The sequence below is a fragment of the Ciconia boyciana genome, chromosome 3 (genome assembly GCF_034638445.1).
Source record: "Ciconia boyciana chromosome 3, ASM3463844v1, whole genome shotgun sequence".
In the NCBI taxonomy this organism is placed as follows: Eukaryota; Metazoa; Chordata; class Aves; order Ciconiiformes; family Ciconiidae; genus Ciconia; species Ciconia boyciana.
Genome location: NC_132936.1, coordinates 49,758,459 through 49,862,488, shown reverse-complemented (window position 1 = coordinate 49,862,488; position 104,030 = coordinate 49,758,459). Strand labels below are relative to the sequence as shown.

Genomic DNA, 104,030 nt, shown 5'->3' with positions numbered 1-104,030 from the left:
TTTTTTCTCTGGAAAATTTCACCAGTCCTAATCCCTGCTTTGTGGAAAGCACTGTCAATGCTGCTGATTTGAGGAACTTATTGTGCTTGTAGAGAAAAATACTTGTTTAGGCCTCAGAGATAGATCAGCCTATTGTCATTCCCAGCCCCAAGAACTTACCAGTTGCCAGAGTGCTCAGAAAATATTTATCTTACAGCCTTGTTGGGAAAAACCCTAGGCCCAGCTTTGCCACCTTGTCAAGCTGAACAGCAGGAAATTGTGAGTAGACAAAATACGGGAGGTTTTATGTCATTACCTGTAGAGACGCTGCTGTCTGGTCTAACAGCTGGAGGTGGGAACTGGAATTTCAACCCCTCCCTTGCTGCTTTCTAGGATCTGTGGATCAGCAGAGGTTTCTAGGAACAGGTTTTTACCTTCCTCTTTGCAATGCATGGCCTTTATCCAGCTGGGATAGTGGTCAGCTCTGATGCAGGGCACAGCACCCAGAGGAAGGATATTCTGCAGAGGTGGCTGTCGCTCAGTGGTACTGGTAAGGGCCCAAGGTGAAATATTCTTAGCCCCTCTTGATTTTGGGCAGGGATCAGTTATTGGTGCTAAAGCACGTGGTACCAGCCAGCATGTGATGCTGTGCTCGCCCATTTGGAAGCTGCACACACTGGGGAAACTTTTGAAACAAAACCAGATGGTGCACAGAACCCACCTGCTGCTTTAGTGCTAAAAGCTCTTAGGTTTTAAGCTGCCCTTCAGCTACCCCATAGCCCAAACCAGGAATCTGACATAGCTGCTCTTACCAAAGATGCATCTTACCGACGCTCTTGTCTTAGATGTTCTCACCAAAGCCTGAAGTCAGGAACAGATGCTGGTGGCACCACTGGGAAGAGAGGGACACTTTAAGGGTTTGATGCTCTCATGACCACAGTAGAGCTTCACAGAGGAGATGGTGGGGTCTGTTCTTTGTGCCAAGGTGGGTTAGCCTGGTCTGAGTTCAGCTATAGGCACCCTCCTGTCCTTGTCGGTAGTAATTGTGCAGCACTGCAGGAGGAAGTCTGGGCAATGATGTTGCCTGGGTTGGGAGCCACTCTAGTTAATGGTCTGCAAATACAGTACAGAGGGGACACGTGCCCTTCACTGCGGCAGTGCATGTACTTGTGGTACGGGTCCAACAGATACATGGACGTCAAAGGTGCAAAATAAAACCTAGCCACGTGAAGTGCTCTAGGGAACAGCTACAGCGCATGCTCCAGGGCAGGCATGATGTGAAAAGCATTCAAGCACCCAAGGAAACAGTTAAACAGAATACAGGGAAGTGGGGAAGGAAATTGCACGTGGGGGAATGCGTGGTACTTAAATGCCCACTGAAGGGAGTGGTATTCCTGGAGCTGAGCTGTTGAGAGAAACAGCAGGATGTGTTCTGCTTCGTATATACCGCTACCTGGCATGGGGTTGGCCTGAATCCATAGGGCTGGCCCCAGCCAGGAAAAACATTTTCAGTCCTAAGTGCCTATGTCTTGTCAGCACTCAGAACAGTGAGGTGACTTGTCTGATAATAACAGTGAGATTTGCCTGGTAATGATGTACCTGATGCTTCTAATGTAGTTTGTAGCTTGCTTTAACATCTGTATGCAATTTTCTTAATTGTGTGACAAATTCTTCTTCAAATTTGTCACTTATTTCAGGGGGTTTTTTTGCTGTTTCATCCAACAGTGCAATGCTGAGAAATGCTAGCAAAAAAAACCCCAAACCAACAACCAAAGAAAACCAAGGGAGTGCACAGCCAAGCTGGTAGAAAGGAGAATCTCAGCCTTCCCCTTCCCAAATGCATTAGCCAAAACATTTGTGTTGCTCGGGAAGCTGTACCTGCCCACAGCAAGGTTCCCGCAGTCCAACTGTCCTGTCCAGGGGGTTCAGGAGACCAGGGTGAAATGCTCAGGGAGATGGTCTAAACACTCCTCCTGACATATGTGCTCTCTTTAGCATGTGAGTGTGTATGTTAAATCACCTCCAAATATGCTAATATGGCTAACGGCACTCTCTGGTGTTGGCTGAGAATGACGAAGAGTTCGACTAAAATTATTTCAGGGGAACAAGGCTGTAGCTTTTAGTAGAGGGGCCAATTCAGGGCCTTCGCTTCTTCATGAGTTATGGGGAAGAGCAACCCCAAGCCTTGGTCTGGAAATGGAGCTTTACCACAGCAGGTGGAAGGGGAGCTGAGCCTATTGCTGCTCCTTAAAACCCCCTCATCGGCTGTCCCTAAACTCCAGGAGCTGCCAGTAATCCCATTTTCCAGATTCTTTGGTCTGAAGGGCTAGAAAACCTTTCTCTCTTTTTTCTTAAATCACCTGATGCTGGACCCATATGCCTGTTCCTGCAGTTCTTTTGCTTTAATTCCCCTTGGCTTTTGCTAACGCAGAAACAGATCCTAGGGCTCGGGGAACGCTGGGGTGGTGTTTGCGCCTGCCCCCTTCACCCTCCCGTGCTGTGGCTGCCAAGCAGAGGGTCTCTGTGAGGGGAGCCTTCGCTCCTGTCTGCGCAGCTTTGTGCGAGACAACTGCTTTTCAGAAACTCTCAGCCTTGAAACTCCACAGAAGTTACGGTTCAGCAGGCTTGACTGTGACTTTTTGTCACAGCTGTCAGCGTAGGTCACGGAGAGATGAAAGAAACCGGGGCTGGATGGAAAGGAACTTGCTGCGCTTCGAGCCCCTGCCCTTGCTGGGCTGCCTTGGGGGAGAAGGAGCATTTCTGCTTTCTTTCATAGGCGGCTTCCAAAATACTTCCAAGTTTAATTTATTTTAAGTTACTCCACTAACTTTCAGCCAGTATTTCCCAAAGCGCCTAGTTAGTCTGATTGCCTCAAATATTTTGGATACTCCAACTAAAAGGTTTTTTAATTTTGATTCTTTGCTTTTGATTTTTTTTCAGTTAGTTGCTTTAAAAACCTAGGGCATGATAATTCAGCACATTTCTAAAAGGGGAAAAAAGACAAAAAAGCTAGTTTTCTAGCATATTGAAGACTAAGAGTGTGGCAGTGCAACTGCCTGCCATCTAAATCTGTGCAGTAAGCCAGAATGACTGAAAAAACTGACTTTTGTGTAGTACTGCCAGTAACAGATTTACTCGGCAACAGCCAAGATGAGTCTAGACATTTAGTCTTGAAGATGTCAGAGGAAAGAAATCACAGTTCAACTCTGTGCCTTGGTTGGGGGATTGTTCTGCTGGTTGATTATCTTCACTAATGGAAATGTCCACGTACTTCTGGCCCAGGCTTTTTGCCTTTTCTCCTGCGGGGAGAAAGGCAGTGTTCAACTTCCAGCAGTGGCCCAGTAAATGCTGTCTCGCCATGGCTAGTAGGAGTATGTTGTTTGACTAGTGTCTGGTTTTGGGTAACGCAGCCTTTGAACCATAGTATGCCTGCCTGAAGACAGGAGGCTGGTTTTAAAGCCAGAGCTGGATACACTATTCCAGCATCAAAGTTGAAGGACTCTGAAGGAGGACAGTAGCAAGTTTCTGAAAATGACGATAAAGGAGGAGGCAACTCCTCATGAAAAATAAGATACTGGGTCTTGCCTATCATTTTTAAAAAGGGAAAAAAAATGGGGGGGGTTGCATTTTTACTGGTACACAAAGGGACTTTTTACTCTAGTGGAAAAAGCTGGAAGCTGAGGCCAGAGGAACTGGAAATGAGGCACTACTTGTTAGCAGTGGGTGATTAAAACAAGCTGTCATGGAGCGGAGCATCTCTTTTTTTCTCAAGAGCATTCAGGCCTGATCTGAAGCTCAACTGGAAAATATGCTTAAAGCAGCCAAGCAAACAAGGCTCCAGTTAAAGCTGAGTGCTAAAATTCAATACAACAGCAACTGCCCTGAATTTAATAGCCTGTGTCATGCAGCAGGTCAAACTAGATAAACTACTGATACTTTCTGCCCTTGAATTTTGGGTTATTTGGAAAAAAAATGGGTTGTAAGCATCTAAAGCTGGATGGATACTCTCAGCTCAGTCCTTGTTACTCTTTCTGCCTAGTCCACCTTCTCCTGGCTGGTAAAATGGGAGCAACAACACCAGTTCATCTGCGTTGGTTTATGAACTGTTCAGCTGCTCCAGCCCTGAATATCTAGGCTAAGTGCTGCGTAGCAAGTAATGCCCAGGGCCAGGAAACAAAAATTGACCAGCTGCATGTTAACTGAGCATCAACAGCCTGAAAATGTGCCTGGGGCTTGATGGCGACTACTCTGCAATCGTGCAGTGGGCAACGCTTGCAAAAAAGTACCCAGTAACCTGCTCTCGAGGGGCCTGGTCATCCTGGAGGTCAACAACACTGCAGGCAGCAGATGCCCCTGGGCACAGCAGAGCGCTTTGCTGAAAAGGTCTTTAAATTAATTAATCAGGCCATCACCTAAATGATACTAATAAACAGGAGCAGGACGGCCACAGAATTAACTCCCTCCTCTCTGCCACAGAGTTTCTTCCTGTGCAAATATACAAGAGAGTTTTAAATATGTAAGCAACTTGAAAGTACATGAAACTGTTTGCATCTGGGATATTTTTATTATCAGGGAAAAGATGACTGGTCAGGAGGAAAGGAGACGGGTATGGAGCCTTTCATTAATTAAGAGGAATTTTGAAATGACTGGCTTGTGTAAACAGCTTTTGGTCCCAACAGATTGCAGGAAAAACACAGTTCTCTCAAAAAAGGCTAAATTTGTTTTGGCACCTAGGGTTACAGAAAGGCTGGAAATAGCTTGGGAGCGTGCATCCTAAGACCTACAGAACAGGGAAGCAAATGAACATGCTGCTTTTATAATTATTTCAAAGGGCTGCTGTGATTTTGATGTTACTCTGTTGACAATTTGGAAGCTTCAACCCAAGAATTTCTTCTCGTTGGCATGCACCAATGCTGTTGTTAATGTCATGTGGCAGCTACCTCTTCTCTGCCAGGTTAGGAAGGAGGGGCTTGGTTTGCAGCAGTGGATTTAGGTACTCCTGATGATCCGTCTGCCTAGTGCACAAGACATGACTTCCTACCTTTAACGTGAACATAATAGTTCTTAACTGTCTGGGGGAGCTGCTGAAAGGGTAAAGACCACTGACTTCTAGATGCTCTGGGAGGGAGGCATGCACGTATCGGATGGGATAGATGGGAAGAATTTGATGGGAAGAATTTGGTGTTGCTGCTCTTCCAGGCACTTTGGTTTCAGCCACTATTAGGTGCTGCTGGAGGGAGGTTTCTCCATTTTACGTGTTCCAAGGGCTTCTTACATCTGTGCACATCCAGAGCTGCTCAGAGTTCCCTGAGGTGTCATGCTCCTGCCTGTGTCATCTTGCAGGGTGGTGCAGAAGCTAGGTGGTGGCATGCCCAAGGTGCCCGCTCCCATTCCTCAAAACAGTGGGGTCTGGCAGGCCAGGAGCATGCGTAATAACTCAGTGTGAACTGTGTTCTTTAAAGAACACTCATAAGACACTTTAAAGAAAGCCTTGCTCCTCATGACTGACCCAAGAAGTGGGACATGTGGGAGATCTTAGCCAAGGGGATTCAGAGTTGCCTCTTCCCCTTTCCAGGAAAGTGACGAAACCATTTGGCTACAGGCTGGGAGTGGGGTGGGGACAGGACTGGATGTGACGGGGCACATGTTCATAGCTCACTCTTTTGATGCCATGACTTAGAAGTGGGGGAGTAAATGAAGTTTTATGTGACTAGAAGAGTAGATGATAGAGTAGATGGTTACCCTTTTATGCAGATGTTTGTACAAATAGGAAAAAACTTCTCTGCCTTGTATTTAGTAGAGATCGTTAGATTTTGCTATTAATCACCTATATGTAGAGCCCTGTATTGAAACACAGAGGCACTGGAGCTAGCACATACAAGCCCTCAAATATTTTAATACAGAATGATGAGCTAATGCTAATTCACTAATACATGTTATGTAGTTTAGAGATGGAATTTCCATGTAATGGTAGATGACAGCACTTTCATTTCTAAAAAAAGAAACAACTCTTCAAATAATTTTAAATTAGCATGTAATAGATATGTACAAGCTTACAGATTATGGAAGAAGTAATAAAGATGGGATGAGATTTAAATACCAAAAGCTTTTCATCCCAGAGAATAACCCAAATGTCTGGCAACTTTTATGACCAGTTTATTCTCACAGAGAGTATGTACCAAAAGCTATAATCTTGCAGTTTAATTTCAACAGCTGAATAGGGTTTGGGGTGCAATTTCTGCAGCATTGCTAGTATGATCCAGTATGCATTAATCATTTATTTCTCCCTCCCCCCAGTAACAGCTTATATAACTAAAATTATATTTTCTGAAGATAATATCCTAAAACTAAGTGAACATAGGTGCATATGAAAAGTCTGCCTGGTGACTGTACGGTGCTTTTTTATCATGCAAATAAAGAAAATCTCAAAGGCTCACTGTAAATGCCAACGTTATATGTTTTATTTTTAATCAAGTAATTCTTTTAAACCTCACAATATCCATGACTGACAGGAAAAAAAGACATTAGGCATGAAATGAGAATATAAAATACATAATATGTAGAAAGGCAATCAGTGCTTTAGTCCCTCAAGACAGTAAGCAGGTGAAATGACCTTCAAAACTTCAACTCACTGTCTTTTTCTTAAAACATAAAATTCAAGTGATTTTTCTTTTATTTCACCTTGTAAACAACATACAAGTCAAAATGGACAATGAGGTAATCTATACTACAGAAGATAATTTAAAAACACTAGATAAGACACAGTATTAAAGACATATAGAAATCAGTGTTCACTTTGGTCTCTAGTATGGTTATTGTTATTATTACCACAAGCAACACATACTAGTTTAAGCCAGTCTGGTGATGTTTGTCAGCCAGTTGTTGCTTAACTTAGTAATCCAAGAGGTAGTCAAAACCATTATCCTTTGTAAAGATGGTTGCTCTTACATTTGGTTCCATGACAATGGTAGCAAATACCTTGGTACTTTTCAACATTCTCATAAAAACACTGCTGAAGCTGCTAATATACAGCTCCGGTTTAGTATCAAAAAAGAAGCATGTGTTCATAGATCAACCTCTTGTTATCAGTCAACAGTTGTAACAGAGGTAACACAACCAACGGATCTTAAAGAAGAGGCTGTTGATATACTAAGCAAAATAAGATCGATGCATTTAACAAGGCTCTGCTTGTTTCTAAAACAATACTCAAATCTCATTAAGACTTCTAGAAAATTAAAATCAGTGCATCTGCACATGTACATATCTTCCCAATTACTTTTATATCTAGTACAGGGGAATACATATATATTTTTATGATAAACATTTCTTACAGATAAATTAATTAAATTAAATTTAAGACTCGATGAGATTTCCCATGTTCTTTTATAATTCTTCTTACAAAGAATGTTACAAGATCTATAAACATTTTTTTATGGGGCTCTATTCACAAAACTAAGTATGACTAAGCAGGAACTCCAGGATAACACTGGTGCAGAGTAAAACTGGGCTGAAAAAGGTGGCCTGCAAAGGGAAGAGGTAGGATCCAAATGTGGTGTTTGGCACTCCCTGAAAGATGGCTAAAAGCAAAATATTGCAAATGGTATTACAATGCCAGATTTACCATCAACTGCAGCAAAAAGTTATTTGGCTCTTCCTCCAAATACAAGTTTTCCTCATGGCCTAACTTTTGTAGCGTGTAAGTAAGTACCATGACCTCTCCTTGGGGGAGAGTAAAAAAAACCTCACAATGTCTCATGATTAAATCAAATTGAGTATTTTGGGATGGGGGAATGGGAGGGAGAGATACTCTTATTCCAGGTTTAACCTTATCTCCACTACTGTTAGGAGAGAAATACATCTCCCTGAGCAGATATTTGAACTATTTCTACTCAAACGAGTTTTATTGTGAAGTATTCTGGCAAGGACAGGCTGGTGAATAGGGGAAATCTAGGCTGAGCCAATGCTGCAGAATATTAATTTTGTCCTTAGACATGAAGGAAGAATCCCAAACTCGGTCTGTGCCTCCTCCTTTAAAGGGTTATTTGCTTATTTGGAGCAGCCTATTGAAGGAGTATAACTAGATTTTTTTCCTGCTGCAGCCCAGTGCTAAGTAGTTACCTGCCGCAGCTTGCGCTGCTATATGTTTAACTTAGGCATGTACATTTTTGTCTGTTCTGGAGATGTATTTATTTTCGTGAACAGTGCCCATAATCCGTTAGACAGAAAAATAAAAACTTTCAAAGAAATGTTTGGAAACGTCTCATAATTTCAAATGGATGCTTCATCTTAAACAAGTATTTGCCATAATGTATGCAGTGGTGAAATATCAGTTACATATTTAGTACAGATAAAAAGTATGTACCATAGATCAACAGCCACCTTTAAGGCTAGAGCAGCACAAAGGTGTGTTTATGCAGTAAATATGAGGTAGCCTTTTGCTGTAAACAGAATAATTTTATTGTCACTTATGTAAACAAAGTGGGCTTGATGCTTTTGTGTTTTTATTCTTCCCTCTCCACCCCCCCATCCCTCCCCTCCCAGAAAAGCTAAGCACCAGTAACTCCGACTGGAAGTCAGTGGGAGCTGTGGTTGCCCAGCATCTCTGAAAACTCAGACCCTGTGAATGTAAAGACACAAATGCTCACATAAGCAACCAGTACAGAATACCACTTTATCATTTCACAGGAACTTATAATACAAAATGCTGAGATCTGATTATCAGAAGTGTAGGTCTATGTCAACTCAGAGGTAGTTACTAGTATCAGTACATAATACTTATATAGAGATAAAAAGGTCTAAGACTATTTGGTTTGTTCTGAGTAAGCAGGTCTGCAGACTATTCTGTAAAGAAAAAACATTACATGGTATATTCCCTGAGCAAAGTTCTTTGTCCTGAGTATGTTATGTAATAGTGATAACATTCTAATATATAAAAATAAAACCTTAAGCTTTCAACAATAAGATAGGGTTTGGTATGTGCTCTTAAGCAGTTCAGTCTGACTTTGGTGCACACAGTGATTTCAAACAGCACCAATAAAAATCTGCATGTTGAAAATATTTCCTTATCTCAGCTCTGAACTTCTTACATATAAACAGGGAATGACCAGCTTTCAAATCCACAATTGCCTATTTCTATAAGGAACTTTGGTTTAAATTTTCAAAGTGACCTAAGTTTTGCATCTTTGCTGTTTAACCTGGTTTTTACACCGACTAGAAGGTTAAGCAATGCCACTTTGATTTGTCTACATAATTTAAATAAGTTTACTATCCTTACATAAGGCAAGGAAGTTCTTCTCTATAGATATATCACATTCAATATCGTCAAAGGTAAGTTTTGCATTAGCATACTGAAAACTTCAGTATAAACCATTGAGATTCTCACAAACACTGGCAAGGAATTCACACAAAATAGTTTTCTTGAAATGGTGCCCTTCACTGATGTGTTGGATTACTACCTGTTTACTGAAGCAGCAGCAGCAGCAACAGTAAAAGTCTCATCTGGCAGGACGAGTGGGAAGGGGAAGGCCATGTAATGAGCCAGCTGCATACCTGTTGTAACCATCGTCCGCAAAAGAGTTACCATGGGTAGGACTTTGGCTCATTGTAGCCTTTCACGAAGGCTGTTTCTTTAGTTTGATTATCCGAGCTTAAACCTACCTTACTCTTTCAAGCTTTAACAGCCTGTGTTTATTGCCAATGTTAAGGATTATACAGGTTTCTCTAATTAACTTACATCCGCAATGGGATTTGTCAAAGTACGTTATCTTACGTATGACTTGGTAATTCAGAAGTTACAAATGGAAAGCGACTTCAAGTTTTGATAGGCTCCAACTCTATTAACCCCGAGCAAGGGCTGCAGCCCAGGGAGTCTCACTCTGAGGCCACCAATTTTTCGCCTCTTTAATGCAGAAGTGTGTGGTCCCAGCGTGCTCTGGACCAAGGCTGGTCAGCAACAGTCTCCAGTTCACAAGAAGCACATCATGCCCGGGGCTTCTGGCAAATTTGCAGGTCCCTTCACTCAAGCTTGTCTGGAGGAGGTACCTGTCCTTGACTATAAGCATGCTGTATCATCAGCAAGGGAGGCTGGCTGAGCGACCGCAAGTACCCATCTACCTTTATTCTTAAGAAAGTATTTATCCCAGGATCTCATTAGCTTTGCATTTCGTCATCTTTAAAACCGAAACAGACAACAACAACAAAATCCCTAGGGGGTTCTCTCCATGGTGTTTCAACAGAAAACAAGGGGGAAGTCCCTTCAAATTGAGGGGCATTACTCGGGACCAAGAGAAGTTGCTGCTGCTGCTGCTGCCACCAAGGTCCCCTAAATTTTTACAGAATACAAAGGGTTAAACAGGATGGTATCCTGATATCACTCAAAAGGGTCTGTTCAGTAACAACTTATACATTCTCCCCTACACAACAGTCATCTAAATTACAATTACAACCATATTAATTTAACAAAACATTTTGAGAAACCAGCACAGAAACTACACATTCATTGTCTTTTCTGGAGCTTTAAACTCCACACCAACAAAGGATGGTGGCAATGAGAGCCGTCTTGAGTCATGACACTGCCCTGCATGGGCACAGGGAGGGGAGGGGTTTTGATACTTTGTGGAGATGAGAAAGAAAATAAGTCAAATTGATGGCATGGGGGATGTCTTAGTATCTTTAGTACCATGTGGCGGCTTTAAAATATGAAAGTATCCTTTGGTTCACAAGAGAAGTAACAGTCTTGATCTCAGTTCTGTGTGTGGTTTTTCAGGTTTGGTTTGGTTTTGAGTAAGATTTCTTGGGTTTTCTTGTTTGTTTTTTTTTTAACACATTTGGAAATAGGTTGGAATGCGTTCAGGAACATTTGTGGATACTGTGCCTATTGCTTCACAGTAATGTCTTGTGGGAGCTAGAGAGTGGTCTGATGGAAAAAATACATACTTATAGATATGTACACATACACACACGCGCGTGCACACTCATACACACACATACAGAAGGTAAAACGTAATGCACCCTGCTCAAATGTATTTTGCTTGGAGTGATTTGTCTATTAAAGAAAAAAAATTCACAGTTCCTCAACAGTAGTTAAAATTCCAGGTCAGCTACTGATAATGAAATTATTTCCCCTGTACTTGCATGAGGTAGACATCCCAAGAGGATAAAGAAAATGGAAAGTTATGACAAATGCTTTAAGTTTTTTTCCTTTTCTGAACAGAAGGCCCCTTTCTGCTCGGTTCTTCGGGCGACGCAGACAACTTACTCGACGAAGCCTCCTGTGGTGACCTGCCTGAGCGCTCCAAGATCTCCAACCTGCCCTCCTGAGAGTACGATGGAGACGAGTAGCCATGTGTTCCTCCCCCTTCTCTCGGGAAAGCAGAAGTGGAAGGCTGCGGTTCAGCTTCGTGTCTTCCCTGAGAACTAGTGGGCTGCTGCGAGACAGTTTTATGGGGGCAGTTAGCCACCATGTGCATGATGCTCTGACAGTAATGGCACTTCTTTGGCTGCGGAGGTAGACTACATTCTTTAGCGTGGTGGTCGAGGCCACCACAGTTGTAGCATCTAAAAGCAAAGAGAGACAGCTAATTATAAAATGCAGTGTCAAACGATAAGATTTTCTATGTCAGGTAAGCTCAGTGTGAGTGTGCACAAGGTCTGCTGGTGAAACAGCAGAGACTTCTGCACCGATATCCCGCTGCCACAGGCTAAGGTACGTTTGACTTTTGCTTTTTAAGTCGCTTGGAAGGTGCCCCTTGGTCATACCGGTGCCAAAAAACACCTTGTGTGCTTAGGACCGGGAACCTTTTACCGGGGATCCCTGCCTGCCGGCTCAGCTCTCCCCGCGCGGCTGCCGCCGCCGCCGCCGCCGCCGCCGCCCCCGGGCAGGGCCCCGGCACCCGGCCCCACTAGAGGGCACCAGATATTCAAGCATCCCGCCGCCGCCGCCAACACCTCTGTTTACCCAGGTATTTATAGCATTAAACGCCTGCGAGTACTCGTGTTTCAACGCCTGACCGGGCGAACATCGCCAAGCGGGCGAGGAGAGGAGGCGAGGCAGTCACCAGCACCGGCCTCCTCACCCTGAGGCAGCTTCACTCTGCGTGCACCCGTCGCCGGGTCGGGGCCAAAAAGAAACGTGCAGAGAGGAGATCTCAGCCTCAGACATAACCGTGTCCTAATGGACATGCTGCTTTCAGCCAGGGAAACCCAAACGTCGAGGAGGGACACGGTGCCCTGCCACAAGCCAGGCTCTGGCCTGGCACCTTGCCTCCTCCAGCTCAGCCAAGGCACGGCGAGCAGGGGTGCGGGCCACACTTTGACAATGCTTATGTTGCAGAGGGTTTGTAATGGCATTTACGGTTTCAATTCAAAAGCAAATAAATAAAGACCTGGCAAGAGTCATAAAACAGGGTTTGTTTGTTCTCTCTCGAAATTCCCAAGCCGCATGCAAGTGGTGGTGACCCGGCGTGCCATCTTCAACAAGACACGGCTGCCCAGGAGCCGATGGGCGCAGAGTGCCTGCTCCACACCACACAGGCAAGGCTTCCTCCCCAGTTCTCAAAAATGGCTAAAATCCACTAAATACTCTTCTATTGACCTTGTTAGGCAGGGGAGTCCTGAAGAAATCTCCAGCAACTCCTTACTGAATCCTCTCGCTTTGTAACGCACACCAGGAACACCAGTCCTTGGATTACGTTATTCTAACACATGATATGAAGAAATAATTCTAAGCCTTTGGCATGGTGACCCTATGCCGGTCATGTTCACCACTGAGGTTTCTATTTTGGCTATTTTTCTATGGTTTCTGTTTCTTTGTTTTATAAAACTTGCACTGAATGCATAGACATTTAATTTATTATAATCTAACACATTACTGGAGAGAACTAAACCAATAATGACCATTTTTTTTTTGCTTAACCATCAACTAGTTTAAAAAACAATTGCACAAATACTTAGGCCTGGTGGAGTCAACTGAAGGACTAAAAAAGACTGTAACTATAACTAACTATATGTACAAAATAGTTCAACATGGTCTGGCTCAAGCCCACATAAAAATATTTTAAATTTTCAGATTCCTGGAAAGTAACAATGTACTGTTTCAGCCAGCATTTAGCGGTCACTCCTAGTCTATACAAAACCCAGAAGTTTAGTCCATGCAAAGCTGTATGTACAGCTGGAGTCTCACCTACAGAATATACTTTACCTTCCAAAGAAATGCTATTGTTGAAACCTGCGTAATTTTTAAAAAGATTGCAAAATGGCTGTTAACATTTGCAAATCCATTCCAAGAAACAATCCCTCAGCACCTCCCTCTTCATCTCTCTTCTTCACTATTAGCAAGATACTAACTATATCTTTATTTTAACAGAAAAATGAAAAAACAGCTTGTTGCCCATGGCATGGCTGTCATGTCCTACGAGAGTGACCTATAATTTAGAGAAGTTAAATGATGAACAGAACTTAATTATCCTTTCAAAAAACGTTGTAATTAAATTGTCGTATCTTGCCTAAAAATTAATAAGAAACAAGAAACCAAACCCATTATACTGAACTCTGCACTTCTATGACAACTGCAATAACATATTTTAGGTGAACTGGTTCCATTTTTGTCACCACTGCACAGGAGTTTTATGTGATTTTTTCAGTGGAATTTGAAGACTATGCTTACACTAGTCTGTCTGCATATACTACAAAATAACCCATAAGGAGACACAGAATATAAAGCTTCCCTTGAATCAAGCAGAAAATAACATGTACAAGCCTCATTGTCATTTAGTATTGATTTCCCTAACAAGGACATACTAAATATGTTGTAAAATACAAACATCCTGATCTATGACCAAAACATCAAGCTTTTTTCCCCTATAATTTAAAAAAAAAAAAAGTTTTAAGTTATTAAACAATATCCATCTGACGACTTTTTCCCAAATCATTGCAGATATTTTCAAATTAGTGAACCCCACTTAACAGTAGCATTCAGTCTTCTTAGCTGGCATTCAGCTATGTTTCCCTGACAAGCTTTCTAAACACCTTCTGGATAAAATAATACGGAAGTAAAACTTGCAATTAGAAAAACAAAAGAACAGCAACAACAAAAACCCTTAAGTGTTTTACTTTCTCCCTCTCCAATAAATACATCTAAGGATTCAGAAATGTGGTATTTATTATAATTTAGGTTATATTAAAGAATGATGTTCATTATTGTCTCCTTCATCGGTTTCTAGCAGTGTACTTGTTCCTGGGCTAAGTATAGTATAATACAGTATAACATGGGAGTGTGCAGACATTCTGGAAATGGTGCATTTTATCTTAATTCAGAAAACAGAATTTTGTAGCTGTGAATGCATTTGCACTTGCTTCCTTCCCTTAATATCACATGCATTTAGAGTGGTTTAAAAAAGACAAAAGTTTGAAAATAGGTTAAAGGGCCTCAGTAGCAGGGTAGGCGGTAGCCATGGACAAATCAATTTAATCAGTCACTATGGTATGCACTGTGTTATCCAATTCAGTGAACCATTTCACCTCACCAATTGACCAAGAACCTGCTGTCAGGGCCCCTGCTTCCACTCAAGAGGCCTCCGTCACCTTTTGCATATATATTTATCAATACATCCTACTTGCAAAATATCATAATTCCCTGCATTTATTCAGATTGCTGCTAAAATGTCACCATAAAAGAAAACTCTATCAGAAGCAGTTGTGATTAAACTATGATTTGGCTTTTCCAGAATGTTTTTGTTACCAACCAACTCAAGCATCTGGCTAAAGTGTCGCATTAGAATATATATGTGCCAGCCGGGGTGTGCCTGGACTTAAACAGGAGGGTGGTATTTATTCAGTTCTTTTAACTATTTATTCATTCCTTGTCAATCACTCTTACCAGGAGAACAGATCACACCCCTCTCTGAAATGCCTTCCTTCTCAAGGGATTTACACCAAAATGGAAATGGTCAGCCACCTCAGAGCTCACAAATGATCCACGCGCATTAAGGTATGGTATTAACCCTTTTGTCAAAAATGCTTCAACTCTTTGCTCCTCTCTGCTGTGTATACTTACGTTACAACATAACGAAACCTGATAGCATATGAGATGCGCACACAAGCTTATACATCCACATCTCCATATAGATAAATATATAGAACAATATGCAAGCTGGCTCCTGCTAAGAAAATTAGCAAATTCTCATTTGAGTATGTTCTCAGAAACTCTACATTAGTACAACCTTAGCAAATATTTCTTCAGTTCAGAAGCACCATGGAAATAATGTATGTTAGCTTAAACACAACATAAAAGTTTATATGTAAATTACATCATGCAATGAATAAACCACAAAAAGCCCTTACAAGTGCAATTATAGTAGAAGTAACCCTTACAAAAAAGCAACAGCAAGAAGGATTTGTTAAAATAGGACTGTCTTTCTCACAGTAGATTCCCAAGATTTACTAGGTAGCTTCAGGCTCAAAAAATAATGCAACAGAGTGAATAAAGAGATGGCAATTATCCTAACAGGGAATCCTTTCTTCACTACAGCACTGACAGGAAGGTGAATCAGGGTGATTTTTTTATATTAAAAAGATGAACATTTTAATAAAGGAATACCTTGAGGAACTTGTCTAGCATTGTATTTCGATATTCTCAAGAAAACAGTAACATTAATACCTACTAACGAAGAAAGAAGAGAGCATATAGCAAGGTTAAAAAACACTTCTAAATTCTTCACTATGGATTTGTGATTGCACAGAACTATGCATATTAAAGGAAACACGAACAAGCAAAAAGCGTACAGGTTCCAACATAAGCTATGTTGTATTAATTGCAATAAGCTGATGACTGAAATTCATTAGAAGTACTCAATTTCACAACCAAATGCAAATGCAAAATAAAATACTCCCTAGTCTTCAGCTTTTTTCCTTGTCCCAGCAGTGAGCTTCTACTTAGGAAGCACACCCTAGCCCTATCTTTTTCAAAATGACAATACCCCTGCCGTTCAAGTAAGTTCGCCACAATAACATCTCAGCTGAGCTAAGCAGTAAGGAGAGTAAGCACAACTGCCTGCTTCTTCATGCTGCTGTATAATATGATTTAGATGATAATCCAATATATATGACAAGTAGAGAATCATTTGTGTGGCTCCACACTATTATCTGTCGAGAGAAAAAGCTTTAAAATTACCCTGATGACTGACTTTTTCTTGGGGGGGGAAGGGGAGAGGTTAACATCTAACAGGGATAGCAAAGGGAAGAAAGGGGGTATAGTCAGAGGAAGACTAAAATAATTCACCAGGATATTCCCTACACCAACTCCTCTTTTGTTTTTCCTTTTTAAATGCTATCAGACAACAAACAACTGCATCTTGGCTAACAATGCTCCATCTAGCAATGTTAATGCTTTGAAAAATGATATAGTATTCCAACAGCATATGCAAGCGAGATGTTTTTACAATACACTGAATGCCACCTAAGCAGGTAAAGCATAAAGGAAATGTTCAAAATTGTACCTAAATGTGCTGTCTTTTTTAGTAATTACTTTCACAGCATACCTAAAGAAAGGCCAGTTCTTGCAGACAGAACATGCAGCAGATCGCTTGAATTACCCTATTTTGCTTGTAAAGGGAGGTTAAACTATCCATAATCTAACAGAAATATGGATCTTAGACAAAACTAAGATTTTTACTCTTCAAGGGCTTCAGTGACTTGTCTTGAAAATCAGGCCATGGGGCAGCGCAAGGGGACACTTCTTGCTGGTGGATGTGAACACTTAGAAAAGTTCGGGGAGGCGTGTGCTTGCTCAGGCACTACCTGGGACGAGTGAGAAACTTCCAACACCTCTGCAGGACGGGAACAGTCTTCTGGATTGTTGAGGATCTGCTAATTTCAAATTGTCTTTGAGATAAATACAAGCTTATTTTAATGGATTACTTAAATATTCCAGTAACCAAATCCTGGATATCAAATCAGTCACAGCAGCACTCCAAAGACTGACAGGATCACAGGTGATTGCTGCTAAATGGGCACCTCTCATATGTTACTGTATTATAAAAGGACTAATCACTTTTACTTATGAAAGTATGAAAGTATAATACGAAAATCCTTCTTGCTGAGAAGCCTACACTCGAAAGTGAAAAAACAGTTTGAGTATTTTTTGAAACAGGGCATTACCATTATGCCTTAAAACAGATAGCATGTGCAGACCTCAGCCTTTTACAGGAAGAAATGCTGAAACTGAATATGAGGCTGCAGTCGCTGCAACTTAAAAACACGCGGCAACTGTCCCTGGAAAATAAAAAAGTTTGGTCAGCTGCCAAGGCAACAAGCAGCAGGAGCAGCAGCAGCATGTGGCAGGGGAGAAGCGGGAGGTGGTGGGGACCTCCACGCGCCCCAAGCAGCAGCCAGCGCCTGCCAGCAGCCCCGCGCTGGGCACCAGCTCCTCTAGCATTTCATTCCTTCCTCTACCGCTTTTACCGGGGGATTCCCTTGCAAGCATTGTTTTGGGAGGTTTCTCCCCCCCCCCACCTCTTCCCCAAACCTTTTAAGCAGCATTAAATCCCAGGGGAAATAAAGCCGGCCTGTGTTTTTTAAAAAATCATGGGGCACAGGAGGGAGCCTCGCCGCGGTGCATGGCTGCACTCCCTTGCTTGCCGACTGTGCCCCGCAGCTGCCCTGCTCCCTGCACCCAGCGGGGAATTAACCTGCAGAAACGTGGCCCAGCTTTTTGTATTTAAAGGATGAAAACTCACTGGTGAGTCAACGAGACATACACAAGATGCACTGAACGTACACGCTCTGCCCGCGCCTTCCGAGAGGGAAATTGCTGGAATGTTTCTGCTCACATGGACATTGCTGGGTTTTATGCCATTTTGTTTATCAACCTTTAATTCTAAAGCTGTAGCTGAATGCAACAGAGAATACAGGTAACTTTGAAAACACTCTAATAAGGTAATAGTATTCAAAATATTGAATACTGAAATAATACTGAAAAAAATAATTTAAGGTCAAGTGAAAAGATCTTGTTAAATAAACTAGAGAATGGAGCATTTAGCATCATCAGAGCATTTATGGTGTGTCCAGCAAGCACGGTCACACTAAGGCAGAAAACTTCACTAGCACCCTCATTTATCAATCCATGGAAAAAAAAAAAATCAGTTTAATTTTAAACCTGTAATTATTTTTAGCCAAGTATGTTGGAAAATGGTGTATTATCAATGCAGAAAATGGCACATCAGGGCCACATTTAGATTTGTGCTGATCCTGTGAGTATTTGCTACCCTGAACCCCTCGGTTCACGCAAAACACTGTGCAGAGGCGACATGCTGGGAAAGTTAATTGCAGGCTGTTGTTCTTCAATAAAATTCAGCTTGAAAATTTCCTGTGCTTTACTAGCTTTTTGATATTAACAGGAATATCGTTTTCTAAAAAAAAGATAACCTCAAGAAATAAAAATGCAATAAAATAAAAATGCTCATTTATCTATTTCTCCTCCAAATCCTACAACACATGATAACGTATCGGAGATTGGAGACTTTCAATTTCATGAGAAAAACAAGGTCCCTCCATTTTTTTAAGCTTGCCTTCTTTCATCTTATAGATAGCCCCAGCATGCTGACACAAACCCACGGTCTGCAAGGCTTCCAATAACACAGGGCCGAATATTGATGATGTTTACTCTTGTGACAAATAAATAAATAAAAATGCTCTGTTGTAAACTCATCAGATCAACTAGTTTTCTGTGGTTAGTTCTAAATCAATCCATTTCCCCCGGTGTATCACAGAAGTAGTATCAATAGGTTACGGTCTTTTGTTGCTTGGGTTTCCCCTCCCCCTCCCCCCCCAACAAAGAAGCTGACAAACAACATGGGGCATTTGCCTGATAAGTCAGCCCTGTCGGGATACAATTTAGCTTAAGTTCGTGAGGAAACGAATTTGTTTAAAATCTGCTAATAAGATTTTACTGGAAGGTGGATTTTTTTATTTTTTTTTTGAGAACCAAGAACAACAATGAAACAGAAAGGTGGTTCAAAATGCACAAAATGCCGTCTTTTTCTCTACAAAAATGGAAAGGACTACATGGACAGCAGCTCTTAAAAAATAACCTCAATAATGTTGTTTCCATTCTTTCTTCCTTTCCATGAAACGTTATCTCTGCTATCCACTCAGCCCTCTTTACAGGCATGGAGGAAAATTATTTTTCACATAATCACATAAAAATCCTTATGAAATGCATCTGCACAGAAGAATGCTTTGAATGTACTTTAATTTGTTACAACAAAAGTGTTTTCTTTATATTGTGAGTTAAGAACTCCTGAAATAACAATTTACAAAGTGAGGTATTTTTTCTAAATAACATGGAAGATGGTTTTGCTCCAATAGTATCAATATAGCATGGAAAGAATGTGTAGATTTTAATGACTTTAACCCATCCAGATAAAGCAGATACAAGATCAGCGATGGCTTAAGTAAGTTATGATTTAAACAGTCGTATATCATGCATATCAAACATGAAACGTTATACCGTGATTTCAAGTAAGTCTACTACTGTTAATCTTTTTGCATTATGAAACCACACACACAAGTATTCTCAACCACAAATTTCCCTTGTAAGCCTTAATTTCTGTGGGAATAATAAAGAAAAAAGGGATTTTAAATTAAAACAGTTCTGTATGCAGTACTTTTAAAAACAGTAAGTATTTTCCATAGTTCATATTGGTGGAAAGGCTGCCATACAGGTTTGCCCTGGGTATCGCAGCATGTACCCACATTTGCAGCCTATTGCCAAAGTTAGCTGGGGTGCAGCGCTGGGCAGGCATGGGGGTGGCCAGAACTATGTAGACCTTGGCTAGCTGTGTTTGAAACCACTGCCACCACAGCGTGCACCTGTTTACAGAAGCATAGTCCAGTAACACCAGAAGTCTTTACAGAGGTGGCTTGAGCCTCCTGGCCATGTGGATAAGGATGCACGCTGCATAAAACCGGCTCAACTCTTTCTGGGTCAGTGAGGTGCTGTTCATGAGCTAAGAGGCATGCCTGACCTTATCTGCCTCTCAGCAGAGCCGTTCCAGGGTTTCTATATCCACTGATCAGCTAATCCACAGATGAGATAAAAGGGTAGTAGGTAACTGGGAATTAGTTTTTAAAAACTGCCATTTCCCTTTTGTTCCTTATTTTATCACTAACATTAGCAGCAAATACAAGTAACACCAACTCCTCACAACAGCAGGACACAGCAAATAGCATCCTGGCAGTAGGTTGGAGCACTGAAGCAAGTAGTGGTAGAGGAAGAGGAGGAGGAGGAGGAGGAAGGCTGCTCTGGAAGTTCATAACCTACTCTTCTTCCCCAAATACCAGTTCAGAGTTGTACGACTTTAGGTATCCCTTATAAATTGGTATCATGCACAAAGTTTCAGAAATATCTGAAACACACAAGTGTTAAGGATTGCAGGATTTGACCAGCAACTCACATCTTCATTTCATGCTTCAGAAATAAAGGGATGGTTACTATCTTGACATGCTCACTATGAGGAGGCCATGCCAGCTATCTCTATAGGGGTTCCTTCCAGAGCTCATGGAATTGACAGTGTAAGTTGTGTCACATGAAATACATGCAGGGCTTCCTTTCCCAACTATGTAACAAAAGGACATCAAACATGGTGGCTGGTTTTCCTTGAAATAGCACCTATAAGTTCACGTGTTCAATACCTGCAAGAAGAACTAAGCCGTGCAGCTGCTCTGTAGCCACATTTCACTGGTAAGGGAAATCTGTATCACTCTGAAGCACAGACTGAGAAAGAAAGCAGTCAGTTCCTAATTCACTTTTCCAAACTTGCATCTTAAGATGGCTAAAATGGTCTAGCTCCATATATTGATATTATTACTAAATGGTTGTGTTCAGCATTTTCTGTAACACATTTTTGAGAGGCTTTCAACATCTTAAAGAAAAAAATTAGTTTTGAAGCTTTTCACTTTGAAATGCAGAAGCAACAGTAAAGCATGAGAAGAGGATTTCAGCTGCAACAGGATTAAGCTTCATATGTTGAAACTTTTAATTCCCACCTGAGGCAGGTATTTCTGTTGTCCCACACTGCCTGATCCCGGGGAATTAAAAGTGAAATAATGCCCTTTTCTACTATTCCACCCTATCTCACCACCAGATTTATCTTCGTTGTTAATTCTCTCTATAATTGTGTACATAAAAATAAAACACACTTGTGCATATAAAAACAACACTGTTAATTCAAAATTTGGTGTTTCCTTTTTCTTAGTTTGGCATCAGGATGGCAAATCTCATGCACAGGTTTGAGTTTAATACTTCTGTCTCTGAATTCCGTTAATTCTGTGTACAGTTAAAAATAATGAAACATAACTGAAAGCATTTCACTGTATGTGGTAAACGAGATCACTTTATCCCTCTTGGTTGTGGTTACGTAGATTAAGTGATATCAGTCCAGTAAAATGGTAACAATGAGGTTAATAAAACTTTTTTAAAAGACTGCATCTTCCCAGAAACAGAGCAACTTAATGGTCTTAATTCTGCTCTCACTCACATGGGTGTAAATCCAAACCAATTGTGATGACTTCACTGAGCTTATTCTCCGTTAGCTTTAATAGTGTAACTGAGAAAAGAATTTCCCACTGTGTATGAATACTGAAAAGTCACACTGCAGTAGCCAAGGCTGGTTGCAGAGGTCAGGCTGATACAAGCTGTGATGCAATGCAGCAATGCAGGCTGAAGCCCCTCAGTTCCACCTGTAAATCTGTGTTTGCTGGTTGATGTAACACTTGAAAGCATAATGCAGTATAAATCACAAAGTTTAAAAAAGAAAACCAAAGGATTATAGCCAAGGCAGAGGAGCAATGTGTTTGATTCTTCTGCCAATTTATGCTCAGCCTTTCAGGTTAAGAAAGAAAGAATGAATGAACGATTTCAAGAGTAAGGATGTTTATAGGGCAAGGATCAATTTTTCTGGCATGACTGATGAACTCTGCATCAGGAGATTTAGATAAAATGGGAACCCTAGACTTAAATAAAATGTTTGAAAGCAAAGAACAATTCAGATGAGGGCACCCCAGTCGTGATCAATGCAAGGGGACAGCAGATTACAAGTCGGACACCGAGTGCACTGGCCCAACAAAAACGTAATGGATATGCTGACCGAGCACAGCACAACCAGCTATCTGTAGTTTTGATCAGAAATTCATACCCAAGCTCCAACTTCAATTATGGAAGTCCTGAATTTACAATTTTGAAAGCAGTCACAAACCAGAAGAGTGATTAATGCCAGCATCATGTCTGTGCCTTAACAATTCATCTATACTCTAAACTAAACAACCTTCCAGTTATCCAGTAGCACTCACTCTGCAAGGCAAGAAAACTGTACGTTAAGACTGGAAGCGTATGGAGGCAGAAAGGGCAACACATTTTTAATGCAAGCCCTGAAGCTTCTAGTGATGAATCAGACCTCTGGTTGGGGTGGAAGAAGGCATGTATGTCTCTGCAGCCACTTACGCAAAGTGTGCACAGGCCAGCAAGGCACTGAATTTCTGTAGGGGGAATGGTTACAAGTTCTTCCGTTTTAGAGGGCAAATCCTGACTTCTGGCAAAATAAAGGATTATTCAGTTATGCTGGTAGCCTGTCTGCTCTCCTCCAATCACAGGCTCTGGGGGCACATTAGAAGACATGGAAAGGTGACTGGGACATACTGCAGTGGCTAGGAATGGAACATATAACATGTCGAATCCACAGGATTTCGTTAGCCCTGACTGAAACCCAGTTTCTTCCTGTTTTAGTGATTATTGGCCATACTGCTATGAGGTTATGGAATAGTAAGACAACTCTTACTATTCATTGAGCAGTTACACTATTCCAGTGATAGATCTTCCGCAGGAAAAATTGAGAGTATCCTTCTCCCACAAGACCTTAAAATACTACAGCTGAACCAGCTGGGGCAGTGGATTTGAACTCATAGCTAGACAGAGAACTGGATCTATATTTTTTCCACTCTGGATAAATGCCCATTGCTTGATAGAGGGAGCAGGGAGTTTGCTGGCAGGCAGAGCAAGGGAGCCCAGCTGCTCAGCACCAGGCTGGAGCAGGACCCCTACCCCCCAGTCAGCATCCTCCATTTGCATGAACTCTTCCTCCTCACAGCTGCTTCTGAGGGGTGGCATACGGGCACCACAACTCTCAATCTGTGCAATAACAAATTGTATTTGGTGTCAGTGTTAGGTATCTGTATTACTGCACCATTGTGAAAACCAAAACAACAGTCTTAGGAGCTGCCGTAGGCTTGGTAGCCAAACTCTTCACCCGTAGTACCCAGAGCCTCCATCGCTGCCTGCCCCCTTCAGGCACAGCCTCCTCCCACACCCTGTGGTGCTGCTTCCACCACTGGGTGTAGTCCTCCTGGAAATGGTCAGTGACCCCTGTTCCCCAGAGAGTGAAGATGAGAAACCCCTGCCTCTTACCCACAATCTACTAATCCTTCTTCAAAAGGCTGAACAACGACCATCTGGAGATCACAGCAACCTGCTGACGGAGGGAAGACTTGCATCCAAACATGTCTTTCACAGCGAGTGCGGTATGTGGTGAACCCTGGGGACCTTTTGTGTAAGGTTAAAGTGTGCTCACTGGCTTGGGCCACACAGGTGAAGGGGAGGGCTCAGGAGCCAACTTGATAATTTTGAGGAGCTCAGCTGTAAGCTAGAGCACTGAGTTGCTGGCTGTCCAGTAGAAACCCCAACTGATAACAAGACACAGACAGCAAGTAAATTTGGGTTTTGAGGCTCTTGGCAGCACCCAAACATTAAATCTAGGAACCCAACACCTTCTGTGTGTTTGAAAATAGTAATAACTGAACAGTTTTAGCCATAGAAGACAAGGGACCAGACCTTTAAAAGTCTGACACTTCCTACAATATTCCTGGATACTTCTGGGAAGAAACCAGTTGTTTATTAAACCAGCCTCACTCTTGAAAACCTGGAAGGCCAGAAAGCCTTGCTCCTAAATCAAGATCCCTTTGGCCCTCCTCCTTACAAACCTTCTAATTCTAAATATCCAAAATACCTGGAAATACCCAATGCCAAATAACCAGAGTAGAGGGAGAATGTGTCCCCCACTCAGGACTCTGGACCTCAAGCACAGCCCACAAATTTCCCTCATGAAAAGTTTCATCCTTCCCAGGTTCAGAAGCTGGTGAAGGAGAGTGTGGCACCACCTTCTTTCTCTGTCACAGGCAGCCATGTGACCCTGTCATGTATAATCAAACGTTTACAGGTATTTAAATGCCTAAGTCCCACTGACTTCAGAGGCAAGCAAGATCCTCATAGCTTTGAGAATCTGAGTCTGTGGTCCTGGGGATTATATCTGGTAAAGCAAGGAGAAAAAAAAAGTTCCGGACAACAGAGTACAACCATACAGTGATCAGGGCACAAATTAATTGGCATTCACTGAACTAGAGCAGGAATCAAGCACATCCTGGACAATGGATATAATAACTGATTTTGAAATTATTGTCTTTGTTATGGCTATTTCACTACTGTCCAACTATTGGGATGAAAAGTCATAGACAAGTTGTGAAAAGTCATTTCAGTTAAGTCTACAACCCAAACATTACATGGAAAACGAGAGCTATCAAGAGCTTAACTGGACTTCACGCAAATGCAGAAAAACCCTCCACATGTCTTTTTCATACCCTGTTGACAGGAAGCACAAAAATGAGTATCAGATGCAGAAAAGACATACTTTCTACACAGTGCAAAAGTCTGATCCAGAATGTCTTCAACAAACTACTGTGCTTAGCTTTCATCCCAGTTTCCGCAAAGCTTTGCACAGCAAATGCCACCGCTGCTTGCTGTCTTGGCAGCATCAGCAACAGCTCCTGGGGTGCCTTCTGTTTTCACACTCTGTACTATGAAACAAGCCAGCAACAGTGTGCTGTACCAGGCAGGACGCAGCGAACTGCCAGGGAACCTGCTCGAGTGCTGCAACCCATCCAGAACTGTAAGCAGTGACCAGGACTCAAGCTGAAGTACTCTGCATTTCATTCATAGCTTTTCTTCGGTAATGTGAAAGTAAATGGAAGATAATCATCCAGTAAACAGCCCCCTTTTCAAGAACACTTCCAAAGACATATGATCTGCTTTCAGAAACTCCTGAGGATGATCCATACAGTAACTAAAACTGCTAGCCGATTCTCAACAGCAAAACTTTTCAGTTAATTCATCTACTTTTTTCAGTTTGTAGTATTTGTTTAGCTTGGTTCACATCACACCTCCAGTTTCGAGGCAAAATCATACACCATTGCATTGGCACAACTGTGGGTGTGATAAACACTGGCAGGAGGTGGGAGGGTGTAGATTAAGCAGTGAGATTCCCATCATTCTCAAACACTCTTGCCAGAGGAACTGCAATGTGGAAGCGCACCTTGCATCTGGGACTTACCCCTGGTCACAGCACATGCACAGCCTTTACACAAATCTGTATTGGATTTCTACATGAATATGTCAATCATAATATTTAATTTATCTGATCTGCACCAGTAGGACTGTGTATGTGAAAGATGGATGAAAGAATCATGCATTGGAAGTCCAGGCACAAGATGCAGATGTTGAACTTAGTTTTGTAATCAGGGTGGCTGTGGCTGAATTCCCTTTCAGTTAGAGACCATAAAGCTGGAAAAGAACTTAACTGACAAAAAAGTAGCCAAGTTGGCTGCAAAGCGTGCTTTGAGTTAAATACAAACTAAATACAGCACAGAGAGATGCATATTTTCCCTCCTCTAAGTAAATATGGTTTTACACCATTCTTTTACATATTCCCCATAATATCAACCATCCGTGTTTCAGGTTTACTAATCCTTTTTTTTGTGAACTCTCCCTCTACTCACACCTAGCATAGCTGGGGCATTTCCCACCTTATGCACATGCAAGTGCTATTTGCAGCTGGACAACTTCCCTTCTACCTCCTTCACGGGTTCTGGCTTGCTGCATTATTCTTTCTTCATTTCCCTTCCATTGCAATGCTTGGTGTGGAAGCATTGCACCTGGCAGGACTCAGCAAGAATAGCTCTCTAACTATTTTCTTTCTGGTGCTATTGTGAAGATACGGCTTGAGGCAAAAGCTGCTGCTCATGGACACAGAGCAGTCTGGTAGCTAAAAAGGGAGAAGAGAAGGGATTGTCAATAGTTTGTGACCAATTAGTCATAAAATGAGTTCTCAGCTCCACTTACTTTGCCTGTGGTTACCTCAAATGCAGCAGGCAGGAAGCCTTTGAGAGAAGCGTGCCAACTTTGACATGCCTGTCAAATGGCATCTTACAATAATCACGGCTATGATTACAGGACTGCTGCATACAGTCAGAAAGTAAAGTGTAATGTTTAAGGATATTCCTGTCTGTGTAAGAGATACGAAAGGGCAGCACAGAGGGGCCATGAGAGTGGGTCAGAGAGTTGGACAACAGAGGAAGGAGAGAGATGAACAAGCACAGGGCCATCCACACCAACCCCTCTATTAACGACATGTAACAGAGGCCATCATCAGTGACACTGGCTCACCTGCTGGCAAAGCCTAGAAGGCGCAAAGCAACTGCAGGGCTCAACACTGGCAAGACCGAAGCCAACCTTTTGGCAGTGCGCTCAAGAGGAAGCGTGCCCTGTCACAGCAGTACTGCACAGCTCACCAAGGAGGAAGCACAGTGTGGCGGGCTGCTTGCTCAGGGCCTTCCTACGCGAGACTACTGACGTCACTAGGATAACTGTTAGTCAACGATGTCTGCTGGTTTTATGGTACACAAGTTTAATTGTTTAACTTCAGGAAGATTATGAAGTTCTGCTCTGTTACTGAACTCATGATTTCGGATCGAAGGCAGACGAGATGGCTAGGTTTCTTCTATTTGTTGTTCAGTGCAACACTCGCCCCACTCTATGGATTGATTACCTTGAGTACCTCTGCAGCAACAACAGATGTATTCTCTCTCTGGAAATTACCTTAGATCTTTACCACAGAGTTAACTGCTCAAATGCTTGTCTTACAGGTCATAAAACAGCTTCACAATTGAATTATCAACTTTGATATTCATTCAGTAACAACTGAATTTTTATTCAAGAATGGGACAGCCTATAGGACAGTCAGGTTCCCTTGAAGCATCTCAAAGCTGAGACAAAGAGCATGATTTCTGCAAAATGCTGTGATACTTCCAATGCTTTATTACACTCAATGGCATAGAAATTAACAGGCCAACATACCTGTTGATGTACCACTGTCTTGCCACAACTAAAATTTTTTAAAGGTCATTATTTGCCATGGTTAACTGTGCCATTAGCTAAGTATTTTGGTGGCTCTGACAGCAGAATGCTCTACAACAGAATACATTTCCGTGTATCAATATCCCTTTTAGCTTGAAAGTGGATTGGAGTTTTCAGGTTACCATACTAGAAATGCTGGTGGTAACATTTCTCAGGCCTCCAATAATTTCTGCTGGTAGCTGAATTCAGCCACTTTAATGTCCTTAAAATACTGAGTAAACAATATTTGACTATAATTCTAATTTGACAGGATTTTTTTTTTGTAAATGATTTAGCAAAAAAAAAATCTGCACTTTCCAAATAGTACTTACAAATTATCTAAATGCTACTACTCTGTATCTTTCAAAGAGCATCAATACCAAATGTGTTTACCACACGTTAGGAGACCCTTGCCACGTGCGTTTAGAGCGGTGCTCCCTCCGGTCCAACTCCAAAGTTACAGCATCTGAAGTGTAAATTGTGTGTGACACAGCCAAGGAAACCCACTTTACTTTAACCTTGTTAATGGCGAGCCAGATGGAACCGCTGAGGCCACCCATTGTTCGGGTTTGCATTTTTGTATAATACCATGGTGTAGGTCCATAGGGCCTCATGAATTCCCCTCCTCTGAATATATACTGTGCTGTTAAAGGCACTGAAAGGATCAAGCTCTGCTCTGAGAGCAGCTGGCTTTGTATTTTTTTAATGGTTGTTAGCAGCAGCAGCAGGTCCATTCTGCTCCCCCATTCTTCCCCTGCCCTTCTTAAAATCCTGATCTGTTGGTTCTTCAGTGAAACCAAACCCTAACTCCGTCCTATGCAGCACATCATACATTACCTCAGTGTCATTCACTCGAATATTCATCAGAAAGTCTCAGATTCTCCCTCCCTTGCAGCCTCAGACCCTGCCCCAGTGGTTCTTAATCACACGAATAATCATCACCGACTTCATCAACAGTCAGGTCATAATTTCTTTCCTACCAAACCCAGGTAACCTCTGCCTGCATAATTTTTGTTACTGATCATCGCCTTCTGAAAATTTGGTCAAATTTCCCTGTCTTGATCTCTTTTGTGCCTTTAAGATGAAAATGGAAGCAAGAGGAGTTTTGAGTAAAGACCGCCCACAGCAGACTCCTCAGGCTGAGAAGTAAGGGGAAGCCTGCGAATTGTTACATGCCAAGACCCATCTGTACAGTGCTCGTGATGTAGAAGATAACATCTCACAATGCCTGCGCCATGATGCAGCAACGTCAGACATTTGCTGATGAAAAGCTGCAATACACGATGTAACAGAGATAGTGAAAAACCCACAAGACTACGGCTGGCTGCCTAGCAGGTTTCCAGCTGTGGTGCGAGATATCGTAACGTTGGGAGAGGGGAGTATGGTTCTCCCTGTTTACTCCAGCTGTGGCACGTGCTGTTCTGAACGGGATGAGAAAAGTGCAAAGCCACCCCTCCAGCCCTTCCTCCCCAATGGGCCTGCCATCAGAAAAGCAAACTGCACCTCACAAAAAGGAGTCTGCAGCCAGAAATGACTGAATTGTGCCACCAAGCACCAAATAATGTCTGCCTCTTTGCGAGGACTTTGACATACTAGCTCCTGAAGACGATGCAGTCAGCATAACCTGTGAATTATATTAGAGGGATGCTGCAAACAATTGTCTGTTGCTACACAAACTACACAGAGGCTTTTGCAACACTGGGGCTGATCAGGTTATTAAGAGGGCTGAGAAACCATAATCAATACTTTAGAGCAAATTCCCTGACCTGTTCAAAGTGACTTGCTTTTGCACTACACTGGCAGAGTAAGGAAGGAAATCCCCCTAACCAGATCCTCAGGTCAGTGCCTCATCTGGTGTTGGAGACACACTACTAATTGAAATACATTCCTGCCGTTCCCAGCTGGCCTGCGTGCCTTTGGGAAGAGGAGCCAGGAGGCACCTGAAGCTCAGCAGCGCTGAGCCTGCTGTAGCATGAACCGGAGTAGGGAATCAAGGACCTGATCATTTCTCTTCTTTTCTTTCCCCAAGCTGCTCTAGACACCGTCAGGAAGAGCAGCTTCCCCTTTCCTACATGCTCCCCAAAAGCAGAAAAATGGCAGCCAAACTCCTTCCTGGGGTTCCTATAACCTGCCATAAAAGCTTTGGGGCAACCATGGCTGGCTGCCAAAGGGGAAGACCGATGAACTGGGGAAATCACAGGAAAGACACACTGGCAGGAAAGGCAGGACATGGTAACCTCTACTTTCTCCCCACAGGCCAGTTTAAATCCTGTCCTAATCCCTTTATCTTTTACATAAATACCAGGGTGCAACTTAGGAAAGTTATTTTTAACTTGCATATTTCTTTAATATGGTTGTCCTTAAAGGCTGCCTAGATGCTACAACATGGCTCAGCGGGATACACTGCACAAGGCACAGCAGTTTTATACTCACTATGTTGTTGAAAACATTTCTAATTCCAAATCATAAAACACAGGAGGTTCAAAAACAAGTGAAGCTCTTGGGCTCAGTAAACTATTTTTTACCCGTTTCAGAGTTCATGTGGTAAACCTTATTTTAACTGATAATTTTCCCTTGCACACTGGAACGGATCCTTTTTGAAGGCCAGATTACCTTTAGTACATTTCCATTGTCTAAGAAAATAATCTAGCTAAAAAAATACAAATGCTAGGTAAGGTATGATAATAAAGGTAAGGCACGATTTGCAACTGATAAACATTGCACTTCACCCACTTTTTCTAATTTTTTCCAGGTCTTCGCTATTAGTAGGATGCAAGGCTGTCATACATATTTTGAGATTGGACTGGCTTGATTGCCTGCAGTTTTTATGTCTTTCTTGCACGAGCATGCTTTAGACCCAAGTCCATATCCCAAAGCAAAAGCTGTTAATAACCCCAGACTGATGTGACGCTTGGCACTTTAGCACCCTAGGATGGAGATTATATGCCCCCCTTGATTTCAGCATGCTAAGCTTCCTTGAAGCTTTGTTTCTTTCAGAGGCAGCTGCCTGCATTTCCATACCTTACGCTGCCCCTCGCCACCAGAGTTAAAATCACATGTGTATCGGTTAGAAAAAACAGCTGCAAAATTATTTCTCCTATGAAGTCTTGTAGAATGAATTAGTTCAGCTGGTAACTTTCCTCTGATGATGATAACAAGAAAACCTTAAGCTGTCTTATAGAAAGGGGAGTCATCAATAAATCAGGACTTTAGTTGCCAATATCTCACTCTTTGTACAAAAGGAACTGAATAACATTAATATCATTGTAGAGCTTTATGATAAAGTATTTTTTTAAAATGAACTTTTTTTTTTTAATGTACTTGTTTCATTTTCTTGGTAACGGAGGGTAATTGAAAGATTTGTAATAAAACTAGTTTGCTATCTCAACATAGCAAATTAGCATTTTATAACATACTTTTATACTTGATCAGTATTTATGAATGCTTTGAAAACTCACTGATTCCTAGCAAAGACTAGGAAAATATACATGTCTGGAAATATCAGGGAATATACGCTTTCCTTTTTTGGAAGCCTGGAAAACACAACATTGAATGGACTATATACTGAATTTCAAAAGGTTACTGACACTTATGTGAACTTTTCAGCATTACAGTACTACTAGCTTTAAGTGCTGATTTTACATAATCCTTTCCATTGTGAGAAAATTTCCTTTGAAGTACTGTCATTAAGAAACCTGAAACATTAACTTCTTGTGTATTACACACAAACACTCTATAATTGATGCATGTAGTAAAATTAGATGGAAAGAATATGGCCCCTGCTACTGTGTGTGAAATTTATGTTATTTTTTTCCTTGTCACAAAGACGGTAAGTTATCATTTCAGTACCAAAGTAAAACTCTGAAACTGTAACACACTTAATATAATCGATGTGAAATAGCAGAACACTACAATGGGAAATGCTAGTTTTCTCCAATTGTCTCCACATCATTCACAGTACTTCAAACTAATGCAACAGAAACAAAAAAAAAATTAAACAGATTGCTTAGAGGAAGCTTGCAGGGAAGGAAGAGCTGTGATTACACCACACGCTACAGTCCTCCAAGCCCACTGCTCGCATTTTGCACGTTTTGAGGAGCAGCTGCTGAAAGGCAGGAAGGGAAATGAGAAACGACCACTGCATATGTGCTGCTCTGCCATACTAAAACGTCAGACTAGAAGTTAACAGTGAATTAAGCCTGATCACTGCAGCTTTTAAAGGTTGCTCTTCAGCCCCACAGGGATGTCAGGCACAGAGCTGAGGAATGCTGCTCACCTTCCCAGTCAGTCACTGACTTCCTGGTACAGTACAGTTTAATAGGAAAGTTAATGGTGTCGTGGCACCAAAGCATCTAAAATAGGTAGGATTTGCTTTTCTCATCCTGTTTTCTTTCCCTAGCCAGGAAAACCACAAGCTGGAGCCCTGCTAAAAGCACAGACCATCGTTCTTGTGGGGAACTGGTGTGCAGTGGGATCTGGTACTTCAGATCTGCGTGGCAGTCCAACAGGGGAAGCTTCAATAGAAAAGGCCTTGCCTGGGATGCTCCCCAAACAGTCTGCAAGGTCTTGCCGATGCCTGTTTACACCTCTGGCCATTTGGAGGCCAAACCCAACTCCCTGCTGGGTTTTGTGCTCCTGACGCTTTCTTCCAGTGAACCCCGCCAGCTCTTAAATCACCACCTGCCACCAGTGAGGGCAGACCTTGCATCGCTTCTACTACAGGGACCACAAAGCCACCACCACTTTGCGGGGAACGCTTCTGCCACGCCGATCAGAGAGCACAACATGTTTCATGCCGAGCTGCCTGTAGAGTTTCATACCCCAGATAAACGTACCAAAAAGCGGAGCTGTTACCAAGAGGCATCCCCTGCTCTGCCACCACCCTATCCGTTTGATCTTTGGTACCTTTTTTTTTTCCCCCAGGATTAGTTTCTCTCAGTTACGCTCCCTGAACTGGCTCTCTGTGGGATTAGATCAGCACCAGCAACCCCGTGGGGAGAGGACCACAACGCTGGCTGGAGGTGCAGGGGGGCCACAGCAGCCGGATGGCCCCTGGTAATGTGAAACTGCACCCTGGCAGAGACCTAGCTTACAAAGCAAGGGGCAGCATCCATTTCTTCTAAAGTCACAGTTCCCCTACAGAAAAAAGCAACAAATGGGGATTCAATCTGTTAATGCTGTCCAGTACCTGTGAGATTCCCGTTTCTTCAGCTTGTACAGCACAGTGCAGAAAAATCAACAACTAAAAAACCTCGTATGCTTTATACATACTTAAAACTGGTGCAGTATGACTTGCTGAAATTTACAGTATTTTCAACTTGATAGTGCCTCTCTAACAAGGAAAAACACCCTGAAAGGCACCATTTGTCAGTCACAAAAAACATCAGTTGGATTGTGAAGCACAGCTGTCTGAGTGTTTGGCTAAAGAGTTTTGGGGTGATAGTTGGGGAGAATTTTGGCAAGCCTGGACCAGACGTACTTGAACACTAGCTATGTGTCCCCAGGAGATGTCAATGTGTGATGAGGAAGACCTGGCTATGTATTAATGGACACAGGCATGAGATACAGAACCAGCCGCTGGAAGTTTATGCTCTTGATACTCAGCATATATGATTTACAAGCACGTACAAAGGGAAAAAAAAAATCTCAGGATGTTCAATGCCTATACTGACAGAAACCTAAATGTACACATTTACTGCATGCTTAAGAACACCATTATTGATGCAAGACATTTTAAGTTAACCCCCAAATCTGAAGGAATCTGTCTTGAATCCCCCCTGAGAAAGGGTATGGCCTGGGGTTGGGCCAAGGCCATCTCTGTACCATCCCCATCTTCATCTTTCTTCCAGAGAGGCTCTTTTCCTCTGTAGAAAGAGACTGCAGCATATGCAGAATTAAGTTATTGGCACGCTCTGCCAAACGGGTCTCTAGGGCTGCATCTATTACAGCATCCTCAGGAGAACTCTCCTGGCCACGCTGCTTGACTGTTTCAGCAGTCTCAGCCCGTGGGTGCGTTTGGCAGTGTCATGAGTGCTGCCTGTCTGAAATACCAAGAGGGGAATTTTACAAGCGCCTGTCTTTTTACAGCGAGCGCCGTGCAGCCCATCCTCTCTCAGGAGGGGCCACCCTGGGACACCCGAGCCTGGCTCATCCACATCCCACACGGCAGCAGCAGAACCCCTACCTTCAGGCCACATACTTGGCCTCGTTCCTCAAATAGCCCACGCACAGCCAGGAAAACCAGCCCTCCCGCTCCCCAGGGCTACAGACCAGCCACAGCACACCTACAGGGAGCCTGGGACTTGGCGCCAAGCCATTCTGCCACCAGACTTCAGTGCAACCACAGCTGCGGCACACATCTTCATTTGTGCTTCATTTGTTCACAGATAATGCACACCCCACGCACACACACACAGAGTGCCTGGGGCCCCTGGGTGGCTACAACAGGGTGAGCACCCAGCCTGCCCTGGCAGAGAGCTGTATCCCAGCCAGGCAGAGCCCTGGCCAGCCATGCACCCTGGACCATGAGCGCAAAGCACGTAGCTACAACCTGTGCTGTTCTGTCTCTTGGTCAGCTCACGGCTGACCCATGTTTGGCACTCCGCTTCCTCTGAATCATGTGAAATATGCACATTAAAGAAGCTTCTCTTTATTCCTCACCTTTACTGGGGGAAAATAGGGGCAAAAGGAAGGTGAGCACTACAGCTTGCCTGATTCAGGGCAGAAATATGCTGAAGACCTGTCTACAGGCACTGGAAGTCATCAGTCCACAGAAAGCATCAGGTCGGAAGCAGCCCTGCCTCCGTCTGCCATGGAGAGGCGAGCACTGTCCACCCACCACTTCTCTTTAATCCAGTCAGCCGCAGTCCCACAAACTACCTAGTTCATATTCAGTGATCCCTTTTACCACATTTCCTCCCCATCTCCGGTTCTTCACCTCCCCACCTTCACTTCCATCCCGATTCTGCTCCTAATTGTCACATTTAGCTTTTACATACTGATATGCATGAACCATTTCAGAGGTCACAGCTGGCTACTTCAAGGAAATGAGGATTTTTAAACTGACAAACTTGAACTATCGTTTAATAAAGCAGTGCCTTTTTTTTTTTTTAAACAGATTTGTTTCAAGTCTTTACATATAAACTTGTCCCTGCAGAATCGTTTATTTTTTCTTTAACTGAATGAGAATCTGCTTTAAGAAAACAGTTCTAAGTCAAATGAAAATGGATTTATATGCCACACACAAACTGTAGTCCTCTACAGTGTAACAAAATATGCAAGCTTAAGCAAATTTACCACCTGCTACCATAGAAAGGGAACATGGTGGTATCCTGTTCCCAACACAGCATCTCATTATAGCAGCCGGATGTTTCCACTACAGTGATTAGTGTGCATACAGTGTCACGATTAACTTCCAGTACTAATACCACCTTACAATTCATATACTTTTTCACTTACAGTCTCAACCATAATCTGTAATTCAAGAATTTTTTCCAGGTTTGTGAAAACTCTCAACCGACCTTCTTATGTGGGCAAGACCATAGATGCAAAAAGCACATGTCGTGACATTGTTACTTCTGTTGTTACTTGGTCTAATGACAGCAAGCTAAGACAGCTATATTGGTATAGCTTAATTTTGTCGAATACCTCATACTGCAAAAGGGGAACAATGTAAAGCAGCACACTCTAGGATACACGAGCAGAGAGAACCGGGAGAAAGGAGCACATGCTGCGGCCACGCTGACTACACAGACGTAGACTGGGGACTGTTGGCTGGTTCGAGGAAGATGTCCGACTAATGCAACACATGCAGCATCTTTTAGAAGAAGCCAGCCACAGAGAGTCTTATCTACCAGTGGCTGCAATAAACTAAACTGGGTTACAAAGCCAGGATATGCCACGTTCCACACACAGCATCACTTTATTACATGACTACCTGTACCAAGCTTACCTGCTGAAAGTTTAGAATACAAAGGCAGCACCACTGTCAGCATAAGAAAGAAGCACTAATCAGTTCCTGTCAGCTTTACCTTGCAACTATAAAAATGACTTTTTTTTCTTTTTAATCGATGAGGTCATTAGCATGTACATCTCATTCTGAACTCATCTTTTATTAAGTCACCTTCCTTTTGATACCCACTTTCTTCAATGCAGCTGAGCCAACCTTTCATAAATCTATTGTGTATACATTTAGGTGTATACTATATATGTGTATACAACACGTATACAACAGATTTAATTAATTTTTGGGCTCTTCACAATTAAAGTCAATCTTCTATAAAATGCATCTTAACATTACACTAGTGTAAAGACTATTATTATTCTGCCAAATTCAAAAGCTTTCAAATTTGACTCATTCATATTTTATGCAAGAATTAAGCAAGAAATGTGGGTCATTAAGAAAAATGAGATATAACAGCTTAGATATATTACAATATACTTCTAAATATTTTATGGATAGCTATCACCTCAAATGTTCACCTGGCCATTGGGAACTATAACCACTCCTTACAAAGAAAACCAACATGCTGCTTCACTGGCTTCTCATTCAAATTAGCAGCTAGAAACAGATGAGGAACACAAATACCAATAGTCCCTTTGACAAAAAAGGCCATCAATAATCCATGTTTCTGAAACCCTCTGAACTCAACTGCATTACTTGAAAAGGTATTTTCTGATGAGTTCTTATTTTGAAAAGGAGGGGGGCAGTACAGGCTAAACCCTAGAAAGCAAAGCAGAAGAAATCATCTCTTTATGGCAGTTCGTGGTAAGGAAGTGACTCAGCTGAGGCAAATTACAAAGCCTGTTTGGAGACACTGATTCCAAGAGCACTGGGGGCTGCAGTCAGAAATCTGGCACAGCTGCACTGCCAGAATTTTCAACCTTCACAAGCACATAAGCCTGAAAATACTATTTGCAGTAATTCTGATCAGTTTTGTCTAGCTCTGCCGCAATTTTTTTGTTGTGAAAAAGAACATGCGAGGGAACTGAGGATATATTCTTTACCTATTTCTCACACAGATCAAACAAAAACAAATCAGGGTTTCATCATAAAAAGTCAAATATAGTTTCTAAGTCATTCAAAAATTGTATTATAACTTCTCTGAGTTTTGAATTTCCCCTTCCTCAAACTCAGCAAGCAGTCTACTCTGCAAGCTACTGCACACAAAACTTGGAGGCAGTTCTTAGTACATTTAGAACTAATGCAACAATAGTTAAGGGATGAAAAACCTCCAGCACCCTAGAGCAGTTTGTGACCTGTAGATCTCAGGTATCTATAGACCACTTCTAAAGGGTGGGCAAAAGATAGTTAAAAAAGACAGGCTTGTTTAACAGGACAGGATGTTTGAATCATCAAACATCATGAAACAAGAGGATACAAACATCCAACAAAAATCCTGGGGAGCAGGTCTTCCAGATTAAAAAAATGTGTGCATGTATCATTGCTCTCTAATAATTCAAATAGCCAAGAATCACAATTACTATTGTAATTAAAAACAGTGGTGATTTTAAGTATTATATGGACTAAGAAGGAAACCAATTCTGCTTTGAAGAGTTTACTATCTAAACACACAGAACAGAGCGAAGGTATAGAAAGGGCGTAGGCAGCAAGAAAGTCATCTTAAGTCATGTCAGGCACACTAACTTTGTAGTTGCTTAACTTTTTTCCTTTACTAATTAAGAAGTCCTCTGTTCCTTCACAATGATTCAAGTGTTCTCACAAGTGGGTAAGCAAAGCCATTCTGTAAAACAGAATTAGCTCTCCATCATCGATCCTACCAATTTATTCAACCACAGAGAGGGCTGACAAGCAAGAATCACGAAATGGCTGATCAGAAGCTACCCCATTTTATCCCAAGAATCCAAATGGGGAACAGATCTCCAAGATAAAACAGCCTTCAGGGTTGGTCCTCCCCCTTCAAACGCTCCCTGTTTCCCCTACACCTGTGGTACTCCTGGGGACATGGGGCACAGCTGGTTGTGGCAGTACCACCAGGGATGCAGGGCACACTCGGTCAATGGTGGCACCGCTGGGGCTGCGGGGCACACCTGGCCACGGCAGCTCTTGCAGCTGGGTAGAGCTTCTCCAGCCACCCCAGTGAAATGGCAGGAAGGAAACAAAGAGGTGGCTGCGTCTGTGGGAACGGTCCATGGGCTGCTGCAGTCCACAACAGCTCCTCCTGCTTTCCCTTCTTTTCCATGAAGGCGGAAGAAATGATGGTGACCATTTTGCTCGATTTCCCCTCAGGTGCAAGTCAGGGCTACAACCTGCAAAAGGACGGGTTTAGCCTTTAGAGGAAGAGTTTGGAAAGTTATAAGCTTGCAAAGAGGTTGAAATCATATCCTTCACTATCAAAGGAACAATAATAATGTGTGGAGGTTAGACTCAGGCTTACAGATGGCTGTCCACTTGAGTTTAGCTGTATTTTATAGTACTTTAATTTAGTTAGTAGTCATACCTATAGGAGAAGTACCATAATCCATACACTGTTAGTCAGAGCCTGAGCTGTGAGATTTTGTTTTCCTTCCTGATAGGTGGGTTTACGTGCTGAAACACTGGTCTGGCTTTTGCATGTGATACTGAAACCACTTTTATTTGCACTTTAAACAAGCAAGACAAAAATGTGATTGCTTACACAAATCCTTGAACTCGCATAATTTTCAGATGTGGAAAGGTGTCTTTTTCTAGATAAGAACATCTTTGAAATCGATTGTACAGATGAAAGATGAAGTCCTCATTCTTCTAAAAACACATACTAATGAATTTCAAACTATGACAGACAAGAACAAACAGACAGTGCTGTTTTCTTTTAAATCAATTCATAATCTATGAAAGAACATTCCTGGGTGACAAGTTTGCATTGGAAAGGAATTCACATTTGAAAAGCTGTAACAAAAAGAGATGCTTACAAATGTTTTTAAGCATCACAGTCACGATTTTAATATGGGAATAATTTTTCCCATGTAACGAGAGCACTCGTATTCTCCAGTGAAAGCAAGGGGTCTTCAGCAGACCACAAGCAAGATTCAGGTTTCACAACACTTACTGTTGCTGTTTGTAAGAAATAGAGCTAGTTAAGTGCATACAGACTGTACGATCAGATCCTGAATTATTATCCTAAAAAATGTTGCACAAAACCATTTAGTATACAAAATACATAGTGTGTTTATACTGAACAGGCATTATGTTTCTCCAATAAAAAAAAAAAATTCCCGTGTTAATATCCTTGAATAATATAAATTGCTTGCGTCAACAAACACAGTACAATTAGCTTGTTACCCTTAAACTGAGTTTAAAATAAGCAAATTGTTTGATGACTTTGATGTTTTCCACCCAAAATGTGCTGGCTAATTTTTCCATTCCAGTTCCCATTCCAATCTTTTAACTGCCTTAATCTCCTGCCCTCAGATGTTGACCTCCTAAGAACAGAGGTCATAGGTTAGCACAGACAGACCTCAAAAGATCTGGACTATCAATTCATGCCTGAAAGATTTCTCTTACACAAAAGAACCACTAAAAAAGCAAATTCCAAAATCCGCTCCACAGGCTGCATAAAATATAAACTTGTTGATATGTTGCATTCATAAATATTCTAAAAAGACTGGATCTAAACAGTATTAATTAATTTCTGTAGGATATAAAAATAAATAAAACCAATGGCATCGACATGGAATAATGACTGAACTTAAAAGATAAGAAAGGAAAGCTCTAGACAGGAGAGAATTAAAAGTCAGCATCTTTAACCACAAAGACTTATGTTTTAAATGTTTCTAATCCCTACATTTGAAAGTAGCATTTTTCCACACCAGGCATTTTTAAACATGATTTGTTTTCTTGTAAGGGTGAGAGTATGAGATTAGCTAACTCAGAAAATGAGACAGCACCAGTTTATACAAATTTTACTGACTATTAGTGAGACTATTACCTCATTTTCTTGCCATAATCAGCCATACAACAGATTCCTTGCTGCTTGTTTGGTCAATGAGTGTACAGCTCTCATTAAAAAAATGCCAGATGTTTCTTTTCTATGCATAAATGAAATGTATAGATTGTAAAGGAGAATGATAACTTCATGAGGCTCCAGTGAGTTAGAAATACAGGGATAACAAGAACAAACCATTTGATAAAATTATTTCTGAGCTCCAAGTAAAATTTGTACATTACACAATGTACATAACAACAACAATTCTAAAAGTGAAGTCATTAATGATACTCCCACATTTAATAACATAAAATCCCACTGAACTATTTAACAAAAAGTAAATTAAAACGCTCTGTGGATTCTTTTTTGACGTAGAAAACTAAAGTGCTTAGCACATTTTAAGTAATTATTAAAAGGAGACGTAGGCACATATTCCTAGCAATTATTATGTGTGCAGCTAACCATGATTCTCCAAAAATATATCAAAGCACAAAAACATGGAAAATGAGCCTGATCCACAGGAAATTACAGATTTTTTAATATACTTACTAGAAAGAAGTGATTTACAACAACTAAGGAAAAAGAATGTAAATAAAATTAAACCTTTAAAAAGGTAAATAAATAGACTTGCATCTAAGCTATATAAAATTTGTAATCCTATTGCCAACTACTGATGATTCCCTCCCATTGACAGAAGAAGTAACACTGCATAATTTTATAGCAACTCATCTCATTATGCACAGACTGGCACATACACACTCTATTGTTTTGTTTTACATTATTAGTTTAGCACAATGAAAAGGCAGAGGTACCAATTTTAAACACTAGCAAATCTAAAGCTGAATTTGAAACATTGAACTATTTCAGCTTTTTATATTGGTCAAAAGATATCCATTTATCATTGAGGAAATCAAAGCATTCTGGTTAAACTTTGATGCAAAGGCTGTTGCAACATTAATTGCAGACAATGAAATAAGAGCAGTCTGTGGTTTGCTATTGTTTTCAGAGCTGTCTGAAGTAAATTAAATGCATAGCATTTAAACTGTCCAACAGCTAAAAGAGTAAAACTCCAACTTACTTCTAGGCTAAAGAAAGCCATTCAGCATAAGACCAGCACAATTTAAATCAATTTTTGTACTTTCAACTATTCATTGTAAAAGCTCTAGTGCCAGGAGACTCAACACCAATAAGATTATAAATGAATGGGAGATCAAAGAAAAGAAATTGTTTAGCTCACTCCCATATTTCATAGTGACCCTTCACAACTCTTTCCTCTTTAACCATTCCACAGGTCTGTTACTGAGCAAACCCAGCTCCCTCTACTCCATCAATAATGCCAGCCTTGGCTCGCTATTCCTCCAGCTTGGCCACGGCCACCTTTGTTCTCTCTTGCACACGTATATGCAATTTCTTCTGCGAAACCAGTCCCTTCATCCTCATCCTACAGTGTCACAGTTCGGTTTCAAAGACAAACCAGTCCAAACCCCTAAGCCTAGCTGCTAGTCAGAGGAGCGTTCAGGCTAATTTCTACCCATTACCTACAAATTTGGCATTTAAAAAAGAAGGAAACACTTTACACTGTAGTAACAGCCTGTGAACCATATGATGACATACATGTGAGCTCTCCTACATCACCTTTTCTCATTTGCTGCACGAAATATAGGATAGTTGTTGTATACTTCTTTAGCCTATTCAGTTCAATGCCTAGACTCACCACTAAATCCAGCTAAATCTTGAACACAATACAAAAGTACTGACTTTGGGGCTTTCACTAAGATATTTTCATGCATTACAAATATTAATTACTTTGCAATGGCTAAAGGAAATTGTGTGGTTTAATTGGTCTCAAGGAAATGCACAGGATTCTGGAGCACAAGAAAAAAGCCAAAGTTGTTTTCCAGAGGAGCCTTATTCTAGGTGCCCAATTTGAAATATTAGAGCCCACAGAGCACTTACTATTTTATAGCACCCAATACATTTAGGACAAAGCTCAAACTGAGCAACTGTTACAGCTAGGAGCATTTGGTGGTTCCGCAAAACAAACTCCAGATGTGTCACATTTGTCACCCGGTAAACGAGGAACACACAATAAGCAGACTACGGCAAAAAGTCCCATTTCAGATCAACCCTCCCAGATCCACTGGAATCACCTCAGCCTTTGCAGGGCTGCAAAGCAGGAGCTTAGCTCCCACTTACACTTCAGCTCCTTGTCCATTAGCTCTTGACTTGCAGCAATCTTTCAAAATGGAGGTAATTTTGATTCAATCCCTGTTTGTGCCTGAGGGGATTCAGGATTCTCTGGACTCTCTGAAGAGTGCCCAAACTACCAGCTTTGAGGTGGTCATTTGGAGACTGGGAAAACTCTGTGCTTCTCATATTGACACAATTTTCAATGGTCTGTCCTCCCCTTCCCAAGCCCTTCTCTCCCCTTCTCCTTCCTGATCTCCCCCATGTCTGTGTTTTCATATTCCTGCTCCTTCCTAATCTTCTCCCTATCCGTTGCCCTTGCAATATCTTCCTGTCACCCTGCCTGAGGGAATCACGGACATCACAGGAGCCTTTCTATTTGAGCTCCACTGTCTCGTCTCTGAAGAGCTTCCCATAACCAGAAGAGGCAACTACCAAGTCCCACTCAGTCCTGCTACTTCTGGATGGAGGATGCCACATTGCTGTGCAGGGGTGGCTTAAACCGGTACTTTTTTTCCCAAATAAACCTACCTTTTCTGGTGTAAATATGCCCTTAAACCCATGATTTCTTTCAATACATAGCCTATGTCTTATTACCTGCTTGAGAAGTGCTCTAGCACGCTGTAGGTGCACTTGGGGGTGTGTGCACAGTGGGAATAGCAGTAGCGTGCCTGCACTGCCACTACAGAGATGACTACCTCTGTGACACATTCCTCTTATATAATGAGCTGCTGAGCTTCTTGACAAAATAAGATATTGAAGTAAATTCACATTTTAAAATGATTCATATTTAAGTAGGTTTGATCTTTAAGTGTCAAGGACAGAAACATGAAGCCACAGCTAATAAAAGAAACAGCTGTAGCGATTTGGAATTATATTACTGCACAGACTTTATTAATTTGAAGTTAAAGGGCTCCAGAACTTTTATTCCTTCTGAAGAGCTTCAGATTCATCAACAGCAGTAAATCAAAGGCAACGTTTTGGGAATATCTGATTTAGCAGCTATGCTATAACTCAGTTTTCTCCAGCTTTCAAGTTCTTGCTATGTTTTTCAACAGGCCAAGATATATGGCCGATTTTTCCATCATCTGGAATCACCATTATAATCTTTCCTTACTGTTATATATTTATTACATACTTTGGGTACATTTGCTAGGTGATGCTGGAGTGCAACACATCAAGAAAAGCAAGGAAATGCAACTGTTTTCCTAAAATAAAAGGAATTTGGGATTTAAGTATTTACACTGAACATTTCTGTAGTAAAATATAGCACAGATTGTGTGCATCTTTTTAAAAGACAACTCGTCCTGCGAGCAGTTCTGTTCCCAGTTCATTGATAGCTATATCATGTCACATGAGCAAAAAATCAGCACAGTCTGTAGTCACGGTCAACATCAGCTTAAAAAGAAATTTCCATGATCAGGGAAATCTTTTCAAGTAATGCCCTCTTCCCTACTACTTTCAAAGCACAGGCTTAAGTATTTACTGAGTTGGGCCCTGAAAATGTATGCACTTTTTTCTTTGTTCTTGTCTACTTGAAAGTAGTATATTCATATAGTAGTAAGAAATTAAACAGCGAGGGAGAAATTTGAATTAAGGAAGATGCCACTTATATCAGGAAGATTTTTAGAAACAGAAAACATGTTTCGTAAATTATTTACTGAAATACTTTTAACTTACACTGTACTGAAGTTATGCATACTCTCTGTTAAATTGTGCAAAGTTCTCAATTCTTTCTTGCTTCTAAATTCCTTCAGGTATGAGGAATCATTACTACCGGTAAGACTGCAGTGTGATCATTAGGCATATCCGTATGCTATAGCAAAGGCCTGAATATATGTTGGTACTTTACTGCAAATGAGAGCGAGCTCATCCCTTGATGAACGGGGGTAAAATACTCAGAAAACAAGGCCTGAGAAGACATCCAAATTCAGAAAACTATTCTGCATTCCAAAAACAGTGTATGTACTTAAGAAACCCATCTGCTGTGCAGGGACAGCTTTACTCTACATGAGGCTGCATAAAAACGACACCTTCCTACTCACTTCATCTGTTCCTTGTACATTTTCAGAATTGTATCTACTTACTTTAGCACAAAATTTAGATTTCTTATTATAAACACTGTGAAAAATTTGGGGCCTATCCCTTCTTACCTGTGTACTCATACAAACAGATACCAAAGACAACTTTATTCAGACTTTACTCTGTTCTTAATATAAGCTTGCAAAGAAGAAAATTAGGCTTAGATATCACTGCCACCAGGTTCCCAGCTCCTGCTTCAACGCAGAAATTTGCATTCACTTGAAGTATGTGAATAGCCCTATCGGAAGGCACATCTGATGGGAAGGAAGCATGTATTTTCATGTGTTTTATTGATTTCTGCACCTAACTGCAAAGCTCAATTCCCACCTGCACCCGAGCAAGAAAGCTGAAACACTACATGGTCATGCAGGTTCACCAGCATGTGGTATCTGAAATGAGCCCTTACTTTCAAGTTGCCTCGTGGTGAATTTGGTAGTTAAAAGCATGTGAAACAGGTGAACAGCCCTTCAAATGAACGAGGAAATGCCTGTATCACCACCCAGCATACTACAGTGTGCCCGGGTACCCCAAAAGAACTGTAACTGATCTTGGTCTCAGAAGCAGTGCAGCTGGTAAGGGACCAAATTAAGCTTTGTAACCTGCATCTAACTATGGGCACTTGGCTTTGCAAATTAAACAATGGGTTCCCTACATTTGAAATTTGGAATGGGATTTCCTACGTGTCTTCTGAAAGACAAAACCTTTTATTCTAATATTACACATATTGTTATGCACAACTGTAACCATTCCTACACCTGGCTCCAACATCTGTGTACTGATCTTTCGGCTCTGCATCCTGGCTCCTGACTGTTTGAGCTATGGAAGTAGGCAGGAAGGGAAAGCTATTATCTTTTGAGGAAGGCAACTCCCAATGCTGTGTGCTGGATCTGGGGGTCGAAGCTAGGCTAGCCATAGCTTGCTGTCTTCTGAGAGGCAAGGCTTTCCTGCTTGTGCCCTTGCTCTGGGGCATTTATTCTACCATAGCTCTACACTTGGCAATTCCAGAAGACTGACTGAAGTTTAGCTACACTCTAGGCTAGAGATGAAATCATGCCAAATAGTGTATGGTCTATAGATATTGGGCGCTATACACAACAGTCAGTGGCAGTTGTTTTGTCTTTCCTCCCTTAAGCCACCTTCCTTTCATCTTTTGGTGAAGAAAATACCCAGTCTTGGAGATCTGATTCTGTTCTCATCAGGCTGGACGGACCAAGTCCTGGAAGCATGCTGTGTGTTTGGTATGCAGGAAGGCTGTGGCTGCTGAGCTCCCTTAAACACAGATGGATGATGTAGAGATTTTAACTAGGGCTGTCTAATGAATATATGTAGTAACACTTTTCAGAGGCTTCTAACTTAGACTTGGATGGGTCTGCACAAAGACAAGGAAAGATTAACCCCCTGCCCTAGAGATCCATCTCCAAGCCAGCTTTCAAGCCTCCGATCCACAGCACCAAGTGGCAGCTATTTTTAAAATTTACCTCTTTTTTAACCCTATTAATAAAGCCCTCTGGTTTTATCCCACTCTTGGAAAAACCTGTACTGTTGCTAAACCTTCCAAAAAGTTGTCAGCCTGAAAAAAAGAGCAAGAACAGAAAACTTTGTCTCTAATGATTGCGGTCCAGCAAAGATATAACCTTCTTAAAGTACTGGAGTAGTGCAAAGCTCTCAGGCTTTTTGGTTTTTTGCCTTTTTTTTTTTTTTTAAATCTAGCAGTGTTCTGCTACTCCTGTTACGAGCAGTTCACACTAGTTTAGTGGCTTATCATGGCACAGTCAGCAAATAATAAGATCATGTAAGAAAGCACATCTCAGACTGGTGTTTATCTCCTTTTCTATATAACTCCACACAAATAATCTCAAATTTTGCTTGAGGATCCAAGAGGAAGTTGCATCCAGCAACTCAGGTACTTAACACATCATCTAATTGTCTTTTGCAGATTAGGTGTTGATACTGAAGAAATGCCTAAACTACTAATTGCCAGAGATGGAAAAGTGGGAAGAAAGAAATTCTTACCATCTAAAACCAGGTGAAAGAGTTGGGGGGGAGGAGGAGGTGTTCATGTTTTAATTTCTGAAACACCCCCCTCAAGTAAGGTCCTTTTGCAAGGCTGTATTTTTAAGAAATCTGTGTAAAAGCCATGCAACTTCTGCATTACTTCTTCGCCAGCTTCCTCTTTAGAAAATGGCAGAACTGTGAACACGATCTACCTTGGAGAGGAGCAGGAAAATTCAACCCTTTGACAGCGACATGCTGAAACCATTTTGTGCCAAAGGCTACAACTCCCTTAAGTTTTCATCCGTTTCTCTGGATGGCTGGGCGCTCTCACTTCGCCTGCCCCCCATTTCGCACCAGTGCTGTTCAAGACCTGCCCAAAGTGGGTCCCTGGGGCTGGCTGAGGGCAGAAGCAGACATGCCCCCAGCGTCGCAGCTGTGTGCGGTGACCACCAGCCTGGCCTTGCCTCCCAGCTCTCAGGTGAGGGGACTCTGACAGGCTTTCCCCATCTGCCTCGGCCCCATCTATCTGTTAAGCACAGTTTTTATGAGCTTCTCCCATTTCGGTACTACTTCAGGGCTCTCCTTCCCAGCCCATACCACTCCCATTATTCAGGTCTCCTTCACAAAAATCTGCTCGGCTCGAGCCATAGGAGACTTTTCTATGAAAATTAAATTATACACTTCAGTGTGATTCAGTCAGTAGAGATGGAAATGATATAATCTCAAGTTTGAAGTGACTTTGTATCATGTAACTTTGCTGTCCTAAACTAGCTCTCCTAGTCCTGTTAACTTCACTCCAAATGTCCTCCACAGCACTCCACCATGACGTAATCTCTGCCTGCACCACACTGTTTTAGCGGCTGTTTGTGCAGATCACGAGCTTTCAAAGAAGACTTTTAAGATTTTCTTAGTATAGTCTGACTTCAGATCATCTACAGAATGTCTTCAGATATCAAATGCGTTTTCTGCCTGACTCAGACACAAACTAATTTTAAGTGACAGTTCATCAGGGAAGTATTATATTATTTAATTACAGCCCCCCTTCCCTAAGTGGCTGTATTTCCACCTAATCGGTGGTTTACAAATATGTTTTTCTTCATTTGAAAATTATGCTTTTGGTCATATCCAAGAGTTACTGGCAAACACCATTTATTACACCTTAACACAAAACTATTTCTTTTCTAGCTGTCTCTCCTTCATAGATGCCTATGTTGGAAAAAGGTTTTTGAAGTGCTACAGTGATGCTGCAGTGCTCATTACTATTTAGCCAACTGAGCTAGAAATACAAAGCTGTTTCACTAGCCATATTCCCAGAACGTAATCCAGCATCACTGTTTATCCAGTGGCAATGCTTCGTTAAGCTCATTTCCAGCAGTTCCCAACTCCCTCCCTCCCAGCTTACTTGCAGGGCTGCGATATAAACCTAGTCAGTGATACGTTTCATGTCAAACCCAAAATCTCACAACATACTGCTTACTTATTACATGTTTAAATCCAAACCACTTACTGATACAGGTCACCTGTGCTAGAAAGCTTCCCTGCCACAAGTGTGATGTTAGCAGAGGGTAGCATAGGACTGAAATGTAATAAATAAGAGAACTGGGAGATGGAGCTATACCCTTATTTCTTCCTTGTCCCTTCCTTCTCGCTTTATTTTATTGCTTCCATTTTGGTGTAAATACTTCAAAACCAAAAAAGAAAAAAAAAGTTGTCATCCTCGCCATCTCCCCGAAATGTTCCACTTGAAGCAAGTGCCAAGCCGAGCAGATACAGCACTACAGATGCTCTGCTGAAAAAGTATCCAACTTTGAGCTCCTACTAGGAATATTTACAGATACTGGATAATACCTCTAGGTCCCAAAGACAACTCCAGCTTCTAGTCCTGTGAGCTTCATGCATCTTCTTCGTTAATATGGTCTGTGGCCAAAGGTCTGTGGGTCAAATTTATTTAAAAATACACTGCACTAAAGAATATTTTCCCAGCTATTTAAATTTATAAAAATAATCTTGAATAAAAAAATTACAGCTCATAAAATGGTCCTTTACACGGTTTCATTTTAGGTCACATACAAACACTGGGAGTGTTTATTTAACAACAACAAAAAAAGCATATTTTTTTTCCCCTTCCTCCCTTTTCCCTCCTCGAAACCTTATTCTGAGATAGTGGGCTAGGTTCTGATTTCATTTATTCTACTCTAAATCAAGATTTCACAGACTTGTCTACAAGTTCCTGAGCAGGTGATTAAGGTGTGAATTCAGAGTACTTTATCTTTTCTGCATCAGCTCCCCATGGTCATTCCTAGAGAGCAGCGCAGCATGCTTTTGTGTCAGCTCACTGTCAAAGTTGAGCAAAACACACTGTGTTCAGCACGTGTTAAGAGCTCCTGCGAAGGGAGCCGCAACCTGCCGCAGTGTAACGTGTTGCAAATTCACCCCCTGGCTTACTTAGGTAGACACCAGCCCCAAGAGCTGCCACTGTGCATCTCTGCCATAATACACCACTTCTGAACCCAGCACTTGTCAGATGCAAATTTAGGTCTCGTTTAGAAACCTCCCCTCTAGCCCAGATCACTCTAGACACTGTGAAAAAATATATACGTAAGACACATGGATATTAGAATAGCTTAAAGTTAAGGTCTGGGAACTTAAAGCCTGCAGGTTGCTTATAGCCGCAGCTTCATTTCACATGGAACACAAAAGACTTTCCCTTCCTCGTACTGGCATGTGCTAGCATGCTGGCTGCGAAAGATGCCGAAGTGGCCAATATCACCGACAGCAATTACAAAGCCTTCCCACCCATGTTACAAAATTAATGCAGCCCACAGTAATGCTGAAGGGGAAATATTATCACAGCAAGGTCCCCACAGCAACAACACTCTGCAAATTAGAGACTCCGAGTCTACTGTGGAAGCACCACAAAATCTAGCAAAAGCACCAATATTTGGTAACCTCAGTGTCATGACCTTCCCCCCCGCACATGTTGCTGCTTTTCCCTTCCTTTCTCCCACCTTTGCTATCTCTAACTCTTTCTGTCAGTCTTCTCTTCTGCCTTAAATCCTGCCTACACCATTAATAGAGTCATGGGATCCATTCAAATAGCATTCATTTAAAAAGATGGAGTGAGGCTCGGCCCTCACACTGTTACACTGATAATGTAGAAAAGAGATAAACACAAGAACGTGGAACTAGCTTTCATAAATGGAGGCAGTTCTCACAGTACAACAGCAATCTTCAAGAAATTTTCCACTACACATGCTGGAAATGCACTTTTTTAATTGGCTAGGCATTCAATCAAAACTAATTTTCCTTCAAGCAAAGACACTGCGCCTCACTGAGTGATAATGTCAATGCTACTTCAGACACTTCCAAGTTTCAGGCTTTTTTGGTGTCTTATGACTTAAAGCATAAGAATTTTGAGACAGAAGTAGGTAGATGTTTCTTCCCCACATTTTCAGATTCAAATTAATTGAATTTAATTCTGAGTTTTTCCTTCTTTAAAGGCAAGTGAACATGAAAGAGTACGTTGTCTCATGGATCACTCCTCTGCACTGTTTTTTAGGGTGTATCTCTTCAATTTTTTCTATGCTTTAGCTATGAAAAAACATTACTGAAAGTAGGATTCAGCTTACTTAACTTTAGAGACTTGTAAGGGAAGTACCTACAACATTGGAGCTAAGCTGCCTTTGTAGTCCCTGAAGAGAAACAGCCACAGGGCAAGATTCATCCCCAATATTTTAGATGTTTCCCTAGGATGAGATGAATTGCACCCTGAAAGCACTGCTTCCTCTGCATTGACTATACTGTGCACTATAGATATCTGCATTTGTTCAAACCCCTCTCTCCTTCAATATGTAGTTTTTCCTGGTCTACTTACAACCTGTCCATTTAAATTTCAAGGTTTTTGAAGCAAGGACTGTCTTCCTTCATACACATGTGCAACAAACAGGACAACAGTATCATGACTGCATGACTGTGCCTTTATTTGCTGCCATAGTATGAAACATCAGTAACAATGGTAATGCTAATACCCTAAATAGATTAGTAATTACAGTCCACAGAAAACCAATGGTTTAAATAAGAACTATACTGGAAGCCCAGCTCAAAAAAAAAAAAGAAGATTTTTTACAGCCATTGCATGCAACACAACTCTGAAAGGCCAGATATGGTGAGCAATCAAAAAGAAAGCTTTGTCCGCCTTACAAAGTCTCTCCTTGTTGTGGTTATGGACTCTGATCTGTTACAGCAGCAATAAATTTTGTTCATGGCCTTTAGCTTTTACAAAGAAGGTGAAAGAGGGACAACTATCATGTTGTCTCCAGTTTTTAATTTAAAAAAAAGAAAAGGGGCGGGGGGGGGGAGAGAAGCCTTTTAACAGAGGTGGGGACAAGTGGAGTTCATCTGTAGCCAGCAAAGGCTTCTGATCCCCCGTTTCTTGAGGCTGGGCTACACTGCCTTTCCAGGTGATCCCCTCTTTCCCAAGCTACTCTTTGCTTCACAATTTGCAATGGAAGAGAGCCACCTCTTAGTTATGCCATACATCAAATACTGCAGCCAAAACTTGGCTGTTTGGATGTTCTTACGAGGATCCTTCACAAACTATATATTGTCCTTGATCTCAGTTATTACAGCTACTGGGCTGGGCAATAACATGAGGAAAAAAGGAAAATTCACGTAAATACTAGAGCCTTTGGGCAGGAAGGCCGTCCTTGGGGAACCAGGTACAGGTGGCTTTGTAGTAAAGAGGATTACAGAACTTACTCAAGCCATCAGAGGCAGAAAGTAAAGTAAAACAGTGCAAGTCAGACTGCTGCACTTGTGTATAAAGAAGTGCAGCTCTCGAGACTAACCTGGAATTTGTAAAATATTATTACAACAGTTCTTCAGACCACCAGACATTAAAACTTTTGGAAACACCTGATACTCTGTTCTCCAAGTAAAAACATAATTAATCAAATTATGTACATCTCAACCCCGACTGCACCACGTACACTTTCTTCTGTATAAAACTACTGATGCACAGTTTAAAACCCCACAGCACACAATAGCCTCTTTAGCATGCACAGTTCTCACCTAAACATGGCGGTATTTCACCTGTATTCAGACTAACCTCTCTTCTCAGTCTAATAGCAGTATTTTCAAAATAATATTACATTCCTTTTGCAGGCTCCCTCTAATTCAATAAAACCTTCTCAAGTAAAACCAATCAAGTGGGTAATTTATGTAGTTGTATAGATACAGCTTAATCAGTTTAATGAAACTACTAGGCTACATGTAAAAGCCAAATTTACATAGAAGGGTTTCCTTTCACAAATGAATAAATGCTGAAAACATAACTTCAAGAAACACTTGCAAAGAAAAAAAAGGGGGGAAAATAGCAAAGTAAGGTAATTACCTATCTCCCTTTGGTTTTCTTTTTTGTACTGTCTTCCCTTTGGGTCGTCTTTCACTTCCTAAACAGGGGCTCCCACCAGGGCCTGTTACCCGTATTGATTCAAGGCCTTTGGAAGATTTCTTAAAAGTAAATTCCACTGGTTCTCCTTCTTTTAGGCTTCTAAATCCTTCCATGTAAAGCTTGCTCTGTAAATAGGAAAAATACTCTTGGTTACCATTGCCTTAAAAACAGTATTTACATTCATAATCAACAGGACAGATTATTCTATCTACTATCCTAGAATACATACAGGTTGAGCAACAGTTTCCTCTGTGTGAGCTATAGCAGACAATACTACAAATTATAGTTCTGGATACACTGAAAACACTATTCAACACTAAATAAGTGACAAGAACCTATTTTCAGGATCAACAAAACTGAAATAACATTTTCCTTTTCTGTGATGAATGCCATAGACGTAAGAAGCAGAGAAAATGCTGTATTCTTAAAACCCCTGTCTAACAGGCATCGGGAACTGAAAAGGCTTTTTTAAGAAAACGGAAAGAGAGCAAATGTTCACTTCAGAGCTAATTAGTTTATGATCAAAATTATCATAATTCTTATTTCTTGTATCTGGGACATGGCTCTGCTGCTCTGAAAATGAAACAAAGATACCATGAGCACTAGAGGCAGGAGGAAGGCAGTCTGGACAAAGTCCACAGAAATGGGCAATTCAAATATCCCTAGTAAGCTGCTAAATTTCTGTTCACTACCCCAAAAATCTTATCTAGTTAGCATGATTTAGGTATGGATTTGTATTTTTCATTCACAGAAAAGGAAATTAGTATCATCCGGGCAAGTGAAATAAATCCTGATAAATCTTTTGATATTGTACTGTAGCAGCAAAATCTTGGACAAGCTGAAGTCTGTCCAAGGAGACTCTCACCATTGATTTTGATGCAATGACAATTTTCATCTCAATTCCTAATAAATTATGTACAATAGTAAGTCTACATCCCAGGACAAATCTGATGAATCAAACTCTTAAATAAAATTATCATCAAGTTACGTGAGACTTTTTTTTTTTTTTTTTGGGGGGGGGGAGATACAATGATAGACACTGGTTGCACTTAACATTTATTTTAGAAGTTACACATTACATGAATGAGATCAGTTGGAATCACAAAGAATATTACAAAATCCGTCAATTTCCAAACACTTGTAGTTTTTGCAGGAGAGTTACGAAACACGTTTTCTTCCTTTGCTCATGAACTCTTCACAGCAAAGAGAAAAATGTATCCTGACTGATTCTTACTCTGTTCTCCAGCATTCACTTGGCCGAACCATGGAGTCAAGAAGGGAATCTTCACTGCAGGTGCCCTCCCACTCAGTCACATGTCAAAAAGAGCCGAGCGACACTTGACTCTGTAAGTCATACCTACTACCCCACAAATGCAACTAGGGAACGTGTTCAAATCAGATGGAAATCCCTGACACAGGCTCCCTGTATTCGTGTTATGGGTATGGGAAGTCTGCTGCACCAAGACACTATTTTAGCAGAGCACAAGAACTGACACCTACAGAGTACGTAGTTCATACACAAAGAGGAAGCTGGTCTCTTCACAAGGATGTATGGAGAACAGCACAGGAAGCAACAGGCCCGAGCTGCTTCAGGGGAAACTCCATCCAGACACGAGAAGTTGCTCACTATAAGAATTAAACAGAGAGGCCCAGAGAAGTAGCATAGTTCCCTTTGCTAGAAATAGCTAAGAGTCAGCTTAACAGGGCACTGAATAACCTAATCCAAGGCCCTGCTTTCAGCAAAAGGTTAGACCACATGATCTCAAGAGGTCCGTTCCAACCTAGACTTTTCTGTGATTCAGGTATGTTAATGTGGAGCTGAATCACACCCAGTGAGACTGGAAAACAGGATTGCAGTGCCTGGTTCTGCAGCAGAGTTACCTAGGGCAACCTGTGTCACTTAACTTCTCCCTGTCTTTCTAAAGAGGGACACCACTGCAAAGTCCATTTCCCACAGCACTTATAGACTAAGTTTGACATTATAAAATAATTGGGAATATTTATTTTAATGAAACCATGTGAAAGCACATGCACCTTTGCTTCCAAAAACCCCAAGTACCTGACCAGCTGAGTTCTCAGAGTCCACTCAGCAGCAACCATTCATAACACAACACGACACTACCAATGCCAGTCTGACAGAGGAACTCAAGTTGCTTAGAATTTTTCCAGCAGCCAAAAGTAAGCAAGAATACAGCTCCACTGGGTAGGATGAAGGCTGTTTTTGCTTATGCAGTTGTGCACCTCTAGTACACGTGGCTCTTCCACCAAATGTTGTAACAGTGTGAAGCATGAGACAAACAGCTGACTTTGTATGTGAGAGGTTGAGCACTACTTAAAAAGGAGGGGACACACATGAAAGAAGAAATATATAATATCTGTTCCCTGAATCATAAGCTTGGCTGTTTTCTGAAATGAAAATATAAGGTATGAAAAAGGAAATATGCAAATTTTCTCACTAATACAACTGGAAGACAGTAATTCTACATAAACCAATGAAACAAAGCACCCAGGAAGGCAATATTGTCAAGCAAGTCCTCCACTTTGAAATGTCTGTATAGCAGTAAGGGGATCTTTGTCACAATGAAGAAACATCCAAGTTCAGAATACGCCCAAATAAGATGCCACCACTCATCAACTGAAACAACAGATTCTGCCTGTGGCGTGAATCCATCCCCAGGTCCACCCACACCTCTTCAGTCTTCAGCAGCCACCAGGGAAAATCTGGTTAAAACGAAAGAACTGAACAACATATATTTTGTCCCAAACTAAAACATACAGTTAAATGTTCCAAATCTAGACAATCATGACAACACAGATGGGTGCTAATCACAAGGGGAACCTCAAGCTGACAAGCATAAGTCCTTATTTCTCAGTAATACTGAACATGGCATGGATGCTTTTGTCTTTTTGCTTAATTACAACTTCATGAAGATACAGTTAAGGCTCAGCAAGACTTACGTGTTTTTCCTTTCTGAGTTTCACTGTTACAAAACAAATACCAAAAGGTTGACATTGAATATGCACATAACATTTAGGTCTTCTACTTTACTTCAAAAGAAAGAAGTACTTATTTAAAATGTAACCTAAAACAGGACATTATTAGTACTCTAAAATGTTTTTATTTTCTCGTTTGACTTTTAGCAACAGAACTTTTATTTCCAAACAAAGCACTATATTTATAAGAGGGATTTTTAAATATATTTAAAAGTCAAACTAATGGAACAATTATGCTTTCATAAATCACATATTATGCGAGTGTACTTTTTTGCATGTTTGTTTTTTCAAGCACTTTTAACAACAGAAAATGTTGAAAAAAAGACTCCAAATGACTTGCACAGTACTCTTCTTGAACACACCTCAACAGCTTTTCAATGTTATAGATGGATTTGGTGCCATCTAACTTACTGTGTAAATGTATACTACCATGCTGTCAGCCAGCTCATGGTGAGATTCTCTGAGGGTGCAATAACAATTCAAAGCCATAGTGAAAAAAATGGCATTTGGAAATCAGCAAAACAAATCTAAAACCTGAATCCCTCTTAACTTGTCTGAAGAGTTGAACAAAAAATGTCTGTCAAGTTGGTAATTTAATGTTGAGAGACCTAGCTCAGTATTTTCCTCACATTACTTAAACAAATAAACCCCACACAATTAAAAGCAGTGAGAGTTTCAAGTCAGTGAACCATTTCTAGAGCCCTGAATGGGGTGTATGGGCACACCGCCAATGAACAAAGGGAAAAACTTAAAAGCAACATGCTTTTCCTCCTTTCTCTCTCCTTCAGCTCTCAGAGACTTTGCTGTTATTTTTACCAGCAGTCAATACAGTCATTTCAGACTAGAGCTTTTTTTCTTTTTCTTTTTTAACTTGACAGTGCCATTTCTATTTTTTTTTAAATAGGTATCCTATTATTTCTTGGTATTTTAGCCTATAATGTAAAGTCTCACACACCTCTGTCACAAGTAACAGCTTGGTCCAAAATGCTGGCAATTTCATTAAGAGTATTAGCAACAAAGAATAAGAGTGGAAAAATCCATGATCACAAGTTCTTGGAAAGCATTTCCTACTACAAAACAAAAATCAAAACATAACAAATATAAACTGTACTGGCAAGATGGTCCCGAAGAAAAGTACCATTTCCTGGGCAGTGTCAGGGAGTGCTTACAACACTCATCGGGCTCTACAAAAGAAAGGAAGTTTGGAATTAATGCTCATTACAGGGGCCCGATCGCCTCTGATACATGTGCATTACTTTTATTAACATGTGGGGAGGAAAGGAAGAACAGGGTCCCAGCAAGCACCTCCTCACAACTTCTTTGCCATTTCTAGTCAGGGCTGTGAACAAATGCTGTCGCAGACATTAAATTCTTGGGGGGGGTGGGGGGGTGGTGGTGGTGTAGTTATTTGGTGGCATTTTGCTTAGATCGTTTATTTTCTGTATCTCTCATTTCTGCCCCTTTTTATCTAGTGATTGATTGATTGCTCGGTACAATGACCAGATGCCACCAGTATGCTGGGTTTCCCAAAGTAAGAACACGGTTTTCCCTCCAAAATTATCTACAATTAAATCCAGACATGAAGGAAAGCATATCCTGAAGCCCAACTGCACTGAAGATGGTAAGAAATTCTCTCCAAAACGACGTCATACAGTTCCATCAAGAGCTAGCAAACTTTGAGTAAAGTGTAAGTACAGAGTAAGAGGACACAGAATTAAAACAATTTTCACTGGATCTATACTAGTGCTCTTACCTGCATTAGGACAAAACCAGAATTTAACTGTTGTACACTGCAAATGTTAGGGGAAGCACTGCAAAATACTGTCAGTTGCATGATACAAGTCCTGCTGCAAGGACTTTTGCTGTCCACCAAAAGTTCATTTTAGGAGGTTTGCGAAGATCATGTATTTTTGCAGACAGAATGCTAAAACAAAGAAAAAAATCCACTACACTGAACAGCAGCCCTTCCAAGAGCAATGCGCAGCTCTGCTGCACTAACACAGAATTTGAAGGCCAGGCTCCCACAAGACAACTCGCCATTGCTCCCACTGGCCTCAAGGGCTTTTTCCTGCTCCTAGAGGCTTACCTTGCACCAAATCTGGCACTTCTTGGTCCTCGCCATAAGCCAATTTAACTCACTGATCTGAGAGGAAACAAACTCAGTTTAAAAAGGAGGGGGATGATAAGAGGAAGAGGAAACAGGGACAGACTTTTTTTTTCCAGTGAGCTAAATCTGTTCACAGAAAGGTTCAATGAGCTCCAGGGCATACACAGTTGAAACGGCAACTTCTGAGATCAGAATGTGTTCCTTAATATTTTATGTAAAAAAGAAAAATCTATAGTATTACAAATATTTTTTTAAGCTCAACATACTATAAATTAACTTTACTTTAAAAATAATAAAAATAAAGCTATAAAACACTATTTCTCAAAGATTTGCACTTCAGCTCTTAGGCAATGAAGAGCCATGTACACTACATGTATATAACGTTTATTAGATAGGGCAAGCTACTGCAAGTAACTTTACAGTAGGGAAGGAACTGGTACGTAGGCAGTTACCACAATGCAGCTGGTACACTGCAATTTCACATCTGTATTTACTTGGAATTTGTTTCTGTCTTGAATTTCCACCTCAACCGTAGTCATGTTCATAACCTTGTTCCCATTCATCATCCTGTTGCTGTCCCCACACTGTTACTGTTCTTACTGAGAAGTGTGCAAAGGTATTTATTTAGCTTTTGAATAAAAGGCTCGGTCTCTTTTAATTCAAAACCACCCTCCCTATACAACAGAAAAATTTCTTGACAATTTATTTATATGTCTAAAGAAACTTTTACTAATTGCTTTAACTCTTAAGAACTTTAAGTAAATTCTAACTCAGCTTAATACTTTCAGTTCTTGTTCCACCATAACTTCCAAGAAGTGACTTGCTTTGATAACCTACTCCTCCTTCCTTTCGCATTACCTTTTCTCTACCAATAGCCCTCCCAGGAGAAGGTTCTCTGCTAGAAGGATTAGGTAATTTCCCACAATTCTTTTCCTTTACTTGGGATTCAAGTTGAAACTTTTCTCCATTTAAGCCTCCAATACTTCAGCTCACCTATGTTCACTAACCAGTTCTCCTAATTTAACAAATGTTTGCCTTAAAAGAATTGTTATTGACTTTTTATCATTCCATTTAACTTAAACCAAATTAACCCAGTTCATGTTTTGTCTTCATTTTTTAAACAATCAGGTTTTCTATAAGGTCAGCAATTCCTTCCAAGTCCAAAATAACACACCTTCTGTTCTGAATTACTCTTTTGGTAAGAAAACTACTGACTGCCATGTACAGACATATCACATCGTTCTAATATAATCTGTGCTTAAATATAGATCTGGCCTACTGCATAGCCTACCTATAATGTTACTATTCCTACTAGTATTCCTCTCTCATAGTATTGTTATTACATTGTCTGTAGATAAATCCTAAGCTTTAGGATTGTAAAACTGTAGAGGTCTACAACAGTCCTTTCATAATTCCTTCCCAAAGTGATTTTGGCCGAACAGATTCTACCGTGTCCATGCTACTGTTTGTTTCTTTACATAGTGCCACTTCATTCATGACACCTTACTAATTTTCCGCATAATTTTCAGTATTTGTGTTCAGGCCATGAATGCTATTTGACCGTGTTTCCGCTGCCTCTATATCTGGTTACACATTCAGCACCAGCTGTTCTAGTTTTGTATACTAATGAAAAGAGCCTGGATAATAAACATCTCATTTGCTGTTCATCCCTGACCTCACTCTCTTTTCTCGCTATAGTAAGTATATTTTTTTTTAGTGTAGCACCTACACTAGTCTTCTACTACTAGTTTTTGCCCTTCCTTTGCTCCTTTGCATAGGCCATTTGTGTTACTGCACATGCAATTCTCATTTACCCAATTTTCTTTCTTCTGTGCTTTAATACCAGGCGTGAAAATCAAGCCAGCCTTTTCTCCCATTTCTTAGTTTAAGTATTTTCTCATCAGTCATGCTAGGCACAAGAGAGAGTTTTAGGACTCAGTTCAGTCAATTCAAAGGGATGGTTCCTCTTCCCCCACCTCAGTCTCACATTGACTCAGGAAGAAAACCGTTTATCTCTTCTTGGTAATGTCAGGTTTTCTGCCATGTTTCTGCTCCCTGAGTCAGTTCTATTGAGTCAAAAAAAACCCACCAGCACACCTCAAAAGAAGCCGTGCGAGTGTGCAGCCATGGCAGGTAAGGCCATCCTATGCAGCACCTTGCCAGTTTACCACTGACACTGCCTCAGTGATCTCCTGAAACCACACTGTTAATCCCAGACAGGTTAGAATACCCTCTGAAGTCCACCCACTGAGAATCATCTTCTCTTGACAGTCTCTCAATGGTCAAACACCTCCAAGCTCCCTCCTCACAAGTGCTCCCTCGCTACCCGCTGACCACGCTGCCTTTGGGAGCCCCACAGATCCTCCCAGGATGGAGGCCCTTCCCTTCCTTCGCTCGCCACTGAGCTATTCCACCCTCAGGCAAGCACAGTCACTTCATGCAACTGAAACCACCTCATTTTCTGTTCCAAACACTCATCTGCTGTAAGGCAGTTTTGCAGAAACCCAAAGGCTCTTTCTACAAAAATTAGGAACAAACAAACATGACCTTTTATGCAATCAAGAAATAGGGCAGATTATCCTCTTTGCATTTTCACTGGGAGGAGGCACGTTTTCCCATTTTTCCTTCTTTCATGAGACAAGGGCCTGAGATCCAGATGAACAGGCTCTCCAAGGCACCCTAATATTCAATTCATTTTAGTGAAGTGTCAAGTGCAAAACTTCCTGACGGGGGAGAAAACTAGCATGGCTAGACTGCGGGCACATTGTACCTCTTCCCCTGACGACATGCTGCACACTGAAAAATTCATGACCATGGTGAGCTGCGTACTTTTGTTGTGTCCATCTAGGCAGAGTATTTTTCAAGCCTCCTTTCTGTTAAAAACTCCAAGGCACAGGTAAAAACAAGCCGTTCCTGCAGCTCGTCTTCTATCACCTGAAAAAAGGAGGTGTAACACAGAGTCCTAGACCTCCCCCCTCGCCCCTTTCTGGCAAGCAAAAAACCAAAACACCCCCCCCCCCCCCCCAAGAAATAAATAAGGAAAAAAGTGTGGGCTACCAGAAAATCCACGAATGCCACCAAGTCCGGTTCTCTCATTTCTTCCACAAGGGATACAAATACAGTGAAACGTGCATGATGGATGTGGCTGAGCTGTCTCCTGCCTGGCATCTCTCCTATGAGTTTAATGGTGAGGACAGAACACAGTATGGCTACGAGTCACTCTTTTTAGAAAGCACACTGAATATACTGGAACACAGTTCTCCTCTAATAGATCTAAAAATTAGGTGATTTCAACATAGATCATCCTATAAAGACAGGTGGAAGTGCAAAAGCACAGGAAGGCACAATGTACAACCCACACAGTTTGCTGCATTTTTCAAGTACTGAAAATGTACTCTGGTAGAAAGCACAGACTCAATGGTAGAGTTATTTCACTTAAAACTAAACAACAGTTTCCTCCAGATTTATTACACCTTTCTGGTGTCATTAACCACATTTTCAGAAACAACTGCAGCACCTCTATTTTCCAAGCCTGCCCTACAATGTCTATAAGCTTCGTTTCTGTGCTCCTCTATACACTCCCATGCATAGGAATGACAATCCCCTATGCCAGGAGATGTTTTAGCTATAAAAAGGTTTCCTATCCACCTTCCTCACCACCTCCTGCCATCCCAAGAGACTGCATATAATTAAAAAGAAATCAGGCCCAGACTGTGCTCTGCTAATTCAGGTGTAGCAGGATCTCTCCCTGCACATGCACCTTTCCCTTCCCCTGCATAAAAAGTAGCCTGAAAGAGAGTCATGTTTTCTTACTGCAGACCCTTAACATCCATCTCTGGGAAGCTGTCCTTAATCTTTAAATTGGATACCAGTAATGAAAAATAGTACCAGGAAAATACTGAGAAAGTGGTTCAGCCACCTTTTTGCATCCCAGCTTTACATGAGAGAATTGAGTGGTTTGCAGCTCACCAGTAAACAGAGTAACGGCTAACACTGCGGGCAACTACAGAAGCCACAGGCTGACACTGAAAAAAGGCATTTCGTACAAATGATTCAGCAAGTCAGCAGTACAGAGTGCGTCCTGAACCTGTTAAGACAGTTCAACTCACCCTATTCTCATGGCAGAATATATCCCGATTATACCAACCTGCCTCTTTCTGAAGCATGGTGTAACAGATAGCTACCAACTCTGCAGACCAACAGGGGACCAGCAGCTGGGGAGAGGGTAGCTGGTTGTGTTTGTAGATACAGGCTAATACATACCCAGGACAGAAAAGATCTTACTTGTGAGCAGTAAGCTGAGGTAGGACTGTGGGGTGGGAAGAATGGAGGTGAGAGAGAGGATGGTGGTTGGATCGTGTTGGAACTCAGCAACTTGACTTTCTCAAGGAGCAGGGTACAGGGTGGTGGAAGGGCTAGGCCATGCTGAAAGACCAGCGGTGGTAGCCTACAAGGAATGGGCTGGGGCAACGGCCTGGCTGACAATTCAAGCTAAAACTGACCTGTGGAAAAGAAGTGGCTGACAGTTACAGTTGCTACAGGTTCTCAAAGCTGCAGAAGAGTCAACTACCGTCTCTTCCTAGGCTGCAAAGGTACAGGAGCAGCTCAAGTCCTGGAAGCAGAACAAGGGGAACAAGGGTTTACAGCCCAGTCCTGACTCAGGTTGTGCTAGCAGTCCACCCCTGCCATTACCTCCTTTTCTTTCTTCTTCTCCTCTGGTTGGTCCCAGCTACCTATAGGCTGGAGCCCGGAGAACTGTCCTCATGCCACCACCACCACCTCCTCTCCCAGGCCCTGGGCTGAGAAACAGAGCCCGCCAGCCCAGCACAGTGCCACAATTGCAACCTCATGTGTCCTTGCCTCAGAAACCCAAAACCCCTGCTGTGGAGGATGCTTTCTGAAAACTACCATCAGCTTCATTAGCACAAAGCCCCTCCATGCTTCAATGAGCTCTTCTAATTCTTCAGAGAGGAAAAAGCTGTCTGCTTGAAAGCTACTGCGAGCCAGAGAGCAGGGGAGTAAGTGAGCACGGATGGTATTTTAGCCAACTGGGAGTTGCCTAAACTCCCTAAACTATGCCCTAAGCAATTCCAAGATAAAAATCCATTATCTTGTAAACAGGAACCTCTCTCGAACTATTCTCAAGCTCTTGGGCAAATATTGTTTTTACTTTTATGGTACAGGTGTCCTTGGTTCCCACCGAGGACTCACATTGCACCATTGCAAGGTCCTGCACAAATGATACAAGGCGGCATGGTTTATCAACATGCAATACAGCAACACTGCTAAGTCATTTGGCGTTCAGAACCTACACTTACTATTTATTTTTTAATTCAGTTTATTTAAAATGCCAATATACAAGTGAAACAAAAATAAAATTTAGAATATTTGTTTACTAAAATCAAAGTCACCATGCACACAAAAATAAGACAAGAATACCTGACAAAATTGGCGGGGTTCAAATGTCATTGCTCCTAAAGTAAAGAAGTTATAAACAGGCTGAAATTTTTAGTGGGGCTGGTTTATTTTTAAGTTGTAGTAATTTTCACAACATTATCTATACTGTAAAAACAAAACACTTTTTCCTTTACTATCAAAGCAAAATTAAACAGCAACATTTACACTGTATTAACAATTCCTGACTTATGATTCAAGTTCTCTAGTATTTCTATGCTTTTTTATTATGGTTAATCCTCCTTAGCTATTCTTGTACAGCCGATTATACATTTACTAATTTTTTCATTTTTTTTTAAATCTAGTACTAGATAATCTAGTATCCCATCAGTTCTACCAACTTAAAGTTATAGTCAGCCAAATCTTAAATAGATACAATTTTATCAGTATTACAAATATTGATTAGATATTCAGATATTTTATTAAAAGAACACTTTTTTCTTGGAGGAATACTCAACACAAGGTTATTTTATATTTGAAACCTTTATCACTTTTTTTTTTTTTTTGGAGGGAAGGGAGTGGCAGGTCATCTAAATACATGACAGTTAAGGTACTAGAGAGCAGTGAAACTAGTAGTAAGTGTCTAGCATGGTCTGGACATAACAGGAAATGAGTGGGTGACTTTGAATTAAATTATTTTTTAGAAATCCACAGCAGTAGGAGGAGATAGTGTTGATGATTCAAAAAGTAACTTGAACTTAGCAGCACCTTTAAATTACTATTTGGGAGAGTATTTAATTTGTAACTTTACTGTGAACTAGTTCTCTAAGCAGCTGCATTTTAAAAGCTCACAGAAATGGTTGGTTCGGAGCCACTTCTGTTATCAAAGCACAAGCTATATTCTGTTACAAAGGACAGGTCCCCTGTTTCAATGAAACATCTCTGAATTTACAGTGATACAAATGAGAAAACAGCATTTAAGGCAAAACCCTTCTAAAGTAAACGGAAGGCAGATTAAAGTGATTTTTGTGGAAGAGGACAAAGGATTTTAACTATAAAAGATAAACTACTTAAATTTATTAGCATAGGTATTGGGGAAGTACTCAAACACTTGAAAAACTTTACCTGTAAAATAGTATCTTATTACTATAGTTATGATTATATTTATTCAGGAAGTAATTGTGAGGAATATCACGCATACAACCGCATTAATCAAATGACAGTAATGTTGCCTTCTGCTCAGATTACACAATGCAAGACTACTTAAATATTACTTAAGACTCCAATATTGAATCTGTCATTTTTATGCCCTAATTTTAGCATGCTCTGCCAAAGAATGTAAATGTTTTCTGAGGCCTCCTGAAAGAGGGTCAGACCAGCTGCAGCAGGAAGACATAAAGGGGTTCCTTAAGGACAAGTCCTTCCTCTTACAATCTGCTGACACAGCTCCCATCAACACTCATGGGGGAGAGCAGACCCAGAAAGATCAGCCTGTTAACTCTGAATTTGTTTGCTTTTGTGGGCTGGTTACACCTCAGACATGCCAGACATCTCATTATGAAACACAGCCAGGTGACTAGTTCTGATGCAGTTATAAGGCAAATCCACAGGAGAAATCCTTCCAAACACACATTTATGGTTTAGCTGCATCCCCTAGTAATATCCTTTCGATATAATGATTTGAGCTGTAGACTCTCCCCCATTCTTCTTTCAATACTAAAAGCACATTGCTTCATAGGGCACCGGTGGCATATGTGGCACGCTCAGGTTTCTGCTGCCTGTCAGGGGTACAGATCCTGGCTGACGAAGGGAGAGCAAACAACGAACAAGTATCTTCTTTTCCAAATACCCTTTCCGGGCCAAGGTATCACAGGACCGAGGATGCTGGCTTTGCAGTAGTTATGTTTTCTTAACTTCTGAGAAGTTATTACAGACGGGTACAATAGAAATAAACATAAAACCATTCTCTATGTAATGATTTTATTCCCCTTGATTCTGGCCGAAGACTTTTCCTCCTCATAACACTACACTTATATGGGATGAAAAACAGAACTGTATAAAAATCGAAGTCTTTTCACTACGACATATTTATGTTTCCACTCAGTCTTTCTGCTGCATTAATGCAACAGTCTGGTCTCACAGACTGCCTAAGATCAGTGAAAGCTGCCAAACCTCCCCACACCAACAGCTCAGTACCCCCAAAAAACGGAAACTCACGATAAACAAAATACAGCCTGAAATCTCTACCATCTATATTACTCCTTTACAGGTCAAATAAAAGTTGCCTCCTCCCTGAGCTGTTTGCTTTTAATACTAGAAGTAAACAAACTCCAGGCTCTGTTTTTATTGGACTGTTTGAAAGAGAAAACTCCAAAGGCTAAAATCAGAGGTACATCGCATAGTAACTAAGATGCAAGAAACACAGCTGAGTTGTGGGAAACAATAAATTCCGTGTATTATTTCTTTATTTACACTCCTTTCAGTAACATCTCCTGACCATATTCATACCAACATTTATTTTCCGGCTACTATATAAGATGCAGCCATTTGTAGCTGAAAGCATGACACATTATGTTGGGGGGGCGGTAGGAGGTGATCATAAAATCAAGTAAGTACAAATTAAAGTAAGAGAAGTATAAAGGGGTTAGACTTGCAGTGGCATGTGCAACTTCATCTTCAGTATTTTCTAAATTTTTTCCTCCTTGACTGTACAAACTCAGTTTTCCCTTATCACAGTTTACATACATGTATGTGCATGTGCAAACGCACGTGTAATTTAAAGCCACCTCCATCACCTAGCTTGATCAAATAGATAAATCAGAGGCCGAATTAAACACTAGGCCACACAAGGTGCCCTTTACAAAGTATAATAAAAGGTTAGCTAGAAAGCTCTTGCTGGCAGAAAAAAATTACTTGACAGCAACTTGAGTTCTGCAAACTCCTCTTGTACATATTATGCTACGGGGGAAAAGGTATGTTGCAGTATTTAACCACAAAGGCTTTTTTAATCCAGGCTGTACTTACACTGGATCCATGTGCCCCATTCTTGCACCAGCAGCTTCCACAGAGGTATCCCACTGGGAGAAGAGGCACAGGAGAAGGAAGGCTAGTGAGCAGTCGTTCAAGCTCTGGTTAAATGAACTCTAATGATTACCAGTAGATTCACCTGAACATGGGTCAACATCCATTTGTGCAGTCTTTGACTCTCAGTTATAGCTACAAATAGCTGTGGTGATGCAGTGAAGTTGGAGATGCAGTGAAGTAAACTTACTAGGAAAAACTGAAAAACTATCTATGTCCAAGCTATAAATAATTCACCCTTGACAGAAAAGGAAGGGAAAATAATAACAATGATGATAAAAGAATGTACAAAACAAATGATGCACAATGCAATTGCTCACCACCTGCTGACCCATGCACAGCCAGCTCCCAAGCAGTGGCCGTGCCTCCCCTGCCAACCCCCCCAGTTTTTGTTTAGCATGACATCATATGGTATGGGGTATCCCTTTGGTCAGTTGGGGTCAGCTGTCCTGGCTGTGTCCCCTCTCAGCTTCTTGTGCACCCCCAGCCTAATTGCTGGCAAGGCAGGATGAGAAGCTGAAAAGTTCTTGACTTACTGTAAGCACTGCTCAGCAACAACTAAAACATCAGTGTGTTATCAACATTATTCTCATCCTAAATCCAAAACACAGCACTAGGCCAGCTACTAGGAAGAAAACTAACTCTATCCCAGCCAAAACCAGGCCACTCAGCTTTTGGTAAATGTGGTTTTGGAAGATGGTAGATAAAACTGTTATGTGAAATAACTTGAAAACCTTGAGTAGGAACATGGTGAATCCTCAGGGAAGATTTGTTACTACTATCCTCTGCAATCCCAAAAATACCACACCACTTCCCAAAAATACAGTAGCAGCAAGCAGACTGTCATCAACACGAGTGGCAGTCCCACCTGAAAGGCTGTTCATGTTCCACCTTAATTAGACCCCTGAAAGTACTGTAACATAGAATTAGAGAAGCTGTAAGTACCGGTGGTGAGAACACAGAGTAGACACTGTGCTCTATTTCCACCAGGCTTGGATAGCTGGAGAACACACTCACTTTTTAATCTGAGTCAGATTTTGCTCACTCAGTCAAAAACTATCTCCACCTGAAGGTGGAGACTCAAAACTGTTACAGATAACAAAGGGGACAAGCAGGATCTACCAGGTGTCAGGAGTCATCCAGGCTCCATACAATGACAGGGAGGAAATACAATTTTGGATTGCACATCCCCCTCCTGGCGTGAGAGAGGAGGCCTGAGAGCCCTGGGGTTGTACAGGGGGTGCACAGGGATGAGCTGGGGAGCAGACCTGCCTGCCTCAGCCAGATGGGAACATGAACAATGGAGATTCTCGTTTTCTCTTATGAGACACATGTAGAATTAAAGGCATAAATAGATGAGCAGATAAGAATTTCATTGACTGAAGGACAAAGAAGGTATTGACACCCAAGTGAGGCTAAGACCTCCTCCGGGAAAAAAGTTCCAGCAGTTTTGGATAATGCAATAAATATGTCTCTAATTAGACAGGCGCAGTCTAAGAAAATGTTCTGTGGCAGAGCTCTTGCATTTCTGTTCACTATGCTGACAAATTTAACCTGATTGTTTGGTATTCTAAAGGTTCAAAAAATACACTACTAATGTCTGTATCCACAAAGAAGTAGTGCACTAATTCCAGAAGCTGATCACCACCTTACCCAGCAGAGAGAAGATGACAAAGCTTTTGCACCACCTTTTCAGTGTCAGAGAACACAACGATTATCCAAGTGTGGATATGAGGCTGCATAAAGTACTGCATGAAGACTTGGCAGGCTGTGCAGCAATGTACCCAGCAGGCACCGCAACACGATCACAGATGGTCAAGAGACTGGACACCATGAGCTTGAAGCATACTCAGAATGTGCTTCCACACCCCAGGGAGAAACTCACACAGGACAGTTATGACAGACGAACCACCACCTCTTCCAAGATAAAGATAAATAACATGGTCTACAGGACCATGTAGGCTAGGTAAACATTCTGCTCATGAGCAAAATGTGCTCGTGGACAGAGACATAGGGAAGAAAAAAAAACAACCACAAAACTTAGGAGACTTTCCTACATCTGTTCAGGTGAACAGACGTAAATCATTTTGAGGCCAATCCTGCATAATCTATCTCACTTTCTTAAACACACACCCCTTCAATTCAATGGATCTTAAGGACAAGTTAGTAAAACAGCTTTTTTCTTTATAGCTACACAGTACTTCTGCACCTCCCAGACCACTTAGACATGACCACTATGTCATGTGAACAGTTATTTTAAGAATGCAAGGAAAGCATAAGATTATGTTCATGATTAGTCACCTGTGAAGTTTCTGCAGTTCATATACCATGTGGGAATCCTTACGGCTGGCTTTGTTCTGTGGACACAGGAATATTCTTCAGAGTAATCAGGTGCGTAAATGTCTGTTATGTAGACAGGCAAGATATTTTTGAGGTAAGAAATTCCGCAAAAACGTTAACAAGAAAATAGAAAGTCAAGACTACACAAAATTAAAGTCAGATTGTTTGGTTTTTTTAAAGTTAACACAAATTAGCTTGATTAATCACCCTCGGTGCTTCCAGAGAATTAAGCCCCTGAGGCTAACAAGCATGAGAAACTTAAAAGAGAGGGAGGGGACAGCTCCTGGCAGAGTTAGGGCATTTAAACGCATAGAAAAGAGACACCATAAAAACAGACACAGAGCTGGGAGATGCATGATTCTCCACAGACTCAAGACCTCAGGCTTCCCTCCTGCAAGCAACTAAAACAATGAGCAGCTGAAGATGCAAGAATTAGCCTTGTATCAGTAAAATGTTCATATTTTCAGTTCAGCTGTTGATTTTGGAAGAGAGTTAAAGTATAAACTACCAAATGGATACCGCAGCACAGCTTAAGACCTGTTTTTTTTTCTCAAATGACATAACCTAAAATGAGTGAAAAGCTTTCTTGGGGATTGACTGCTGTGCCGTGAATGCAGCTTTTAAAAACTAACAATCCCTCTGCCCTGTCTTCCAAAGAGCGCAGAAGGAAAGTAGGCATCTAAAAAACTTTTTCTCATCAAAGAAAACATATACTGTGAACGTACTCACAGACACCTAAGCCACAGATATCTCTCCTGGCAAATAACACACTTATCCAATCCATTTTTCATTGCCTGATATGACTCAGAATTAAGGCCTAGCACATATAAAACCAAAACCAGTTGCAAAGTCATTTGTTGTCTGGTGAAAGGGACACAGAACCAGCTACATATGATCAGTCAAGTAAGCACATGGCCAGGGCAGTGACAGAAAGCTCTCTAGCAGCACTCCACATAAAAACAGCCCAGCAAAGCAGCAAGCAACAACTTGGACAAATACTAGGATCCAGGATGAAGTGACATAGATATTCCAATTCGAAATTAAAATCAAACACTGAAGAGTGAGAAAGGCCCTTCTCAATGGAAAGGGCAGGGTCACTGTAAGGAACTAGAAAGATGGACTGGCCCAAACAGACTCCACCACAGCCATCTAGAGAAACTGGGCGTTACTTAGCCCAGGAAATTACATAGCATAGCACTTCATTCACACACTCTCTGGCTCATGGATTTTAAGATCCTTTTCTCTCTGTCGCTTTTTGTTCTATAAAAATTATACTTCTGTTTGAAGGTCATTTCTGGTCACTGATTACCACATCACTGCTCTTAAGGGAATAAAATGGCAGCTTATAAACCCAGTTGCACTTGCTGGGATTGACACTGAGCAGAAGCATTGCAGGATCCTTTCACAGCAGACAGGATGACTCGGGGCCAGGAGGCAGCTGGGTCGAAGCTTCAGCCCTGGAAAGGCCCACCCAGGCTAGCAAGGCAACTTGCCTCAGTGCTTGTAACACGTGATGCTTCCCTGTTCTGGGAGCAAAAATTTTGTTAGGAGGACAGGGTTTTGAGTATTGTTAAAAGAGCTTGCCTGCTGGAGGTCTGGATTGCTTGCACTGCAAACGACACTAGTTTATTTCAATACACAGAGTCCCCCTTCTTGCACTGGTCTCTTTGGTTTTCTGCCGCCCCCTTCCCCCCCCCCCCAACCCCCCCGCTCCCCGAGAATAAGACATAAAGCAGAAACATTGGTTTTGTCTATACAAAGATTTAGACAAGGCTTGGTCTCAATTACAGTTACTGATGTTCAAACAACTGTAGGCGTCCAAGCCCTTGACTCCATAGGAATAGCTAATTTTTCACTGATCAAAATGCCTCCCTGCTTCAAAGCTGGGTAAAACTCAGCCAAGCCAACAGGAGCTTCACTCACCAAGTCTCAGAGTTTAAACTGTCACTACTAGATAGATGGTGTTTTTCTGAAAAAAACACCATCAATGGTGTTTTTCTGAAATTTGAAAAACTCTCACTCACCATGATGAATGACCTGTTACATATAAAAACATTTGTTGCGTCTGTTTTGTGTTCCTTTTTCTACATCAAATAGTAACACTGCATTGTTTCTGATACAGCCTGCTCGCAAGTCTTGAAAACCTTCTGACTCAATCATACGCTATCTAAACATCAGGAATATTTTTAGCTTCCTTAACATGCTTCAACTTCAGGGCTTAACTGGAATTTCTAATTAAAAACCCGGTAATATCCTTAATAAGGTGTCTAGGTTTAAAATATATACTAATTGTTTTATGCTGTAACAACCTGTAGTCACAACTACATGTAATGTTTTGGTTTTGTCCCTGTTGTTTTCTGCTCCATTTAACTTAATATGAGAAGCTATCCAGGCAAGCTTTTTGGCCAAATATGACATTTTGGTTCTTAAAAACAAAACAAACCAACCAACCAAACCAAACAAAACATTACTGTTCATAAAATAAAAATGAACTGTTTGTAAAATAAAAATACCTGGCTCTTTAAACAGCAGCTTGAATCTACAATATATTACTAAATTCCTAAGAATATGTGTGGACAAAGACAGGGATAGGGATATCTTTATGTAGATACATACAGACTGTTTTCAGAAACTAAGTATTTCTGGAATGACAACAAAGCTAAAATATTAGAATTACTCATATAAACTCATTAACATATTTTTTAATTTAAATTATGGTCTTTTCAGGAAACAGGAGCAGCTCCCTTCTGCTCTTCCCAGCTGCAGATTCCTTCCTCCACCCCATGTACCAGGTTTGACATTCATCTGAGTCATCACTAGTTTAGGTAGCAATGCCAGCACAAAATTAATTCTACAAAAAAGGCGTGGGGTTTTTTGGGGGGTTGTTTGTTTTGTTTTTAAAACAGGTTTAGCTTGCTGAACTGACTCATGCTGGAGCCTGGGCCAGTGCAGAAAGAGCAAAGCAGGTAAGACTACTCCTTCCAATGGGTTAAACTGTGATGTCAAATCAGACCCTGAGAGTACCAGTCACCTAAATCTTTAGAAGATAAATGAAGTTTAGTAAATAATAGTAATTTCAAAATATTTTTCTTTGTGGGAAGTTTCATTAAAGCAGTCACACACTATGGTCAGAACTCAGAGGGACACAGATGAACTCTTCATGGAAAATTTGGAATTTGTGACAAAACCTTTCTATCAATAACTACAAAGACCAGTACAGACCACTTCACTGGGAAGCAAATCCGTTTGCACTAACATAATATACCAAATTTATACAATTCCTATCTGATAAGCTCATTAGCTGATGAGCCAATCAAGATACTAATTTTTTGAACCCCTTTCTCATCACATCTTCACACATCCATTGCCTCCAAAATCATGGATTAGTAAATGCTAACATACTGAATTAGAAATGGCAACCACTCTTGGACTAAGTCTGGATAAACAGCTGAGCTTCTTAGTAACTGGGAACTAATATAAAGCAGGAATGAAAAAATTTCTGAGAAAAGATCAAGCTTGTGGAGCAGGGAACCACAGGGCTTTAAAAATTATTGCCATGAGATCCTCCCCAAAAGCAATTAAGTGATAAGAAAGGATATTTCTACCTCAGTATCGGAACTCAGCCTACAGAACAGCTAATCAAAGAAAGTGGTGCTGTGCACAACGTGCTGATCCCTCCTACTCTGCAAAAGGTGTATTATCGACAGCTCACACAGTATTTGGAAAATACACCCAAGGAAATGAAAAATACCATCCTGGGTAATTTCCACTCGGACTGTGGATGAGGCTAATGTTAAGCACATTCTTCATTCACTTCATTCTTCATCGTGAAGAAAATTTTCAGCCTCCTGCAAGAATCAGTAACCCTGACAATCAAATATGAACTCACATTTTAGACTGTAACTGTGGGCTCATCTTCACTACTGTTAAATCAATTGTACTTAACTCAATTACAATGAGGTAATTACATTAACATGAGTCAGTGCATCTACACATGGCATTTGCACGTGTGCTTAGTGAATTGCTGTTACCTCCCACATGGCACAAGTACTTCACTCAATCACATTAAACAGTACGCATCTCAGGACACTTTCACCTGTGGTTCAAGCCAACCCGAAACCACACTGCTGCCAAATGCCTCTATACCACTTGCACAGGGTAGGTCTATTGCAAAGCTGTCCTTAACCAGGTACAAACTAACGCCTCTGTGCGTCTATCTAGCCAGTGTAGGGCCTCTCATCTTTTAAAATTTACTATGTCCTAATCCTTTTGCAAAAGGAACAAAAATAGCCATCTTTGCAATCTGTTATTATTAAACAGAAAGGTGAGGAGAAAATGAATAATAAAAAATAAATAAAATCAAACAAAACTGTGTAGGCTACAAAAATTTTACCATTACCACAAACATTGCGATTCACGGGCTCCTGACTATGTCTGCTGGCAGCCACATATGCACCCATTTCAAAGTCTCTCCTGCCTCTCCATCCCTCTGTGTCTCAGGCTACATACATGTCACTAATTAAACAGCTTGGACATCATTCCCTGGCTCTGAAGCAAGGTGGCACAGCATAATTTAACATCCACCTGGCAAAATTCTCTCCTTCCCCATCTCCAGCCCATTCCCAAAAGACAGGGTAGCTGTGCTGATACTGCTGACCGGGGTGATGCCACCAGGCACGCACCCTTTTGCCAGATGTAGCAGCAGTTGCTGCGGGGAGAAAAAAAATTATAGGGAACAACATGCGACCTCTCACACAGCACGGAGGATCACACTCCACTGCCTCAGCCTGCTCCTGACCCTGGTTTATTTATCACCAGATGCAGTCTTAAAGCCCACAAAGTGAGTAATACTGGTTCAGTTAATAAGGGAGACTTTCTGCTACTGATCAGGCAGGTGTTTGCAGCACTTATGTTTAGTTGGCCCATGCCTTAATTTAAGCAAGCAACCTGTACCCTCGTATCTGTGAGCACAGCTCAGCAGCAGTCCTCTCTCATCTCTGGATCCTGACAGAAATCTCCACACAACTTTTTAATATAATCAACAAGCAGTTGCCAAGAAACTGAATCCATAGTCAGGCGTGTAAAAAGCAGACAGACTCTCAGGTACAGAAAACTAGCAAACTAATGCAACACGTATTTTCTCTTAAAAGACTGTTTAAAGTCACTGAACACAGTATTCAGGAGATTCTATAATCAGACACTGTACCTATTTCACAAAACTTGTGAATGCCTCCCCTCGTTGTACGTGGAGAATCATGACTGATAAACATGGAAATGTAATACCGACTGCAGAATACATTCCCTGGTGTTCAGGTGTATGCCATGGTTAACAAGTGGTAGTGCTAAAGTCCTATCAAAGGAAAGATGAAAATCAAACTAAAGATGAATATGACTTTGGAGGCATAAGGACAAGAGGAATGTAGGTTTCTTATGTTTGTCTAAAGAAGCACTGAAAGCACTTTTAAACAGCTTCATCATCTACTCAACTAGCCAGGTATAAGCATACTTCATCACAAAAGTACAAGTATTTTCTGTGTATGTTCTGTAAGTGAATACACTGCTCTACAGAACACTGAATGCAGAACACTAATGCCAAGAAAGAGGTTAAATTTGTCAATTTAAGGTTTTAAAATATAATTATTACAGAACACTAAGTTAAGGTCAGCTTCTGAATGAAAAAGTATATTTATGCACAGATCAGAGATGGCATTTCTTAGGAATAAATAAAAGGCATTCATTTTACACATGGACCGATTAATATTTAAATTGTCACATGGTTTTCAAGGCTTTATCTTAGGGAAACTTGTTTGAAACGCAGAAAACCGGAAAGGAAATAATCATTCTGTTGGGTGCTTGCTTGCCTTTTTAGACTGAGAGTGCTTTTAACTATTCTTATTTTTTCTGAATTGTGATAACAAATCACAATAGAAAAACAGATCTTAACAAAATCTATTTAGGGATTTTTTACAAATAGCCATGCTATCTTTCAGTATTAAATGTCGAACAATCTGTACAAAACCTGAAGCTCTGGCTTAAGACTACTGCATTATTTTATAGATAAAACAGTAGACGTTCAGTTTCCTTTTGCTGCCTTTGCAGTCTTTTTCCTGACTTGTGCACTCACGTTTTAATCCAACAGTGGTATTCTCTGATCTTACCAGTGTCCTGTGTGGCAACAAGCTCACACAATGGGGTCAAGGGAGAGCACAACCAGAAAACTTGTGAAAAGGAAAACAAAATGGAGGAGGGGCACCCGCAGAAGATGAAAGAAAGCCAGCAGAAATGTCTACAGCATACGCTGCATTTTGCTCAGCTCTACTGAAGTAGTGCTTCCTTATCACTACCTGAGAATTAAAAAAAGGTGTTAAAGAGAAACTCTTCCTTGGTCAACCTCCCCAAATTTCCAGGGGCAATTCTGAAATTATTTACTATATCCTATTTATAGCTTATATCCTATTTGCAAAGAAGTCAAGAGTTTATGGTAAAATGCTGATCCACAAATGCTAAGCTGATGGGAGAGAAAATAGTTTATAAGTTTCCTCTTTGTGAAATTAGATATTTATATATTTTTCTTCAGAAAAGGTAGATGTTGTTTCATTTTCTAAAGTAAAGAAAATTCTGTGCTATGCAAATACCTTTAAATGGAAATTAAATATACATTTTATAGTCCTTAAGTTTTTCAAACATTACTTTCACAGCTAATACTCCCTTTAAAAATATTTTCTCACATACAGCTTGTACTTTCTTACATTAAGTTTTCCATTTGTTTGCAACATACCCTCCCCCAACCACTGAAAAAAAGATACATTGCTTACTGTTAATGTCACCGTGGTAACTTATTATAACTACCTGAAATTTGGAAATCAATAATGACCCGAAGAACAACCTACAAATAAAGATAAATGGTATTTTGTTCACTTAACTCAGTCTTTGCTAGAATAATGTGCAAAATAATTCAATTTGTTGTAGTATACCCAATATTGATATCCTCCTTATTCTTATATGTGTGCCAGGAACAGACATACCTACTTTGGTCAGCCTTATATTAAGGCAACTGTGTACAGTCATGATCCACTTAAAGCGTGTACATAATATCAGTGCACAAGGCACACAAATTATTGTTTGCAAGAGAAAGTGCCAAATTACGTCAATGAACCATTAGTCTATGCAATAAATGAAGGTTACTGAAAAGTGTAATGATTTCCTCAGTTACATGTTGCAGTCAAACTGAGTTTTTTTAGTGGCATTTGGCAATTTTTCTTTCTAAAATAAATACCTAGGATGCACTTACAAGAAAAGCAGCTACAAATTCAAACCATATATAGTTTTATATATGAAAGACAACTTTATTGTGAGGATCCTGATCAAATGCTATTAAACACAGAGCTTTGCCAGTGGATAGGCTCCATTCATCAGTGGCAATCTATCTGTATAAGAGAAATATTTCACAAAATTTCAGGACATACTTTTTTCCCCAATTCAAAACAGACACACGCAGCAGTTTCCCCCCAAACCACACTGACCCTGCCCAGCATAGACTGTCAGCAGTGCCCTGAAGAGCTGCCGGATCTCTTGCACTCCTACTCTGCCCATCCTCAGCTGCCTGAGGCTACTCACCTCTGACAGAAGTTATATATATATGTGAGGCTCCTTCAATTTATGTACATCTGTATTACCTCCTCACCAAACACCCCTTGGTGAGAGGGGTGCACTCTAATGCACAGTAGCAACATACTGTATCTGTAGTATGGTGCACCTTAGCCAGCCACAGCACAATTTGTGTCAATAAACAATTTCAAGATAATCACTCTTGCTTTTTACTAACTACAACATCCTTCTGACTTTATGTTAGATTAGCAGCAACCAGACCTCAACATTGTCAATGTATCTACTAGATCTGCCCAGGTCGTGCATATGCAGCACCTGGCATAATTTCATTGACCCTGCACAGACAGAATTCAGTCCTACCTGCTCTCAGACAAATTGAGAGGCCGTCCTGCAACTTGCCATGCAAGGGAGTCCTGTACAGAGCTCCATTTGGGACCTCGATCATCATCAGCCAAGTCCAATGAAGTTCAAGTGACTTCTTAACGTTGTAGGTAAGGCACAGGTAACCAGTGCTTTGCACCACTGAACAAATACCACGAATGACAAACACATGCACGTGCATGAGAAGAAGTGTTTCTTTAAAAACACTTCTCAGTTCATTCAGGACGCTTCAGTGGTTTATTTCTGTGAAAATATTTTTCAAGTGTCCTTAAAAGAGAAACAAAAATTACTGCCACAGCCTCCTTCGAAGCATAGCTTGGGCACCAGGAGAGAAGCTGGTTATGGCTTATTTGATATAGCACTGGTTGGCCCTGAACCTTAGTCAAAGTAGCCACTGAGTTCAGCTAATATACATTACGTAGGGTCTGCTAAGAAACTTTCAATCATGGAGACTCTTCAAAGGAGCTTAACTTCATCCCCCCATAATATTATAAGTAAAAGGTGTGCCAGGCAAAGGAGACGGCTCAATTTTACCTGCTAGTTACACACTAGCAGGGCATTCACACATTAAATGTTGCCAATGGCAATGGGAAACTGACTCACAAATATTTGTATTTTTTAAAAAGTTACAGAAACGGACACATCTACTGTTTGCAGGACCGGACTGTTAACATCTCTTTCTAAGGAAATGAACACCAGACTAAGCACAGCACTGATACAAGGTGCAGTCACGATGAGCATATGCCAACAAAGACAGAGATTCTATGAGAACCTGCAGTTGTGCAAAGTCTTGCTCTGCCATTTTTTCCTAGCTAGTGAGTTAAATCAATGAGACCGAAGAGAAGTTCAGGGAACAAGACCTCCTATTTTATTTTGGCTCAGTTCCTCAAAAATTACACTCCACCACTGCCCTGACACCAAATGGAGTGGTTGTATTCTGCTTTTCCTCAGGCTGCACGCTTCCACTGCTTTCCTCAAGTTAGCTCAAATTTTCAGGTAGCAAAACCAAAGTCCTATGAGTTTGCTGATAAAAATGAAATTCAAACATGCAAAAGAAATGACTAGTTTTCAGCTCAAACAGCAAGGGATTGTAATTCCTCCTGCAGCTACAAGGCAGCAAAATAGAGACAGGAGTCTGTGTGGGAACATGTGGCCAGGATGGAGGCAGGGGTGGGAGGGATTGCCTCTTTGAGCAAAAGTCTACAGTTAGGTGGCTTAAGGCAATAATGAAACTGCAGGGTTGTAACAAGCAAGGATTTTGTCCAGGTAAAAAAACAAACCAGAAACCTAGAGTGGTACCACATCTTCAGCAAACAATTTTTTCTTGAACGTTAATAGAGATGCTTACTTAATTTAAAAATAACCATGCAGTATAATTCTGGGGCTCACAAAAACGGCAATGAAAAGTTTCATTTGTATCAACTAAAATGTCGTTAAAGCACTGGTATATGGAGTGACAATGCTTGGGCTCGCAGAGATTTGTGATTTTTGAAAAGCATTTCTACCACTTGGGATTGTAAAAGCAACATTTAATATTAACCTTAAAAACAGACAAAGAATTTTACATGGGAAGGTTAAAATAAGTTGCCAACGCCAACGGAAACATTATCTAAATTTTACAATTATCTGACATGTACAGTAAAAAACCTATACATTTCGTAAAACAATGCTATGTTTAATTGAAAATCCACTGCCAGACAGCACATGTGAATTAATCAACCTGAGACAAAGTTATCTGTATTTGAAATCTGTTTGTCAAGCAGAAGTATTTCACTTTAAAAAAGCATGTGTCACCTATTTGAAGCTAACAATACAAGTAATGTAGACTTTAATCCCTGCCTTATTTTATTTTGAAACAACAAAAGCAAGTTTAGGGTTCTGTCAGTACAGATTCCCTTCACAACATATGCATCTTAAAAAAATCGTTTGCAAGTAAAAAAGTTATCAGAAAAAACAATGAGATTCCAGCGAGCTGGATGTTCATGGGGGAGGAATGGGCAACTGACACAATTGTATCAAGGCCAATGGAATTACACCAAACTCATCCCATAGGAAACTGTCCCAGAGTAGTGAATCATTACATACCACTCACAGCCTAAAAGCACATTTTGTGTTTTCAAATGTAAAAAAACCAAACCAACAAAACCTCCACCAACAAAACAAAACAAAAAAACCCCAACCTATTATATGTTATAAGCTACAATCAGAGAACTTGCAGAACAGTTTTATACAACTCACCCACATAGATGGAATTCAGCCATCTCCTTTGCAGCAAAACTGCTGTTGTGGAAGAAATATATGTATATCTTATATAGTACAGATTTTTTTCTTTTTTTAATTTTTAAAAAGAAAACAAAAAAATAGACTATCAATCCTTTCTCAATTAAAAAATATTTTAAGCAGTGAAACTATAGTTCTTACACAAGGAAAAAAAATTCCCATCGAGTCCATGTGGAACTTTGCCCAAGGCCAGACTAAAGCAGAAGACCATTTTTAAGGGATGACTAGTTATAAAAGTTGCATATTTAAGGTCCTAATCTTGAAACCTTTATTTACATGAATAGTTCTTACTTTAAAGAACAAGTGTTTGCAAGATCGGAATCCTACACTCATTAATCTTTTTGAATGACTTTTTAGCATGAAGGACTACATTCTCCTTCAAAACAAACAAAAGCAGATAATTCTGCTGAATATTTTGCAAAGCCTTTCTTTGTGTTGTCACTTTACAACACTCAGAAATTAAATTAAAGACAACTTGTAAGCCATGAGGTAAAATGCCGCTTAGAAGTTCTAACAAGTTTAAGAAAACTTATTGGTTGTTGGTAAAAATGTATTCACTTTAAAATGTCAAATATTTCTGTAAATACGACTGCGTCAACACAGTGTGTTATTTAGTAGCATGTTTTGCTTGATCATTAAGAGGGGAAGTCTAGCTATTTACTGAGAGGTCTAAGAAAATCACTAAATGTATAACTTTCTATCATACCCACGTTTAATTGTCCACCCGCTATTTTTTTTTCCTCTAAGCATCAACGAAGCAAACAACAAATGCAACACTTAGCTCAGGTTTCACGTGCTCCTTAAAAGGAGGTTGCATTTGTTTTCAAAGTCGTTTTTAAAGTGAAGGGGGGGAAGACACACACACACACACGCGCACCCCCCCACCCCTTCATCCCCAAGCTCTGCAACCCCCGCATTACAACGCGTGTACCGTTGTTCCCGGCGGGGTGGGCTCCCAGGCCCGGGAAGGGGCTGGGTGGGCGGCTCGGCCCCGCGCGGGCCTCCCTCAGGAGCCCAGAGGTGACTGACTACCCGGCGGCAGCGGTTCCCCGCAGCCCCCCGCCGCAGGGGGTTAGCGCGGGGGTGGGAAGGGAGATTCCCCTCTGGAATTACATGTCTTCAGCCCCGCTAAAACGAAAGGTGCAAGCGAGGCACCGTGCTTCGAGGCACAGCCGTTGCTGCGAGCACGCCTCCCGGGCTGCCCACGTGTGACAGCCACCTTACCACCAGCCTTGCCGCGGGCGCCCTTTCCTCCTGTGGGGCGGAGGAAGGGGCAGGACCCCGCGGCCGCAGAACAAAGGGGGGCATTGGCCGCCCACCGCCGCCCTCCCTGGGTGGGGCCTGCGGGCCGAAAAGCGGCCCTGGGCCGCGGCTAGTCGTAAGGAGAACCCGTGCCTGCACCTCAACGCGCCGGGGCCGCAGGCGGGTCGCCTCCGCCGGAGCAGGCCAGGCCGTGCCGTGCCGTGCCGTGCCGTCCGCCCCGCCGCCATCTTGGTGCGCAGCCCCCGCGCCTCCTGCGGGCCTGAGGACTGGGGCCTGGTGCGGCGGCGGCTGGTCCCGCGGGCCGGGCCAGGCCCGGTGCGTGGGATGCCGAGATAAGAACAAAGCGTTGGGTGCTCGCTTTAACCCCGGCTCAGTTTAAAGGTGTTTACGTCTTCAGTAGCCCCCCGTATAAACGTACGCTACCACGGTGCTAAGCACCGGCTTAAATAGTAGCAAACCTCCGGGAAAAATCTAAGTACGTGTGAGCACGGTGCTGTTTATTTGCCCGTTCTTTTAATTTGCGTTTGCTGTAGATTAACCTGCTCTGTGGCTGATGGTAAACTGGTCCTCCAGCATGGGAAATGGTGACCATCCCCACGGCACCACGCAAGCACTTCCAGCGGGCGGCAAGTATGTGGTTTATTGCTGGAAAGACACGGCGCAGCACTGAAGCCATTAACTTCAGAAGTACTGTCCCCTCGAACGAGTCGGACCCTCCGACAGCTATTTCTGATCTATCATTATTTCGATTCTCAAAGATACTAAGCAGCGTTGCCAGTTCTGCACTGCGTGCTAAATCAACTTTTATTTTAAAAAACAATTTAAACCATATTAAGAGAGTAATAAAACGAACATCTTTGAATCTTTCCCATCAATCACTTCCTTGGGCCACAGTTAACTACCAGGGGAGGACTGGGTTATAAATGGCCCAAGGAAGCGATAGGCAGTGAATAGCCCTGACCCTGGCTTCCCCGGTTTGATCGGAGGGCCTGCAACCTGAGCCGGGAGGGTGCAAATTCCTCCCGCGCCGGCCGAGGGGGGAGGCGGCCGTTAAGGAGGCTCCTGCCTGCGCGGCGGCTCCTCAGCGCCGCCATCACCCCCGCGCCGTCGGGCCTACCGCGCTCCAGGTACGCGGCCTGCTGGGAAAAAAAGCCCACGACAGCGATATTCCTCACTTTCCAATGCCTAATTGCCCACAGAAGTTCATCTACCTAAATTCTTTAAGCGAAGCGTTAAAACCGGCTATGGGTTTGTACCGCTACAGTAAAAATATAAAACCCCACAGTCTTGCGCCTGTTTTGCCACTGGCATGAAAAAGCAAATTGAATCGTCTGTCTTTTCATCAGCCAATCAATTAATCCACATTTTATAAGTCTGTAACCGAGAACAAGATTTCGGATGTTTTGTTCACTGTAGTGGTAATGTTTTGCTGTTGTTTATGTTCACTGTGATGATCTTAGATAAAAACAGGCATAAGAACAACAACGAAAAAGTTTTGCACTTATTCCATTCATGCATGTATTAAATGAAGAGAGCTACTAACAGCGTTTATCCTACAGTCCCTTCATTACCAGAGCCGTCCAAGACAACTTTTATATTAGAAGCAACCCGCACTACTTTAATATTACCAACTGAACATACAATAAAGACAACATCTATACAAGAAAAATTATAGCTCGTTCCTTGCAAGACCAGAGGTTTTCCTCCATACATGCCAACTGTAGCACAGCAGAGAAGTCAATAGCCGACTGGCAAATCTTGTCGGCAAGCAGAAAAACTAAGACCCAGAATCTTTACTTTTGGTCCCTTCTAGATACTAATGATACTGATTTGCAGTGCACTGATCCAGAAGGGGACTGACAAATATAAGAAACACGGTGACAATTAGCATCAGTCTCTGCCATTCCTTTATGCAGCAGAATCCAAACTGACCTACATTGTTAAACGTATTTCCTGAAATAGGCATGAACACTGTAGAAGATGAAAACAAGGCTTGTATGCAAGTATTTAAGAGATCTTGTATTAATTCATAATGAATATTTCATCGTGGGTTTTTGCATAATATCTAAATTAATTTGCTAATTTAATTTCTTAATGCTTGAATGTAGCTTTTTAACAGTAACATTTTAATAGCAACATTGTTACCAGAAAGCTCTTTATAAAATTAGTCAAATTAATGGAAACTGAACATTTCAAAATCTGAACATCTGTTTTTGGCAAGAAAATATTTTGTCTAGTAAATGTGTCAAAATCATTTTACAATAATGTAATCAGTATTTTTCAACAAACCAGTTTTTCAAGGAAGCAAGGATTATTATCTTTCATATATATTTAGCATGTACCCTTATTTTTTGATAATTTATTTCCATACAGATTTAATAAAGAGAAATAATTTTGCTTTTTTTGTCCATCATCTTTAAATAATTGGCAATGAGATGTGAGTGTGCCCAGAAGAACAATGTGCTAGCAAGACATACAAATTCAGATTAACTTTGTTAAACTGTTGGAATTAAACAACAACAAAAAACCCCATACTAAACTTTCTACATGTTAACTTAAGTGGAGAAAGCCATAGATCAGTACACATTTTTATTCTCTTACATATTATCAGTAAATAATTATCTGCCAAGTTAGTCCTCTTTCAGACCTGAAATGCCAGGAATTTCAAACTTGTCCAGAAAATGGCAAAGCTATGCTTAAACTAACGAAGACCCTGGTGGAAATGAACACAGGAAGCCAATGGAGTATTTTCTGCCATATAAGATGTAAATAAAGAGGAGTCACATTTCTCTTTAAGGTACATGGTACAGCTGAATGCGCTGCAAGAAATTTAGATGAACATTCATATACGGTAAGTTCATACAAATAATACTGTTACATAATTAGTTTTGAGGGCATTTTAAAGGTTGTGAAGCACTCACAAACATAGTAAAAACAAGTACACTGAATGATAGTTCATACACACAAAACCTCCTTACATTTATTTAATCAAACTTTTCTAAGTACCTAAGCTCCCAAATGAAACTGTCAGAAAAAAATCCTTGAGAGAAATTGTGCATACCTATTGAAACTTCTTGACAACTATTTCACTGATTTCATCTGGCTCAACATTTCATCTCTTAGTAACATCTGCTCCTTAAAGTGTAGCTAAAATATACCATTACTTTTAAAAGGCATGTCAAATGGAGGGAGAAAACAGAAACTAAGCTAAGGTTTACCAGTTTTTAAGAATTTAACAAATAGATTATATTAATCATCCTAAAACCAGAAACACTACAACAAAATCAATCATTTTATGCCAATTACCTCAATACTTCTCAAGAGAATATAATATACTATAGGTGCATTTCATGACCTGTTGTGGTCAGTGCTGGCTTAGCTCCCTTGTAATGGACATACTATTAATAAAGAATAAATACTAAATTACATATGGATACAAGGAAAACAAATTAAAACTATAAAAGCATAGTATTGCTTTATATATAATTAAAAACAATTACTGATTCCCATATGAAAAATCTGTATTAATATGTAGGAGATCATAGGAAATGTTAAACATTGATTATACTATCAAATAATGAACACTAAAAATAATTAATCTTTGGCAAAAGGATAGCGCTTCAACTGTGGCCATTTTAACAGTCTAATCTTGGTCCACTTACAGTTGTCACCAGTTAAAGAAATGATCAACCAAGAAAGAAGTGCTATCTGTGTGAAGAAGATTAACAATAAACCCACATAAGCATGGAATGGGCTATCACTTTCCAATAAACTATCAATAAATGTCGGTTAAAAAAAAACCTACTATATTACAAAAATAAAATAATCTGCCATTTTAAAAAATACATAATTGCTTAATGAAAATAAATTAATTAAGATGAATGTAAAAATTATTTGGGGAAACCGAATTCACCAATTACATTATTAAACATAAAGAGATTTTGTTGCTCAAAGCAGACTGCAGATCAATTTTGAAAAGTATCTGCCGTCCTGCAAAAATGTTATGTAGTCATTAAATGCAAAGACATTATATAAAATGGAAAATGCATTTTTATTTTTTACAAAAGTCTTTGCTAATTTCTACTGAAGACAATGTAGGCATAGATCAAATTTAAAGGAACCTTCTCAACCAGAATGTTTTGAATTTAAATAATTTTAAACATTTTCAAATCTGGTAGATCAGATTTTAGAATGTTTAGTAGATTTTTTTTTAATTCCTGAGGAAAAGAAGGCATTGCTAAGAGGAGAATCTGATAACCTACTTTCTTAGTGTAGATAATAGACTGCAGTCCAGGAGAATGAAGCACTCCTTAGTGAAAGATGTGGTATTTACTGCTGCATTAAGTGTTCACAAAAGCATGAATTAACACTAACAAAATCCTATTCCAATTAGTCTAAGCAAAGATTTTATCTTCAGATGTAGTATATTTCTGCCTGAAAATCTTGAATATGATTTTCATCTTGACAACGCACCTTTAAAATCTTTTGCTCTCTTTTCATCTACAGTTCAATCCCACGGTCCTCTCCTTGTGACTGGTCCTTTAAAGTCAATGGTGACATGCAAAGTTCTCTATAAAGAAACTCTTCATTTCTGACAGTTTATTCATGCTTCACACCCAGATCAACCACCCTACAAGTAATATCTATAACAGTTATCACTAATTCCTGAAGCCAATTAAAAACACTTTTAAAAATTATTTTACTTTTATCTTTGTTTCTAGGTTGCAATAGTTTCTAAACCAGAATCACACACAATGAACAGGATGCCCTGCTCAATGTCCTGTTAGTTAAAATCAGCATGCATGCTACAGCCACACAGACCCCTATACAAGAAACCACGCATTACTTACAGGGTTAACTTCTGCCCTATGTTTCCCATCCATTAAACAGTTTTTGCAAAACATGCTACATGAAAACATTAAACAAATGTGATTTTGATTCATATAAAACAGCTATTACAAATGTAACATGCTTTCTTTAATTAGCACACACACACACACAAAAATCCCCAAAACCAAACAATGAAGCAGACAAACAAAGCAGGTTTGGCACAGCCAAATGAGAATTTAATCACTGTAGTGAAGAGCTATTAAGCACTGTGGCAAAATGGAAACTTTTTGACTAACTGCATTTACAAATGATTGAGGACCATTTTATGCCTCCAAATCTGTAAACTGTCCACCTCCTCCTGTCTGGACAGAGGGTTCAGCTACTTCCCCCTCCCCGTAAGTTAGTGCTCCCCTTTATATATAGGTAGGATCTCTACATCCTTAGCATAGGGGCCCAGGAAAAAGGCAGATCATGAAGGACTCTGCCAGGAGGATTCCCATCCTTCCCCTTGTGAACACAGATACACAATGCTGTAGTTACAAAGTTTTTCAGAAGTTTTCCCAATACCTACTGCATCCTGTTACCCCTGCTAGAAATCAAAGGCCCTGTACAGGTGGCCCCAACTGTCTCTAGATTACTGAATAGCTGTTCAAGATCCCAAGGCGCTTTCACTGCAAGGGTGAACTTTCAACATTCCCCTTCAACAGAACATGCCTGCACACCCATGGTGAGGGGTCTTTTTCACATTGGGAGCATTTCACATACTTCTACCACTCTTTCCTCCTTTGAGGGAATGATTTGGGACTGAGCAATTTTTCAACAGGAAGATAAAAAACCCCACAACATTATCAGCCCAAGAGCTTTGCATCAAAGCAGCCTAGCAGATTAGTGAATTTAGGTAAGACATTAAATATTATACATTCACAGTATAAAAAAAGTAGCATATTGTGAAAAGTATATACAAGTTACATAAATGTCAAGTTCGTGCATACACATCATACTAAGTTGTATCATTTTAAGTTAACTTTTAATTAAGCAGCACTGACCCAAACCCTAGTCTACTACTCTACATTTTAGGTACTGTACAGGGAACAAATCAGATCATAATACGGCCTTCAAGATTTTGAGCACAAAAAGCACAAAAACAAAAGGACATGAGCTACGTACTTCCAGTAAGAAAATTCAAGTAAGAGACTTAAAATCCACTCCTAATGCTGTCCAGTTTATTGAACAAGGTCACAGGTCTCATTTTACATGAGAAGATTCAGCAGAATTGGGCCCATCGGGTCTGTAATACCGACAAGAAAAGAAGGGATGTCATGGTTTTATTATGTTAAAGATAAATTTTTGTTTACTGTTGAAATAATTCTCAAATTTCCATTCACCTAATGTACTATTGCTTTTAATACCTGGGAGAGAGGGTAGCAAACAGGTCTGTGAATAATTCTTTGATCTTACTCCACTTTAGTGTCAACAATGGCTAATTCTCAAAATGTGCAATCTACCTGTCTTAGGCCAGGTAATTAAACAGGGTAAGATAGTAATATATATCTGCTACATACATGGAGTAGTTTGGGGTCTAATCCAAAGTCTACAGAAGTCAGCTTGGATCTGTTAGGTACATTCTAGATTAAAACTTCTATATATTTCTTGCATTTCCAATATAACGAGTCTAAGAATATTCAGAAATTACTACACATGGTCAGCAGAGACTTTTTAAAACCCCTTATTTCCACTAAGATTGTATTATTACAAATAGCCCATAAAACCAACCAAGATTTTGATTACTAGCTTGCAAAACACAGTTGTAAAATGAAATAAAACATTTTTAAAATTATAGCACACGTGCACTATTAAGAGATTTTAAAGACACCTGTACTTTGAAAAAGTACAGTTCATGCTTATTCTAGTCTACTTAAAGTACATAAGGGCTATCACTTTTACTCTCAATTTTAACCCGGGATTATTTTGGTGCATGTATTTATATGACCATAAACAAAGAAAGTTATAACACAAACGTTAAAGTAGCCTCAAGTGGCACTATAATAAAAGCAATCTAGAAAGAAAAATCCCTCAGCACTGCATACCTATAAATTACCATGACTAATTAGAAGAGGGCCTCTCTGGGAACAGATTATCTTTGATGGGAAAGCCACCATCAGCTATATTCATGAGAAGTACACACTTATGAATGTAATAACAACATTAGTGTTTTCTAACAGAGCATCATAAGATCTGTAGTAGTTATGGAATATTACTTCGATTTTGTAGACAAATTCATACACTCCAAATATTGATTATACATGCATTCACTCAGATTTTACCTGTTAAACAATTTTGACAGGTGAAAATGCTAACCTGTGATACTAACAAAACCAAAATAAAACTTTCAGCCTTCCTCCTTCCAAAAAATGTAATTCTAGCCCTAGATTAGAACTTTGGAACAGAAAGTATCTGTGTGATTTTCTTGGCTCCTGCATTGATAATAGAACAAGGATATTCTACATACTCTCAGACAAATAACTTTTCAAATGTATTGATGTATTTAATTTTCAAAATTATATGTATAGAATAATTAGGGGGCTATACTTTTCAGATTATCAACTAACTTCACTCAGCTCTAACCTATCTGCTAAAAAGATATATCCAAATTATTATGAACATGCCCTGTAAATATACTTACTTCTGTTCTGTAGAAGAAACACACATTATTGTCATGAATTGAAAATTCCTCCTAATTTTTTTGTTTTGTTTTATAAATACTGCAGTTTTAAAACAGCAATTCAATATATTTCAATGCCACAGCTTAATTGTAGTCAATAAAACAAGAAAAAAAGAAAAAAATAGAAACGTGTAAGATTGAACTGAAGTGTGACCCAAAAAGGATTCCTGAAACATTGCACTTCTAAGGAGAGCTCAGATGCTCGTACTCATTCCAATACCCACAAGTGCCCTTTTTCTTGAAGTCTTTCAAGTCTTTCTTTTCATGAAAACACTTTGGTTGTCTCTCCATCCCCAGCTGAAGGCAACAACAGTATTCTATTTTGCACCAGAGGAGACTGCAGTTCCATTCACATTTCTGAGACAGTAGCTTCCACCTCTCTTTCCTCCTATACCTTCACCTCACCCTGGCAGCTGCTTTTCTGCGTCTTTGGCCACCCTTCCATGGTGTCAACACTACCCACCCTTATTTGTGGGGATCATGGGGTTTCTCTGATATGAAAAATGATAAAAATCAGATATGAAAACCAAAATTTCCCCTGCTGGGTTTTCCATGCAGCTTCATGAGCACTTATGCTAGCCCAACAGGGAGAGTGCTGTAAAAGCTCTTGAAGCTTACTTAAGCAGCAGCACTGCTGCCGAATGTAAAAGTAAAATCTTGGCCACAGGACTCCCACCAAGAAGGGTGGCTGTAGGAGTTTCAACCTCCACCTGTTCACCACACTGTTACTGCAAAGCCAACTCAGCTGCTGGCAGAGCAGCTGCTGACCTGCTGCATGTTATAGCTTTTGCATGTTACGAAAAAAAATCAAAATCAGTGCCAGTTTTCCTTAATACAGCGGACTGTAAAACTTGCAGCAGTTTCCACAGCTGCTCCTCAAGCAGCTGAGCCATCTCTGGAGCAGGGATCTGGAATTCCCTCTAGCCATCTCCCAAGGAGTTAACCCCCCCTTTTAAGTCAGAACCAGCCAGAATAATCTGAGGAAAGGCCTGGACACCAATTTCTCCAACTAAATATGCTCGAGCAGTCAGAAGCACTTCCCCACCTTCCATGCAGAGGTGTTTATACTGATACTCTGCTGATGTGAAAGCAATTTAAGGATTCACTGCTTTCACCAGTGACATCCAGCAAGCAAAAGCTAGTCCAGACCTGTCCCAAGTACTGTCCCTTAGAAAGAGCTAAGTATCACATAATACCTTTCTATCAATCATGATAACTTTTTCAGCTGATTTAACAAAAGGGGAAAAAAAAGCACCCTTAAATACAGGGAATGAAAAATGTAAACAGTATGTCCTTATTTCTTTGTGTTTGTTTAAGAAACATCATAAATGGTTTCTACCCTCTGGTTTCTAGGTTCCTAGGATCTTACTTAAATTATACCTTTACAGTCACTTTTATACACCTTTGTAGAAACCAATGGGCCTAATTTTGCTTCTGTTGATAATTAGTGGGGAAAGATGACAGGCCTTTACTGAGATGGGTTACATAAGGAAGATGAATTAAACAGTATTTACATAGGAGTATACTTTGTAAAGAGTCTAAAACAAAACTGGATGGGTCCAGATATACTTACTACCTTAGTAATGTAGTTGCAAACCAGGACAAGCAACAATAACAACATTTTTCCCAATTTGACAATTCATTTCCTTTTAGCTCCAGTTCATATATCTGCTTTGATATCTTATGTTTGTGCCCCAGACAAAATATCCTCTTCCTTCCAGTATCCCAACCCCTGTGCACAACTTCCTCAGTCTTGGAGAAAAGGAGGATAGCATGCTCTGGAAAGGGTGTGCTTACTGCTCTGCCAAAGAGAGAAATCTCTCTTAAGACAAAATAGTTTCATTAGAGGCCTCTGTCTTTGGGCCGCTTGTGATTTTTGCTTGTCAACATTTAATGTTTAAACTTCTTCAGCAAAATCTGATCTGATTCAACACCACTGAGGTTTAATGGGACTTGCCATTCACTGAAATACTACATACATCTATAGATAAAAATGCACTGTAATGTTGGGTTTAGATGTAAATAGATGAAATCTGGAAGGCATTTCCACAGATGGCAGCTCTATAACTTAAATACCAAATGACAAGTTTCTTCAGACAACTATCTTAAACCATCAAGCTCTCAGTGAACTATTTTGCCATCTGTCTATGTGTCCATAGGTATAACTTGAAATGTAGGACTGGGCCTAATTAGTAGCCAAAATAAATAAATAAATACAAATTCCCAAACAAGGCTGTACCACTCCACACCACAAATCCATGGCCCCTTAATTTAAAGTCAATTTTCTCTGTATGCTCCAACACAACTGGTGAATGCCAAAGCTTGGCTCTGGATCTCCAACAACTACCCATTACAGATTCTACATGCGTTGAGGCTGCCGAGCAGACGTTGACACTCACATCTTTAGCGTAGGTCTGATCTCTGCTGGATTTCTGATACACATGCTCACTGCAGATGCACATTTACTCCCCATTCGCTTCCTTCCTCAGCTTCCCTCTCTAAATCCTGCTAGCCACTTTTGTTTTGATTAGGACTGGGCTTGCTGGTCCCCAGCAGAAGATGACAAGTTTGTAATAGCATACTCTGCACGGAGACTTCTGTACTTCAAAGGGGCACTGCTATATCACATTTAACAATAAGGAGCAATGTAATATTGATCCCACTTGCTTGCCCAGAACTTCCAGTTATCCTGAGCAATTAAGTAGCTTTTTACAGGCTCCTAATAATGCAGAAATGGAAAAGATATGCTAGATGAATGAATGTATCCTTGCAAAAGCACAGGATCACATGTCACAATATTAGAAAGTCAGCATTCAGTGTATCACACCGTGCCCAACTTGATCCTAGAAAAAGTAGTTCAACTGTGGCTAAATACTAGGAATTTAAAGAATAGGCATCTGATTCATCATCAAAAAGGATGGTCAGTCAAATTAAGGGAAAAGACTTTTCAGATGCTGCTTACATTTCTAATTTTCCATTTATTCTTCTGTTTACAATCATAACTGAATAGTCTCAGTAATTTTCCCTCCTTTTGTTACAGGTACTTGCAACAATAAGAGCAAAATGTATAATATACAAATGATAGCACAGTGCAGAAGGGCTCAATTAAAGAAAAAAGGCTCTCTTCCATTTTTATCAAATCTTGTAATAACAGTAACTTGCAGCAACAGTAAGAAAGTTCAGATTAAAGTGAAAAATTTCAAACCAACCATGTTCCTTTTAATGAGAAAACAAAATACACCAACTCCTGCATGCTGCTCCTCCCTTCCTTCCTCTCCCCATCTCATAAAAGAGGATCCCAAAGAAGGATCATGTTTAAGGTCCCAGTTTAGAAATCCTGTATCAATCCCTTAATGCGGTAAGAAGTTTGGACTACAGAGCCAGGTCCCAACAAACATCTTCTAAACTGAACAATCCATCTCATTCTGAAAGACCACATTACTCAGAAACAGAACATAAAATTATAATCCTTTATACTCACAAACATGTATTTAATTGCATCTATTTACATCCAGCACCCTACTCTTCATTATCACCTTTAACAACTGGGCTTCATGCTAAGCAAAGGAAAACAGACACGTTTCTAACATAGTCCATACAAAATGTTTGCAAAGAAGAACCCGCAGCATTTTTGCCTTACTGCCAGCATCCAAAAAAGTTGTGCATATCTAAGTTGTGTGTACAATTTTGAATATGCAAAAGAATTTTAACAAACATCATCCTTTTCTCTGATTTTATGAAAGCTTGAGCTCTTCTTAGCAATTAAGACCTTTTTTTCTTGGGCACCACAAAAGGTTTCGCTCACTTCACCTCTCCAGTCTGTTCTACCCTTTGACAAATAGATCTTTTTCTAAAATTTAACAAGACCTGTTCACACATAACTATGTGTAGCATTCACATCATAAAAGAGAAGCAAGCTATATTATTCATTCCATGCTAACCTATTAAAAGTCCAAGTGACAATACTGAGCCAAATTCAGTGAGGTGCACATTCCTTGGATTTAACAGAGTTACACAGCACTAACATTGCTCCTATTCATTTTTTTGTAAAAGAAACACAGTGGACTAGGCACATTGCTGCTTGGACATGGCTTCTCTTTGAAAAATTAAATAGTTTTTAGGACTTGTAATTTTTATATGACACTGAATGATTCAAACACATGACTTAAAGATATAAGCTGTATCAGAATAAAGCTAAAAAAGGGCAAGAGTGTAGATGTTTGTAAGTGTACTTACAGTAAATGTAAAGTACTATTTACATTGTACACACACACACAGATGCACATACATAATGGTGGACGTGTTTCTATATTAAATACCTTAAATAATGCATCTAGCTCTAGGTACCTCATTACCAGAAGGGTAACAACAACCCGAAGGTAGTTCAGAGAAGATCAATCGAAATGATTAGTGCTGAAGGAAGGAATTAAAAGGTAGAGTTAAAAACTCAATACTGCAGCAGTTTCATGAACAGAACTTTCATTGCGTGAAGGGGAAAAGAAGTCCAAACAAAAGCATCGTCCTCTAAAAATATATCAATATATACAATTAGCGAAGCACTGACTTTAGAAAAACATGACTATAATCTGCACACAACCAAGGGGAAACTCCAAGAAGAAAGCAAAATTTTTTATTGCAAGGTCGAAAGTCTAGGTATAATGAGCTTAAACTATTACAGGAATTTTGACTCGACATCCAATTAAGTTTTTGCTCATAGCAAGATCTCATAAACTGGGCATAACCTCACCAAGAAAAGGTGAGTAAGGCAGTAAAAATATTGTTGCAGGGTTCAAGCTAACTTTGACAGGATTTGGACTAAATAAGACAGAAGCTTCTTTCCTCTGCTTAGACTGTCCGATTCTATAAAATGATACGAGTAGCTACAAACATTGAGGAACAAGTGAATGCATGCAACACTATGTGCACGCACTTAAATAAACGAAGTGTTTTCCAAGCAGTTTTGAACAGCAATATTTTGTTTCAACAGATTAATAAACTAACATCTTTGCCTTGAAAAGGCCTTTTCACATGACTACATTTTTCAAATTAATGAAACTAATAGGAATTGGGTCCGGTCACTGTTCAGGCCAACAGACTGTTGTACAAGCAACACTGTTAAATAACATTACTGATTTAAAGACATTTTTATGTTCTGGCTGCTACTGTTACCGCTGGTCAGCTAACACAAAGCATTCTATATAGCAATATAGATTATCTAAAATGTACTCTGAAACAAAATAGATGCTGCTTCTCCCCATTACATTAAACAGAAAAATTCTACTTTTGACTGATGGAAAGAAGATTCAGGTCATCATGAAGTTTATGTATATCCTAGATTTCATCAGAAAGAAAAAGGTGAGAAATATATTTTCTTTGTCGTAAGAGCAATCCATTGCAGAATACTAATAAATTCACTCGGTTAGACATATATCTAAGTAATACTCCAAATGACTGAGGTGCACAGTTTATGTGCAATGAAACATGCTATTTTTCACTGCATTTTACACTGTGATATGTCTTAAAAACCTAAGGATATTGATAAATTGTAGATTATTGAAGTATAAACAAACATGTCTAACATTTCCTTCTTGTCCCCTCCTTTTAGGGGACATAACTGAACAGCGACTTCCAAATTTACCACATACTTTTTAATTATTTCCTATGATTACTTTCCATTATGGAACAGCACACCTTGTCTAGCATTACTTAAATGTATCACGTTATCATGCAGTTCAACACTTCTCTATTTCCACAGCTCTAAGAATATCTTTGTTTCCAAATGCGTTTAACAACACTGCTATGCTTCAAATGTTTGTCTTCTATTATTTGAGAAGCAAAAGGAACTACATGTATTAACACAAAATTAGATGCAGAAAAGGGGTTTTTATCTATAAAGTAAATTTATAGAATTGTAAAGAGCAATTTCACGCCTTAAAAAGCTACTAAGAAGGGAAGAAAGGGGGAAAAACAGGAGGAATACTGCTCCTTCTTTGATAAGTATTTCACTCATTCAGTTGTACAAAGAAAAAGCAGCAGCCAAGAGGGGGGCACCTCATATGCCAGTACAGAGCAGGAAGTGTAAGAATTTAATAAGGTCACTATCGGATTCTACACTTTGTACATAATTCCAAATGCAAACAGCTAATATTGACGTGCAGGTCCTTAGGTGTAGGGTATATGTAAGACAGCAAGATGAGAAATCCACTCCACCACCGCAAGGAGCAAGGCAACGTGCCACCGCAGCAGCACTCTTTCTAAGTTTCAGTCACCCTTCTATTAACTTAATGAAAGGTGTATTCTTTAAAAAAGCCGGATGGAAGTTACCACAAAATATGGCCGGGCCATCAAGTGGAACATTAAAAGGGAATCACTATATAATCATGGAACACCCCCCTGCACCGTCATTGCAAACGTCATAGAAAATGGACAACCACGTAAAAAGTTAAGATGCCTTTCTGCTTTCCTAACATGGCCCTAGCCAAACCCAAAATGGTCTCTTTACCTGATAGCGCTCTTCTGTTCTCTGATCACAGAGAAGACGGGTGAAATTCAAAATAGCGTTGTTGCAACTGGAGACTAACTGAAGGACCAGGGAAGGTCTATACACGCTCCTTCTTCGCAAACCACGCTACAGACCTTGGGAAAAGTTCCCTTAACTTTATCATTTTGCACGTATCTTGCATCTGAAACTCCTTTGCGTGAAGGCATTCATACCAGCTTCCACGTTCAAAATACGAACGCCGTTCACGCTGCTGGGCTTAAAAATAAAAACAACGGCCACACGGCCCTTCTCTCCCGAACAGCCTTAGAGAGACACTGCTTTTGGTCTGATTACTTAATCGTTACATTTTTTTTCCCTAGGAAGGAATATTTAAAAATCAACCAACCAAACCACATGCACGCTTCAGTGTATCACCACAGGGACGCTCTCAGGTCTGAATTACTGCAAAATAACACTATAATTATGTCTTAATTTCAGTAACTAATCTCAGATGAGCTTTTAAAAAGCAATTCGAGGTTTACAAGAAAAGCGTTTAAAATTGTATTCAAATGTTATCGGAATGAAAACCGACATTTATTTAACCTTTTCCGAGCTTAATTTTAATCAGTTTCCAAGGAAAGGCATATTTGCTCCTATCGGTCTGGTGACAAATGATAAACCTTGTTAAAAAGAAAAGTGTGGCATTTGAAAATAAATAAAAAGCCCAGGAGAAGTTTCTAACCAAGGAGGAAGATACGAAGAAACAACATTATCCCTTTGCACAAAGCTCCGGCCACAGAGACTAAGCACAATCTAACCACCTTATTTACTCAAATTGTACGATGCCAACAAAACCACTACCTACGGCAACTTTTTAGTTACAGATGTACCTAAATACCTAGGAAAAATAGGTTACTTCTCTTCACAAGAAACTGGAGTCCCACTGAGCTCAACCAAATGTGGCAGGCTGAGATGGAAGACAAAAATGGGTCTTACTTGGTGTACAAAGACATCAACTGGTGACTCCAAGGGGCTTCCCTCTCGGTTGCTCATGGAGATGAACCCGAATCCCATTCTCACATTGAACCATTTGCAATGGCCGGTTCCGTGCAAAACCTGGGATTCCTCCTCTTCTTCCTGCTCCGGCAACTTCCCGGGCTCCTCTCCACCTTTACTCGCCCCTGCTGAGGAAGAGGGAAAGGCCGGGGGGGTGGGGTGGGGGGGAAGGGGGGAGAAAACGAAGGGGGGGGGCAAGATGCAAAGCAAAGAGTTAAATTCTGGTAACATCCTTTTGCCACTGTATAAAGGAGTTACTACAGAAGAAACAGGAAAAAAGGGCGAACAAAACAAAAGCAAAAAGCAAACGGCGAAAAGAGCTTTTTCCCCCCTAAATCCTAAAATAAACAACCTTCTCCCCAAAATACGTAAAAAAATAAAATCACCGGAGGTTACAGAGAGGAAGCACTGCGTACGGAGGCTCTCCCTCTCTCTTTGCCCAGGGCAGCCCACGTTTCTGTACATACGTGTATTTTTCCATTTAACTCCATCTTTCAGCCACATTACAGCACGGAACGCGATACTTTACTTGAATATTGCTGGTTTAAGACCGATCCCATTTCTCAACAGAAATTCTCAGCCCAATTAGTCTCTCCTAGCAAGGCGCAGGACCGGGGGGCGAGGGGGGAGGCCGGCCGAGGAGGGGTGGAGGAGAGAGAATAAGCAAAATTGGGTGGATTGCACAACTGGCTATTGCACATGCAGCGCCGAAACCACTATTTTCCAACGTGTATCCATCCCTCCTTGGAATAAACTTTCGATTAAAGTTGGGACAGGTGTACAGCCGTTTTCTCATCCCACCACTGCAACTGTGCTTAATCAAACAGGAACAATTCAAACAATAGCCCCCTGAAAGCTTTTCAAGTTGTGAATCGGTGTGGGCGGTACGGAACAGTTTCTGAGCCGGGTAACAATGGGTTTGGAGAAAGCCCCCTTGCGCGAGCTGCTAAAAAAGGGTAATGCATAGTTGGGTTAAAAGGAGGGTGGGGGGAGAGGGGGGGAGAGAGGGAGAGAGCGAGCGAGCGAAAATCATAGTAAAACAATAGAAAAAGAAAATTAACCTTCGGCCATGTTGCCCCACGGGCCCTCTGCTCCAAACTCGTGAGATGAAAACTTTCCCTGTGGATCGAAGTGGTCTTCTGCATTAATCTAACATCCTGATTTTGAACGATCGCAAATTTAGCTCGCATGGTCTAATGTGCTTTCCCTCTTTTGATTTTTCCCCGTCTCTCTCGCTCCGTTTCTGGCCCCCTGCGCACACGTGACTTGGTCAATTACATGCTTTCTTGCTACTAATTTCACATCGGGTCCTTAAGGGGTTGGCAGGAGGCAGGAGTAGCCAATCGCCATTTCAACTAGGCTGACACACCGAAATAATTTATGAATGAACAAGAAATTTCCAACACGTCTTTTTTTCGACAGCTAATCTGCACGCGTCTTTACGGGAAATCGAGATGACGTATTATTCTGGGGTTTCTGCACTCCGTGCATGCACAAATACGTAGGAAGATCCGTGTGTTTCGAGATACAGTCCAGAGAACAACAAATACATGCAGAGGCGGACGTGCAGATGAGATTATTCGGGTATCTGTGCTCGCTCTAGGCGGGGTACGCGTGCACGCACGAACACAAGATGCTAGCACATGAGATACGCACATGTGTATAGACATGCGCTAGGTATGGTGGGAGGCATCCGTGTTACCGTCTGCGCATAACACGGGCAGATGTATAACCGGATCGCCGTTTCCACCTGAAGAAATGCCGCCCAAAGCCCCCGCAGCGCAGCGGCGTCCCGGGGGGGGGGAATCTGCCTCTTCCTACGTGTGTGTATGTGTGGGGTGTGTGTGTGTGTGTGCATGTCTGTGTGTGCATGTCTGTGTGTGCATGTGTGTGCGTGCGTGTGTGCCGCGGCTCCCGGGCGGCCGCCGCCGCTCACGCTTTTGCTGCACGTTACTAATTTCGCATTCAAATTAAAAGCGCGCCGGAAACGCGATTATCACCTTAATATGGCCCAGAATGTGCGGAGGTTTAGCGTTTCAAAACATTTCTGGAGGGGGATGGGGCGAGGAATTGTACTTCACAGGTTTCTCCGCCATCTCTTTCCGGGGGAGGGGATGTGATTAATGACTTCCTAAATAAGAGCCCAGTTTTCAAGCCCAGTATTGGAGTGAACCTCAATCAGCAGCGATTGTTCCCCGGGAGCGCGGGGGAGAGGGAGAGGAGGAGGGAGAGGAGGAGGAGGACGAGGACTGACAGAGAAAAGGATTTGCTGGAGAGGAGGAAGGCGGAAAAAAAAAAAAAAAGCCGGAGGAAGAAGACAAAGAGGGGAGGAATAACGCTGACCGGGGACTGCTGGTTTAAGTCTTCGCTGCCAGCGGGAGGGGGGATCCACCTCGGAAAAGAAATGTGTTATATGTAACGGGCTTGGTAACAGCCTGAGCGCACCCCTGTACAAAGGCACTCCCCTTCGGCTCTCACAGGTACGCAGCTATCAACGTGCTCGCAAGCCCCTGCGATTGCTGCACTTACGGCCAAACACTTATTTAAAAAACATTTTTAGAAATGTAACTCCCCCCCCCCCCCAATTAGGTGAGATTCCGGTTTATGTTCCATCTGTCCTATCTCCTTCAGTGCAAAGGTACAGATGACGGTATGAAAACATCAGCTTTTGCCTTTTCTGTCCTCGCCGCCCCCTACTCACATATAACCTCACTTCACATCCAGTATTGTATAACCTTTAAACGTTGCCTATAACTTGTTAAAACCTGGGCTCAATTACTTTCTTATTAAAACCCCTTCCTCCCCCCCGCCCCCCGGCATCCTCTCTTATCCCAAGGACACACACAAACAAAAGGCAAAGCAACAAACCGATCCGTGCAGAACCTGAATACAAGGGGTTTATGCATTTGCAAAGCACTTGCTGTTGTTTTGGAAGTGGCGTCGATCAGTCTGCCCAATTAAGGGGGACACCTTTGCCCCGATGGGCCTGTTTACTCCTTTTGTTGCCTTTCAGGAAAGCGTAAATTCCCCTGCTAGCGCCTCATTTCTGTGTGAAATACCAGGGTGCTCAGTTTGATCGTTTGCTAGAAAGAAGCGAGGGTGGGCAAAAGTGTACAAATACAAGCAGCCGGGCAAGTGGAGCAGAAGCTTTAAATCCTGAAATTCCTTTGCAGTCTTCAACCGTAAATTTCCTATAGGTTATTTCAACAGTGGAGGTCGACTTCCTACACTGACCTGCCCTACGCATTTGTGCAACATACCACTTCTTTTTGCTCGTAACCACCCTTCCCCCTTCACAATAGCGATTATTTTACAATATTAAATCACCAGGAATTTTATATGCTTGGATCTTATGACCGGGACGATATCTAATATCTAATAAATGTACGAGATTTTAACACACGTGAAAACCCAGCTATGAAGCAAGAAACTAAGGTTACCGGAAGAAAAAAAAATGCTTACACCACTTACTTGAAGTGCCCAAGACTACGTTTCTTGTAGCAGAATGGCACATTTATAAAACACGAGCTCTCCCTGTCCCTCCCTTCGAAAAGACAGAAAGTATTCTGTCTAATACCGTTTCAAAGCTCTTTGTTTTTTCAGATTGATTTATTCTACCGACATTTGGTAGAAAAATTCCTTGGAGGCTAGAACATTGGTTAAACAGACACAAACGAGTTGATTGAGTTCATTAAATAGAAAAAATGTCTTGTTAGCAAATTTCAGTTGAAAGAAAATTCAGTGTATGTTCCTCGATGAATAAGTGAAAGACTACAAAACCACATAAATAAATGCATGTAAAGATAATTGTTGCAAAGTATTTCTTACATTGCAAAATAAATGCAGATTTTGTAAAATGGAGGGGGGGGATTTGCAAAGGGTCTTTACTGAGATTTTCAGGCCTCCAGTATTAGTGGAATTAAGGTTGGGGTCACTGGACTGGTCACTGGTGTCAGATGTTATCGACTCATTCATTTCCTGCAAGGGACATCAGCCTTTCAAGTTTTGTGGAAGGTAGAGAGCTGTTGCCAGCTGGGAACTCTCCGGAAAAAAAAAAAGGGGGGGGGGGGAAGAGAACCCAACCCACTAACACCCCTCCAAAATTAATTTGCAAAGAATCGGGGGGGGGGGAGCCAAGAGGATAAAAGGGGAAAAAGCCCTATAGAGCAAGCTAGTTCGTAGAAAAATTAGTTTAATTGTAATAGTTCACACATAAAGAAAAGATATTTCTATCCTTACTTTCGCTAAATAGATGCTAATTTTGGTGAAGACAATTATAGGAAGCTGGAATCATTGTCTTTCTAAATGCACAGTAAGAACTCACTTGAAACTATGTAACCAAAACCAGTGGTGTTGGATTTCCAATTTGTCACCTTCCTAAAACTTTTAAGTCCTAACTCTGTTTTTTCCTATTCCCCAAAACCAAAAAAAGACCCCACCTCCAAAAAAAACAAAACAAGGGGAAAACAAAAAAGTCAGAAGACCGACCCGAGTGCATTTGAAACAAAACGCGTGTTTTACACTTGAAAGCAGAGCTCGGGGTGCTGCCACGACTTCCCATTTCAAAGCACAGCCAACATTTCTCGCCGACGGGCAGGCAGGAAAAGCAAAGAACGGCGCCGGAGAGCCCCTGCCCCCCCCCCTCTTCTTCACTTGTTGGGGTTGGTTGCTTTGCGCCGCGGCCGCCCCACGCACGACAGCGCCGGCCCACGCGCGCCGTTCCCGCTGATGTTTGACCGAATAAGACACCCGTCGTGTTTCCTACACGGTTTCTATCGAAACCGGTTCTTCTTAATGCGGGGGGGGGGGGGGGCCTTTCCGGCCGCTGCCTCAGGGCAGAGACCCCTGGCCTGGGGGTCGGTGCGGCCCCAGGCCAGGGGTCTCTGCCGGTGCTAAGCTCTTCCCGCCAAAAGCCTCTCACCTACAGTTTGGGCGCCAAAACCGCCTTCCCTTTCCGCCGCCGTGAAGCGCCCGGGTCGAGGGCGGGGGTTGCCACCGGCCCGGCGGGCTTTCCTTTCGGCAGCGGCCGTGTCTCTCGGGGCGGGGGGGTGTGGGGGGTGTGTGACCGTTTCCAACCGCTCGTCGCCCGCCGCTCAACGGCCGCGGTCCGTCAGTGCCCGCGGGTGCGGTGGAGCCTGAGGCGGCGGGTCTGTCCCCGCAACCCTCCCCCGGCGCGGGGCTTTGCCTTTCATCTTTTGTTTAACACATCCAGAAAATGCGGTTTCTTTCCACCGGGGAATGTGGCGACATGCCTTCCCGCGCGTTTCGGAAGAGCGGGGTCGGTAGTGCCCAGCCACCGCCCAGCTCTCCCCTTTTCCCTGCTTCGGTCTAATTACTCTCCGTATTATTCCCGCGAGATGATTATTATTTAAAAATATTTTTAGCTAAACATCTTTTGGGAGATTTTCTGGCAGAAGCGAACCCCGCTTCGACCCAGCTGCGCGCTTCCTCTGGCTAGGGACGATGAGGAACGGGATTTGCTCGACGTGCATCGGCAGGGTATGAAGTTACCGGCTTTATAACGGTGCCTTCGCACCGCGCCCGTCCCGAACGACGGCTCTTTTCGGGAAATGCCGTCTTAAGGCGCAGCAGACGCCTCTCCCCCCTCACCCCCCGCCCGCCGTTGGCAACTGGAGCACGGTTTTGGGAGCTCCCCGACGGCCGTTACACCTGAGGTAGGCGCCACCGCCGCCACCCCCGCGGGCGCGCAGGGCTCCGCGGAGTCCGCCTCTGCCATCGTTACGGAGACGGGGCGGCCCTCGCCGGACGATCGCGGCGCAGTGTGCAGGCGCCGCGATTTTAACTGACGGCCGGAGCGTGGCTGCAAACACGCGCTTTACCGACGTTTTCTGTTGAAAAGAAACGCGGCGGCTGCCGGTGCCGCACAGCCCTCTGGCGCGGTCCACCCTGCCTTCCGTGGGTTCTTGCCGGCAATGCCGGCGGCTTGCGAGGAGGATTTATAAAATACTGGAAATTGCTCTAATCCCGCGCGTGATCCGGGGGCAGGAGGACGCGGGAGGCACCCACTCGGAGAGCTCTGCCGCAGGATGTGGTCTCGCGTACATTAACAGTCCCTCAGCTGTGGATTTGCAACTGAGAGCCACCGCTTCCCCGGCGGATTTAAGGTGGCTCTCGCCAGTCGTCGTGGGAGACCGTCTGGCAGGGGTAAAACCCCGCAGGGAACACCGGCCCTTGCAGAGGGACCGGCTGCACGCCGCTGCCCGCCCGAAGTAACCGCGGCGGCGGCCCGGTTTCACCGCTTCCCCTCCCGCGGGGTAGGTGCAGGTCGGTGAGCGGGCGGGTCCGCACCGCAGGCGCTCTCCCGGGCTCGGTGTGCGTGTCCCGGCGAGGCGCGCATCCTCCCCGCCGGGCAACCGCCCAGGCGCTCTCGCCCGCCGCACGGCAGCCCGGCGGTGACACGGGGAGCTCCTCCCGCCCCAGGACACAGGTAAAGCCCGGCGCCTGCCAGCGCCAGCGCCGGGCTAGCTACCGCCGCTGTACGGGAGCCGGGGCGCGGACGGCTTGCCGGTGTATCTGGGAGGAGCGCCCGGCGCGGAGCGGGGCCGGCGTCCCTGCCCCGGGCACGCAGCGCCTCTCCGCGGGGGAGCTCCGCGCCCCCTGCCCACCGCCCCGCGCATGCGCCGCCGCGGGCGGGCACGGCGGGCGCTCGGGAAGGGCCGCGCCCCGCCGCCGCCGGCCGGGACGGGCGGGCACCGCTGCCGGCTGGGCTGCGCTTGTAGAAGCGGCGTCGCGATCAGAGGGGGCGGCTTGGCCGTAACGCCCAGCCGGCGCTGCAACTCGACAGCGGCGTGGAAATAACTCGAGGAGTTAAAATTTTAGTCGCCGACTGAGCTGTGTACGGCCATCGTACGTACGGTGTGCGGGCACCCCAACAGCGTTCTTACGGACACGGGGGCTCCTACAGGTTACAACAGGTATCTGACGGTGAGTTACTGTAAATAAACTTTCCTTACATAATTGTTTATTTGTCTTACAGAAGCAGAACACTCAAACTGCATCAAGCAAGAACTCTGAAGCTTGTGCACAAAATTAATGATCCCCTCCCCCCCCAAGAATTAAGTCCATCTGAGTCGGTGGGACACAAGTGCTGCAGCACCTCGGTTTCATAGATACAAAGTCAGCCATGTAAGACGCTATAGAGAAGACTGACCTGAGCCTGAGGAGACCTTCTTGAATGACCTCATCGTCTTCTGAGGAACCTAAAATCAGAGAGCTGGAGTCAGTACTGTGTACATTGTACCAGAGTACCATATTTAATTACCTCTTCTCCAGTTTAACGGCTCATTAGGCCATAAAATGCCATGGCATTGACTCTGGGAACTGACCTGTAAACTTACTAACTGTTTGAGACTTACCTAGCTCATCAGAACCACAGTGAGATAACCAAGGCATAAGAGAAAAATCAGCCGCTGCTTTTTGTTTTCCCAAGCGTCCGTAAAGGCATTGCCCCTTTCATTGGTCTCTTATGAAAGCTACACAGTTGATGGCAACAGAGGGAAAAGACACAGATTTGCTGGATATTGGAAGGTGTTTGTTTCCTTTATCAATATTTAATTGCAATAGGTAACATAAGAACTAGTGAGTTGTCGTTACTACACTTAAATTGTACAAATTAAATAATCAGTCATAGCTTGTATATGATTTTAAAAAACAACAGAAATGATTCTTCGGGATCCTTTCATGGTCAAAATCGCAACTTGATGCCAATTCATGAGTATCAATAGAAAAATGCTTTCAATTATGTCAGCTATAAAATTGCAGAGCATAATATGTAATAATACAAAATTCTAGGTCTCAATCTGAACAAAACCCATTAGTCATAAAAATACAGATGTATGACTTGACTGAAACGACATGAAAGGTGTACTTTTGATCTAGTTGAGCAAGGCCTGGCTAATTTTGTATAATGCCAATAAAAATATCACGCAGAAAATGAGTACTGCGGGTGCTAGTAAGCATGAAGGAAAAGACCTTGGTTTTGGAGGAAGCTTGTTACTTAGGCTGTCCAGTTTGTTTAATAAATGAAAGATGAATAGATAGGAGCATGCTATGCTAACTCACCTGCTACAAACTCACCTCTAACTCACCTGCTACAAGCCTGTCCTCTTGTTACCCTCTACTGTCTTTTAAATAATCTACTTTAATTAAAACCCATCCAAAACAAGGAATTGCATTTTCCTCCCATTTAGATATAAGCCCAGTTCTCTTCTCTTTTAGAGAAATCTGAGATTTGCCTTTTTCCAATTTAAGAGCACATCCTGACAGTGATCCTGCTCTTTTACTAAAAAATGGGATATTCTGCTAGGAGTGAGCAAAGCCAGAAGAATGACCAAAGACAAATGAGAATCAAATTTCTCTAACTTCTTTTCCCCTACAGTCAGTTGTCCTGAGTCCTTTCCAACACCAGGAATCCGAGAAGGGGATGGTACAGCTTTCCTTTTCAGTGCAACAACACTGGCAAGCTGATTCAGTTCCTCTTCTTTTGTAGTAACTAAGTTTTCCACTGGAATTGTGTGGACTTTTGCCTTGTATTAAACCTAGCTCTGCTTTTACACCTTCAAGCTCTCAAGCCCAATCTCTTGTGTCTGCTGCTTTGTTCTGCCAACCTGTGGCTATGTGGCTTTTGTGTCTTTCAGATTTACTTGCATTATTTATGCAACATAATGAAATATGCAAGCATAGAGTAAAGGATCCTTCTTGGCTTTGGCACCTAGTCTGCTTCAGTTTATGAAGGGATTAAAAATAAATATTTGGGGGAGTGGTGTCGGAACTCAAAGGGGAAAAGTACAGTTCTTAAAAACTGTAGCAGAAAACAGCACAAGCTCAAGTTGTTCTTGTTTCCAGTATCACCATTTCATAACACATTTGTAAGCACCACATATTTTAGAGTGTCACATAAACATATCAGACTATTAAGTAGAAAAAAGGAGATGTAATTTTTTTATAAAGTAGTTACTATAAAAAGTTTCCCAATACAATACACAAAACTTGGCACCAGGGACGTTAGTGTAGAAAAGCTTGGGCATTCCAATTCTATGAACTCACTTAAACCAGATATTTTAAATGAGAAACTAATTGGCATGTATTTTACTGCATCCTACTGAAAGCCGTAAGAAATCAGTCCCTGACTTAAATGGAAGCAGGTTTGGGCTCTGAAATGGTTCACAGTGAACTCTCCTATGCCTCCATATGCTGTATAAAATAGAAAAATATTTTGGCATTTTAGTTCTGAAACTATCTTGGCATTTACATGAACTTTGTGACTGCAAATAACCAAATAAATGCTGTTTAGGAATTATGTACTAGACAGGAAGATGTTTTTACAGAAAAAGTTACTTGCTTTGAAAGCAATCCTGGTTTTAACTATGCGTTCACAGCATGTGGAAGGATACTGTAACAGTAGGCACAAAAAATAACACAACAGAACACCATATGGAATTATTGCAGGATAGGAAATACAATGAAAAGAGTAGTATCAGTTCAAGACACACTGACAGACATCCAACAAAGGTAATCCACCTTTCCTTACTGGTAGCGCATTCTGTAATTCAACTTACTTAACAGCTTATATAGGGGGTTTTTTTGACAACTTGCTGGTCAATGGAAAATAATAGTAAGTTTATACCTATTTAAAAAGAAAATAATTCCCTTTGATAAGCATTGTTTTGAATTCATTAGCTTAAGCAAGTTTGCTGCCAAAGGATTCAGAAACATAATTTGCCTGGATGAAAGTAAAGCAGACATACATAGTTACTGCATTTAACTAAGTTATATGCTTTCCTCCAAAAATAAGTTGAAAAGAAAAATTCAGATGTTAAACCCGTTTCTTTCACAGTCAGTGGTAGCCAGGGGACTGTTTTCTTCCACAGAGTAAAGCCAGCAGTATTTTTTTGAAAGAATGCTGGGTACTGTAAGTATGATCAGAGTGCAGAAGAAGTAGAAGACAAAACCCACCAATACTTTATTTTATAACAAACAAGTATGATAGTGATGCAAAGGAACACGGGAAAACATTCCGATGTTAAAAAAGCTCTTTTAGTTAAGTCATCAGGAGCGAAGACTTAAATGGATGAATGCTGCAAAACATATACAAAATTTTAAAACTGTGTACAGAACCCAAGCATAGAAAGAGCATAAAACATCAGCTTTTTAAATACACACACACACACACACACACACACACGTCAGACATAGTAACTTAGAAAACGCATTTTGTAATTAACAAACTTTGCCGTCTATCTTTTGAACTCGTCAGTAAAAATTAACTAACACTTTATTCTCTTCTCGTTTACAGTTCTTGACTGCTGGTAGAAGCACTATGCACACAGTATTTTGATTTCAAACATCACAAATGAGTGTTGTCTTTATACTCTGAATTAACTTGTTTTAAGATTATGTACATGGATTCCTTAAGGTACAATTCTAAAAAATGTGTTTCCTCCTGAGATGTTTTAATTGTTTTAACTCTCTTTTTCCTTTTGTTTCATTCAGTAAAATATAGTTTGAAATGCATTAATAAGAAAAATTAAAATTTCCTGAAAATGTACACTCAGGTGTCAATGTCCTTGTGTAATTACTGGGG

General features: G+C 41.3%; 1 protein-coding gene across 2 annotated transcripts; it reads right to left on the bottom strand.

The window, feature by feature from the left end:
- Window positions 1-8,521: 8,521 nt before the first annotated feature.
- Window positions 8,522-94,640, bottom strand: LIN28B (lin-28 homolog B). 2 transcript variants are annotated; one of them, XM_072857871.1, is made up of 4 exons: window positions 94,489-94,640; window positions 93,368-93,555; window positions 50,831-51,015; window positions 8,522-11,535 (listed from the first exon to the last, which is right to left on the bottom strand). In XM_072857871.1, the coding sequence occupies exons 1-4, from the start codon at window positions 94,496-94,498 to the stop codon at window positions 11,166-11,168; spliced, it is 753 nt and encodes a 250-aa protein (XP_072713972.1). In that variant the 5' UTR covers window positions 94,499-94,640; the 3' UTR covers window positions 8,522-11,165. The 2 variants fall into 2 exon arrangements, with proteins under 2 accessions (XP_072713972.1, XP_072713973.1); XM_072857872.1 differs by having other exon boundaries at window positions 93,368-93,552.
- Window positions 94,641-104,030: the final 9,390 nt, after the last annotated feature.

What these genes read in the sequence shown, in the direction of transcription:
- LIN28B (XM_072857871.1), bottom strand. An exon ending in TTGATGTCTTTGTACACCAA is followed by an intron (nt 51,016 to 93,367) that starts GTAAGACCCATT and finishes TCCTATTTACAG; the next exon opens with AGCAAGCTTTACATGGAAGG. An exon ending in AGAAAACCAAAGGGAGATAG is followed by an intron (nt 11,536 to 50,830) that starts GTAATTACCTTA and finishes CTTTGCTTTTAG; the next exon opens with ATGCTACAACTGTGGTGGCC.